Below are 144,179 nucleotides of genomic sequence, written 5' to 3'. Positions count from 1 at the left end.
TATTCAACTATGCTTCACAAATCTTATTTTATTTTTATTAATTAATTTATTTATTTATTTTGAGATGGAGTCTTGTTCTGTCACGCAGGCTGGAGCTCAGTGGCACCATCTTGGCTCACTGCAATTTCCACTTCCTGGGTTCAAGCAATCCTCCTGCCTCAGCCTCACGAAGAGCTGGGATTGCGGGCGTGTGCCACCATACCTGGCTCATTTTTGTATTTTTAGTAGAGACGGGGTTTTGTCATGTTGTCCAGGCTGGTCTCGAACTCCTGACCTTAGGTGATATGCCCTCCTTGGCCTCCCAAAGTGCTGGGATTACAGGCATGAGCCACCTCACCCAGCCTTATTTTATTCTTGATCTCTATGTTGACCCCTATCAATAAGTTCGTGTCTGAGCCCTTACATTCTTTGACAAAATCAGAGTTAGAGCCTCCCCCATGATTTCATATACGAACAAAATAGTGTGTATCTGGGTGGAACATCCCAGAGGTATTTTCCCCGATTCTTCCATTGTGTGTGTAGAGGTCATCTACGGCTTATGACTCGAGGAGTGCGGGGAATAAACACTCTGAAATATTCCTCCTGTATGGCTCCCAGTTGCCATAAATTTTATCACCATGTCATTTAGGTTTCCTCAAGGTAACTCTTTTCTGAGAGTATGCCACCCTGTTGCAACACTTAGTTATTCATTATAACGTATACCTGGATTGACATTTTTTTATCAACTTGCTTCTCTTGTGCATAGTTAGCTGTGAGTAAGGAAGCAAGGGTATTTGAGATTATGGAAGACAGAGAAAGGAGCATTTTGTATGTGAGAAATTACCTAGGCTTTTGGTCTAGGTTAGGACACATAGTGGGATCCCTAGGTAGCTGAAGTTTTTCCAGACACAATGCTGTTTATGTGAATCTTGGACATTCACAATTCATTTTCCTTTAGCTCATTTTTCTTTCTTTTTTTTTTTTTTTTTTCAGACGGAGTCTTGCTGTGTCACCCAGGCTGGAGTGCAGTGGGGCGATCTCGGCTCACTGCAAGCTCTGCCTCCCGGATTCATGCCATTCTCCTGCCTCAGCCTCCCGAGTAGCTGAAACTACAGGCACCAGCCACCAAGCCTGGCTAATTTTTTGTATTTTAGTAGAGACAGAGTTTCACCGTCTTAGCCAGGATGGTCCTTTAGCTCATTTTTTAAAATAATCCTCTGATGCAGATAATAACAATCTCTCCTTTTACTTATGAAGAAGTTGAAATTCAGGGAGAATTTACATAGCTTATTCAAATTTATGCAGCTAAACAGTGACATAGCTGAGACTTACTCAAAGTCTTCTTGTATTGGTCCATTTTCATGCTACTGATAAAGACATGCCTGAGACTGGGAATAAAAAGAGGTTTGGGCCAGGAGTGGTGGCTTGCCCTTGTAATCCCAGCACTTTGGGAGGCCTAGGTGGGCAGACGATGAGGTCAAGAGATCGAGACCATCCTGGCTAACACGGTGAAACCCTGTCTCTACTAAAAATACAAAAAATTAGCCGGATGTGGTGGCCTGCACCTGTAGTCCCAGCTACTCAGGAGCCTGAGGCAGAAGAATCTCTTGCACCCGGGAGGCGGAGGTTGCAGTGAGCCGTGATCGCGCCATTGCACTCCAGTGGGCAACAGAGTGAGACTCTGCCTAAAAACAATACAAAAATAATTTTAAAAAAGAGGTTTAATGGACTCTCAGTTCCACATGAATGAGGATCCCTCAAAGTCATGGCAGAAGGCACAAAGGAGTGAGTCACATCTTACATGGATGGCAGCAGGCAAAGAGAAGAGAGCTTGTGTAGGGAAACTCCCATTTCATCAGATTGAATGAGACCCCTTCACTCTCAAGTGAACAGCATGGGAAAGATACACCCCACATAATTCAGTCATCTCCCACTTGGTCCGTCCCACAACACATGGGAATTATGGAAACTATAAGATGAGATTTGGGTGGGGACACAGAGCCAAATCATATCACTTCTGATTTCAAATTCCCTTTTCTTTTCACTAGAGTATGAAAGGCTTCAACTCTAAAATGATGGTATTTCTAAGTTCCACAGTTCTGCCAAAGATTGGTTTTAAAATACATGTTAGAGGTTTACAAATGATTAGTAAGAGTAACTATATTTCTACATGAGGGAGAGTATGTTCACTGTTCAAAGGACTAGTGTGAGGTTGCAGCATATACATGTGTAATGTATTAAAAACTAAACATGCATTTGATCAGAAAACAATAGAGAAATTTTATTTAAGATCACAGGTGTCTTATCCTATTGTTCCCTCAGTGATCATATGTCTACCAACAAGCAAGTAGGCAGACACAGAGATCTGTTTGTCAGGCAATCTCATTTTCTTCCTGCCACCTCTAATGTGAGTATCTCACCACAATAAGTATGATTCGATTGTTTAAAATATTTTGTCATATGCGCTTTTTTACCTTAGGCATTGTCTTTAAAAACTAAGCTCTTGGGACTCAGCTCTACAATGTTCTATTTGTTGTTTTGTAGCAACGTTTTTGAATATGCCTGCATAATATTAGTTCTATATGATGTTTTACAAATAAAAGAACAAATTCTGAGTCATATTAATACATTAACAAGATTGACTGCAGGATTTTTCAGTTCCCTTCATATGCAAATGTGAGCGTGAATCTCTAAGTTCGGGGTCAGAGATATATTGGGCAAAATTTTCTAGTGTGTGTCATGGGCCTTGTGTACTTGGGAACACTTTTTCAGTTTTACACACACACACACATATATACACATGCACACACAATCATATATATATATGCACATACATGTATATAATTTTTGTATATGAAATGTACAGCTGTTAGCTTTTTGTGATGAAATATACAATCTCTAATGTTAGAAAGAGGAAATAGGCATTTTTGAGATGGTTGAAAGAAAAGAAAAGGAAAAGGAAAAGGAAAAGGAAAAGACATGTCTGGAAGTTTCCATGGTATCGACTGGCTCAGGATTAAACATCCAATTGTGAAAAGACTTGAGGTTGGAAAGCATTTTCTAGATGCTGGTCAAACTAGGTCCAAAGGCACCACATGGAAAGATTGAAGGGATACTGAGCGTGTGTAGAAGAGGGTTGTGTCCCCTGCCATTCCCACTGTCCACCCAACCCGAACCAGAGGGCAGTCTGTTCATTTAAATGGGAGGGCTAACTAAACATCTAGCCATTCTGCAGCATCACCTGAAAATCTCAGGGTGGACCAAATGGGAAGAGTATGATACCAGTAAAGGATAATTTCTGAAGGAAAGAATGTTTATGCTAGAAAAAGAGGAAGCCGAGCCCTATCCCGACACTCTCTTTTGAAGCCATTTGCTTCATTCGCTTTCAGGTCCTTATGAAGGAAACTATTGTAAGTAATACAGCCTAACAGGAATGAGCATTCTGGTTTTTTCTGTGGGGGAGTTTGTGGGAAGACTTAGTATATGCCATTGACCATCCCCAGTTGTTCTGAGAGGCATTATAGCCATTTTGGCTACAAGCCAACCTGCTGTACTAGTGTGGTTGACACAAACTACACATGAATCATCAAAGGAATTTATTTCAAGGAATTTTACCATAGCAACATTGACCTCTATCATTCTTGAGAAAATGAGTGTTAATGTGAGATATTCCCAACACATTTTTAGGCAATTACAGTAGATAGGATAGAATCCAATGGGACAATTCCAGGCATCCCTGGAAACTAACTAATTTAAAACTAGCCTTCAGGCTCCCCACCATCCTATCTTCACTCAAAGTCTGTGTTCTTCCACTGTGGAAGATATAATAATAACTATGGGCCAATGAGACCAGCGTGACAGGGAAGAGAGTCTGCAAAATACGTGTCCAGGATCAGCCATGAGACACCACCTTCCACAGAAATCCATTCATCTTCATGCAAAGGAAATAATGGAATAGTTTTAAGATTGTGAAATTCATGCAGGCACAATGCAAAGTCATATAATAACTTCTTGTTTAATATGACCACATCTCTTTGTTTAATTGGATCACAATCATAAGGATAGTTTGATACTGTGTCTGTAACTGTGTTCAGAATCAGGAGCCTAATTAAGCCTTATATTTCTTGGGATAAGAAGAAATAATTCAAGCACAGAATTCCAGAGGAAAAAACAAATTGCAGAAGGAAAGGTAGAAACATATCTGGGTAAAGACAAGATAATTTTCACCTCTTCTTTAACATGGCATGCACACACAAGCACATCCACCACACATCTATCTCACATAATTTTTCCTTTTATTGGACTTCACGCCTTCCCCTCAGCTTGAAGTAAGGCAAACTTTTGGACTGTTGACAATGCTAAATAATTGATGATACCTTATAAGTTTGCTCACAAACATCTAAATATCAGAGAAATACTCTGTAGACTACTGGAAACTATCTAGATGTTCATCTAGAAACATCTCAAGGTGCTTATTCATTGGGGTTGTTCTCTCTTCCTTACATTGCCAGGGTTGGTTATATGTGTGACTAAGAGGGAGAATGCTTATGTGTACCCTGTGATGTAGCACTCTAATAAGGGTTGCTGACAGAGTCATTCACCAAAAATATAGTCATCATATGTCTGTCACAGTGACCAAAATCCAAAATAATACTCCATTGGGACCACTCATTAAAAAATTATGACATAAAGAATCATATATTTTAGAACCAGAAATAGGACTTACTGCCATTTTGTTAATTACTTTCAACTGTTTTCCACTTTTGTCTTCCTTTATGGTAATTTTTTATGGTAGTTTACTTTGATTCTTGTTTTTTTTCTTTGGTGTATTTACTATAGGTTTTTAAATTTATGGGTACCATGGGATGTACGTAAAACATTTTATAGTTATAACATTCAATTTTAAACTGACAACAATTTATAAATACTCTACCCTTTAACTTCTCCTCCCATTCTCATTTTATGTTATTGATGCCACAATTTTTATTTTTTATATATTATGTATAATTAATAAGTTTTTAAACTATGTTTATTTTAATGCTCACCTTGCTTGTACAGCCTGCAGGACTATGAATCAAATGACCCCTTTTTCTTTGTAAATTTTCCAGTCTTAGATCTTTCCTTACAGCAATGCAAAATGGACTAACATAGACTTCATGGACTTGGATGTTCATTTCCCTCTCCAAATTTGGGAAGTTTTCTGTCATTCATTTCTTTAAATTAGCTTTCTGCCTCTTTTTCTTTCTCTGCTTCTCCTGGTATCCCTAGAATGTGTATATTGTTGCACTTGATGGTATCTCATAAGTTCAGCAGGCTTTTCTTTGCTTTTTCCATCTTTTTTTGTTTTTATCTCTGACTGATTAATTTCAAATTTCTTTAAGCTCACAGAGTCTTCAATCTACTTGACTGACTCTGTTGTCAAAGTTCTCTATGAATTTTTTTCAGTTTAGCCATTATGTTCTTTAGCAGAAGAATTTCTGTATTTTTTATGATTTTTATCTCTTTTTTGATGTTCTCATTTTGTTTGTATATTATTTTCCGATATTGTTCAGGATTCTATCTGTGTTCTTTTGTAGCTCACTGAGCTTCTTTAAGACGATTATTTTGAGCTTCTTTAAGACAGTTATGAACTTTCTCAGGCAGTTCATAGATATCCATTTCTTTAGTATCTGTAACTAGTGCTTTAATTTGTTCCTTTATTGATGTCATGTTTTCCTGATTATTTGTGATCCTTATTGCCTAGTATTGATTTTTGTGCATTTGAAGATGTAGGCACCCATTTCAGTCCTTACAGAAGGGCTTCATCAGGAAAAGCCCTTCACCAGTCAGCTTATCACATATTCTTGGCAAGCTGTCTGGTAGTGTCTGCAGTTAGGCTTGCTGCTGGAGTCTTTGGGCAGATGGGTAGAGTGCCTGGGTCAGCAGATCAGCAAGAATGACACTGGGTTTACAGGTCATAGTCTAGTTTCTGTGTCTATATGATTGAGCCTGGAACTTGGTTCTGCTGGGGTGGACCTGGATTCTGGGTCCATGAGGGATGGCCTGGTGGTGGAGTTCACCGAAGTAGACCTATTTACTTCATCTGTTGCAGGAAGTCAGGGACCCTGAATGGAGGGACTGGCTGGAGTCGTGGCAGAGGAACATAAATTGTAAAGATTTCATGGACATTTTTCAGTTCCCAAATAATACTTCTATAATTTCTTATGCCTGTCTTTACTTTAATCTCTTAATCCTGTTATCTTCATAAACTGAGGATGTACATCACCTCAGGACCACTGTGATAATTGTGTTAACTGTACAAATTGATTGTAAAACGTGTGTTTGAACAATATGAAATCAGTGCACCTTGAAAAAGAACAGAATAACAGCGATTTTTAGGGAACAAGGGAAGACAACTATAAGGTCTGACTGCCTGCTGGATCGGGCAAAAAGAGCCATATTTTTCTTCTTGCAGAGAGACTATAAATGGACGTGCAAGTAGGAGAGATATCACTAAATTCTTTTCCTAGCAAAGGATATTAATATTAATACCCTGGGAAAGGAATGCATTCCTGGTGGGAGGTCTATAAAAGGCCATTCTGGGAATGTCTGTATTATGCAGTTGAGATAAGGACTGAGATACGCCCTGGTCTCCTGTAGTACCCTCAGGCTTACTAGGGTGGGGAAAAACTCCGCCCTGGTAAATCTGTGGTCAGACCAGTTCTCTGCTCTCGAACCCTGTTTTCTGTTATTTAAGATGTTTATCAAGACAATACATGCACCACTGAACATAGACCCTTATCTGTAGTTCTGCTTTTGCCCCTTGCCTTGTGATCTTTGTTGGACCCTTATCAGTAGTTCTGCTTTTGCCTGTTGTCCTGTTCCCTCAGAAGCATGTGATCTTTGTTAGACCCTTATTAGTAGTTCAGCTTTTTGGCCTTTGAAGCATGTGGTCTTTGTACTTACTTCCTGTTCTTATACTCCCTCCCCTTTTGAAACCCTTAATAAAAAACTTGCTGGTTTGAGGCTTAGGTGGGCATCACGGTCCTACTGATATGTGATGTCACCCCCCAGCAGCCCAGCTGTAAAATTCCTCTCTTTATACTGTCTCTCTTTATTTCTCAGCTGGCTGACACTTATGGAAAATAGAAAGAAGCTACATTGAAATATTGGAGGTGGGTTCCCCCAAAATGCATCTGTGGGAATGGGCCTAGATCATCTGTGGGAGTCAGTCTCAAGCTTGTGTCTATGGGGACCAACCTGGTGCTAGGTTGAACCTTAAGCCTGAGTCCACAAGGGATGAATTGGTACTCAGATGGTCCTGCAGCCTGGGTCCATGAAGCTGGGCCTGTGTCTTGGATATGCTGGAGCAAGTATGGATCCTGAGTTAACTAGAACTTGGGCCTTCAGGGATCAACCTGGAACCTGGGGCCAGCCTGTAGTGGGGAAGGCCTTAAGCTTGAGTCAGCAAAAGCTGTTTTGTAGTCTGGGTTCATAGCATTTGTCCTGGAGCTTGGGTCTGTGGATGCCAGCCAAAGCCAGGCTCTAATAAGGTGGGCCTGTACCCTGAGTCCCCTGGAGCATGGGGTTATTGGAGGTGACCTAAAGTCTAGGGCCCTGGGTCTGGCCAGGTGCCTGGGGTCACAGGGAATGGCCTGAATCCTGGATCTGCAAGAACCATACAGAAGGCTAGGCTCATGGGGGCTGGCTTACAGCCTGGAGCCACAGAGGCTGGTCTGACACAGGATAGGACCTGAAGGCTATGATCTTATAGGGCAGGCTTGAACTCTGGGTCTGCTGGAGTGATCCTGGACTCAGGGTCTACTGTAATGTTTGTCTGCAGCTGCTGGCCTGAAGCTGGGGCCATAGGGGTAACTCTGGTACTAGGATGGACCTGGTGATAGAGTCTGCAGTATAGTCATGTTCACTTCCCTTTCATTGACCCACAAGAAGGGTGGCTGTCTTTGCACTATGGTGCCCAGGCTTGAGGAAAGGATGAAAAGGGTAATGTAAAACAGTGTTTCTACTGTCTTCAATATATGTTTTCTTATTTCTTTGTTACACTCAGAGGCTGTAATTTGTCACCTGGATTTTTTTGGCTCTTATGAAGATATTTTTGTGCATGGATAAGTTGTTCAAATCAATCTTTCTGCAAAGGACCAGCACTGGAAAATCCTATTCTACCATCTTGCTGACACCATCCTTCAAAGTCTTCAGTTATTTAGAATCTTTCTATTCCTCCTGGTAAGGAGAGGAATCTTCATTCCTCACAAATGAAGATTTCCTTTAGTAGTGTAAATATCCCTTACAAAAGGATACCTTTCTACTCAGTTTCTCAAAATAATCAACTCAAAATAATATTTATTCCAAAGAGGCATATTCTTGGGGGGGATATTCCATTTTCCTATAATTTATGTACCCAGTTCTATTAAGTAACACTTAGGTTGTATCCTACTTTTTTTGTTTTACTTCTATGCATGACATTGGTACATTTCCAACAAGTAATAGCTTTACACACTTCTTTAGTTCTCCCCTAATACTACAGCTTTGTATATAGAATCTCCTACATCAAAAGTTTGCTAATATTCTTAAGATTCTGGTATGATATTGTCAGATGCATTTGAATCGGAGCAATTCCATCTTGAATAGGGACTGGATAAAATGAAGCTGAGACTACTGGGCTGCATTCCCAGAGGGTTATGCATTCTGAGTCATAAGATGAGATAGGAGGTCAGCACAAGATACAGGTCCTAAAGACCTTGCTGATAAAACAGATTGCAGTAAAGAAGACGGCTAAAATCCACCAAAACCAAGATGGCAATGAGAGTGACTTCTGGTCATCCTCACTGCTGTACTCCAACCAGCACCATGACGGTTTACAAAGCCATGGCAACATCAGGAAGTTACTCTATTTGATCTAAAAAGGGGAAGCATGAATAATCCACCATTTGTTTAGCATATAATCAAAAAATAACCAAAAAACAGGCAACCAGCAGCCCTCGGGGCTGCTCTGTCTATGGAGTAGCCATTCTTTTATTCCTCTACTTTCTTAATAAACTTGCTTTCACTTTAGTCTATGAACTCGCCCTGAATTCTTTCTTGCACAAGACCCAAGAGCCTTCTCTTGAGATCTGGATCGGGACCTTTTTCTAGTAACAATATAATAGCATCTCTTTCTGAAAATACAAATATCTACTACCAGCTGTTCTCAGGAAAAGTTGTCCTCAATGATCTATCACTACTTCAATGCATTAACAAGATGGCATGCTCAAGGCTCTGTTTTGTGCCACTGTGTTGTATTTGCATGGTTTCTTTTTAAGCTTCTTGTTTTGAAAAGCCTGGGGACCATTTGAAGTGGCTAGGGATCAGACAGGAGACAGGAAGAAGAAAAGAATGCAAAATGTAAGAGGGAACCAATGACCAAGAAAATGACCCTTTGTTCTATCAGTTCTGGAATCAAAACAACACCATTGTCTAAAAGCAAAAGAAAGAAATACAGTGGGGCATGAAATTTTTCTGGAATACTGGCCAGTCAAAGCAATTGCAATGATATTTTCTATTACAGCCAGAAAGATATAATTTTCACTGAGAAGGAAAAATCAGGAGAGAAAGATGTAATGATGGTTCAAGAATTCCTATTGCCCTGTGTGTGTTAGTTGTAGCCTCTTCCCTTCGAGCAGGCTAAGCCCTCTTTAAAGCTCTCCTAAGCTACGGCTCCAGGGTAACATTTAAACAGCTTACACTCTGCGTTGAGTCACAAGCAAAGGTGAACTTATTAATTTTTGCAGCCATGCCATTCTGGGGAAGCGTTTGCTTTTTTAATTGCTCAGCTAGGGTTCATTGGACATAATTGAACAGCTACCTGATTAGAGGGCACAGGCTGAGAATGGCAGGAACCAGCTGTCATGAGTGTCCTGCACTTTGAGTGGGTTCCTCCTGCTAGCTTTCCCCCTGCTGGGGTGAATGAAACTGAACTATTCACTCATGCTACCTTGACTGAGGAGGTGAACAGGAAGTCCCTTCAACCCAGCCAGCTAGCCAGCAGCATGAAAATAGCCAGCCAAGTGTTTCTTTTTCACAACCAGATGTTAACTGAATGCTTCAAATTTCAGGGATTTCATTAAATGTGAGAATTACACCTCCTCCTCATCACCTGCAAAAAGCAGCAGACTCCCCGGGGAAGAAAGGCAGCTCCACTTGCAGAGTGCCTCTTTCCCGGCTCCCTGCTGACATCTTTGAATAGGGCTGATGCCATGAAAAGGGATCTAGTTTCTAATCCCGAGAGGCCTTAGGACAGGAAGCATTCACATAGAAGGAAAGAGAACATTTTCTGTGAGCATTTGTCTTTGCCATTGCCATAGTTATACTAACTAAAGTTCATCAGCTTTTGAAAAACAGTCATCTTGCAATGCAAACAGCTGCTCCAGCTTGATCTTGCTGATAGCTTTCTACACACTGCAGGCAGAAACTTCTTAGCCCACTCACTTCTTCTTAGCCCACTTAATTTGAGTAAGCAAATCTCTCATAATTATCCATAATCTCTTTATATCATAACATGATAGAATTTTAAAGTGGGTAGAAGCAAAACTTTTGGGATAACCTTATTTTCATGAAATTTATTTATTTATGGTAGTAATAATAAAAGTGTAACCTTATATGACTGAAGATGCCAAAAAATAAGGCCAATTATGCATATGCTGTATTTGACTTAGTACATTACTTCTTTTCATCTCTCTCCCACATAGGAAGAAAATGGATAAACTTTCCCTTTAACCTCTGAAGTTTCACTGAAAAGTTAACTTACAAAGGTAGGTTAATTCTGAAACCATCTTTGCAAAAATTATAACAGTGAGAAAATAATGACAGTGAAAGAGATCTGATCTAACCAACCCTCATCTTGCCTTTAACCTCCAAACTGCCCTAGGTGATTCCCAGGCTTGAGCCAAGCCCTTCCCCAATTCTAAACCACCTTTATAAAACTAATGAAAGGTCACCAGTTTGGGAGGATGAGGGGCCTGAATTCTGCTAAAATGTAGGTGTAATTAAATAATTACCAGCTGTTATTCTGGAGGTTATAAGATTTGCAACTTCCCCAATTCATTGTTGTGAAACCTAAGATTGGCCTTTTCAGATGTCTTTTCAGGCTTTTGCATTTCTGAATAAATGGCCCCATCCAGATGACTCTTGGCTCAACCTGTCCTGTGGCCCCCACCCAGAGGCAGATTCAATGCATGAGGACCATTTTCCACACTTTTAAGATTGCATTCCCAACCAATCAGCACCACCCATTCCCCTAGACCCCTGCCCACCAAACTACCCTTGAACCCCGTCTCCAAATTTTTGGGGATATTGATTTGAGTAATTACTGTCTCCCACATGTTGTGACCGACCTTGTGTCAATTAAAGTCTTTATTGCAATGCCATAATCTCAGTGAACTGGTTTTGTCTTTGTGTAAACACCCAATGGGTTCATCTTGCCTACACAGGGTAATTACAATAGAGAAAGAGTAATTCATGAAGAGCCAGCTGTGTGGGAGACAAGAGTTTTATCATCACTCAAATCAGTCACCCGAGCATTCAGGGATCAGAGTTTTTAAGGACAACTTGGTCGGTGAGGGGAAGCCAGTGAGCCAGGAGTGCTGATTGGTTAGGTAGGAGATGAAATCATAAGGAATTGAAGCTGTCTTCTTGCACTGATTCAGTTCCTGGGTGGGGGCCACAAGATCAGATGAGCCAGTTTATCAATCTGGGTGGTGCCAGCTAATCCTTGAAGTGCAAGGTCTGCAAAATATCTCAAGCACTGATCTTAGGAGCAGTTTAGGGAGAGTCAGAATCTTGTAGCTTCCAGCTGCATGACTCCTAAACCATATTTTCTAATCTTGTGACTAATTTGTTAGCCCTACAAAGGCAGTCTAGTTCCTGGGCAAGAAAGAGGTTTGTTTTGGGAAAGGGCTGTTATCGTCTTTGTTTTAAACTATAAACTAAGTTCCTCCCAAAGTTAGTTCAGCCTGTGCCCAGGAATGAACAAAGATAGCTTGGAGGTTAGAAGCAAGATGGAGTTGGTTAGGTCAAATCTCTTTCACTGTTTCAGTTACAATTTTGCAATGGCAGTTTCATCTGCAGTGAGCAGGAAGAACCCATTAGGCGATTACAATTGGAGAAAAGGCACACAAATTTATTAACGTGTACAAGGGGAAAATCACAGAGAGATTACCCACTTCCCAATGGAGTTCAGAAGCTTAACTATCACCCTGGCAAAATAAGTTACAAGAGGAGCAGAAGAGGAATTCTGTTGAGTGGCAATAAATGATTACTAGAGAGAATGAATGGTTCAGGGAACTTGTAAATAGTTCTTTTTGGAATTTGAATGATACTGAGAGACAGACACAACCTTGGGAAAAGGTCTGTTCGGGTGTAGTTACATAGTTGGTCTTCTTTTCTGCAATGGATAATGAGATAACAGTTCCTCAGTCCTCTTAGGGTTCCTGGTGGGGTCTGAAAATAAAACAGCTTCCACTTAAAGCCAACTCACCAAGGAAAACAACTCTTTTGTTTTGTTTCTTGTCACCTCAGTATGTTCCTTCCTTAGCAACTTTTAACCAGAATTCTTTACTAAGGAGTCAACAGAAACCAGCTCTAGAAAAGAAGAAATGGATAACTCATTTTTTCATCACCTTTAGCCAATCATCTAAGGTCGCAACTGACTTCCCTGCCCTCTTTGCGGTTCCAGTGTAATAGCTCCCTGGTTTCACAATACATCCTTCCTAGTAATATTAGAGACCACTGATCATAGAGTGGTTTTGGCCAGTCTAGGAGGATTTGCAGTGAGGGTTTTCATATTCCCTGCTTCCACATTTGATGTCAGAGGGCCAATAGCTGCACCCTGCAGTCATGCTATTGCCCTGTTTTTTGTACATGGAACCCATGAAGAGGCATGGTGCTCAATTGTGCATGAGCATGTTCCTCCTTTCATAAATATATGACTCTTCCTATGGCTTATTGAATAGTATATTTGGCCACCCCATTCAGCATAAATCCCTGTCTTATTCTTCTGACACTTGAAGTCCTTGTTTTTGGATTTGTGGCCAGAGGCTGCCCTTCCCAGTCAGTCAAAATGTCTACCTGCCGGCTGCAACACTTTATGAGAAATAAAACTCTCTTTTCCAAATGTATGAACCTCATCATTCTACAGTTGGCACCATAATCCAGGGATGTGCTGCTTCAGCAGCACTTTTGCCATATTTATCGAGAAAAACAAATTCTGTTTTGAAGTTGGCTTTATGAGATGTACCTATATGTCCAGAAAATGTCAATCTACATATTTATCTTAAAGTTGACAAGCTGGAAGGAAGCTTGCCTTTCTAGCACTATGTATCATTGCCCTTTCGTGGCTGCAGGCAATAATTTGCTATATTCTTGTTAACATCTATCCCTAAAAGCATCCCCTTCAAATGGTAGCTGTGAATTGAATTGACCTCAGAAGTAAAGAAAATGAAATTGTAATTAAAATGCAGATAGATTCACAGAATACTCTGTCCTAGTACACAAATATTTGTAGGCTAATTTCCCAGTTGATGATGTGGAACTCAGCTTAGTCAATTGGTTTGGGCTTGTGAAAGCTAGTGTTGTGGAAATCTTGTTGTTTTTTTGACAGAGAAACAATGTGAGGGTGGAATTGAAATAGATTCTGAGACATGTTTCTTTAGATCATGAATCCTTTAGATCATGCATTCTCAAAGAGTCTATTACTCCCAAAGGGATAGAATTGATTCTTATTTTTGTGGGTTGAAAAAGCGTATATGTTATACATACACCCATATTTTATATGTATTTCTATGTGTATTTCATAAGTAGTATATCTATAGTATTAAAATTTCATGGGAGATGCAATTAGAAAAAAATTGTCTAAAAAATCTTCCATGGGGGAAAATAAAATTGAAATAAAAGTTAAGAAACACAGCTTTAGAATAAAGATAAAACTAAAATAGAAATAAAGACTGCTTAAAATTTTTATTTAAAAGCAAATTAAAATTGAGAGAGCAGGAACCTGGTGAAAGAGAAGAAAATACAGTGTTTTTTCTAGGGAGTGAAAATACACAAATCATTTTCAGCTTAGGGGCATAAATAGGCAAGTGCTTTAAAACTTATATTTAGAGGTAGCAAGCACCTGCTAATAGAAAGAGGAGTGAAAGCACAGAGGGCTCTTTTAATAAATTAAGCGTATGCTGAGTTAGTAGAGTAACATAAAGCTGCACTTTTAAATTATGTTAATTCTATATAATCTGTCTTTTAAATTCCTTCTTGCTTTTGTGACACTAAGTTGCTCATTTAAATTGACTAAGAATGCTATTCTTCAGAGGAGAGAACAGAAAAGAGTCTAGCATAGTCAGGGCCAGGTTCATGGACATGCAACCTGTGCAGTCATACAGGACACCATGTGTAGGTGGACCCCGTGCTTGGTTCAAGACTCTTTGGGCAAAGGAACCAGCGTTTCATTTTGCACTATGTCCTGCAAACTATGTAGCTGGTTCTGAGTAGAATACTAAAATAAGGGCTATCCTATATGAGCAGATAAGTCTAGTCTTTGCAGAGATATTTCCCTTTGCCAATTTAGGTGTTATGAGAAGAAAGCTGCCTAGGGGAAGTTGTAGACAAACTCTTCTTGCTTAAGTGCTCTAGGGGTAATGATTTACTAAACATTTGCAGAAGTGAGATAACATAGTGTATTTAAATGTCAACATATATCCTACTTATAAGAAAGTATTGCTACCACCAACTTCAGCTTCATGCTGTTACTCAATTGTTCTTCCTTTATGGTCCTCAGCTCCACCACCATTATGATTGCCATAAAAAATTGCAGGTGTTGGAGCTTGGAAACCAATAGCTTAAAATACGATTCTTTAATATGCTGAACTGAAGAAGAAACTTCAAGATCTCTTTGACCTCCTTTCCACTATCTCTCCCAAAGAACAAGATAAAGTTGTTCTCTAAAGTTATTTTATCCACTTAAAGCTGACTCACCAAGGAAAACAACTCTTTTGTTTTGTTTTATTTTTTGTCTCCTTCCTGTCCTTTCATGGTCAGGAACTCAATTTTCAGGGTTTCTTTGGGGTTCCCTTGGCCAAGGGGGGATTCCTTCAATCAGTATTTTATTTTTTCTTTCTCAATGGGGACACTGTCATGGGACTAGAGAAAGAGTTGAACAGAAAGTTGCCTGAGGCTAAAGATAAAGGGCACAGATAGAAGACTTCAGCACTCTGGTCAGCTTCCCAGGCAAGGAAAGAATGGCCAAAGGGCAGTTGTGAAACACTAACATGAAGTACAACTTTTCCTAAAGATAAGATCAAACTTTCCCAGATCTTTTTAAATGATATTATTCCATTGGTTGATGAATTACCTCCTCTATTGCATGAAGACATGACAAAAAGATTAAAGCAAGCACAAAGTATTTACTTCCATATAGCAACTAGCTAACCATGGAATGAGATTTAACTCAGCTTGAAAGAGATAGTATAATTTAAAGCAATTTACTGTCTTGGAATTATATTGCTTGGACCACCTTGAAATTATATTGCTAAAGTAGGACAGCTAGAAAAAATAAAGATCAGTGAAATCATCAAATCCCCATTGTACCTTATTATATCAGCCTTTTTTATGTTTAAACCTACCATAACAACTCCTGAAATAAAGAGATACACAAGTTTGCTTTTTCCATCTAGGAAGAAACTACATAGCAAGCAATGAAATGTCAAACTGGAAAGGGTAGGAAAGAAACAGGAAACAGTCTGTTGAGAACCTATGCTTGGTGAATAGAAAATCAGGAGACATATTAATAATTCCTGGTGGAGGACCCCACGTTGTTGTTCATTGCTTATTCTTGCTTTTATGTTTTAATTCACCAAATGGTCATTGAGCACCTATTGTATGCAAACAATTATGCTAGACATTCTGTGAGATTGAATTTAAGCTACAGTCATTTTTCTTCCAATCCTGCCTTCTCCAATATTTATATATATTTACAGGGTTTTATTTATATTGCAATAGAGGCTCCCTTCATGTCTCCACCTCCTAGCATGCATACATAGCTTTAAAGCTCTTTTATAATTAGCTTGAATGTGTGTGAATGAAGCCCATCCAGGAGCATGTAATGACTAATCTTCCCCAGGCCTGTAAAATATTCAGCAGTGCAGCATTATTTCTCTAGTCATATTAATATAAATTTGAGGTGGGAAAGGAGCCGGGAAGATGAAGCTGGACCTTTTAACTGAGAAACATGTTTCTCAAAGACTCAGTCCCTCCAGCTCATAATTTTTTTCTTGATGTAAGATCTGTGATCTGCTTCATCATTTGAGGTACAAGAAAGACTACTTTTATTTTTTTCAGTTAATTACTTGGAAACCCCACTTCCTACTACTGTTAACAGACCATTCAGTGCCTGCCTATTAATAACATCCACCATCATCAAACAATCCAAGAACTTCAACAGGTTTCCTCAGAGTATAGGACATAGGAGAAGAAGGGTTCCCTCTTAGGGTTCCTGGCAAGGTCTGAAAATGAAACTGACAAAGACAGACACAGGAGAGAAGCATAAGCATTTATTTAACAAATTTTACTTGACATGGGAAACTTCATCAGGAAATAAAGACCCAAAGAAACAGGGAATTCTGTGTATATTGTCTGCTAAGTCTGATAAAGAAGTGGATAGTTGGAGAGAAACAATTGAACAAAAAGGGTTAGGATTTAAGTCATAAACTTGGGGGATATCAGCAAGGCCTGTTTGTTCAGATTCTCTTCTGTGTCTTTGTGTCTTCAGAGATAATGGCATTCCTTCCCTCTGGGTATAGATAGGACCCCTTTTGGAAGGAGGGTCTTATGATTACCTATTTCAAGGCAAGGTCAGCTGGGCTTCATGGCCCACTTCAGGGGAGAAGGGGCAAGAGGAATTCTATTTCTATGGCCCACTTCAGTGGATAAAGGGGTCAAGGACATTTCAGTTTCTCTGGTCCACTTCAGGAGACAGGGGGTTGGGAAAAGTTCAGAAAGACCACCCTGCTTTTTCAATTTTCTCAAATTTCTTCAGCTTAAAATACTCCATATGCCAAGGTGCCATACTTTGGGATATTGTGTTCTGAGCCCCAACAAGTATAGTATTTATAACTCTAAGAATGGGAATCTGATTGTTCCCATGAGTCCCTAGTTTTAGGACTTCCATAATAATTCTAAATAGCTCTCTTGAAGAGTAAAACCACCCCACTCAATTTACTGTCTGTATTATGAGTTGGCAAGCTATGGCTTGTGGGTCAAATCCAGCCTGTGGCCTCATTTTGTATAATCCATGGGCAAAGAATAGTGTTTTTTTTTTCATTTTTAAAGAGTTATAAATAAAAGCAAAAACAAAAGCAAGAAAGAATATAAAATAGAGTACTTATGTGGTCCTCCAAACCTAAAATATTTGTCATCTGATCATTTAAAGAAGAAGTTAGCTGACTGAAGCAGCTACATTTTCTGGGGTATATACGCTGGGGTTCATCGTTACATGCCAGGAAACTTTAAGACATGGACACACATGAGGAGTTTAGGAGTGGAGCTTTAATAGGCAGAAGAGAAGGAGAAACAATTCTCTCTCTAGAGAGAGAGGTCACGGAGTGGAAAGGACTGGCTAGTGGCATATGTGCCAGATTTTATAGTCAAGGTTGAGGAGAAGGTGGCTGGTTTACATAGGGCTCACAGATTGGTTTGATCAGGTATGATGTTTACATAGCATATGGGGAAGGCTTGTCGCCCCACCCTAATCTTATTCTGCAAATGGGCTTTTGAGTTGATCAACGCCATCTTGTCTGCTTCTTACTGTGCACATGCCTAGCAGAGAAGAGAAGATGGAGCCACCATCTTGAACATGTCTAGTCCCTAGTTCCTGCCAGTTTTCACTCTTGTGAGCTCCCAGCTTGCTTGAATATGTCTGCAGCTTGATTTTACAGGCTGCTCTTCATTAAAAAATGATTTGTAGCTGCTTTTTATGAAAAGGAAAAGCTTTACTGAGGACTCCCATACCATTACTATCTGCCTAAGTAATTTCTTCTTAACTCCTGTATCATTCCCCTCTCTGGAGTGGTAACCCTAACTGTTGTTATGGGGTGCTGGACTATGACTCTTCTGACTACTTCCTGGTGAAAAGGGGAGTTGTGTAGGGAACAGCAGCTAGGGCTCCTCCTGTGGTTGATCTAAGGGTCATTGGAAGAAAAGTGTGTCTATCTGTGGTTCTGTCTGCAACACCATTTGGAGTTTGATTGCAGTCAGCCATTCTGATGGGCTGTAACACTGGTTTGCCTCCACCAGATGTTGCTGAAACGTTAAGATAAAAGTAACATTCTGGCTGGGAGCAGTGGCTAATGCCTGTAATCCCCGGACTTTGGGAGGCTGCGGCAGGTGGATCACCTGAGGTCGGGAGTTCGAGACCAGCCTGACCAACATGAAGAAACCCTGTCTCTACTAAAAATACAAAATTAGCCAGGTGAGGTGGCACATGCCTGTAATTCCAGCTACTCGGGAGGCTAAAGCAGGAGAATTGCTTGAACCTGGGAGGCAGAGGTTGCAGTGAGCCGAGATCAGGCCATTGGACAACTGCAGCCTGGACAACAAGAGCAAAACTCCATCTCAAAATAAATAAATAAATAAATAAATAATTTTTTTTTAAAGTAACATTCCTTTTAGGATAAGTGGCATTGGATTTGGGTGGCTAGAGTAACTTTAGTGTTAACCTTGGCCAAATCTTTCCTGCAATTATTATCCCTTCATGACTTCCACATACCATCTAAGACATGCTTAAACCTTCTGTCTTGTCCTAAACAACCCTTTTTTAAACAGCCAACTATTCTCTTTAGGAAAAGTATTTACCATACAAGTTCTTTTTTATATAAAATCTCTTTTCTTTATAACCTTCTTTGCATAGCCAGGATATGACATATTATCAAACCCAATAAGAAGTTTTAGAAGATTCGGTGATAGTAAAACTTTTATTCTTCCTTTATGCTAGTAACTATTATCCCTGCTATAAGAATAATAATTAAGCAAAATACTACGGCAATGGAAACTCTCTGTCCAATATTTCAGTTAGAAGGTGCTACCGTGTATAGCTCTACTGCAAATAGCAGAGTGAGTATAGCAATTCCCGCAAGGGTGACATAATAGAGTATTTCCATCTAAAATTTTCCTTGTCAAGATATAAAATTTCCATCTGGGGGTCTATGAATTTCCTTGGTTTTATTTTCCCAAAGAAACCTCCACGTTATGGGCACTCTACTCACTTTCATTACCTATCAGAATTTGCAGGTTAATTTCCCAGAAATAGCATATTGATCCAAATTTTTACATTTTTCATCTCTTTTTATTTCTTCCAAGCTGCAGGAGATCACCATTTGATTCACAGGAATAAGCAGGATTAGTCTACAATGTAGGCAGAAAGCTTAAAAACAATTAACGAGAATAGGATTTAATGGCAAATGTATAATAAGCTTTGGAGCACAATTTCTCTCTCCAGTCCTCATTTTTGGCAAAAACAAATTATGATAGGACCCTGTGGTTTGTAGAATAAACTGTAGTCTTTTACTTGGCCTGATTATTTGCATAAAGTGCAGCAAGAATAATTATTTCTACATAGGCCTTTTTGATTGACTTTGATGGAACTCTGTTCCACAAAGAATCTCACATAAGGCCTCTTTTAGCTGAGCCCTGCCATGGGTTTGTATCCTTAAATACCTGTGAGTTGAGTGATCCTTTTCTCTTAAGATCCTGTGATAAAATTGGAGCTACTATACCTATTAGAAAGTGACATTCTTTACTGACCACAGGTCAGGAACCCCGTGCAGGGACTGTATAGGCAAGGGTATGAGGCCAGTTCTCCCCACGGGGCTTTTATCAGCTCTGTGAGTCGAGATTGACTCCTTAAAGGGAAACACAACCTTCCAGTCAAAGCCTTGGTAAAATAACCAGTTATTTCCAATTGTGTCCTGTTGCAAAAAAAAATGGATTCTTATTGCACTGATGCAAATAACTCTATTGCCATAAGTTAAGAGTACTCACAGATAGTTTCCAAATTCTAGAAGAACCAGACAGAGAGAAACAAACATGCTCCAAGTTTTGTTCACAGGAGTATACCTTACTAAATTATTAAAGGCCATAAATAGATCAAAATAAGTTTCCTTGATTCTGAAAAACAAACAAGGATCAATAATATTCCAATCATAAAATGAACAGGTTGCTTTAGCTTTCTTAGTGCAGTCCATTTAGTCAACTCTTGTTTTGCTTGATATCTGTGAACATTTCAGTTCTTCGCAAGTCCTGTATGTTTTTATTCTCTATTCTAATGTTACAATCTTCAAGGCTATTAAAAACCTGCATTTGAGAACACATGTTACATTCCTGTATCTTGATTATAAACCTCTTTTGAGAAGGAACAATGCAAAACAACAATTATCTGCTAATTACAAAATTTCCAGGGTAGTTAAAATTAAAAACATTACTGACAAAGAAGTTTAGTTAACCCCATGGTTTACAATGACTTTAACCTTAATTACGATTGATAGCATATACTTAGACATTAGATTTTAGAAATCCCATACAATTTTGGTACATATGTTAGTATTACTCATCAAAATATAACCTAAAGAATATTGGACATCATTTTGGCAATCTCATAAAATTTAACATGTCAAATAATCCTGTTTACCACTTCTCTGGATGTTTCATGGGCCATCTGAACCATCCAGAAAGCCAGGCATCAGGAAAGACAAGTTTGAAACTTGAAGTTTCAGTGTTGGGACACCTGTTAAATGTTGAAGGTTTAAAACACTTGATGTTATGAAATAGAATTCCAATTGCTATAAATTATATATTTTGCCAAAATGACTTGAAAGGCAAAAATCTTTATTAGCCTTTACTATTACATGAAAATCCTGTTCAAAGCCAAATTTTACACTTGAATAAGTTTATTAAAGTTAAACCACCTTTTGATGAAACCTCATAGAAAATTTCATCTAATCATAACCAATTTGACCGTGAGGTAAAATCTTTACAAATCCTTTATAAACCCTTTTGCTAAAAGGCAGATTAGCATCTTAAGACAAACTTCTGTGCTTTTATTTCAAAACTCAACTTATAAAAAGACCATGTAATACCCTTTTGAATTTAGTTAATGTTTACACATGTTTTGCAAGACTAAATTTTATAATCTTTCAATAACTTACTTGAATGTTTAGCTTTATCTTATCAAATTTAAGATAATCCCTTATCCCTGGGAAAAATTTACATTTCCATGCTTTCTTATAATCTTTTACTAAAAACCACATATTACTGTTTTTATACACCTTGCATGTAAAACAACCATTTAGTGATCTCAAATACATATTGCATGGTTAACTCTTATTTTTGTTGTTGTTTTTGAGGTGGTAGTTTTTATTTTGTCAACAGCATTTTTTAAAAAATTTTTTTAGTATTTATTGATCATTCTTGGATGTTTCTCGGAGAGGGGGATTTGGCAGGGTCATAGGACAATAGTGGAGAGAAGGTCAGCAGATAAACATGTGAACAAAGATCTCTGGTTTTCCTAGGCAGAGGACCCTGTGGACTTCTGCAGTGTTTGTGTCCCTGGGTACTTGAGATTAGGGAGTGGTGATGACTCTTAACCAGCATTCTGCCTTCAAGCATCTGTTTAACAAAGCACATCTTGCACTGCCCTTAATCCATTTAACCCTGAGTTGACACAGCACATGTTTCAGAGAGCACAGGGTTGGGGGTAAGGTTATAGATTAACAGCATCCCAAGGCAGAAGAATTTCTCTTAGTACAGAACAAAATGGAGTCTCCTATGTCTACTTCTTTCTACACAGACACAATAACAATCTGATCTCTCTTTCTTTTCCCCACATTTCCCCCTTTTCTATTTGACAAAACCGCCATCATCATCATGGCCCCTTCTCAATGAGCTGTTGGGTACACCTCCCAGACAGGGTGGCGGCCGGGCAGAGGGGGTCGTCACTTCCCAGACATGGCGGCCGGGCAGAGGGGCCCCTCACCCCCCAGAGGTGGTGGCCAGGCAGAGGCGCCCCCCACCTCCCAGACGGGGCAGCTGCTGGGCGGAGGCACCCCCCACCTACAAGACGGGGTGGCTGCCAGGTGCATGGTTAACTCTTGGCAAATTTTACTTTTGGCGAAAAACCTAGTTAGTAAGCGATTTTAATTATGTACAAGGTGTGGAGCTAAGGACCCAGACAGAAGTGCAGATAAGGTCTGATTCTTTATAGCATCTAACTCCACGTGTCCCAGGCCTTACCTAGCCTTAAAGCAGACAGTATACAACCTTGGAACATTTAGCAAACCTAGTATCTAAGTTGTATAATTTAGACATTTGCATTTTGACAACACTTGCATTTTACGAGTAATCCTTAAGACTATTTTTATTTCCTAAATACTTAAGGCACATGAACTAAAAAATATTTGATTTCAGTGCTTACTTTTCTTTAAGCCAATCAGTTAGAGCTCTTTTTATAGACATTACACACAACACATATATGTCAACACAAAACCGACAGAAGATTCAGCACTTGCAAGATGTTTCATTTGCCAGTTTCTTAATTGGCTTACTGGCTTCAGTGTGGGGCCCTAGGAGGAAAAGGGCCAGGACAGCGTGCATTTTTAGGGTCTAATAAGCAGACACAACTAACGGCAAAGACAGATCCCCAAAATTAAGGGTGCTACTTTGTACTGGGTCTTGGATCTCCAAAAAAAAGGGAGATACTGTGGAAGAAGACAGTGCAGTTTCTACCATGCATTTCATTGCAAGGCAACCCAAAACCAATCACCTTATTTTGTAATCAACCCATCCCCCATGGGAGTCTCATCTCTCAGTGGGGGGATGGGGATGTTTCCATAGCTTTCAGGTGGCCATGAGCATGCTTCTCTGATTCAAATGTGCAGAGTTAAGTATCCCTCCATAACTACTATTAGCCATCCTTTAAAGTATATTTCCTACCTAGTTATTACACACCAAAGCTCTCTCATAATGCAAGGTAATTTCTGATACCTGCAAAACATAAAACTGTCAGATAACATGAGGCAAAACAGAACAGAGCCTTTGATTTTGAGAGAAATCTATCCAATTTTAATTTCTGGGGTTTCATGAGGAAAACATAGGTTTTTGTTTGTTTGTTTGTTTTTTCCTCAAAATGGGGTCTGTGTCTCCTGTTTTTTCCAAGGAGTCCCAGGGTACGAGAAGTTATCTTAGGGCCTCTCATGCTTGCATTAAGAATGGCAAGACAAAAAATGGAGAAAAATAATTCTATCGGCTGAGAAGAAAAAAACCTTTTTCAAGAAAAACAAGATCCAAGAACAGAAAAACATAAAGGTATTAAGTATACCTATAACTTCAATATCCACTTTTAATTAAGCTGAGCACTCTTTAAGAAAATTCATTTAAATCCCTTGTTACCCTACATTAGCCACACCAAGCCGTTAAAGTTTTTGGCTTTTGAACTTTACAAAAAGTAATTTCACAGGTGAAACCAACAATCCCTAATTAGGTTATGACTTAACCATGAGTGTAAAAGATATTTTTAAAGAATGATAAACAGATTTTAAAACCATCATTGCAAAACTGTGACTGAGACAGTGAAAGACATCTGACCCAAACAACCCCATTTTGTTTCTAGTCCCCAAGCTCTCCTTGCCCATCTTTGGGTGTAGGGCAAACCAACTTTGGGAGGAGCCTGTTTTACAGTTTATAGTCTAAAACAAAGATGACAACAGCCCCTTCTTAAGATATACTTCCCTTCTGCCTGGGGACCAGACTAAAAAATTAGCCACAGGATTAGAAACTATGGCCCAGAAATCATGCAGCTGGAGGGGACAGAATTTGACCCTCCCTAAACTGCCCTCAAGATCAGTGCTTAAGATATTTTGTAAGCCCTGCCCTTGATGGATCAGCTGGCCCCACCCAGATCAATAAACTAGCTTATCTGATTTTTTTTCCCCCACCCAGGAACTGACTAAATACAAGAAGACAGCCACCATTGCATAATGGTGGAGACTATAACAAAGTATTGCTACATGATTACAGGTCATGTTCCCAAGGACATAAAACAAAATGGAGAACTGCAGCAAAGTTTATTACTGATCATTTTTTTGGCTGGCTTGAATGACAGGCTTATGGGGTCCTGGGCCTCCATTCTAACATAATGCATCCTTTCTTTTGACAGAAAAATACAGAAAGACACAAGAAGCCCACCAGATTGGCTACAGCTTAAGACCAACCTCACAAATCCAACCTCACAAATTAAAACTTTACAGAGAATATAAACAATGATGCTTATTATCCATTTTGCCAGTTTGAACAGGGAGAGAGAAGCCAAAACTCAACTGGTAAACTTTTACCCTTTTGCTGGCATGTCAGGAATCTGCTTCCCTTCCCCCTAGCTCAACTCTAAGCCAAGCATTTTAAGGTTTGGGAAAATTAACTTTTCAGAGTTTTGAGGAATATTACAAAAAAAGAGATAGGAGCAATTTTAAACTGTAAAAGAAGAAAAAACACCACAGAAAAGTCTGGAGGTTCCAATTAGGATCGTCAAGAGGTACTGTTCCTCTTCTTATTGGAATTAGTGTTTCCCCTATTTCTTCACCTTCCCTATTTTCCCTTTTCCATTGTGTCCTAGTATAGGAGACCTATTGCTCATCTCTGAAATTCTCTGATGTTTTCAGAGCTTACTGCTTCTCAGCTGTAGTTAGGGTTTGGCTTAGGAGCAGCATAACATTCCTCCATGAGAGGTTAAATACCTGAGTTAAATTTTGGAAGGCTTCTATATACCTATCAGGGTCTCAGAAAATCAGCCAAGTCTCCCTCTACTTGCCTAAGGTCCTGCAATGTAAGGGAACATGAATCCTAGTGGCATTACCTCCACTGGGCATTTCTTGTAGGAGTAAGAGTGAAGGTAAGGAGTAGGAAATTTTGGACGTGGTGGAGGTGGAAGAACTTGTGGTGTGGTTGGAGATGGCCCCAGATAAGGGGGACTAGAAGGGCTATGACATCCAATAGCTGCCTCAGATGGTTCCCCCGGAAGTTGCTTTTCTAGTCTTGGGGAATCATTCTGTTTGGGCCTGCCTTATATGATTGCTATGAGGGTTGATTTTGTAACACTTGCAAAGGTCTAGTAAGAAGGCCATGGCCCTGTGCAAAAGAAAATGAGCAACTTTTTCTTCAAAGTCTCAGGGTCAGTGGAGTCTCTGTGCTTCAGAACGTACTCCAGAGGAGTACAGGTGAAATATGATAAACAAAAGTGAGAAAAAGTCATCCCTTTAGTCCCCTTCCTTTTGGTGTGACCCAGGGTGGAGAGGAAGACAGTGGAGGTGTCCCCTCTGCTGTTTTTCCCTCCATGGTTCCTGGGTCCCAGCACCTTGTTGAATGTGCTGCCCATGGTTGAAGGCATGATCCCCAGCAATGGAACCAGAGGAATTAAGAGATTGGGGTTAGTCATGCTCACCCATGTGGCTCTAGTCCTCTGCCCGTGACTTCCCTTTGACTTCCTAGACTTGTGTGACCTGCCTGTCTCCCTGAAAAGTGGATATTGGGGGAGACTATGTGCCTGTTGCATTTGGGCAACTGTTGTACTTCCGTCCTTAATGGAGAAAGTGTGCTGATCTGAGCTCTATATCCTTCTATTACAGCCTGTGCAAAAGTGTTTACCCTTAGAGAATGGTTTCAGTTAACTTCCTAAATTAGAATCCCCTTATTAATTAAGTACCATTCTAATTGGAAGGAGAATAGGTGCCTTAAAAGAATGTAGGGACTGAATGGTCATTTTCCTGCTGATGGGACCATACTGAGACTAAATTTTGGCTTTGGAGGATATTTTACTCCTAATTGCTGAAGGCAGAATTTTCCCATTTACAGAAGCAGCATAAAGCCTTATCTCTAGTAGAGGGGCCCAAAAAGGGAGAACTGGGAAGTTAGAGTGTTTCACTAAAAGACCAACAATGTGTCTCATGGAAAGGATCCCTATTCCACTAGGTGTCGCTGTTGACCTTGAAATGTCATGTACTCTCCAGAACAAGAGCAGGGTGACCTTGACATGCCATGTGCTCTCCAGACCAAGGTCAGAGAGTGACCTGAAAGTGCCATGTGCTCTCCAGACCAAGGGGAGAGAGTGATGCTCACTGTGTGGGGGACCCTCTGTTCCTAGAAAATAAAAAAGACATCTTCCCTTGAGCTATATCCCTGGTTACTACAACATTCCCTGATTTTCCCAAACAAGATTACTTCCCTGAACTGTAAAACTTCCCAAACATTGCACACACAGAGAGGATAAGAGGTATGACTCTCACGGACAGAAAAGGAGGAAATTGCAATAGAAAATCCAGAAGCCTTTGGATAACACCAGGGGGTAGCCCCAGCCAGAAATCCTGTTGCCCCAGGACTTCTTTCATCCTCACATGATGGTTAAGTCCTCTGTGAAAGGAAGCTGGTTCAAACACGGCCAACATGCCCAGCAACCAGTGGGTGCTGGGGGACTCTCCATGTTCTCTCCAGTAAGCCTGTCCCCCAAGTCTTGTAAGGCTGACAGCCACTCTAATAAATGGCTGAAGGGGGTGCAGTATTTCGTTTGATTTGGTACTAAAATGGAGACTGAGATCCTTAAAATGAAAGGATCTAGTTGGAGTCTGCTCGTCTATTCACTATTTTGATATGTATTGTACCTTGTTATCTCGGATGAGCCCCATTATGAAGCAGCAACATTGTCTGGGATTTGTTGTCATGTAAGAGGAAAATTTAGGACATGGACACACATGGGAGTTTAGGAGCAGAGGTTTCATAGACAGAATAGAAGAGAAAGACACACAGCTCTCTCTATAGAGACAGGGGTCTCTGAGAAGAAAGGACTGGTTGGTGGCGAATGTGCCAGATTTTATAGTCAGGTTTGAGAAGGCAGTGTCTGATTTAGTGTCTGAGGCTTACAGATTGGTTCAAACAGGTATGACGTTTATATAGTGCATGGGGAAGGCTGGTGGCCCCACCCTAATTTTATGCAAATGGGCTTTCAAGTTGATCTGTGCCATCTTGTCTGCTTCTTACTGGACATTTTGGCTGGCAGAGAAGGGAAGATGGAGCTGCCATCTTGAATATGTCTAGTCCCTAGTTCCTGCCTGCATTCACCCATGCAAGCTCCCAGCTTGCTTATATATGTCTGTAGCTTGACTTTACAGGTTGCTCTTTGTTAGAAAATGATTTGAGGTTGCTTTTCATTAAAAAGAGAAGCCTTACCAATGACTCCTATACCCTTACTATCTGCCTAAGTAATTTCTTCTTAACTCCTGTATCACAACCACTAATATCCATTAACATGATTTTATCATTTCATTGTCATTACTAGTATAACTTCACAATTCCAGGAGACTCTTGGAAAATAAATTGTAGATAACTTTATTATTCATTATAACAACTTCCAACTTCCAGAATGACTAATCAGCCCTTTAATAAAGAATGAACACAGGCAGTTTGCATCTTAATACTCTTGAACTTCTTGCTTCAAAATCTTCCTTTGGCTCTGTCTTCAAATCCTAAACTATTTTATCATGATTCCTGCCCAATACTAATCTTTTCCCCAATCCCCACTGCCCTAACTCAAACTTTAGTATCTCAACAGATAGACTTTATTCTTCCTCCTCTGATAGGAAGACTATCAGATTCCATTGAAGCAGTAGTCTCTCTTAATGCAATAAACAATAAACTTTCCTTTGTCTTAGCAACATGCTTTTCAGATGACATTTGGGAAAGTTTTAAGGAAAAGATAACTCTGACACTTGTTAAAAGAGTGAGGAAGACTATTCGAGACCATCGTAATAGGTGTCAAAGCCATTAGAATAGTGAGGAGAGATCAGAATCAACTTCAAATACAGCAAAAACAGCTGGGGACTTTCAGCCAATGAGAACAGTGAAAGGATCAGTGGGTGTAAAATTACTAAGAGGAGACATCAAGGGTAGAGGAGATTCTTGCTAAACCTACTTAATGAGATTCTTGATAAAGGCAGGCCAGGGTCACCAAGTACAAGGGTAGAGGATGAAGAATTCCATCAGACATCATCAAGAGTGCTCAGATATCAAGGGTGGGGGATTCTTACTAAACTGACTTAATAGGATTCTTGCTAAGACTGAACAATGCAGGCCCTGTCAGGATGGGGATCAACATGAAGGCCTTGTTGGGAAGAGGGCTCAGAGGAACCTAACTGAAGTTTGGTCATGGAAACTGTCTTTGTCATGAGGTAGCATTCTCTAGCTACTCTCTACAAAACTATTCTGCTTTATTTCATGTTGTGGGAAGTCAGGGACCTTGAATGGAGGGAACAACTGGAGCCGCAGAGAGGAACATAAATTGTGAAGATTTCATGGACTTTTACCAGTTCCCAAGTAATACTTTCATAATTTCTTATGCCTGCCTTACTTTAATCTCTTAATCCTGTTATCTTCATAAGCTAGGATGTATGTCACCTCAGGACTACTGTGATAATTGTGTTAACTGTACAAATTGATTGTAAAACATGTGTGTTTGAACAATATGAAATCAGTGCACCTTGAAAAAGAACAGAATAACAGCGATTTTCAGGGAACAAGGGAAGACAACCATAAGGTCTGAATGCCTGTGGAGTTGGGCAAAATAGAGCCATATTTTTCTGCTTGCAGAGAGCCTATAAAAGGACGTGCAAAAAGGGAAGATATCGCTAAATTCTTTTCCAAGCAAGGAATATTAATAATTAATACCCTGGAGAAGGAATGCATTCCTAGGGGGAGGTCTATAAATGGGCACTCTGGGAGTGTTTGTCTTATGCGGTTGAGATAAGGACTGAAATATGCCCTGGTCTCCTGCAGTACTCTCAGGCTAACTAGGGTAGGGAAAAACCCCTCCCTGGTAAATTTGAGGTCAGATTGGTTCTCTGCTCTCATACCCTGTTTTCTGTTGTTTAAGATGTTTATCAAGAAAATACATGCACCACTGAACATAGACCCTTATCAGTAATTTTGCTTTTGCTCTTTGCCTTGTGATCTTTGCCCTTTGCCTTGTGACCTTGTTGGACCCTTCTCAGGAGTTTTTGATTTTGTCCTTGTCCTGTTTCCTCAGAAGCATATGATCTTTGTTCTCCTTTTTCCCCTTTGAAGCATGTGATCTTTGTTCTCCTTTTTGCCCTGTGAAGCATTAATCTTTGTGACCTACTCCCTGTTCTTGCACCCCCTGCCCTTTTGAAATCCTTAATAAAACTTGCTGGCTTTAAGGCTCAGGTGGGCCTCACGGTCCTACCGATATGTGATGTCACCCCTGGCTGCCCAGCTGTAAAATTCCTCTCTTTGTACTCTTTCTTTTTATTTCTCAGCCGGCCAACACTTATGGAAAATAGAAAGAAACTATGTTGAAATATTGGGGATGGGTTCCCCTGATACTTTCCTTTACTGTGGATAACCTATCTTAAATTATCTTATTATCTTTAGTTACTAAGTTACTTTTAAATTTTGTGTCTCTGCTGCCAGAATTTAATCTCTTTATTTTGTATTTGTTAAAGATGGGGTCTCACTCTAACCTAGGCTGGAGTGCAGTGGTGCCATCATGGCTCACTGCAGCCTCAACCTCCCAGGGTTCAAGTGATTCTCCCATCTCAGCCTTCTGAGTACCAGGAACTGCAGGTGCACACCACCACCCCTGGCTGATTTTTGCAAATATGGGGTTTCATCATATTGCCCAGGCTGGTCTCAAATTCCCAGGCTCAAATGATCCTCCTGACTCAGCCTCCCAAAGTGCTGAGATCATAGGCTTGAGCCACTGCCCCTGTCCTACACTCTTCAAGAGGAAAGACTGTGTTGCTTTTGTTTGCTGCTGTCTTCCCAGATCCCTAGATGAAATCTCATTACATTGTAGTCACTCAAATATTTAGTGAATGAATGTTTGAATTGCTTTGAACAGGGCTGTAAGATGTCACCAATGAAAATAAGTCTTATCCAATTCTAAGCATTCTTGCTTACTGCTGTGTTACCTTTATTACTCCAGTTCTTGATACCATCTGCAATGGTACCTCACACTGAAGTTTGCTAAGCAGCAACCATTTGTATTTCCTAATCACATTCTCAGCTTTTGCTCTTAAAGCAAGGTTATCATGTCAGGGTTGCTGGATCCAGGAGACTTTCCAACCTCAAGCAGATACAGGAATCAGCACCAAGTATCTTCAGTAAAACCTTTCAGTTCTCATGAAAAGCCTGTGTTATCAGGATGCTTTTCCATTTCTGTTCTTTACAGTTCCCCTTGGACAGCCTTGGTCCTTTCCTACCAGCAGATCTCAATTAGGAGGCTTTCTGTAGATAGATGAGATTTGGTGCAGAATTAAATCTCAAAAGGGAAGAGGTCAGATTCTCCATCTTTTTCTTCCAGGATGGTCTTTTGGCAAATTTATCCAGTGACCAGTTTTGCATACCAGGATATATTTGGAAAAGATGTCTTTAGGTCACAAAAGGTCTTCCTGCTTATCCTCCAAGGTTAAGCTTGGGTGACTACTAAACTAATATTTACATAACCAAAGGGGGTTACTCAAAGGCTGCTCTTCAAACAAAGATTTGTTCAAGGTAAATTTTTGTATTTCTCTAAGCCTAGGTGGTATACCTTGTGATATGTGACACATCTAGATTCCTCTTCAGGAATGAAAAACTAGATGGCAGTTGCTGGGAAGTTGCAAGAGACCAGCTATCAGGAGTTATCTCCCTTTGGGCTTACATCTGCTGAAGAGAGCTGACGTCATAACCCTTCCAGGGGAATTGCCCACATTAATGACTGAACTGTGTGGGAACAGAAAGACCTGGCTGTCTTACAGTGACTTGGAATATCTCTGAATTTTCATTCCAGCTTCAGATTATCTGTAGTATTGACTAGCACTCCTACAAAAACTACATGGCAGTTCAACTTCCCCAAACAATTCTATTCCCCATTCATTCCTTCCATGGCTATTAACCCTAAGGGCACCTCGTGCATGGGAACACAACATGACCACTTGAAAGGATAATTATTTTTATTGTTAAAAAACCAACACTATTATAATGAAAAATAATGTGACATTTACTTATACTTTGAAAATAAAGACACTAAGGTTTGAGTAGTAGGCTAAACAATGGCTAAGTTTCTATTACAATAAAATGAAAGTAAAAATGAAACTTAAAAAGATAGTTAAACAATAGAAATGACTATAGAGTGATTGAAATTAAGATTAAAGTGTACCAGGGAAAAAGGAAGGTAACTTGCCTGAAATTTTGCTGACAGTGCTGACTGGTGATCCAAATAGTAATTCACATTTGCATTTGCTTTACAGTTTCTAAGGAATTTTTACATACACCAACCTCTTTTGACATCTCAACAGATCTTGGGGGAGGAAGGTGGGTAAAAAATATTTGCTTTGTAAGAATTAGTAAACATGCTGAAATATACTCTCTCCCCCCACAATGTAAGATAAATCTTAGATCACTCATTATAGGGGATTTGTGAGAATAAAGTAAAATGTTATTTGAAAGTATTTAACATGTTCCTCAAATGTAGTAAATGACTGATCAATGTTAGCAATCACCATCATCACCATCATCTTCCCTCCAGCTCCTTATAACACCTTTCCTGAAGGTACAAGATAGAACTTTGTAGTCCACTAGTGAGTTTCATATCTCACCAATGTTGGAACTAAGACTTTAGGAAGGTTAAAAACCCTACTCAAGACAAATGGGATAGTAAGAGTCACAGGTAAGAGTACAACCCTGTTCTCCTGAGTTCCTGTTCAAAAAGTTAGGACTTTCAAAATGTGCTGGAGTTATGCATTAAATCTCAGAGAATCTGGTTTCTTCCATCTGCTAGCTACCAAAATCTGAGAAACTATGTGAAATAAAATGATTTTAGTGTAAATGTAATAGATTTGTGCTCATGGCAAGTCAATACATGGTAACAAGTTGCAGAAGAGAAAGAAATTTAATAATAGGGCTGTTGAATGAGGAGACAGGAGGAAACCTCCTATCAGTCTCCTTGGGGGAGCTTGGAATTAGGGTTCTTAAGGGTTTTGGAATGGACTAAAGTGTGGAGATTGTTGATTTGTCAAGAGGCTATACTGAAGTCATGAGACAGGGAGACAAAGAAACACAATTCTCATGCTGATTTGGTTTCTCTATAGGGGTCTTCAAATTGGTTGGTGTCAGCTATTCTGCTGGAAGTCAGGATCTGCTTCAGCAACTCTTAAACCAAAGCCTTATGATCCTAACATGAGAAATCCTATCTGTAGAAACAATGGAGATGCAAATGATCAGTAAGTAGTGTTAGGTGACTTTTGGTTACAAGGAAGTGGGTCGAAGGACTGCTTAATTATAATTATATTCCTGTCCAGAATTCTTATTAACCTTGTGAGGATGGCTTCATTAGTTAGAATGTAAGACAAAATCTACAAGAAAATTTTGCTCCCTGGATATTCAATCCAACCTATCCCATAACAGGATTAAAAGTAAACACCAGGCATTATACCTTCAACAGGGATGTTATGGACTTAGATTATGAAGTTGTGTGATTGGTTAGGTCTATGATTGAATCATAAATAAGGTTATCAATGTGGGTTAATGTGACTTATTGACTCAACACCCTCAGACACCTCCCTGTCCACACTCATGTGTAAACCCTCTCCATCTCCCCCTTGCTCTCCCTCCTCTGCTCTTATGAAAGAAAAATGACGTATTGCATTTGTTTCCTTAATGCTCTGGAGATTCTGCTCAGTGGATTACTTTTGTTTACTTATCTATTTTTTTTTTAAATGGAGGTTAATTGAGGAGATTTACACAGGCTTGTGGGGTGCTTTGGGTACTGGCAAGCTATTAGCTTCTAAGATCCTTTAGTCCTCACACTGAGTCACTCTGCTTTAACACCACAAAATCTGAAGTGAAGTGAAGTGTTTGCAAAGAGTCTCTCTTGTGTTAGTCAAAATATGTATCTTCTCCCTTAACACTGCCTAAGCAAACTCAAACTTGCCAATTAGCAGGTTCTTGCTGCTGAATTCATCCTTGCATTTCCTAAGTTGTTATTTTTAACTTAGGAGATAAAACTTTTATGTCTCCATTTCTAAATAGAGAATACTAAGGGCAAAGGTAAAGAGCTACTAAGATGTTTTCTAACGTTATGTCTGTTACAAAACAAAAGTAACAACATAGTTCATAATGAGTAAGAAACTTTTTATTTAAAAAAAAAAAAAAAGAAAAAAAAGCAACAACAAATCTCCCTGAACCCAATTGCCTGAAAAAATGCAGATGTTTTGCTAGACTTTCTACTGTGGTCTTGCTCAGTGGTTGAAAAGAACGCTAAACTTAATAAAACTGTGGTACACATGGAACCTGCATTTCTCTTCTTGTTTTGTAATAATAGATGGTCAGATTAAGTAGGATAAAAGAAAAGATACAGAAAGTTCTTAGGCAGGTATAGTATGCTTCTAAGCAAGAACCACTGAATATTAGAACCTAAAATATGGAAGATAGTACTTGGAAATTATTATGATACCTTCATTTCCTTTCTTCTCATTTAGTGTTTCTGAAATATTAGAGACAGCAGATGCGGGGGTTGTACTTATTCTTGATGAAATGGTCTTTGCAAGGTCTCAGCATTGATGGTGAAGAAGAGGAATTGAAACCAGAGGGGATTCACAAGGTGAATCTGTGTGATGCTCTTCAGCATTTCTGAATAATCTATTTTTTATTGATGAAACCAACTTTTTCATTTATGTTAATCCCCACTCCCACCTCCAATCCTGAGACCCTGAGATGTCTCTTGGTAATCCTCTCATAGGCAAGTCTTAAATTTTAAAGTTTCTCACAAAAACAACAATAATAACAATAAAGATCAAATAGGTATGTTCGCATTTTATAGAAAAATTAGGTATTTATTCTCGAGGCCAATAATTTTATAGTATTTAGTCCTAAAATCAATTTTGGAGACAAATTGTAAGAACTGCTAAGGCAAATTGCTAAAATGGAACTCTTCCATAAGTGTCTGTATCGAACTGGCCACAGGAAAGGCGAGTCTGCAAGCACAATTTTCCTTCCTCTCACATCTCTGCTCAGAATTAGAATTTCTTCTTTGTCATACTAACAAGGACAGATTTTGAACCTTCTGTTGAAAAGAGACCTCATGGCTGACATAAACTCAGGATCTATCAAAAGCAAGGACAGGAAAGCATAGAGGTTTTTTATGTGTTTTTTACTTGACTTTGTTTTGTTTGCAATTTTTCAAAAAAAATCCCATTATGAAAATTTTTAAGTAGAAGAGAAATTAAAAAGACAGTAGGGCAAATATACACATACTTTCTACTTAGGTTTTAAAATTAATCTTTTATTCTAATTGTTTTATTTAATACTACCCACCAGTCCTTCTTCTAATTATCCATCAATCCATCTAATTTCTTTGATGCATTTCATACTATAGAATCAAATTATAGAATTGTGTCCGGAATTGGTTCCTTCCAGCGGGTTCGTGGTCTCGCTGACTTCAAGAATGAAGCTGCGGAACTTCGTGGCGAGTGTTACAGCTCTTAAAGGTGGTTTGTCCGGAGTTTTTTCCTTCAGATGTGTCCAGAGTTTCTTCCTTCTGGTGGGTTCGTGGTCTTGCTGAGTGCTAGAATGAAGCCACCGGCCAGGCACAGTGGCTCATGCCTGTAATCCCAGCACTTTGGGAGGCTGAGGCGGGTGGATCACGAGGTCAGGAGATCGAGACCATCCTGGCTAACACGGTGAAACCCCGTCTCTACTAAAAAATACAAAAAATTAGCCGGGCATGGTAGCAGGAGCCTGTAGTCCCAGCTACGAGGGAAGCTGAGGCAGGAGAATGGCGTGAACCCGGGAGGCAGAGCTTGCAGTGAGCTGAGATCACCCCACTGCACTCCAGCCTAGGTGACAGAGCAAGACTCCGTCTCAAAAAAAAAAAAAAAAAAAAAGAAAGAAAAAGAAAAAAAAGAATGAAGCCACAGACCTTTGCGGTGTTACAGCTCTCAAAGATGGTGTGGACCCAAAGAGTGAGCAGCAGCAAGATTTATTGTGAAGCGTGAAAGCACAAAGCTTCCACAGGGTGGAAGGGGACCCAAGTGGGTTGCCCCTGCTGGCTGGGGTGGCCAGTTTTTATTCCCTTACTTGTCCCCACCTATGTCCTGCTGATTGGTCCATTTTACAGAGTGCTGGTTGGTCCATTTTACAAACCTCTAGCTAGCTACAGAGCACTGATTGGTGCATTTTACAATCTTCTTCTAAAACAGAAGAGTTCTCCAAATCCCCACTCCACGCAGGAAGTCCAGCTGGCTTCACCTCTCAGAATCAACTACTTTTTACCACAAACCACTTCAGCACACATTATCCGTTTGCTTGTTTTGTTAACTTACAATTCTGTTTGCAAGAAAGCTTTATAAAGAATCCAGCATGTAAGATCCACAAAAGATGTCTCAATTTCAGACTTTTATAATTACCCATTTATTACCTCCATTATATTTAATATTATAATTTATATAAAATGTTATTCATATGAATTAAATATTTAAATATTACAATCACTTAATTTTATAACATTAAATATAATTCAATATTTTTATAATAATATACAGTTTCAAATTAGACCACACACCATTTCATAAAACCAAACTATTACACCATTCATCATATTGGAAAAGATTGAACTTTTTATTTTAAAGCAAGCAGTATATAATAGAATTACATTAATAACTAAAGTTTCTTGCTCCTGCCCCCATTACTAGCCTTACTGATTTCAGCTGTTTCTGTTTTCACTTCTATAGTTGATGTTCACCTTAAATCAAAATAACTTAAATAACAATAATAACTTCATTTCTGGATGCACCAACTTTAGACCACACAGCTCTATTGTAACAGATAGGAATTCTTACCTATTTTTTCTCTTTGCTCTGCCCTATTTTAAAAAATATGTCCAACAGCTAGGTAAGGTGGTACATGCCTGTAGTCTCAGCTTCTCAGGATGCTGAGGCAGGAGGATTCCTTAAGCCCAGGAGTTCAAGACTAGCCTAGGCAACGGTGAGACCAAGACCCTGTCTCACAAAAAAAAAAAAAAAAAAGGTTTAGTTTTAGTGTTTAATTTTACTTATAGTTACGTGTACAAATATAAATGATATTCCTGAACTCCTGTTTCTTGTTCTACCAACTTTAGGAAGTGCTTCTTAGCATCTCAGTATCATAGGAGAAAGACAGTGGTCTTAAAACCACCCTTTACCTCTTGTCACTTTTCTGCAATAGCAACAGACTCAAGAAGATTAAATAGATTTGGATATTTTGCAGACTTTTTCTTGCTCCCAGTGTCTGGTTTCTACTTGCTGTTGGTGCCCTCTCCAATCTCAGAGGCATGGTCAGGGCTGCATGCTCCAGGAACTGGCAAGAGTAGGCAAGGGGGAGCCCCGCCCCTTCTGAATTGATTGGGCAGGAGCTCCCTGGTTGCAACTGCAGGCACCCATCCTAGGTGGGGACCCAGACATCTCTGTGCTCTCGGGGCCCAGGAAGTTTCCCTTGCTCTCCACAGGCTCAGAAGTGCCTGCTCCCACTGCCTGGCCTTTCCCTGTCCCCAGGACCTGCTCTGATTATGGAGCAAGTTTGGGGCTGTGCCTGGATACTGTCATAGTGGGCATGCTCAGGGCAGTGGTGACACACCAGCTTCCTGCCACCTCCGGACTTTGACCCCTGGGAGCATGGGAGAGAAGCCGAGGGGGTGCAGCCTGTAGGCTCCCCTTGTCACAAACAGCCTGGGTGCCATGAAGCTGTGGGAGGAAGACTGGCTCCTGGGGGGAAGGGGGCTGCCGTGGTGAAGCCCCACCTTCAGGCCAGGGAGGGCCTGAAGCCTGGGGGCTGGGCTTCCAGTCCTGCCTACCAGAGGAGGAACTCATGGTGCTTTTTCCTTGGCCCACTCATGGTTGCTCATGGACTAATCAGCATGTACTTCCCTCTGAAGGAAGAAAATCCCCGGACTCAGCCAGGGAAAAGAAGACTTCTCCAGGGCTTCCTTTCTGCTGAAAGCTGCAGACGGTTGGGTTGACCAGCTGCAGAGAGGAGCTACCCTCTCTTCTGAGAGCTAAACGCTCTGCAGGATGACCTGCCTGGTGGGGAGGCCCCCACTCCAGGGTCTCCTCTCTGCTGAGAGCTGAACACTCAACGGGACAACCTGCCTATGGAGAGGAGTTACCCACTACCCACTGGGGGCCTCCTCTGAGCTGTTGTAACTCTCAATAAATCTCCTTTTTGTCTTGCTCACTCTCCACTTGTCTGCATACCTTATTCGTCCTGAACGAAGGATAAGAACTCAGACAAAGGCACCATTGGCCATAGAGGTTTCTGGCCAGAAAAGCAACACCTCAAAGACCTCATAACAATACTATCCACTATATTACTTTCCATATCAAATGTATACACAAGAGTATAATTTTTCCAAATTTATAAAATAATTTATTGATACATATATATGAGAGATAGATACATGCATTAATATAATTTATATGTACATTCAGAACTTGTTTTAAGTATGAAAAACAGCATAATGTGGTAGGGAAACAAGCAGCAGTCAGAAGTCTTGTAAGGTTGCTCATTAGCTAAAGAAAGAATAATCCCATAGATTCTTGGTTGGAATGGACCCCTGTTACAAAAGACAGATTAACAAGAAAAAAAACCCAAAAGAAGTCAATTAACACATATATTTCATATATACATGGGAGAGACCTAGGGAACGAGAAGTTCTCAAAGAGGTGACTTTGAATTTCAGCTTATTTATACAGCATCTTCAACAAAGAGCAGTAAATGTTTAGAGAAATGACAAGAAAAAAGAAAAAGGACTTTGAGTCTCTAAGGGTGGAACTTGGGGGAAGGCAAATAACTGGCAGATAAAAGCTGGTTAGTAAATCTGGTTAATGTAGCTTCCTCTGGTATAATCTCCACATGATAGGGATCTAAAGTTGTTAACCTTTATTCTCCCTGGTAGAGGGGAGGCAGGAATATTTTTTTTTGAAAATAAATTTATATTCTGATTGTAAGTAGTTAGAGGGAAGGCAGAGAGCTTCCAGCATCTGCATCTTCTTAATTGTTTTCAGCTCAAGAACATTTTACAGTGGCATATTATGGTCTCCCATAGTTGTGCATTTATAAGATGCAATTTTATATTCGTGCAATTTAGCTCCCCAATTTGAGATGGATGTTGCATTAAATTCATATATAAGGTTCTTTTGATATGTAAGTCAAAAGAATTATTAAATGAAACAAAACACCATAGTGTAGTTAACAATTAATAAAGTATTATTCATTATCTACTATATTAATGACCTTTAGCTAGGAATATCTGGGAATGCAAATATATGTATGTACATACATAAGAATCCATGCCCTCAAGAAATTATTAATACTATTTATTGGATATGTAGAAAATGAAACAGAGTACAAAGATACCAATTAGCCATGAGATTTTTTTTTTCTTTTCTTTCTCTTTCTTGTTTTCTTTCTTCCTTTCTTCTGTGGAAATAAATGAAGATCAACCAAATGAGAACAAACAAAGGCTATGTATTCTGAGCTTGCCGTAGCTAAGGAAGTCAGTCACTATCACTTGCATTTTGGCAGATACTCAAAGGCAGGCAGAGGAATGGGGAAGCTTCATAGTGGAAAGGAGGGAAGGCTTCAGGTGTGCCCATGTTGGAGGCTGTTGGCATGGGAAGCTGACTAGATAAAAGGCATCCTATGGGATTAGTTAGGGGGGCATATTTGGCTTTTCCTGGTTGATCCTAAATTTGAAGTAGGGATAAAAATTGAGGGAGGGGTCAGCTATTAATCAAGCCCGGGCCATTTTGGGTCTGTTGTTCTGGAAGTTATTGTTTAGCTTCCTGGATCGTTATTAGAGATAGCACTTTGGATTCCTACAAGTCTGACCTGTAGCAGGCTGGCTTCTTGGGCTGGTTGTTGTAGGTATGGGGGTGAGTTTTCTTAGCAGATTTCTGACTTCTGTAGGTTGTGGGTGAAAATTCTATTTTCATGTATGGTCTGGCCATTGTCTATCTATTTGGCCTCTCACTTCCTTTCTTTCTCCTGCATGCTTAATAGCTTTTTCTTTCCTTCTTTCATTCCTTCCTTTTTTCTTTCTCTCTTTCTTTCTCTCTCCCTTTCTTTCCTCCCTCCCTCCTTTCTTTCTTTTCTTTTCTTTCTCTCTCTCAGACTTTTTTCTTTTCTTCCCTCCATCCTCTTTCTTCGCTCCCACTCTCTCTTTCTCTCTCATTCCTCCCTCCCTTCTTTTCTCCATCCCTTCCTTCCTTCTTTCCTTTCTTCCTTCCTTCCTGTTTTTGTTTGTTTTAGCGTTTTGCCCCTGAGAAGGGAAGGAAAAGGCAAAAGAAGAGAGTGAAGTGAAGAGTAGGAGAAGAGAAGAATGTTGCGATGGGATGAGTCTGGGGCTTGCGTGTTATCAAAGTACCCCGAAGGGAGGTAAATGAAGGACATTTGATAGTAAATGTTGAGAAGGAGGAGGTTGAATGTCTACAATGAAGCTGTACACATGCTGCATTGTAAACCCCATACGTGTTCCCCTCTCCCCTTCTCCCTCATGCTGCAGTTTCCAACTACCACACCCAGATGACTGAAGTAAAAAGCACAGCTGTGAACACTCTGTGTATTTGTATATGTGTATGTATCTGTGTATGTGTTTGTGTGTTTTGTTTTGTCAAAAATGAGCAAGTAGTTAACAAGAGCACACTCAGATGTCTCAGTATTTTAGGTAGATTAATCTTGAGTTAACATTCTCCTTCATGCCTGACGCATACAAAGCAAAGTTCGTTGTTGACCAAAGAGAAATATAAAGGGAAAGACAAGGTTGTTTGTTTGGAAAACCTCAGCATTTCCCACTGTAGCTAAAATGAGTAAGCAGGTAACTGTAGCAGATGACCTCAGCCTCACCTCCCTCATTCTCATTTCCAGTGAGTTGTCATTTTCAGAAGTGCCCCTTTGAGTGATGAAAGCACTTTCTGTGAACATGTGAATTTGCCCTTTAATGCAGCTATGACCAAGTAGTTACAGATCATGCTCTCTTGGCTGTAATTTGCTCTGTTTTATAGTTGTCAGTCCTGTGTGGCTCCCCCTACTCAACATTCTTTCCCTGCCTGTAGCTTGAGAGATCAATTTCAGATTTACTGTAAAAGGCAACAATACTTTTTATAAAAAACAAAACAAAACAAAACAGTGAAGGCCTAGAAAGTTTCATCAAGTCTCCCCACAAATTTAGTTACAACTTTTGGAAAGGAAAAAGCAGAAAAAAAATTACTAAAACCTAATTAGAGGCATGTGATACACAGATCATAGGCAGGAGACACTGTTCCTGGCCCTATCTCATGCCTGCAATCCCAGCACTTTGGGAGGCCAAGGTGGGAGGATCACTTGAGCCCAGGAGTTCAAAACCAGCCTGGACAACATAGCTGGACCCTATTTGTACAAAAGTTTTAAAATTAGATGGGCATTATGGTGTGTGCCTGTGGTCCCAGCTATTCAGGAAGGTGAAGTGGGAGGATTGCTTAAGCCTAGGAGTTAGAGGCTGCAGTGAACCATGATTGCACCACTGCACTCTGGCCTGGGTGACAGAGAGACACCTTTTCTCAAAATAAAATAAAGTAAAATAAAATAAACGAAACAAAGCACAGATGGTCAATTTTGATCTTATCTAAATGACTTTTCTCTCTTCACTGCAAGGCAGAAAGGTGATGATTTCTCCAATATTTTGGAGTTGTATATTGATCAGTGTTTGATTTCTAAATTACACACTGCTCTTCTAAAATTGGTGCCTGTTTCACTTATGTGAATTTAAACTCACTTATTAGGAGATCTTATTGGAGGAGAGCGCAGTCATTCTTTCCTATTCATGGGTGTGCATTCATGGATTCAACCAAGAGTGGATTGAAAAAGAAAAAAAAAATAGATAGTTGCATTTGGACTTAATATGTACAGATATTGTTTCTTATCATTACCCCTAAACAATACAGTGCAACATCTATTTAGCTAGCATTTACATTGTATTAGGTATTATAAGTAATCTAGGGATGATTTAAAGTATATGAGAGGATGTGCATAAGTTATATGTAAATATTACACTATTTTATATCAGGGACTTGTGCATTCATGGATTTTGGCATCCAAGGGGAGTCCTAGAACCAATCCTCTACAAATACCGAGGGACAACAGTATACCAATATATAGTCAGGTAAGAGCACTGGGGTCACACAATACGGTTTTAAATCCCTGCTCTACCACTTACTAACCGTGTGATCCTGAAAAAGTTATTTAATTTATCTGCACCACAGTTTCCTTCATCAGTGAAATGGAATAGCAACTGTGCCTAGCTCATAATTTTCCTATAGGGTTACATGAAATTATCTGTAGAAAGTTCTTAGCCCAATGCCTTTCTAGCTCATAGCAAATTATCAATTAATATTTAAAGTAATAATGGAAGCCAACTGGGGGATGGGTAATCACTCCTTCAAGGAATGTGGTGTTCAAGAAGCAGGTGTCACGAGAGAGACTCTCATTCAATAGGTATTATATTTATTTTGAATTTTCTGATATAGATATTTTTAAAAGCATTCATTTCTTAATTTATTACTCTTGCCAGAATTTAATATGCTTAAACATATTAAATTTTAAACAATACCCATGCCTAGGGTATTATGGATATTATCTATATTTTCTGTCTTTTCCCCTGGGGTTCATTATGATATTAACTATTATTTTATTTCATTTTGTGACTCTTATACAGTCTTTAAGCTAAAGATTATTATGAAGATTGAATGATGATTAAAAATATTCATTAAAATCATGTTTATCTTCCTCTGGTCATATATTATCATATGTCTCCTTTGGTAGAGTGCTCCCTAATTTATTAAAATCATTATTGTGAGTGTAGATTGTCCTATTAAAGGACCACTCTTGGTCAATATTATTCAGTTATTCAGTAAAGTGTTTCAAAAGGCCTGGAAACTCAAACAATAAATAATGAAATGTTACAATAAAATGATTAGACTACCAGCTTTTCTGTTAGCAACTTCATACCAGCAGGGTAAATATCTGTCCTGTTCATTTTCTTTTTTTAGTAGAGATGGGGTTTCGTCATGTTGACCAGGCTAGTCTTGAACTCCTGGGCTCAAGTGATCTGCCCCCGTTGACCTCCCAAAGTTCTGGGATTACAAGCATGAGCCACCACACCCGGCCTTGCCCTGTTCATTTTCATATTCTCACAAACACTGTGACAAATTGTAGATGTGTGATAAATATGTATTAAAGTGAATTAAAATAGATTATCTCAATTCCCTTTTTAACAGTATGGTTATTATTGAATATCAAATATTTGAGTAAAAAGAAGTTATTTTCATTAGACCAAATAATATTTCTTGCCCGCTATAGAATATTATGAGAATTTTGAATTGTAAAGTAGGTGGTTTGGGAGATGGGAGGTTATTCTAAAATAATGGATTTAATATAAAAAGCCTAGGACTCTCATAAAAAAAGTTAAAGAATTCAGTTTTTTTCTTAATTAGAAAAAATTAAGAGATTAGAAGTTCAGTAATAGATTTTGCTTGATTAAAATACAATAAACATGAGAAATAAAGAAAATAGATACTGTATCTTAGTTTATTTATTTATTTATTTTATTTATTTATTTTTTTTGTAGCCCAGAGGTCCTTTATTTTTTTTTTTTTAACACCTATTATGCCATGAATTCATAGGGAATAGGTTCCAGCAGCTCAGGCTCCTTCCCATTGGTTCTCACAAAGTGTGCTTCTCTGGGTGGAGCAGGCTGGCGCTTTAGTTGAACCCAGGTACCTTTCTCTTTGGCTTCTTTCTTTTTCTGATCATTTTCCTTCACACGTTTCAGGAAGCTATCTCGGCTCTTAGAGTGCTTAATGTGCTCAATAAACACATTAATTCTCTTGGCAAGAATCTTGCCCTTAACTTATTTGTTTACAACAATGCCAACAGCATGCTGGGTAACATTGTAGACTCTTCCAGTTTTGCCATGGTAACACTTGTGGGGCATTCCTTTTTGAACAGTACCCATTCCCTTGATGTCTACAATATCACCTTTCTTATAGATTCGCATATATGTGGCCAAAGGAACAACTCCATGTTTTCTAAAAGGCCTAGAGAACATATATCGGGTGCCTCTCCTCTTTCCCTTTGTGTTCGTCATTTTGGCGAATTACTGGAAGATGGCGGTTCTGGCCGAAAGGCTGTATCTTAGTTTATTGCTCACATTTTGAACATGTCATGCACTTTAAATTTCCCTATCCATCCATACTTCCATATGTCTATTCAACCAGAAATATTTATTGAGTTCTTATAAAGGGCAAGTACTAAATATACTCTCCCCAGGTCTCATGGAACATTCAGTCCTATGAGATAGGAATAGATCAAATTAAGTAATGATACTATGTATATGTGGAAATGAGATTGGGGCTTGGAAGAAAAGAAATATTCTGGGGGAAGAAAAGTTCATCTCAGGAAGTGACACAAGTAGAGATCAGGGTGATTATGAGTTTATTCAACAACAAAGAGAGGACGAATATACAGACACAGGGAACTGCATCTGTCAAGATCCTGTTACAGAAGGAAGCATGGCACATTTGGGGAACTGCAGCAGAGTGAGTGACAGGATTCCAGAGAGTGAGGCAAAGAAGATGTCAAGTGGGGCTTCCAAGGCAGGCAGGAGCTTTGACCAAACAATCCCTTGAGTACTGATATGGTATGGCTGTGTCCCCACCCAAATCTCATCTTGAATTCCCACGTGTTGTGGGAGGGACCTGGTGGGAGGTAATTGAATCATGGGGGCAGATCTTTCTCATGTTGTTCTTGTGATAGTAAATAACTCTCAAGACATCCGACGGTTTTAAAAATGAAAGTTTTTCTGCACAAGCTCTCTTTTTGCCTGCCGCCATCCACGTAAGATGTGACTTGCTCCTCCTTGCCTTCAGCCATGATTGTGAGGCTTCCCCAGCCACGTGGAACTATAAGTCCAATTAAATCTCTTTATTTTGTAAATTGCCCAGTCTCAGGTATGTCTTTATCAGCAGCGTGAAAATGAACGAATACAAGTACTTTCTGTTTTCTTATCTTTAAAGGAATAGAGAACACTAAAGAGTTTTAGATAGGTGTGAGGTAGGGAGGACACAATCATATTTGTATTTTGAAATAATCAATTTACCATCATTTTGGAGAATGAATTATAGGAGATGGGGGGAGACCTCGTAATGAACTACTATACGTCTTCAGGTAGGACAGGTTGGCAGCTTGGGCTAGGTTAGCAACCATAAAGATGGAAAGAAGGGATGAAACTCGACAATATTCACAGTTAAAAGGCTTTGATGGGCCTCGGGAATGAATGAGAAATGTAGGCTGAGGAAGAGAGTTTCTGGTTTATATAACTGGGTGAATGATGACGCTATTCTACTAGATAAAAGGCACTGGAAGAGAACTGAGTTGTTTTCTCCTGTATGTGGATAGAGAATCATACAATTGGTTTTGGTTTAGTTGTGTTTGAAGATATTTGAGGAAGTAGGTAGAAGTATTGGTGGACAATTATACACATAGATCTGGAACTCAAGAAGAGAGGCCTGTGCTGAATCATTGGCATGTCAATAATGCTAAAAGTATGGATTGGAATAAAATCCCTAACCAATATTGTGGAGTGAAAGGAGGGTGAGAATCTGAACTTTAAGAAAAGAAAATATTTAATGCCTGTTTAGAGAAGGAGTTTTCCAAGAAGCATAGAGAGATTGACCAGGGAGGCAGGAAGAAAACTAGGATGAAAGAGTTCCAGAGGCCAATAGAAGAACATATCAAGAAGAAGAAAGCGGTTAACTCTATCAAATGCTGCTGAGCAGTCAATCAACATGATTTCATTGAATACTCTAATAATAGCCTTTTCCTTGCAGTGATCAGGAAAGACACTAGATTTTTGCCTGAGTAAAAGGTTAAGGATGGAGACATTGAGATTAAAAGTTTGGCTTTGACAGAGAGGAAATGGAGGATGAGGCTTGATTGAGTGTTATTAGAATTCAGGGAGAGTTTTTATGAATATAAGGAATACATCAACATGTTTAAATATCAGAGGGAAGATTTGACTTAAGGAAGCAATGAAATATCCAGAAGATAAAAAAATATTAATATTCAGAGTTTCAGGGGTTTTAAGAAGTGGTGAGCAGGTGGGATCCAATGAACAGGTAAATGAAATGTCTAGCCTTAGGCAAGTAAATAAATAATATCTCTTATCAAAAAAAAAGATGGAATAGTTCAGAAACAGACAATGCAATGTTTGTTATTGTGAAGGTAAAGACTTTTGTCTGGTTGTTTCTATTGCTCTGATAAAATAGAAAACAATTATCAACTAACAGCATGAGAAAAGAGGGGATGGCTTGGAATTCTGAGGACAGTGAAGAAAGTGTGAAATAGTTGTTGTGAAAGTGGGAGAATGAGTTAAGTTGAGACGTATGGGGAGCCCATTTGAAGTTGATGATTATGTCATCATGGAAGCAGTTTGCCTTTCTGTACCAAGTAGTAATTGGCTATAGGGAGTAGTTGTGGAGAAAGAAGATAACAGGGGTCTTTCAGGGTTGGTGTTTGGCTGAAAAAAGTGATGAACAGCAGTGAGAAAAGGATCTTGCCAAACGGACCCTAGGACCTCAGCTGGATGATGGGGAAAGTGAAAAAGTAGAAACTGGAGGTCTAGGAGAAGATAAAGGGTTTAACATACAAGAAAACTTGATGATCTGAAAAACACCAGGAAGAACTAAAAAAATAGCTAGAAGGAGGGAAAGATGTAGTTATAGTTTAATACTTTTGAATTTGAAATTTTTGACAAGGAACAACTTCAGGAAGTGACCAGGTCCTGGCTGTGTCTATGGGAGCAGATAGCAAAACTGGAGTGAAAGAAAAAGTCATTGAAGATGAGATCACCAAAGACTGATACAGCCAGGATATGCAATGATATTGAAGCCACTCTGGATGATTTCACAGCTTGGAGTGGTGAGGAGGATTGTGATGAAGTAATAAAATCTTCGATAAATAGGCCTGAGTGACTGGTAGGTTGGTGTACCCAGCTGGAAGATAGAGCAGCATAATCCAATAGCACAGATCCCAAAATACCAGAGCTTTCAACATGGGAGAAAGACATGCATACTGATCTGTAGTAAGGGTGACAAATGTTCCAGTAATGACTGAAAGCACAGTGGGTATTACAGCGGAAAGGAGGGAGTTAACTCTACTTGGGAGGTGGGAACTCTAAAGAGGAACTCCAAAATGACATGAAATTTTAGCTGTTACTACTAATATGAACCATTGCTGTTAACATATTAATTATGATTCAAATGCCAATTTCTATAACAAGAAGTGTGTTCCTTATAATGTTTAAATCTAATTCCTGTAATGAAAACACTTAATTATCTCCAAACATATGTCCTCCTTTTGGCCCTGGAATTTTTCTTTTTCTTTCTTTTTCTGAGACAAGGTCTCATCACACTGTCACCCAGCCTGGAGTGCAGTGGTGTGAACACATGTCACTGTAGCCTTGACCTCCTGGGCTCAAGTGATTCACCTCATCCTCTCATGTAGCTAGGACTATAGGCGTGCACTACCACACCCAGTTTTTTTAATTTTTATTTTTTGTAGAAATAGGATTTCACTATGTTGCTCAGGCTGGTCTCAAACTCCTGGGCTCAAGTGAGCCTTCTGCCGTGGCCTCTCAAAATGCTGAGACTACAGGCATGAGCCACTGCACCCAGCCTGGACTGTGTCTTAAACGAACCACATCCTTAACCATATTGCACCACTTCTAATAGTTTCAAAGCCTTAGGATTTGGATGTTCAGTGCATTATTTCCAACACCATGAGTAGCGAAGCTCCCGGAAGGGCTGGGCATGGTGGCTCACACCGTTAATCCCAGCACTTTGGGACGCTGAGGCGGGCGGATCACTTGAGGTCATGAGTTCAAGACCAGCTTGGCCAACATGGCGAAACCTTGTCTGTACTAAAAATACAAAAAACTAGCCAGATGTGGTGGCAGGCACCTGTAATCCCAGCTACTCAGGTGGGAGGCTGAGGGATGAGAATTGCTTGAACCCAGGAGGCAGAGGTTGCTGTGAGCTGAGATCACGCTACTGCACTCCAGCCTGGTGATAGAGCGGGACTCCTTCTGTCTCAACAAACAAACAAAAAACAAATAAAAACAAGCAAGCAAACAAATAAACAAAAAACAAAGCTCCCAGAATATTCAGTGTCTATTAGGGGGATTGCTTAGGGAACAGCTGGGGGCATTGTTCAAGGCATGCCTGTCAGAGGGAAAACTGTGTCTTCATCATTATCTAACCCTCACATGAAAGTTCTTTTCAATACCTTGTCTTCATTGGATGCACATGGTTAATGAGGAAATGCTTTGCTTGCTGCATTCTTCCTGCCATCATTATGGTTTCTGGCAAGTAATTTATTTAGTAGCTGTGTTGTTTCTGAGTATTATAGTCTTCTTTACTCACTCTTAATGTGTAAAGTGCTTTAAAAATCTTGCAACCATCAAAGTAAAAGATGCAGCTCAGTGCTTCACTCCCTGGCATTGCCACAGGGCTCAATAAACTATAGATCATGTAATAATTTCATTTAGCAGCACAATAAAAGTCAAATTAGTTTCCATGAGACAGTTATGTATGATAATCTGGATTACTGTGGCCTCCTACTGACTGTATTAGCATTGTAATGTTATTTCCGCTTCTGGGATTCTGGTGGAATTTTTTCTTCAGTTTATATTTATTGAATCATTATGAAAACTGAGTTCTCAATGTCTTGAAGAAAGAAATTTATAAAAAAAATTAATGTGCAGTGATAATGATCTTAACTTCCAATGCATCACTTTTTTTCCTTTAAAGTAGCTACTTTAACTGCTGGGTTTTCAATGTACTTGAAAATGTGGCATTATGAGTTTGAAGCTGAAAACTAATGGCTAAAGCCTGTGTTTCTATCCCTTATGGCTAGCCTTTGCCAGAGTCTTTCTCATCTCCTACAATGGTATTCTCCAGGTATATGGCAATGGAGAGTCCACTATTCTGTCTGCATTTCAGAGTACTTGGCCATGATTCCCAATCTTCTATGTAAGTTCCTCCCATGCTTCATTTCTGGGTTTTGGCACCAAAAAGAAAGAAAGAACGTAGGTGTGTGTGTGTGTGTGTGCACGCGTGTGTGTATGTAATACATATATACAACAGATTCATGGTCAAGAATAGCCTGATGTATCCTACATGACAAATAAGAAATAGGTCACTTTTAATAGGATTAATCTGCCGTGTCTTGAAGTTTCTGAAACATTACGTTCATACATCTCCTTAAGACCTTTGGTAATATATAGTTAGCTGTGTAGCTATCTTTCAAACTGACCTTTCTTTTAAATACTTACAGGACTTATCAGGATGCAGTTATTGCTGGAGAGGGTGACAATTAGGAGAGCATTCCATCTTAGGAACAAAAATGTGGGTCCTATGGAGTTTCAGTATCAGACTTATAAAACTCATAGACTCATATTCAGCCCACATTTAGTTAGTTTGTAACTTGTGAACATCAGGCCATTCTCTCTGCTTCTGCTCTTACCTAGGAGCTCCTGCTGGGTGGATTGCTTATCTCCACGCTTCGGTACATCCTTAAAGTGTTTTTTCACCCTTCTTACTTGCAGCTGACTCACTTCAGTTCACCAGACAGCATCGTCTCCATATCCTGTTATCTTAGAACTTCCATGTGTGTCCAACTCAGTGAAGTTATGCACCGTAGAACATCATTCAGGCTTGGGAGACAGGGCTCGGTAGCAGGAACCCACTGACTTTTTGGCATTTTTCATTAGGCACAGAGGAAACTAAAGCAGTAAAATGCACACTGTGTTTGCTACTCAAGAGATGTTTATGTTAGAAATGGAAGGACATAGAAAGTGATAAAGCAGGGAAGAGAAGAAAGAAACCATGAAGGAAGGAAGAAAAGAGAGGAGAGAATTAAAGAGGGAAAGAGGAAAGGGAAAGGAGGGAAAACCAGAACAAATTTACAGCAAGAAACCTGACTTTATTCTTCATTTAAGATTTTACCTTCTTAGAGAACTTAACCTCCCAGAAAGAAAACACAACACAAAAAACAAAGCGACACAAGGCAGTGCTTCAGCACGATTCTGGAAAGTGTTTCCTTTACTCAAAATGTACATAGATAATGACAAAATTGATAAGAAAATATGATTGAAATCACATCATGAAATTAGTTATATTCAGTTTACTTAAAATTAAACACATAAAAAGAACATAAATACAAACTATATATAATGAGCAGCATTAATGTGAAATCTTGCTTTTTATTTTATTTTATTTTATTATTATTTTTTGAGACAGAGTCTTGCTCTGTCACCTAGGCTGGAGTGCAGTGGCATGATCTCAGCTCACTGCAACCTCTGCCTCTTGGGTTCAAGTGATTCTTCTGCCTTGGCCTCCTGAATAGCTGAGATTACAGGCATGCACCACCATACCCAGCTAATTTTTGTATTTTTGGTAGAGATGGGGTTTCATCATGTTGGCTAGGCTTGTCTCAAACTCCTGACCTCAAGTGATCCGCCCGCCTCGGCCTCCCAAAGTGTTCGGATTACAGGAGTGAGCCACCACGCCTGGCCTGAAATCTTGCTTATTAATGACTGATGAAATTTATAGTCGGGGCATTTGTAATGAATTATCTTTGTTTTAGTCCATTCCAGACCTTATTCTGGTTCAGTTTCATTTGTCAATTATCTATGCTGTCTTTATTTTTGCTAAAATGCACCATTTCCATGATTGTGGCTTTTAAAATAAATGCAGAGAATTCTCAATCTGCAATTGAAAAAAATCAGAATTTCAGGATAGCTATGCTTCATCAATTGTAAACTCATAGCCCTACTTACCTCTCTTCTGATTTCTTATTTTGTGCCAGAAGCTTTGTTTCTTTCAATGCCCTCACTACAAAATGACTGTTGCAGGTGCTCGTTATCATTAAATGACAACTCTCTCTCTGCTTTGCTCTGTGATGTGACGGTTGAAGACATTATACAAACTTCCTTGTCTTTTTACAGGCGGAAAATAATTTTCGACTTGAGTATTAATTGAAGAAAAAAAAACCACCATTAAGTAGAAGTCAATGACTTGATGCAACTTTCCCTCCTAAATTGCTAAATTGCAAATTAATTCTTCTTCTTCCCTTTTACACATTTCCTCTCCACCTTCCAGTAAGCAGCTCTGTTGGCACCAGTGGTTTTTCTGTTCAGAATTTTTATGCCTCAAATTGTGGATTATCTTGCCTTGGGACAACAGTGATTTCATGTATAAGGCATGATGTGAGGTGCAATCCCATTGGTCTTTTAGGTAAAATAAGTTACTCAGAAGTCATAAAATGTGCCATTAATTACCATTAATGACAATTGACATTGGGTTCTGAGGATTTTGAGAAAGCTATGCAACAATTAGTCAGGATAAGGGATATATTTTTTTGTTGTTACTCTTCCAGATTACTCAAATTCTGCATTTCTTTTTTTTTTTTTTAATAAAAATTCAAACTTGGTCATTTTAATTTCCTGAAACAATATGCTGAAACAGGGTTAAGGAGCATGTACATTCTAGAAAAAAATTAATTTGTTTTAGATTAATATGAATTCTGGTTTTTAATATTTCTGTCTGATTCTCCAAAATTCTTAGAAGATAAACACCTTGGATAGGGAAACATTCTACCCCTGGAAGGAATATTTGAGATATCAAAACTGAATTGTTGTTCTAACCCAACAGTGGTCATTAGTATCACCTACTATATGAAAAATACACACTCTTGGGATTCTGTTTCCAGAGATTCCCATTCAGTAAGTCAAAGATTGAGCACAAGAGTTTGCATATTAAAAGAGTTGCACAAGTTATACTGATTCACATACTTCATTGATCATATTGATCATTTGCCTAAGTTTATAGCACTTACTATGAACAATTTATAGAATGGAAGCCAGGTATATTATATTCCAGTAATATTTCTATTGTTACTGAAGGAAAAATTGTGACTGTATCATCACTCCTGTGTTGTCATATCCTCAGGATGAAATATTAAGTCAAAGATAAAGACCCATGCACAGATTTGGACAGCGCTGGGGAGTCAAAGGATTTAATTGGCACAATCTAATGTGGTGCAAGTAGCATATATAATCACAGCCCTAATGGGAACACAGATTAGATGGTGAAGAGTAAGTTAACATCCAAGGAGAGTAGACAGAGAGGTAGAAGTCAAGGTAACTGTGAGGCAAAAAATGCTACAGGGAATATCAAGGTGTTCAGATCAATATATGCAAGCAATACCCTTACAGCAAAATTCCATAAAACCGGCACTGTTGCTCCATCTGACCTGCATAAGTGCTTGTTGCTAGGGCAGGACCCCTTCCCTATCCCCATGCCCTATTCTTTAAAGGGACTGGTACAGCTTCTGATCTCAATTTGAGAGATTGCTGCAGGATCTGTATATTGAGTTAGATTTTCACACATCAAACATCACGTTTGATCTCTGTTTACATCTTACAATACAACTAAACAATATTAAGAGTGAAAATTTGGAACAGATGAAGAAAATAACATTAACATTGTACAGAGAAGCGTAAAATAAGATTTTATAGTAGATGGTTCTAAAATTGGTACCTTAATCAGAACACATGATTCTTTCAAGGAAAATTGGTAAATTTTACTAATAGCCAAAAGTAATTTATAAAAGGTTTAGAAATCAACCATTAAAGGAAAGGAAATGAGAGATAGAGGAATGTCAGAGAACAGAACCCAACCAAATGACAGGTTCAAGCCTTCTACATTCGCCCATAGTAACCTGACAAACCAAACAGGTATTTTTACTAAATTAGAATGCCCTCACAGAAAAAAAAAATCATAAAATAAGCTATTCCGAATCAAGACCAAAGCTGTGAATTCATTGACTAAAATATTTTATTATATTAGTCCTACACTAGGTGAAAGGGTTTCTGATTTTATTTTGTTGTAACCCTTATTGGGTCAAAATCAAATGGACAGCTAAAGCAGTTGTATCCAATTCAATTCAATATATAATTAAATGCCTATCTATTATATGCTAGTCACTTTGTTTGACATTAGAGAACACAGATGAATAAAATGATATTTCTTCTTTGAGGAGCTCTTAATCTGAAAGAAGAGACAGAATAGTAAACAATTAGCTGTGACATAACATGTGAACTGCATGATAGAAGCCTGATCCTAGTGCTGTGGAAATAATTAAACGTTGTCTAGGGAAGGGAAGGGAGGTGGGAAGGGAAGTCCACAGGGAGTGAGTGACATTGGAGACCTTGAAGGATGAAGGAGTTTCTCCAGGTGAGCACAGAGAAGAGAGGGAGGGAGAGGAAAACCCCAGCAATGGAGAAAGCACGGAGTGAGTAGAGCATTCCAGAAGTAGCAGCCCAGCATCTAGTGTGGTGACAGTGAGGGTTGAAAAGGTAGCCTGCGACCAGTTTGCAGTGGTTCTCTGTCTTCAGTAACCCCGGGGCAAGGTGTGGGGCACATGGGGGATGCAGAGTTGGAAGATTTTATCTGCATTCTTTCTCACTGCTAATAACACTGTGATCTTTGACAAGTTATTCTTTAATTGTGCCTCAGTGTCCTCATCTGAAAATTGAGAGAGATAAAAACAATTTCAAACTCATGGTATGGTTTTAAAGAGAGAGTGAAATGAAGAATTTAGAACAGGGCCTGTCACCTAGAAGTGAGACAGAAATAATATATGGTGGTCGTAAAATAACAGACAAATCCAGGCAACAGTTTTACATGATTAGAAAAAAAGAAGAAAAAAAAAACTGTTCAAATAACTCTACAAGCTAGAGGCTGATAAAACCATGAAAACCAGGGTGTGGACCAATCTGGCTAAAAACACTGGGTGCAACATGGCCCTTGACTTAACCTAGATTTTCTCCCAGGACCTCATTATCCACTCATTAACATCCTAGATCACACACCACCCGTGCCATGACAGTTCTGGGAACACCCATATTTGGTGTAAAAATGGGTGGCAAAACAGTTCTGAGAAATCTCCACCTTTTTTCCAGGAATCTCCATGAGTATTTCATCCCTTGGTTAAAGAAACCCATAAATCTAGAAGCCCCAGGCCCCATTGCCCAACTCTCTCTTGAGCACACCTACACTCTCCTTTCTTGAGTATGTACTTTTTGTTTTGCAATAAATCTCTGTACTTTCACTATTTTCCAATTTGTCCTTGAATGCCTTCTCACTACGGTGTCAAGAGCCTGGACACTGGCTGGTGTGAAGGTCCTACTGGTGTGTGGGGACCTTCCCTAGCTCACCAGTATCAGAAGTATACTAAATAATGTTAACTACTGTCAATATATTTTGGTGGTAAATAACTTGGAAGGCAAGATGGAATGATGATTAATGGCATGGACTCTGGTGTCAGACAGACTGGGGAAGTATTTATCACTTACCACCCACAGAACCTTGCAAGTGTTACTTAACTTCTCTGTACTTATAAATTACCAATCATTGTAAAGTATCACAGTGTGGTTTTGAGGACCCAGAGAGTCCAATACTTAGCAAAGCCCCCGCCACATAGGAAGTACTCAGTGAGGTTAGCTGCTATCCTTTCAGAGTCATTAAAGAAGAGGTGAGAGTCTCTGTGGGTTAGGAAGGAAATTAGATGTATTTGGCTCCTGTAGAAAAACATGATAAGAAAGCAACAATATGAGTAAAATGTAAATAGTTTAATTTGGCTTTGGGAAGCAAATGGCTAATGCTTTGTGGTGGTGATCGATGACGGTGGTGCTATGTGTGTATGCGTGTGTGTATTTCCTTAGAAAATACAGCTTTTAACTGTTTTTAAAATAGATGGTCATTTGCTTGGTGGATACGCTGGCTTTGAGTCTTTCCATTCTTCCAAGTATAATTTCCACAATCAAGCAGAGCCAAAAATCTTTCTCAATGCAGTCAGAAGCAAGACTCCTGACTCTGAGCATTCAAAATGCATTTAGCCTATGAAGCTGTTTGGCATAGCCACTGATTTCAAATGGCAGAAGCCATGGTTTGCTATGACGGGAGAGGCAGCAGCATGAGGAATCTAGCCAGAATGCTATCTAGAAAGAAATCTAACTGGCATGCTAAACCATTTATGCGTTTGTTTGTTAAAAGGCACTTTAAAAATAATATATTTGAACTATCACAAATCATTCTTGATTATGATTAATCTGTTGTTTTTCAATTGAGGAAAAGGAGTTTCAGACAGGTTTGGTAAATTTGCCCAAAATTTCACAATAAGTCAATAGTGGAATCTGTTTGGTCTCCACATTCTCTGTATACATTCTAAAACATCTTTCTACATGCCAAGTAAGGTGGTTGTTGTGGGCAGAAGTATAACTTGAACCATATGTTTTCCAAACAGAAGTAAACCAAAATGCATTACTCGACCTTCCTGGTCATAACATTGATTTAAATGAGTAACTCTGACTGTGCTTTAGAGATGGCTTTACAGAAGCATCTTTCAGTTCATGTGTACATTTCCCTGGAACATTATTAGTAAAATTGATCACTTCTCAAATTTGAGGAAACAAAGGCAAGCCATGGACTCATATAAGTAAAGCAGAAGGTTGTCACCTTCTTCAGTCTCATAATCCTACCCCATTCTCCAGAAGAGCAGGAACTGCCTTTAGACTCTCAAGACACTGATCAGCATCCTGCCTTGCCATTCTGGAATTGTTTCTATTCTGTCTCAGGGCATTGATCATTAAATTTGCTTCAATTGTCTGAATATCATGGCAAGACCCATTTCAAGTCTGATACATAAAATTCTTTAAGCCAAAAAAATTGAATTAGAAGATGTAGAAGTCTGTAGATGTGTGATGTGGATGTATATGTAGTGATATGGGCAGGCAATGCAAGGCTGAGGGAAAGGCAATTGCAGCTGCAAGCTTAATCTAATCTGCCAGCCCCCATTAAGACTCTTCCTCTTCCCTTCATTTCCAGGACCTGAAGCTCAGAAATATCAGGGTTAAGAGAAGCCAAAAATTTGGTGGCACAGGCGGAACATAAGAAGCAGTAAGGAAAGAGAAAGGAAAGTCATTCTTTTTTTTTTTTTTTTTTTTGCGTCAGGGCCTCCCTCTGTCACCCGGGCTGGAGTGCAGTGGTGCTATCATAGCTCACTACAATCTCTAATTCTTGAGCTCAAGTGATCCTCCTGCCTTGGCCCTCTAAATAGCTGGGAATACAGGCATGCACCACCATGACCGTCTAATATTTTAATTTTTCATAGAGACAATGTCTTGCTTTGTTGCCCAGGCTGGCCTCAAACTCCTGGCCTCAAGTGTCCCTGCTGCCTCGATTTCCCAAAGTGAGCCACCACACCTGGCCAAAAGTCATTCTGTTTGTTGTATTTTTGTCCTTAAATTCTGTCTCTCATCTGTAAACATCCTTGTGTGATCATGTGATGGCCCACGTGTCCCCAGGCTCATTAGCCTATGCAACCTTTGCTTTGATATAAAGCAAATAAGTTGGTTTGGACTCTTATGCTATTGTCTATGGAAGAAAACCTACGATCTTATCTCTTTTTCCTTTGGGATGCCAGGTATTTTGGGAGGGTTTACAGTTTCTTTACCATTTTTTTCTCTCATCTCTTGTTTCTGATTCATCTTTGTTTAATTTTGACTCATTTTCTCTGTTCCACACCCCTTAGCTCTTCTCAAAGCTACATTTTGGGTGCTTAAAGTTTCTTTCTTCTTTCTTTTTTTTTTTTGAGATGGAGTCTTGCTCTGTCGCCCAGGCTAGAGTAGAGGGTAGTGGCGCAATCTTGGCTCACTGCAACCTCCGCCACCTGGGTACAAGTGAGATTCTCCTGCCTCAGCCTTCCGAGTAGCTGGTATTACAGGCGTGTGCCACTACGCCAGGCTAATTTTTTTGTATTTTTAGTAGAGACGGGGTTTCACCATCTTGGCCAGGCTGGTCGCGAACTCCTGACCTCTGGATCCACCTGCCTCGGCCTCCCAAAGTGTTGGGATTACAGGTGTGAGGCACCGTGCCCGGCCAGGTGCTTAAAGTCTCTTAACTTTTAAAAACGTCACTCACACAACCAGCTGTGTCTAGCAGACTTTTTGATGAAGATCAAGAGTAATGAATGGGACTGCACGCAGTCATCATAGAGTCAACAACTTGAAATCGAGCATTACCATGTAGTTTGCCATGAAATCCTCAGGCATCATCACCTCCATCTCCTGGCTGTCTTAGCCCTTCAGATTCCTGGTCTTTGTGCAGGGCTACCCCTGGACTCCTCTCGCTGGTTTTTGTGTCTTCTCCCCATTTATGGATCTTTTCATCCTCTCTTTCCAGCAATGCCTAGAAACTCATTTTTTCCTTTATTTTATTATGCAATGCTCTTTAGCTTTCCCTTGGTCTTATTTCCCTTGTCTAGTTACCAAAATCTAAAATCAAAATGGCTTATTGAATCTTTTTGGTAAACAAAAGATTGCTCTCTCCTCAAACTAATTTTCCTGCCTTAAACCAATAAAGTCTTTGGGTAAAATCTTAGTTGGGATAAAATTCAGTAAAAAATCTCTTCACAGCCTGTGGGGTTGAGGGGTAACACATTGGATTTAGCTCAGTAACCAGTGAACTAGCCTAAGCAAACTGTCAGGCCTCTGAGCCCAAGCCAAGCCATCGCATACCCTGTGACTTGCACGTATACAACCAGATGGCCTGAAGTAACTGAAGAATCACAAAAGAAGTGAATATGCCCTGCCCCACCTTCTTTTTTTTTTTTTTTTTTTTTTTTTTGCGTCAGGGCCTCCCTCTGTCACCCAGGCTGGAGTGCAGTAGTGCTATCATAGCTCACTACAATCTCTAATTCTTGAGCTCAAGTGATCCTCCTGCCTTGGCCCTCTAAATAGCTGGGAATACAGGCATGCACCACCATGACCGTCTAATATTTTAATTTTTCATAGAGACAATGTCTTGCTTTGTTGCCCAGGCTGGCCTCAAACTCCTGGCCTCAAGTGTCCCTGCTGCCTCGATTTCCCAAAGTGAGCCACCACAAAAGACATTCCACCACAAAAGAAGTGTAAATGGCCAGTCCTTGCCTTAAGTGATGACATTACCTTGTGAAAGTCCTTTTCCTAGCTCATCCTGGCTCAAAAAGCACCCCCACTGAGCACCTTGCGACCCCCACTCCTGCCCGCCAGAGAACAAACCCCCTTTGACTGTAATTTTCCTTTACCTACCCAAATCCTATAAAACAGCCCCACCCTTATCTCCCTTCACTGACTCTCTTTTCGGACTCAGCCCGCCTGCACCCAGGTGATTAAAAGCTTTATTGCTCACACAAAGCCTGTTTGGTGGTCTCTTCACACGGACGCGCATGAAACAAAGCATACAAAGAAAATATTGCCTACTTTATTTTACTTTTTTAAAACAATTTAAGTCAGAAAACATTAAAATCTACTGGGGAAATTTATGTAAATTTGCTTCTCTTATTGTAAGAACCAAAGGTTCAAAAGTACTTCCAGGCCAGGCAAGTGGCTCATGCCTGTAATCCCAGCACTTTGAGAGGCCGAAGCAGGTGGATCATGAGGTCACTAGTTTGAGACCAGCCTGGCCAACATGGTGAAACACCATCTCTACCAAAAATACAAAAATTAGCTGGGCGTGCTGACACACACCTTTAGTCCCAGCTACTCGGGAGGCTGAGGCAGGAGAATTGCTTGAACCCAGGAGGGAGAGCTTGCAGTGAGTTGAGATTGTGCCACTGCACTCCAGCCTGGGCGACAGAGTGAGACTTCATTTCAAAAAAAGAAAAAAGAAAAAAATAAAATGCTTGCTTCTAAGCTTTGTGTGTTTTGAAAGTTTCCATGAAATACATCTTGTCCAATTTAACATTTTTCTAGGGTTTTGATGTGACATGTGTCCAAAAAAAATTTGCAGCTACATTTGTCACGAATATATAAGGAATACAAGAACAATGGCAGGGCGTGGTGGTTCAAGCTTGTAATCCCAGCACTTTGAGAGGCTGAGGCAGGAGGATTGCTGGAGCCCAGGAATTTGAGGCTGCAGTGGGCCAAGATTGTGCCACTGCAGTCCAGTGTGGGTGACAGAGCAAGACTACTCTGTCTCTTTAAAAACAAACAGATACACACATACACACACACACACACACACACACACACACACACACAGACGAAGAAGAAGAAAAGAAAAGCGGTTTCAAGCAGATCAGTAGCTCTGAATCTACATTCAGTTCGGGGCAATCCCCTGGACAGCTGTGCTGCAAAATCCCATTAAGACCCAGAAGAAGAGGGAATCTCAACAAGTGATTTGAAAAGGTTGGGCAAATAGGAAACATTCACACATATAAGAATGTCAGTTCTTACAGTCAACTAAGTATTAGGTTGGTGCAAAAGTAGGCCGGGCGCGGTGGCGCATGCCTGTAATCCCAGCACTTTGGGGGGCCGAGGCGGGCGGATCACGAGGTCAGGAGATGGAGACCATCCTGGCGAACACGGTGAAACCCCGTCTCTACTAAAAATACAAAAAATTAGCCTGGTGTGGTGGCGGGCGCCTGTAGTCCCAGCTACTCGAGAGGCTGAGACAGGAGAATGGCGCGAACCCGGGAGGCGGAGCTTGCAGTGAGCCGAGATGGCGCCACTGCAATCCGGCCTGGGTGACAGCGAGATTCCGTCTCAAAAAGAAAAAAAAAAAAAAGTAATTGTGGTTTTTGCTATTACTTTCAAATGGCAAAATCCACACTTTTGCACCAACCTAACAGATGGGAAAGCAGGAGCTTTTTTATGTCCTAAAAATACCTCAGAACTCACCTTGCCCATGTACTCAGCTATGCACAATTCTAGTGGTTCAGAGAGTCCCGCTTTGTGGTGCACTTTCATTCTGAAAGACTTTGGTGAGTCAGAAAAGCAACTTGTTTGAAGCATACTCCAAAAACTCAAGAAATCTTGCTATTCCGAGCATGGATGCCCCTGTAACCTAATATTTCTATTGAATTTATAGACTGGTATTATGAATACGTGTTGGGTAGTGGGGCACGCGGCTGGGTTAAGGGTTCTTACAATTATTGATCTCAGCACAATAAACAGTAAGTGGTGCCACTGGAAATTGGATTCTTATGTGATGGAAACGTGCTGAGTCATCAATTACAGTTTACCCCATGTGTTTCAGGGACATTTATAAAGCTGTGGGGCTAAATCAAATCTGACTTGGAGAATGTACAGAAAATATTTGCAGAAAGCATCGGTGGGGGCGGGGGCGTCGTCAAAAATATGACTTTAAAAAGCAGTGTTTAGGGAGTTTCTGGAATAATGCCGGGCAAACCACAGAGATGTCTAAAGCCACTTTGAGTGTGCTGAATTGACTTCCTAAAAATTAAATGCAAAATAGATAATTTTAGTAATGCAAAATATAACAAGGACACAAAATAGCTTTTGTGCTCTAATGCCTGTAAATAGCTTTAAAAATAATCCCAAATGCCAGGCAAATAAAATATGCCCCTTATACATATATTGACTCCTATTAAACTAGGGAGAATAAAAAAATAACGTCATGGTTTGGTAACGAGTAGATTTTTTAAAATGCTTGATAAACTATGCTAAGCAAGAAACTGGCAGATAAATGCTGAGATACAAAAATCTAAAGATGCATGGAATTCTTTTTTCTGGAGATGGAGTCTCACTCTGTCGCCCAGGCTGGAGTGCAATGGCGTGATCTCTGCTCACTGCAAGCTCCGCCTCCCGGGTTCATGCCATTCTCCTGCCTCAGCCTCCGGAGTAGCTGGGACTACAGACGCCTGCCACCACGCCCGGCTAATTTTTTGTATTTTTAGTAGAGACGGGGTTTCACCGTGTTAGCCAGGATGGTCTCGATCTTCTGACCTAGTGATCCACCCGCCTGCCTCTCAAAGTGCTGGGGTTACAGGCGTGAGCCACCGCGCCCGGCCAGATGCCTGGAATTCTTAAGTGATTAATGATAAAGGTTAGGATTTAGAGCTGGAAATGAATAAGCATTTACTAAAAGACGTAGGTATTGATGATGTAAATTTAACTGAGGCCTCAAATTTGAATGGAAACCCCCCCATGGAGAAATCTGGCTTTGTTGTAAATATTCTGTTAATTACCCTTTCTGGTCTATTGAGGAATAGACCATGATAAATGAAAACAGTGATCGAAGTGTTGCAATGCATTTGTAAACTTAACCACACTTTATGATTTATCACCACATTTTAAGGCAGTGTGTTTCCTTTCTGTATCATCTCGCCTTGTCAAGGAATGTAAGAAATCCTTGTGGGGTGGCCAATGCAAGTGTAAAGCACTGAACTTTGAATGAAGAAATCCATAGTTTAGACTTCACTCTTCCATAACTAGATGTATGACCTTGGGCAAGCCATTTAATTTCCCAAGATACTTAGACTAAATAGTATTAATAATTCCAGTTTACTATATGCCAATACTCTGCTAAATACATTCTTATACCATTAATAACCCTTTGAAGTAAATATACTTTCATTGACACAGAAAAAAAAAAACAGAGTTTTAGAGATGTTAAGAATATTGCCCAAGGTTGCAGGGCTAATAAAGAGAAGAAATAGGATTTTAATGGAGACCTTTTCATTCTAAAACTTATGTCCTTACTCAATATGCCATGGTGCCATTCTAAAAATACATGCATTTTCCAAGTTAGCTTGATAACATAATGGTTAGGAGCATAGATTGGAATCCAGAAAGCCTGAGTTTTAATCCTGGTTATTGACACTTACTAGTTTTGTGACTTCAGTGGTCTACTTACCCTCTGTGTATCTGAATGCTCTCATCTGTAAAATGAAGATAATAATAGTATATCCCCCTTACAGTAGTTAGAAATTAAAAGTAACACATTTAGAAGAGTGTCTGATGTATACATTATAAATATTACTATTTACTATTATTTTCCCTCATACAAAGTGTATAGATATATACTGAGAAAAATGTGAAAATACAGTGGGATGAGAGAACAAATATTTATTAATATCCTAATACAGTCAACAAACCTGTCCCAGGTTTTAGGAAATGCAACATTAAAAAAATATTGACAGATTCTGTTGTAAACAGCAGGCATTCCACAGAGTGAAAATTCTTGCCTTCTTGGTACTTCTCTAAATAAAGTCTCCTGGAAGGTGCTTTTTGCTTAAAGAAACTGATATCTATCACATTGCACTCTCCTTTATCATAGGTGACTAAGATGTCAGGCAAAGCATTTTTTTTTGGAAACTATTAAGTGATAAATTACTGGTAACTTAGTTTTCTGATTATTCCTTTTAAAATGTATTCTTTTATGGATTTAAAGATATTATATTTTTATTTATTATGACTTATTTCCTTGTGGCCTGGAGAGGATGTATTAATACTTCATGAGAACTTATTTATGTTTATAAAGCTTCAAAGCCAAAGGTTTTGAGTTTGAGACTTTTATGTAGTACAAGAATTGGTGTCTGAACGATGGAAAGGTTAATTTCACTAGTGGAAAGTAGTTTGTACTTAAAATAAAAAAATTAGTAATTTAATAGGTGACGTTTTCCACCCAATTATTGCTAAGGTCTGATTAGAAGCTATGATATTTGAATACTTGGTAAAACATATATTTTCCAGAAACCCAAAGTATTCTCTGATAACAGTATGTCAGAGATATAGAACTTAAATGCCAGATGAAATCAAGTGAAGCATTTCTGAATTTGCCTAAGGTTACAACCTGAAACAGAGCTAAAATCTGGAAATCATTTCTGGATCAAAGTCTAGTAAATCACTAAAATCCAGCTGCGTATCACACGTTGTATACAGTGTGAGGGTAGAGAGAGGAATTCAATAAGTCAACAAATGTTTATTGAATGCCAATGTATGTCAAGCATTTTCTTTCCACTTGTCACAAAGCAACCTCAGAGTTCTGCATGTTATCACTACTTTTAGTTTGCAGAAAAAGAATCATATTGGGGTTTGGATTCAGCAAATAGTCACCCTTTCTCTGTCCTACTGTGGGTGGAGTACATTTTCCTACTTCATTGATGAGAGTGGGCTGGGCCATGGACTTGATTTGGCCAAAAGGTGTGGTAAAACATGATTCAATCTGAGACTTGAAATGTGCTTCTCCATTAGAGCCATCTCTCTGGGTTTTTGCCATTGCTAAAAAAAAACAATGTGACCTTGGCAGCCCATTTGTCCACAGATAATTGTAGACAGTTTGAACATAGCTACCTTAGGTGACTGTTCCTGGAATCCTTGGTAACTGAGACAATCTAACCAATCTGAAGACCTGCAATTTGAAACAGATTCACCCCAATTTACCAAAAGACTTTTGAGCATAATAACTAGCTTTGATTGGTGCATACCACTGAGTTTTGGGGTGTTTTTTATGTAGCAATAGCTGACAGATACAATTATGTTGGCCGAAGTCACATAGCTAATAACTGGGGAAAGAGGATTCTTGCTTTCACATTGCTTAACAATCTAGTCAGTAAAGGAAGATAAACCCAGAGCAATAGACAGTAATTGATAATCTAAATTGTACATTTTAGACAATAGGATCTCTTAGAATTTCCACAGATGAAAGATTAGTGAGAATTGGAATGTAGATACAGCATTCAAAATGGTAAAGTAGCCTAATGTCTCCACTGAGGACACAGGGATTGTCATTTTAACATAGGTTTAAAAGCTCTAAAGGGCAAGTATGTTTGACAATTACCATCATGCCAAAATCCTGAACCAATGACATGGGTCCTAAGGCCATTAAGATGCTCTTTTCTGCAGTGCCTGGAAGAAATCTCAACAATCCTTGTTAAAGGAGTACTCTAGGGAGTGACAATCAATTGATAAAAGCTGGCATGCGAGCCAAAATCTGTGTCTCCCTTGATCTTGGCAGAAAATCTATCAAGAGATATTAATATGTTGGGGCTCATGACATAATACTCAAAGTTTGGTGCTCTGGCCTGCTAAGTAGTTAAAATGAAAAGAGATTAGAAGGGCCTGAGACCTCTCTGACTTTCTCTTGCTATCCTATCTCTGACCCCTCATTCTCTCCCGAAGCCAATTATAGAAACCAGAATACCTCTTCCCCAAGGTGGGTCATAGAGACTAGAACCCTTTCCTCCAAAGGAAATCATAAACCTAGAAAGGCCATTCTCTTCCTTCTCCCTTCTCCCTTGAATCTCTCATTCTAGAGAGGTCCTGCCCTCTACCCAGGAGGAAAGAATGCTACACACAGCAGCCAAGAAGAATCTGAACAGACAGGCCTTGGTGGGGTTCCCCACTACCTCCATCTATTACCATTAGGTCATATTGATTTTTCCAATCACATTTTTACATCACTGCCAGGCAGTTTTGCTTGGGCCTATGGGTATTCATTTCTGAAGGCTCTTGTGTCACATAAAATTTTGCTTAAATGAATTTGTTAAGCTTTTCTCTTGAGAGCCTGTCTTTTGTAATATACCTGTTGGCTGTGACGCTTATGATGGGTGAGGAAAGGGATCACATCTTTCTAACCCTGCAGTTTTGGCACACAACTCAGGGTGGCTGAGACACGTGACTTGCTCCAGAGCCTGCAGATGAGAATCTGGAACAACTGACGAAAAGCCAGGCAAGAAAAGGTAAGAACTTTTTACTAAGGTCAGCTCTCCTGGATCTCAGACTGTAGTACCTGATTGAGAATGGGAAGTAAACATTTCTCTTTATCCCTCCCTTTCTAAATTCAGGTTAGCTGGAGAAAATCATTTGTTTGGATTGTGAGTCTTTTGTAAATCTGGTTTTGGTTTGGGGATACCCATTTCTTGTTGGTCTTTTCCCTCTCAGGGACAGCTTTTTCTTTCTTGTTTGTCTCATTTTGTGTCCTGAGAGTTTGGCGTTGTGACCAGTGAGAACACACTCTGATTTCTACCAGGTAGAGGACAATATTTTACAAAATATCTATTTAAAAATTGTTTCAAAAATATATTTGGTAACTTACAACCTTAAAGTGAAATTAACAGATAGTCATTATCGGGGTCATTTCTAAGTAAGTTAAAATACTGAAACATAAATTGCTAAGCATAAATTTAAGTTTATATATGTTGGCATCCCTTGATTTCATATGGTATATGGAAGCTAAATATATTTGGTTCTATTAATAAAAATTAAGATAAAGTGAGTTTCTAAAAATTATAAAATAGTGAATGCTGATGTAATACAGTTCACAATCCTTGCTAGCTTTCACTAGAAGTAAAGATAACTAAGAGTTAAGTATTACAATTAATTAATGTGACTACATTACTAGAAATTACAAGGGAAACAATTATGTATATGAGAAAAGTAAGGTGTATTTGATAAGGAAAAGTATGAGGAATGAGTTTTCTTCAAAAAACAGAGCTGATTATATGAAAAAAGGTTATAAAAGGTTTGTGTAAATCTTATATTGTGTGATTAAATCTTACTGAGATTGAATGAATTTATTTAAAAGATTTCATTAAAAATTAGCCTTTAGTATTAATATTATACAGATGCAGAAGTCAAACTTAGTGTGTTAAAATGGAGTATTGGTCTGAAAATTTAGTTTTCTTTTTTTACAAGCTGTTGCTTAGGAAACAAATATTACGTGTTTTATTAATTTTTTTGTAATTATTGTTGTCTTTTGTCAGGCCTTTGATTACTTAAGAAAAGTGAGTCTTCTTAATGTTAAAAGAGGTAAGTTGCTTTTTGCAACTATGTGACCTTCTGTTTTTGCCTTTAAAATATTTTGCTGTTGCTTTGATTAAATAGGTAAACAAGAAGACCCTATCTAATTGTTTAAACCTACTTATATTTTTGACAAACTTCCCTTAATCCTATTCTAAATTTAGTCTTTTGACCTTGAATTATCTTTGGAATTTCCCAGTTTTGCCACTGAAAAGCTGAAAGGATGTGTGTCTCACCTTGTACAAGAGCAATAGTAAATGAATTTGGCTTATTTATATGTTAAATTATGTGAGAAACATTGCCAAATAAGTGATGCCTGCCATTGATATGAGTATTTCAAAGTTTATGTAAAATTCCTAGGAATCTGATATGTTATCAATCATAATTTTGGTTATTATGTTAAAATGTTATATGCCATGAAAATAACCAAATTTCCTCATGAGTTGCACCATTAACTTGAGAAACTCATCAGATTTTCAACCAAAGTCATTCTAAATATTTGTAATTCAGTTACTGTTTTGATTCTTTTTAAAAAGCATTCAGTCAGCTGCAGTACGAAATAGTTTGATGATCAGTTTTTGGCTTGGCTTCCTATCCTTGAGAGGCTTCTTAAAAGTTTAATCTGAAGTTCCTTATGAAAATTTTCATCAAAGCAAACTTAAAGAGATCCTGTGTGGTCAGTCAATATTCTTGCTGTACTTATATAAATAATCAGACCAAGTTTAATGAGTTTAGACTTATTTTGTGAACAAATTAGTGTCACTTTGATTATCTTTGGCAGAAATGGAGGTAATTTTAGAGAGAAAAATTACATTAAAAAAACTACAGTACACCGATTATTAGATTCTAGCTCACTGTTTCTAAGGATTTGTTATCCACCTGAAATCTGGACTGGATCTTAAATTCTTCCAGTTTCCTCTTATATCTGGCTATGATTCTTTACACTAATATTTATAATTTTTCTCTCACCCTTCTAGCTTGGCCATTGACATTAAGACTGCCTTCTTCCTGAAGCCCCACAAACTGAAGCTAAGTGACTGATATAGACTTCCATAATACCCTTTTGTCCAATCATGTTTCTACATGGCTGTGCATTCTTCATCAAACTTAAGCCTAAAAATAGAAAGTTTTCTCTGGGTTTTGGATTTTCATTTTTTGGGGCTCCCATGTCACATAAAACTTTGATTAAAATAATTTGTTATGCTTTTCTCTTTTTAACTGTTTTAAAGCGTGAACTAGCCTGCCTGGCTGGTGTTTTTCTTTAGTCCTTTTTACCTTTCTTTTCCTGGCCATGTCTTGTTCATCTGCATTAGAGGCAATGAGACAACAAATTTATTAGGACAAAATGAAAGGGTCGTGAGAATTTAGGGTACTTTTAAAAGACTTGTTGAATTAGTTGACTCAAAATTGAATGTTGCTCTTCATGTCTTCTTATGAAGAGCTGTCTTTGAACTTATGGAGTTAGCCATTTTCTGTCTTGCTTAGTTACTGCTGTCAGTCTACCTGTTCATTAGTCATAGCAGGATTTTAAACTCACTAAATGCTTCTACCCCTTGTCTCTCAGACTCCTCCTGTATTTCTCCTTTCCTTATTCAATTTTGAGTCAACTAATTCAACAAGTCTTTTAAAAGTACCCTAAATTCTCATGACCCTTTCATTTTGTCCTAATAAATTTGTTGTCTCATTGCCTCTAATGCAGATGGGGCATGCACCAGTCTAGGCCACTTTGAGGTAATGGCAGAGAGAAGAGGAGAAAGAAGTGGGGGTAGAGGAGTGGAAGTAGAAGTGCAAGCAGGGATGGCACTTACCTCCCTGACACAATGCCTGGTTGGCTGAAGATTCTATGGCCATTCTAACTTTAATGGACTGAGCCATTCATTTATTAGACACAGAACCTTTATTGTTCTATATGAAATTGTCATTTTGTTGCTTTCAGTGATGAACTCTCATTCAAATACATTCACTTTCTCTAGTACTCACTTGCTATCATCCTTTTCAGAGATCCCTTGGCTCTTGTTTGGTTAATGGCATCAATCCCTAGCAAGCCTCTCAGATTTAGTCTTGTTCTGTTACAGTTCACCCCATATGTTGTTTTCAGGGTGAACCTTTTAACAGTTAGAATATGATTTGATTATTCCTGTTTAAAACCCTCCTATAGCTTTCCATTGCTCTTGGAATGCAACTGAAACTTTTTGGGAGTATTTCTCCCATAATCTATGTTATACCTAACTCTATAGTCTCTTATCAAGCTCCATGAACTGTTACATTTTATAATTTATCATGTTGTATTTGTTTTGGACATTCAAATGTTCTGTACTTCCTTATTTCATGGCAACTGAACATGTGTTTTTTTTTCTTACCCCGAAGTTACTTTTTTCTTTTCTCAGTTCCTCAAGCCAGCTTCAACCTAAGCCTCACTGCCCTCAGAATGCCATTTCTAATCACTAGATGAGAGTAGTTGCCCTTTTTTAACTTTTCTAATTGTCCCTTATATACTTGCTAAGTAGTAGTTATCAGAATTTATTATCATTGATTGTTTAATTGTGTCTCATTCCTACTAGACTGAAAGTTCATGCAGTAGTTATCACAGATGTCTTATTCATCCCGCTATCTCCAGTGCTTAGCATAATACTTGGAATATGACGGAACAAAAAACTATTCATCAAATAAGCAATTACTTTATTATAGCCTGGGTTAGATGTACCTCCATAGACTCAGTGACTCAGTACCTTCTAGGACAGGTTAGGCTGATTGATTTTGAGTCATCAGGTCCATAGGAAACATCAGTAGTGAGGAAGCAAGGAAGATAATTTGAGGATATGTATCTGAGAGGCTTGAATCCTACTGTAGTTGCTGTAGGCAATAAGGGGATATCTCCTTTCCTGAGGTAACTTCACCTGAGTGCCCTCTGGTCAGTTTATTGGCAACTTTATAGCAAGGAATGTTAGGATAGCTAGCAATTACTTCTAATCATTTTTGATTCTATGGCATCCAGACACAGCATATCATCTGCAATTACGCTGGCAGCTAAATGGCAAAAATTGAGGGAAGATTTGATGTAAATAGAACAAAGAAACTTTGATCTTTACTGAAGACGCATATTCCATTGCACTTAAAAAGAAAGTATTCATTACTCTCATACACAAAAGAGGTGGCAGAAATTCATATTAAAAGTGGAAGGTTAAAATTTGATGGGTTGTTTGTGTCACCCTCAAACATCTTTGTGATCATAGACAACTGAAGAAGTATCAACAGGCACATCTCCTTTCTTAAGAAAGCTGGAGAACAAAGAGCTTCCTATCTTACTTTGCTTTCAAATTAAGGGTGTGGTATTTGACATCTAAACACATGGAGAAATGCTCACCAAATCTGATCTTTGTTGTTGTTGTTGTTGTTAAATAAAGTCGATTCGGAAAAAAAATGTCATTCAACCCATAAGATAAAAGAAAGTCTGTCTGTGAATAAATTAGAAGTAAATGAATTTGAGGAGAGAATACACTGATTCATACCTCAAAAGGCATGATTTAAATGCTTTTGTGTAATGAATGTTATGTTTTATATTTTTAAAAATTGGTATATCTCTATGAGATATTTTTAACATTGTTAATGTTATGTTTAATATGTAATTGTTATGTTTACCATTGTCATTTACTTGGCTGTAACTACCCAATAGTACAGAAAAAGAAAGGGCAAAATATAGATAGTAATGCTAGTGCAATTACATAGACATCTCTCATGTTTTCAAGATTCATTTGCAGCACAGCATATTCATGATTCATGTAACTGCTCCTCCCACTACGATGAAGAACCCTACAAACACGCTCGGCCTCAACAAATGAACTAAGGATCCCTTGGGCTGCCTTTCAACATCAAGAGATTGTTCTTTCTGTTCAAGGTGATGCTACTGGTGTATTAAATACTTATTTCCCACTAAACAAATATCAGTAAAAAAACCAATGCGTAACCAAAAACTGAAATGGAAAAAAAAGTATTAAGGTTTGTTTTGAGAAAGCTCTAATGCTCAGATGTTCAGTGAGTTTCCCTAGTGGACTTCCCTATCTCATGGCCCTCTCAAGTCCTCTTTTCATACATTTAAAGTTTTTCTTTAACAAATCTCCTCCCTATTTGTTTGCTTTCAACTTCAACTGGCAAACAATATACCTTTTGAACTCCATAATACTAGCCCTCTAAAAGGAGAAAATAGAACTGTCTATTCTATGTCAGCTTATCCCCAAATGAGGTCCCAGAACTGCTTCTTCATAAAGAATAGCCTGGAATATTTAGTATAAGCACTTATTTCTGGATCTTACCCCAAATTTATGAAAGAATCTCTGGGGTGCATCTCATGAATGTACTTTTTTTTTTTTTTTTTGAGATGGAGTCTTGCTCTGTCTCTCAGGCTGGAGTGCAGGTGGTATGATCCTGGCTCACTGCAACCTCCATCTCCCAGTTTCAAGCAATCCTTCTGCCTCAGCCTCCCGAATAGCTGGGATTACAGGCACTCACCACCACACCTGGTTAATTTTTGTATTTTTAGTAGAGATGGGGTTTCGCCATATTGGTCAGAATGGTCTGGAACTCCCGACCTCAGGTGATCCACCCACTTCAACCTCCCAAAGTGCTGGGATTACAGGAATGAGCCACCGGGCCCAGCCAAGAATGCTCATTTTAAACGATCTCCCCATGTGACGACTCTGACACACACTACAGTTTGATGTTCCTGTAGTTTGACAAAGAGAGAGTTGAGATGGAGTAGGCCTTAGCTGAGGTGGTGACTGTCAGTCACCTAGGGAAAAGCTAGATTAATTCATAAGTGTGGTTTACATTATAAATAGAATAATAGTGGCTAACATGTAACACTTACTGAGTGCTTAACACATGCCAGACACTGTGTTAAATATACATACTACTTCATTAATTTTTTACAATATGACCATGAAACAGATGCTATTATCGCCCCTAAACAATAAATGAGACCTTTTTCAGGGTTGAAGATGTTACATAACTTTGGTAAAGTCACACGACTACTGACACCTAACACTTAAAACCATTTTATCTAACCATTGTCACCATAGTATCTTCCAGAAAGAAATAAGCAAAGATTTGGTATGTAATGATCAAGTCCTCTACAGACCAGTGAGATTACATAATCCTTGCTCTTGTTTAGTTATATGGAGAAAAAATGTTAGACACAGCCTCTTAAACGTGATTGTAACTTTCTAACTTTTCTAGATTGTCTCTTAACTGTAGGCCTGAGTCTTCTTATATGCTCTAAAGAAAACACCATACATCAAAATTTCCTCGTTTAAAGGATCTCCTCCTTCTTTCTCCGTGATAGTATACCTTCCTACATTTTTTCCCTCTATAATAGCTCTTTTTTGCAATTCATTGATATGAGAGGTATTTATTGAATATCTACTGTGTATCAGCCACAGTAGTAATGTTAAGGACACAGTTATGGACAGCAGTTTTAGTCTATGCCTTCAAAATAAATAAGCCATATAAATACTTAGATATAATGCTTAATGTTAAGAAGGAAACATAAAGGCATGAGATATAAAATCTGTGGAGAAACTAATTTTATTGTTTATTTATTTTTTAACTTCACCAGGACCAGCTAAAAAACGAAACAATTTTAATTAAGATTATCAAAACCTTTTTTTTTTTTTTGAAGAGCTGACATTTATGCTGACACCTACAGCAAAGTGAAGAGAGGAAAATGGTCCTATAGAGAAAGAATGACAAATTCAAAGTTTCTGAGATGACAAAGATGTTGCATTTCAGAGGACTTTAGAGAAGACCCATGGAGCTAGCATTCAGTGAGAAATGAGGCTAGTGGCCCAGTTCTCAGTCGGTATCCTGCAGGGAGGGCTCAAGAAATTGGGTTATCTTCTGAGTTGAAAGGGAAGCCACTGAGGGGTTTCATGCAGGGGAGTGACATTGTTATTTAATTTATTTCTTAAGAGGCTCTCTTTTGCTAACATGTGAAGAAAAGATTGGAGGGGAATGAGTCCCTGAAAGACCAGTCTGTTGTCTATTACACTACTTCGAATAAGAGATGATGGTAGTCTAAGGGGATGATTTTGGAAATAAAGGACGTGGATGATTCTGAAATATTACATACACATGTAATTAACAGGATATGCACATGTGTTAAATAGAGGGCAAAGGGAGATAAAAGAATCAAAGTTGACCCTTAGTTTCTAGATCTAACACCCTTGAGAATGCTCAGATGAAAAATTTAGAAATAGGGGATATTTATAGGATTAGGTAGGGGAAAGACTGGGAAAACAAGATTGATTATAATAAAATTTTGTTTTAATAAAACTTGAGGTGTCTATGAGAAAAATTAAGTGTAACTGGCTACTGGCTATACAACCTTAAGACTCAAAAAAGAATTATGTAATAGAAAAATAAACGTAAGAATAATTAGCATAGATATGCTATTTAAATTCATAGAAGTAAATGAGATCATGTAGTCATAGAAAAGTATTTAGAATGGAACCCTGGGAGGCTCTAGCATTTAGAGGTCAGATGAAAGAGGCTGAGAAATCAAAGAAACTTAAGAAAGAATGGCCCTAGAGGAAAGAAGAAAACAAACAGAGCATGTTGTCATGGAAGCCAAGAGAAGAGTGTGTTAGAAATAAGAGAATGTGGTCAAGTATATTGAATGCAGGTCAAGTAAAATAAAGACAAATAATTTGTACATTCAATTTAGCACTATGGTTATCATCAGTGACCTTAACAAAAGCAGTTTCAGTGAAGTGAGAGAGAGTAAAACAAGATTTTTACTGGTTTGGAGTAATGGAAAGAGTAATGGAAACAGAGCATGGTTTCAAGAAACCCTACTATAATCCAATGAACTGAGTCCAAAAATTTCAATTGTATAAAATGTGGAGGGCCGTTATTTCAAGGTTAATAAAATGACCTGTGCAGCAATCATGCTGGTAGTTCTAAGGGTCCAGCCGTGTGATCCACATTCATGCAAGTTCTGGCTATAGTTCGCAACCACATAACAGTTGCCCACTCCTGTTCAAATATAGACAGGGATGATTCTGGATCCTGTGACTATCTGGACTCCCATGACATCTGCAGTGATTGTGATGTCTCCTGATATTAGAGTGATTGAAATTGTGCTGGAAAAATACTGGGGATTTAATGTCTACTCCATGCCATCTTAATTCAATCCTGCCATTCTTCAGCCTAGACACTCTTCTTATTCTTCATTCCAAGGTAAAGAACTTTAGCCTACCCTCTCTTGAGACTGTGGGTTGGTCAGAGAACTGGATCAAAGTGCCAATTGCTTTATATCAAAATTTGAGTTGTAAATTTTTATTATGTCTAAAAACTTTTTGCTGCAAAGAGAAGTTAAAAAAAAGAGTGATATATGAGGTGGAGTTGAGGGGGTTTTGTTTGTTTAATGTTGTTTAAGATGGAGCTAGTTAAATATGCAAGATGCTAATGGAAATAATCCAGTAGATGAGCTTCCTTAGGTAAACAAAACTGCTAACAGTAAGGTGGGCAGCAAGGACTGGCAGCACATGGCAAGATGAGAGCCTACTTGTCTGGGTTTAGTGCAGGATATCTGATCCTGAAAAGGCAAAAGGAGAAGGAAGTAAAATTGCTCATTTAGGAAAATATGAGACTCCTGCAAGAAATTAGAGCAAGGGGTTGGGCTCACATCGTAAGAAAAGACTCAAGTTACTGGAACTGGGACACGAAGCAAAAACTTGTTTTAGAAACAAAGCTCAAGTTTAGAGGCAAAAGATCAGAGCAATAGCAGCAAAATTTCCAGCTCAATGTTAAATTTTAGGAGTATCAATTGTGATTCCAGTCAAGAGACAGCTTAAGAGACCTCTAACCCAAGACAGGGCTAAGTCAATAGCTGGTAATTCAGTTCTTATCAAAGAGCTGGACATTGGAGGGATATATGACCAAAGCTATGAATACTATTAGATATAACTCTTTAATTCAGTATCTCTTTCTCTGAAGACTCAAAACATCACTTAAAAATTGTCTATCAACTCTACTTTCATTTCAGATTACTCAGCATTTAACATATTTTTCTATATTACATTTTATAATACATTTCCTGCCTCACTTTTTACATTTCTATTGCAAAATGTCATAAATCAGAAGAATACAGGTTTTATAATCCTACACACCTAGTTTTAAATCTTCAGTCTACTACTTACTACGTAAGTCATATTTTACAACTTAAATCTAAGTACTGATTTGCTTTTTGTAAAATAGTGTTAATACCTGATAATTTTTAAGTGTTTTTTAAAAGTAAAATGGCGTGCATGTAAAATATCTAGTGTGATTGAGTATATAGTAGGTACTCAAAAAATATGAGTTTCTTTTTCCTTTCACAATTTAATGAACATAGATTAGAAACATACGTGGTGAAATCTCCCTGTTCTGTTTGCATTCTTTGTCTGCTTTATTCTTTTGACAATAACTTTGAGTAAGTTCATATCCCTAAAATACCCTTAGTCAAATGTTTAATAGATTTTCTTTATCAACAACATAATCTCTAGATTTAGATCTCCAACTATCTCTTATGTAAATTATCAAATTCCAAGTCAGACTTGGCCACTTAATTGCTGCTTAAAAATGTGCTTCTTCAGACTAGTGTTTCTTTCCGCTGCTTCTGTTTAGAGTGCTCTTCCTAATTCTCTTGACCTAACAAAGCTCTCTCCATCAAGGCCCAGATCTAGTAGTGTCTTTCATCCACAAAGCCTTATGGTATCCCTGAGCCCTTAATGAATGTTTCTCATCCAAAATCAGCACTTATTGTTTTTACCCCTCATTTGGCAATTAATCTTACATAAGAATTGCCATCTGCAATGCTCCCCAACAGTGTTAATTCTTGGTTCATTCACTGCTAGATAACTAGGAATTATGCTCTCCTTTGCTAGACTTTACTTAGTACTATACTACTTTCTGGAACTAGACTTGGATAAGGCACTGGACAGGAGCAATACTGGTTGGTGTACTTCATTCATTTAAGTACCTGAAGATCCTTTCCATGGAATCTCATAAATATCTGGCTACCTGCCAACATTTCAAGGATCCTCATGGCCCTTCTCATTCTCCTTACACAAATATTCTTTGACTCTCCCTTGTGACTTACTTTTTCTTTCAAGAAAAAGTGGTTTTAATGTTGAGAATGAAAAGAAAAAAGTAGAATAAAGGAAAAGAGAGAAAGCATCTGTCCATATACACATAATTCAAGTAATGAACCATCAAATATTTTCAAACTTCTATGCCTTTTATAAAATAATATTATCCAATTTTAAGTTTAGTTTTAAAGCAAATAAAATAAATCTAAAAGCCTCAGCATGTTATAGAAGATTTCCTGAAGGAAAACATAAAAATGAAAGAAAAGAGGATAGCTGAAATTTCTGTGGATGGTCTTTACAGGAGATAAATTAACTTAGGCAGTTATTCATTTATCCATGCAATATATATTTACTGAACACGAACTAGATGCAAAGCAACTTTGCTCCAACCTAGGCACAAAGATGAATAACCCATTTGCTTCCTGGCTATTAGGAAAGACCATGTTAATCAACTTCTCTTATTAAGAAACATGAAATTGGCCAGGCACAGTGGCTCACGCCTGTAATCCCAGCACTTTGGGAGGCTGAGGTGGGCGGATCACCTGAGGTCAGGAGTTTGAGACAGCCTGGCCAACATGGTGAAACCCTATCTCTACTAAAAATACAAAAATGAGCTAGGTGTGGTGGTGGACACTTGTAATCCCAGCTACTCAGGAGGCTGAGGCAGGAGAATCACTTGAACCCGGGAGACGGAGGTTGCAGTGAGCCGAGATCGTGCCATTGCACTCCAGCCTAGGTGACAGAGTAAGACTCCGTCTCAAAACAAAAACAAAAACATGAAATTGTGATAATGTCAAGAGCTGTAAAAGGTGCCCAGCACTATGGTAGCCCTAATAGAAGGACTTTGTTCTAGAAAGGAAGCACATAGAAAGCTTTCTTAAACAAAATAGTAATTACCTAGGTAAGGAAGTGGAGATTTTCTAGGTAGAGAAAATCACATGTGCAAAGGTCTATGCTATGATGAAACGTGAAAATTACAATGAACCAAAAGAAAGTCAGTGGCTTGGGTGAGAATGATTGTGAAGAAGAGCAAAGGGCAAAAGGAACCTGGAGAAGTCAATGCCAATGACAAGCCTTCCTGGCCATGAGGAGGCACTTGCTCTTATCCCAAGATCATGGAGCTATTTTTAATTGGGTAAGACATAAGGAAGAGTGACACAAATTAATTTTAATTTTCAAAAGATCACTCCAGCTGCAAAGTTGCAAAAAGAAGAGCTTTTGGGGTAAAAGTTTAGGACACTGTTGCCATAATTTAGGCAAGAGATAGGGGAATTAAAGATTGATATAGAGATAGAGGGATTTGTGATATTTTTTGTGGGTAAATTAATAAACAGCAATTATCAAAGAAGACTACCAGGTTTTTGGCTTTTATAGCTACATGGTAGGTGGTAGCTCTCACTGAAACAGAAACATTGGAGAAAAACCATATTGGTGGCAGACAACATACAGGTGATTTGTTTTGAACATACAGTTTGAGATACCTCTGATACATCTGAAAGAAGGCATCAACCATGCAGTTGTACATACAATAAAAATAATTGCTAAACTTATAAAGCATTTAACATGTTCCAGGTTCAAGTGATTGAATATATCAACTCAAATGTGTTCTGGAAATCCAAGGAGAGCTTAGCTAGATGTACAACTGTATGAACTACCTGCATTTAGATGGTAAATTTATCTAAGATTTTGTATAATATTACCTAGAAAGAAAATATGGAATGAAAAGAGAAAGATTAGGATTGAGTCTTGAGCAACTCCAATTTTTAATGCCTCATAGATGAATTTAAAAAACAAGGACAGTGAAGAGGAGTTGCCAAAAATGTAGAAAGAAAAACAGGATACTGTTACTTTAGAAAAACTAGGGGAAAAGAATGCTTCAAAAAGGGCAAAGTGGTTATCAACACCTAGTGCTACCAGGAAGTCAAGTAAAATGAGGACTCAAGACTATTTGTTGATTGTAGTGAGACACAGCCCATGGTATCAGTAGTAAGAACTCATTCAGAGACATGGTAGATTAGATTCTTTTTTTATTGTGTAGATATGTGAGAGAAAGGTGAGAAATAAAAGAACGTAAGAATAAATAGACAGCTCCTTTGAGAAACTTTACACCAAACTGAAGGAAGTATGTAGAGGAGAAGAGCGAAAAAGGAATAGATACACAGATGAGAAGTTGAGTGAGCATGTTTTCTTTTCTAAAAGGAGAAAAATTTGAATGAGTAAAACAACAGCAACAGTTATCATATCCAAAACGACAACAACACAAACATTGGAAAAAAATCTATTAGAGATCGAGAGGCTGACTACAAAATAGAGAAGCAGTAATTGTGCAATTGTTCTTGAGAAATCAACTGAAGAAGTTAGGCTTGTACAGAAGAGTGACAGAGAACGTGGATTTATTTTTTTGGTATCTTGAAAATGAAGAAGTTGCTGTTTAATGGATTATATTTTATTGGTAAAATAGGAAGATGAGAAAACCAAATGGAGAGTTTGAGGAGAAATAGTCTAAGAGGTAGTGGGTGGCAGAGTGAGTAAACAGAAATGTGGTAGGACTTTTGAGTAGTATTGAAGGATCATTTGAGATTGAATCATAAATGTACAATGGATGCCATCTTCTGTGTTGTCTGTCTCTTACTAGCAAGATCAATGAGCTACTAAGAGATAGGCACGGAGGAGTGGATAATTGGTATATTGGCTATATTGGCTATCATAAGGTTCAACTGTGAGTAACCAAAAAAAAAAAAAAAAAACCAAACCAAACCACAACAACAATTGATGATAACAATAACAGTAGCTTAAGAAAAAGAGAAATTTTATCTCCCTGAACATTCACTAACTTTGGGGATGTTCTATCTTTGAATGTTGGTCATGCTCCAGTGTTCCATCTAGTTCATTTGCTGTGTGAGGCTTTTTTTCCACATTTACATCATGAAGCAAAAGAGTTTCTGAATTCCAGTTGTTATGTCTAAATTTTAACAAGCTCAAAAGGGGAAGGAGTGAGCAGAGCTTGTACTCTTTCTCCAATGATACTTCCTGAAATTGCAAAACATAGTCACATGGTCACCACTAGCTGAAAGAGATGTTGACATCTTTTGTGTTTATTCCAGACTTCCATGTGCCAAAACAACATTCAAATGTTCTATTACTGAGTATGAAGGGAAGATTAGCTATAGATGGAACCTTGAAGTCTCTCTTAGAGTTGGGATAATCCAGGAAAAAAAAATTTGTCAAGGTGGGTGGTGGTAGTAGTTGCAAAAGAAGCACCTGGATAACACAAAGGCTGTGGCTGAAGTGAGATGCTTAGATTGGAATTTGATAGGTGAGGCAATGATAAATAATGAAGTAGCCAAGGCATGCCAGAGGATGTCCATGGACATGAGGTGAGAAGCCGAGACCCCTGCGATTGAGTCTCAGAAATTCATGTTAATGCTGTTCCAAATGAGAGCAGAGTTTGGAGCAGGGAGAAAGCACATCTCAGGTACTGAAGTTGTTCATGAATTAGAAGTTATCAGAGGCATGGCAAATTATAATAGTAGAGGACGGGAGGGAAGGATATGGCTGACTATCATGAGCTTTGGAGAGATAGGCTTTTAAGATTATATTGGTGGGGTGATGATCTGAAAGCAGCAACAAGTAGCAAAGATAAATCTAGACCAATTTCTAGTTTGAAGATATAAGATTTGGGAAAATAAACTGCCGCCATCTCAGAGAGTCTAGAGGAATCAATACCCTCTGAAGATCAGCAGGTGTCAGTTTAGGTAATGAGAAAAGAAATTAAAGACTGAGAAATATTTGTTGGTCCATGAGCTGCAATTTCATAGAGAGAAAGTTTAGGAAGTCAGAGAGGCCAGGATGAGGGAGGGTTTCAGAGAAATATGGAGTTGATCATGGGGAAGAGGATGAATGGGAATTGTAGGAAAACAGGGAGCAAGGGAAGGGACATTTTGTTTCTACAGCCACCTTGACTTGGATGGACCCTGGGCGTAATGGCCTGGGAACTTCTCACTCTTGTGAGGTGATGGCAGACCCAGAAGGCAGAGACTCCACATGCATCAGAGACTAGATGAAGAAAGAATCATAGCTGGAGGCTCGCTGGTTAGTTGTTTTGGATCATGGTGATTCCAGGAACTTGGAGGCATCACTCACTATCAGTGGGCTGATATTAGACCCACTCAAATCATTGCCTGCTAAAATACTTATTTAAAAAAAAATTTTAAATGTTTAGTTTTATGTCTAAATTAATATATATTTTATAAAATATAGGTATGCATCAAGAAGAAATTTTTAATCACTGGTATTTTCATCTTTCCAAGCAAATATCTTTTAAAGAACAGGGAAAATATTGTATATTAAATATATAATGCATGTAGAAGTTAATGCTTTTGTTAAAAAGTAATTAAATGTATTCAAAGTCTGTACTTTTTATATTATTTTTGGTTCTTTTGCATAGTCCATGGATGCTGTACCTTCACATTTCAGTTATTGGACTCTGATTATAATTTAAATGATTACCAAAGTTTAGAGTTTGCATTTGCTAGGTTATTCTTTCTAGCCTTGATGTATGTAATACAGAATGAATGGCAAGGAGTGCAACATCCAATGGTTCCATTATCATTAGAGTGGTCGATGGTAAAATGCAGTTTCCCAGAATCATAAAAAAATCGAAGCTGGAGATAAAGTTAGAAATCGTTGTCTAAAATCCTCTCATTTTACATGAGAAAACTTGAGCACATGAGTTCTTGAGCACAGCAGGGTCTTGTCATTGGTCACTGAGCTAGTTAGTAGTAGGGATGAAACTAGAACAGTTCTCCTATCCACAGAGACCGTGCTCTCCCAATGCTTCGCTTCCATGGTATTTTCTGTTACCCTCTAAGTACAAACTGCTCTGAGTATCTGTTCAAGAACAGGGGAGGCAGCCATCCCCTGTGCTGATTGGTGACATCTTTTGTCCCTCCATTTAAGCATCCCTGTGTATAAAAGTTGCCCTTCCTCTTACATGTCATCTTCAGTGTAAGTTGCCTATGGGCAGAGATATGATCTGGTTCACTCTGCATTCCCTCAGCACTAAGCACACTATTGCAGACAGATTGGACCTTCAATAGTGTTTGCTGGATGAACACATGGCCAAATAATCCTACTTTTTCTCCTTAGGTAGGGTGGGACAGGAATTTTTAATAATGTGTAATATTTGGTTTGACAGAGGGGTAAATAAAGAACATCTGAGTGAGAAGCAGTGTTGCTCCATCAGAAGCACAGAGTGAGCCCCCTTAAATGGTGGCCCAGCCAAGAAAAATAGCTTGTTTATGGTAGGGGATGTGTCTTGAGGGGGTGACTCCCTGGTGAGGTGGAAGCTGGTTTCCGGAGGGATCATCTCATTTAAACAGAGATGGGAACATTCAGGTTAGTTTGACATATCTTTGAATGTTTTTATTATCTTTGTAAACCAAAGTTCTGAAGTGTATCAGGGCTCAAAGCCAGGCTCTCACTATGAATAATGAACTTAAATGAGGCCTTTTGTGTTGATTATCTGATGATTCATTCTAATGCAACCGTCATTTTGGGCTATACTGAGAAAAAATACAGGATGTATTCAGGTGGCATGTTTGATTCATGGCCTTTCTTTTATAATTTATTATTCTGAGGTACTCAGTTTGAAAAGCAAATAGTTTGATACCAAGTGATAGATTATTTTTCTTCAGTGTGAAGAAAGCCATGTTGACAAGCCCAGAAGAGGGACTAACAGTAGGAGGGGAGAAATTTCTGTCCTCATGATCCATCAGGAAGAGGGACTGACTCTGAAAATGAGACACTCTTTGTATAAAAGAATCATTTGTTCAAACCTTTTATTCCTTTAATAAATAATTTTGAATACAAGCCTAATTTAATGTCAAGGCCTTTACTAAGTACAGTGGAGGAGTAACAAAGTGGAAAACCGCATAGGCTCTTAGGGAGAGACAAAACATGTTACAGGAAATGACTCAAGAGTGGTGAAAAGGCCTCATAACAAATGCACACTAGAGTCAAGCAAAAAAATGAAGGGAAAAAGAGCAAGGAAGTGATCATAGTGAGATAGAATTTATCAGGAAAGGCTTCGGAAGAAAACCAAAGATGTTAAAATCAAACTGAATTCAGGCATTTTCAGGAAGCTGGGCTCTGGAAGATCAGGTGTGTAGCTGTGGTTGCAGAATCTCTGCTGTCTTGAGATTACTTTAAAAATTCTGAACAGAGAGTAGGGAAGGGAAGAGAATTATGAAACTGTACTAAGGTCCGGGAGCGGTGGCTCACGCCTGTAATCCCAGGAGAGGGATTTGGGAGGCTGAGGCGGGTGGATCACTTGAGGTCTGGAGTTCAAGCCCAGCCTGACCAAAATGGTGAAACCTCATCTCTACTAAAAATACAAAAATTAGCCAGGCGTGTTGGCAAGTGCCTGTAATCCCAGCTACTTGGGAGGCTGAGGCAGGAAAATCACTTGAACCTGGGAGGCGGAGGTTGCAGTGAGCTGAGATTGTGCCATTGCACTCCAGCTTGGGCAACAAGAGTGAGACTCCGTCTCAAAAAAACAAAAAACAAACAAACAAACAAGACTGTACTAATGATATTTTAAAAGATCAAAATAAATGCAAAATATATATTATTTTATGGAGAAAAACATTGTGATAATATAAACTCTACCCAAGTTTATCTATATATTCAAACCAATTCTAAAATATTCCCAAAAGACTTTTATGAACTGGATTCTACGATTGTTAAATTTACCTGGAAGAGCAAAGTGCCAACGATAGCCAAGAACTTGCTATTTTTTTCAAAAAGAAGTAGAAAAATATTCTTGCTTTTAGGACTTTTAATAAAGTGATTGTAATAGCCCAAGTTCGTGAGCCTAGGAATAAATAAATTAGGCAGAGGGATAGATAATAGAGCTGAGATCCCATCCACATCTTTCTGTGTCCATGTTAGAGAAAGAATATAAAGCTATTTGGAGCGAAACTCTAATTTCAACTAGCAACTTTTACAAAAATGTTGTTAGAATTTTAAAAAAGTTGTAAGTACTTGGCTAGCTAAAATGGATCTCTTTAATCTTCAGTTCTATTCTCTAGTGAATGTCACAGATGTGGATGCCATTCATTTGGTCAATGTTTTTTAAAATATATATTTTTGATTTTTAAAATTCAAAATTTAATTTTTAATCATTTCTTTATTTTAAATATATAATTTTCAAAAAATTATAAGTTGTATAATGGCCTTATTTGGACCCCTTTAAATGTTGATTCCTTGGTGAAGGGGCTCCTGACTCCCTGTGACCAAATAAATTGCTGTGTTCTTTGAGTTTCCCCAGCTATCTCAACAAATACTCATTATAATGTGTTTTATTTAAAAAAAAAATCTGTCTTCCCTTCTATACAGTGAGCTCATCAAGGGAAAAGGCAATGTCTTTTCATCTTTGTGTCACTTGGGCTGAACAGGGCAGTCAGTTTATGGTTAAGCATTAAATAAATATTTATTGAAAGAATAAAAGAATGAATGGATCTTTCTAAGATGGTTTAGATAAAGTGCTTTCTGAATGCCAGGACAGGGCCTGGAACATTACTTAGGGAAATGTTTCCAGCATTGTTTTACAAGTCACTGATGAAACAGGAATGGGGATGTTAAAGACCCAAAAGTAAAAACAAATGAAAATTCAATTTATCCAGAAAACATTTTCTTTTCCATTGCAAGCATTTTAAAGTTACATAATTTATTCTCACTACTAAACTAGTAACTTCAGAATAGCAAAAAAGTTATATTTTATGCTTTTGCATTAGAACAAAACGTATTAATTATATTGTGTGAGAAAGAATAAAAGGTGCTTTAAAATTCCAAACAAAAGTGATTTCTCAATGACAAGAGGCAAACAAATTAAAATCCGATACTGAAAAGAAAAGTTTGGCAACTGCATTGTAACAGACATTTTTGAGAATGCTGCCGGGACAATGATGCTTGTCTATCATTTATTTCAACCTAAATAAGACTAGGAGCAAAAGGGAACTGTCGGGAATATTGCATAAATTGAGTTATGAACTAGCCCAGTGCATTGGTTTAGGATACACTTGTGAATTTCCAGAAGAGGTTTCTATATCCCTCTTCATATAGTTAATCACTAGTTTAGTCATTTGTTCATATATACACATCTCCACCCCACTGTATGTTTTTATTAATACAGGGAATATGACAAAAAAAATTACGCATCTTCTCTAAGTTAAAGCCCCAATTTTCCTTCTTAGAAGCCTTTATTAGGCGGGACTTGCCATGTTGCCAAAAATCAGTAGTTCACTTTAATAATTAAAAGCTGTGAGCTCTAGATATACCTTTACAATCATTAATTTAGGTAATTGGTATAGTTTGGGTTCTAATTTCATTATGAAGATCTTTTTAAATAGTAATTCTCATTTGCTCTATTCTACTTGCATTTGTTGAAGCATGTTTATCATCAGAACATACTGTTTCATAGCCATTCCATAGACTTCAAAAATTAAAGTAGCATTGTGTAGGGGTTACAAACAGAGACTCTAGAGCCAGACTACCTGGCTTTGAATTTCAGCTGTCACTCACTCGCTTCAGGATCTTGGGCCCATGGCATAAGTCTTCTGTGCCTCTGTTCCATCATTTGTAAAATAGTCGTGATGACAATGAAAGTACCTACTCATAAAGTTATTTTAAGATTTGAGAAGTTTACTCTCTATATTAAATCATTTACTTTTATTTTTTTTAGACAGGGTCTCACTCTGTGCAATAGTGCCATCTCGGCTCACTGAAGCCTTAACCTTCCAGGTTGAAGTGATACTCTCCCTCAGCCTCCTGAGTAGCTGGAACCATAGGAGTATGCAATCACATCCAGATTTTTTTTTTTTTTTTTTTTTTTTTGTAGAGATGAGGTTTTGCCACATTGCCCAGGCTGGTCTCGAACTCCTGGGCTCAAGCAACCTGCCCATCTTGGCCTCCCAAAGTGTTAAAGCGTTTAGACTACAGCCTAGCACACAGGAAGCGTTGTATGTGCTTATTATGGCTATTATTATTTTTGTTGTTATTGTTATAGGCTTCTGCCAGGATACCATACTATTTTAACCATAACAACTTCAAACCTACTCATTACTTAAACAATCCCCAGAAAGGCAAAGTGAAGGATTAGTGTGGAATTAAACATGTATAGACTGGCATTGTAATGTATTTATTTGAAAATAAAACAAATACTGTCTATGAATCACAGAAGTACCACCCATCCCTTTCATAACACCACTATCCCTGGATACAATTTGAGAAACTTTACGTGATTTACTTTTGTGCATCTTTGAAGAGCATGGGTCAGCAAACTTTTCTGTAACAGTCAAGAGACCATGTATGTTCAGCTTTGTTGGTCATACAGTCTCTGTAGTCATCTGGTAGTGCATTATGAAAACAGCCACAAGCCAAAAGGTAAACAAATAGATGTGACTGTTTTGCAGTAAGGCTTTATTTAGAAAAATAAGGCTGGGCTGGATTTTGCCTGTGGGTTATAGTTTGGTGACCCCTGATTCAGAGCATCGAAGATACTGATTTTAGTTTTGAGCAACTCTGTTGACTGCACATGTTACGATGTGGTGCAGAGTAAAGGGTCACTAATATTAGCTTCTGCTTTCTTCCCTGCCTCTAAGTTTTCTAGCTCTATCCATGAAGGATTAAGTTATCAGTCCCAACTATAGATTTGGACCCTTGTTGACTTCCTTTCTTTTGCCCTCCAGATCAACTCTCCACACTTCAACAATCTTGTTGGGTTGGTGTATTAGTCTGTACTCACAATGATATAAAGAAATACCTGATACTGAGTAATCTATAAAGAAGAGAGGTTTAATTGGCTCACAGTTTCACAGGATGTACAGGAAGCATGGTGAGGAGGCCTCGGAAATTTACAATCATGATAGAAGGCAAAGGGGAAGCAGGTATGTCTTACATGGCCAGAGCAGAAGGAAGAGAGCAAAGAAGGAGGTGCTACACACTTTTAAACAACAAGATCTCATGAGAACTCACTCACAATCATGAGGACAGCAAGAGGGTAGTTCACTCCATGATCTCATCACCTCCCACAAGACCTCTCCTTCAACATTGGGAATTACAATTCGACATGAGATTTGGGTAGGGACACAAATCCAAACCACATCATTCTGCCCCTGGCACATCCCAAATCTCATGTCCTTCTCACATTACAAAACACAATCATCCCTTCTCAACAGTCTCCCAAGTTCTTTTTGTTTTGTTTTGTTTTGATTTTTTATATTAAAATAAAAAATAGTCTGGTAGTTAGTTTCACGCTTGTTGCCCAGGCTGGTGAGAAATGGCATGATCTCTGCTTACTGCAACCTCCGCCTCCCAGGTTCAAGCAATTCTCCTGCCTCAGCCTCCCTAGTAGCTGGGATTACAGGCATGCACCACCAGGCCCAGCTAATTTTGTTTTTTTTTTAGTAGAGATGGGGTTTCTCCATGTTGGTCAGGCTGGTCTTAAACTCCTGACCTCAGGTGATCCACCTGCCTCGGCCTCCCAAAGTGCTGGGATTACAGGTGTGAGCAACCACGCCCAGCCCCAAATTCTTAACTCTTTCCAGCATTTACTCAAAAGTCCACAGTCCAAAGTCTCATCTGAGACAAGGCAAGTCCCTTCCACCTATGAACCAAAATCAAAAACAAGTTAGTTACTTCCAAGATACAATAGGGGTACAGGCATTGGGTAAATACTCCCATTCCAAAAGGGAGAAATTGGCCGAAAGAAATGGGATACAGACCCTGTGCAAGTCTGTTACACAGTTCCAAAATTGCTTCCAAATTTTCAGGTATCTTTATAGCAACACTCCACTTCTAGTATCAATTTTTGGTGTCAGTTTATTCTCACATGGCTACAAAGAAATACCTAAGACTGAGTAATTTATGAAGAAGAGAGATTTAATTGGCTCACAGTTCCACAGGATGTATAGGAAGCATGGCTGGGGAGGTCTCAGGAAACTTACAATTATGGTGGAAGGCGAAGGGGAAGCAGTCACGTCTTACATGGTCAGTGCAGAAGAAAGACAGCAAAGGGGGAGCTGCTACACACTTTTAAACAATCAGATCTCATGAAAACTCATTCACTATCATCAGAACAGCAAGGGGGAAATCCACCCTCATGATCCAGTCACCTCCCACCAGGCCCTTCCTCCAACATTGAAGACTACAATTCTACATGAGATTTGGGCAGGAACACAGACCAAAGTTACATCAGTTGGTGTGAAGAGAGTGGTAAGGTTGGATGCTAGCCCATGGGGACTACATGACTGGGTTTCCACATCCTCTAGCTTTCAGTTACATTCATCCAATAGGGATCCCAGTTACAGGTCAAAGGAAAAAGAGAATTGAGGTCAGGGTACTTCTTTCTCTATGTCCTCTAACTCCCTTCCTGTGACTACCCCAGGGTGGCTGTGTTCTTCCACAGAAGTACTATTCTTCTCAAGGTGAGCAACACACTACAGCACTCTTTTCCTCTTTGGTTTTATGCACTCCTTTTTGACCTCATACTTTTGAGCTTATGAGGAACAAACTCTGGATGACCAAACTCTTTCTTGTGATTCCCTACCCCCACATCTATGGAGGTAATGCTTTGAGAATGAATCATTATTAACATGTCCTAATTTGAGTGTTTGATCAGTTTCCTGTTGAGATCTAGGCTAACAAAGACTTGGTCTCTCAGAATAAACCCTACAGGAACAGAACTGGCATCAGCAGGCTCAACATCAATGTCTTATAAGCCTTAGCATTTGTTTTATTACTGATTATTCCTGCAATGTGAGGTTGGAGTTTACAATAAAGAGTTGTCAATGTTGACTGTACAGGTCTTTGGGCCACACAGCACATTGGGAAATGTTTCTCAAGAAGTTCTGAAGAGAGGGAGTTATCAGAAAGTTAGCATGGTAGCAGAGAAATGAAGGCAGAGATGAAATCTCTCGGAGATACAACTGACAATCCAAGACTCAACACAAATAGATCAACTTCAGTTTTAGGCCAGGCACCAGATGAGGAGGAATTTGATCCTGTGAATGAGAGAAGAGCACAATTTTGCTGCTGAGACAGAAAGAAGTGGGTACTGAGTGTAAGAATTTCATATCCAATGTCACAGGTCTGTTGTGCTGGATCTATGAGTTAACCCATAGGTCTGCTTCTGTCTTGCCTTGGGTGTGGTACTGAAGTATACATATCTGAAACTGTCTTCTTGAGAGATTCCTTCAGGACATTGGAAGAAATTCCATCCAAGTCCATAGTATCCACCAAATACTACACCAATCCCTTCTATTTCCCTACCCCACTGTGTTGAGTCATCATTCTTTGTATTCCTAACTACAGGTTGGAGTTCTATTATATCACAATATCCAATAGCTAAAATGCAACAACTCCTATGTAGTCAGAGTTCTTCTGAGAAATAGAATCAATAGGATATATATATCTAATATATATGTATATATATTTATATACATATGTGTATATATATATAGAGAGAGAGAGAGAGAGAGAGAGAGTTTTCTTTTAGAAGAACTCTTTTAGGAAAACACTTGTGTGATTTTGGAGGCTGAAGATCCCATGATTTCATCTGGAAGCTAGAGATCCAGGAAAGCCAGTGGTGTAATTCCACTTTGAGTCCAAAGGCCTAGAAACCTAGGGTGCTGACGGTGTAAATCTTAATTCAAGGGCAGAAGAAGACCAATGTCTAATCTAAAACAGGCAGGCAAAAAACAAAAGAGGGTAATTCCCTCTTCCTTTGCCTTTTGTTCTATATGGGGCCTCAATGAATTAAATAATGACCATTCACATTGGGGAAAGCAATCTACTTATGGAGATCACTGATTCAAATATTAATCTAATCCAGAAACACCCTCGCAGACACACACAGAAATATTTAATCTGAATACACGTTGGTTCAAGTAAAGTTATCACATAAAATTTACCATTATGCTTTATTTTGTAAATTCTTGCCTTCTTTCTTAGATTCATATGTTTTCTCATCAGAATTGAATCTCCAGGAACAAACTCATTGTACTGGACCTTCTAGCTGTACTTGTGTAGACCAATCTCTATAGCCAGGTTAATTATCTGAGAACCATGTCATAAAAGTCAGAGAAAAGGACTCTGACCAACAGGATTCACCTTGATTCACTGTGTGCTGCCCATTCTAAATGGTTTGCTACTCTAACTGCTTTCTATTTTGAAGTTGGCCTGTCTGCAAATTCACTGTGCTTCTTGACCTTGAAACATCCACACATTTATACACATGTGCACACGCACATACAGGGAATGCAAAATGCTCTTTGATTTCAAACCGCATTTGGTTAAAAGCAACAAAATCTAAGTGTGAAGTATTGAGGAATCAGTAAACGCATCTACTGAGAGTCAGGATGCAGAAATAGTCATAGTTTTCATCTTTACAAGAAAAAAGCCAGGCCAAAAGTGATATATGGAGAGTGAGAAAAGTGCAAACTAATGGGTAGCTGGTTAAATTGATCTTCAATAATTCATTTAGATATGAGTAGCAGAATAGAGCCTGAGAAATCTGAAAATGTCAAGAAGAGAGACCTATTAAATGACTTTCCAACTATTATCCAAGGTCAGGAGAAACATTAGCTTGAAACCATGAATGTCCTGGCTCCTAGGTTCCAATTTTAACAACTAGATGATGTGTCCTGTTTTTCCAGGTGCAATCTTCATTCATTGAGGAATGAAAAGGAAACAAACCCAGAGATAAACAAATTTAATCCAGATTATCCTGGCTTTATCTGTTAAAAGGCATTTGTTTAGTAGAAGTAGCAGTGAGTGTGAATTATTCAATGCCCATATCCTTCCCAACTTTAAGGATTTTTTTAAAGCTACGTATAAAGACCATTAATAATTGATAAAGCATTTGTAAACCCTTAGCAAATGAACCGTCAAGGGACACATTAATAAAACATCTTTTAAAATCTCCATCTCTGGGCTGATACTCATCACGCTGTCCCAAAGCAGAGTACACCGGGCTGCTTATACTGCAGCTCTTGGTACTGCTCAGCATGTGTAGCAAGGTGAGACAGGAGACAGAGGGCAGGGCCTTTTAGGAAACCAGTGCCATCTTTCACACAGGTATCCACACCCGTCCAGCTGATTCACAGCTTAGAACCATTCCCTAAGTAAATAAATCCTTAGCCAGAATTTTTCACTGGGTCACTAAATATAAATTTATAGATGGACCTTTTGACATTTCTATTTGCAAAGCAAAACATTCAAGATCCTAGGGGAATTGAGGTGTTAGGCATTTAGGAGGAGCCAATGAAAGTTTTCACCTTGAGGTCACTGTTCACATTTAGCCCAGGCTAAAGGAGCAGTCAGGGTCACTGAACAGCACAGCTTTGAGGCAGTTAAGTGGCTTGGCTCATCTTATTCTCACTGGTTAATGCAAAAGATATAAAAATGCATTTTACTGACATGGCATCTTTCTTCTTCACAATGAAGAGCAGTGCAGGGACAAGAAGAAACCAGCTATTAGCATATCAACCTGTCACTGCCCTTGGACAGAGCAGGGGTTGTCAAGAAACCTCAGTGTAAATAAGATCAACAGCAAGGATCCGGAATCAAGAGCAGGAAGCATTTTCTATAATCCTATAAAAAGAACTATCCACCTGGGGTGTGACTAGAGGTTACCTAGTAAGCATGTATTCATCAGGTAATCTGTTCCTATGTCAAGGCACAGAAGAGTCATTCTAGGTATGGTGAACAATTTTGTCAGTAGCACCCCAAATACTTATTGAACTCTAGCTATATGAATGACTTTGTTGGCACTGAGTGTATAATGATATCATAAGAGCCAGTCTGTGCTTTCCTGAGGATATCACCCCATTTTTGAAGGTAAAATTCATAGGTAAACAGGAAAATAATTTTTCAAGGTGGCACAAAATTTCAAGGTATCAGAGTAGAATCAATTTTACAGAAGTACTGAGATGAGACGGGTGTTTTAAGAGTCTACAACTGATATAATTAAGGACATTATAGGATAATAAAACAAAGATTTCCTTGATTCCTATACATTTTGGCCTAATTTACTTACCACTGTGCCCACTTAGAATCCCATGTGTCAGTTCAGTTCTGCTTCATCTAAATGAAGGATGTGAGCCTCTTATTTGCAGGAACACTAGCTGAGATGCAGAGTTTATATTTATTGCTCTGAAGGAAGTCTAGAGTCTTTGGTTCATCTTTTGAAAGTACAACTTTATCAAACCTATGTCAAAATTTCCAAAAGAGAATAAAGCCCTTTCTCTGTATAATTTCCCCTGCTAATCCCTTTAGCTTGTGGTAGGGTTAGAGTTTGGGTTAGTTAAGGATTAGAATTCATGTTGCCCCACATTTTCCTGATTTATAAATAAAGGTTGCCAAAATAAAGACATATGTTCATTCCAGGAAGACTTCCTCTTTGTTTCATTTAATTGCCTACATATTTAGTCCTCAACAACCCCAGGGTGAAATGATATAATCTGCCTTGGTTCAAGACTCATTCACTCTCACCTGGACTAACACATCCTCCTTATAACTGGTCTTCCTCTTGTCATTCTGGCACACTTATAATCCTGTTCTACACAACGTTCAAAAGGGTCTTTATCAATGAAACTTAGTCTGTATTAACCGTCTGCTTAAGATGCTCCTTTTCACAGCCCACTAGCGCTAGCTAATGGTTTCCCCAACTTCTCTCCATCCCTTAATGTTTCCGAGAGCACATACCCACATACTAGCCATTTTTTCTTTGCTGTGCCTTCCAAGTTCATAACTATCTAAGAAAGAGGCTTGCTCTCTGTTGCTTGTCCATAAAACACTCTAATAAGAGATATTTGCATCTTCAGTTCTTTCTTTTCCTTCAGGCCTCAGCTTGAACATCCCAGAAGCCTCTTCTGATTATTCAACTCCTCTGCTATCTACCTCCTCATGCATAACAATCCACCCCGCCTCCACTGCCGGGTCAGTCTCTACAACATGACTGTTTTATATCTTTTAAGAATGATTACAGTGTTAATATGTTTATCTTATTATTTTATTTGCTTCTTTATTTTTTATTTTCTCTACCCCCACCTTCAATTAGAAATGCATTCCAGGAAAACAAGACTATGTTGAATGTTCACATTTATGTGACAGTGCACTTAAGATATAGACCCCACTCTTAAGAAAGATATGTAGTAAAGAAAATAGGGAACACACCAAAATAGGTATGAAAGATAATGTGCAAGAAGTATTATAAGTGAAGGTGAGCCACAGATTAGAAGAGGTCAAGGAAAGACGACTTCTACCTACAATGAATAAGGAAAGTATTGTGATCGAGGTGATCCTTTAATTGACAAAGGATCTGGGTTTGACATGATTTGGGGGGACTATTCTACTCAAGCTAAAGCATAGGCAAATATTTTTCAAGACATATAGAAAATGAATGCCAAGCTACCATCCAAGAATGATGGAACAGAGACCAGGTGAGGCAGCCAAGGCCCTCCAGAGGATTTTATTATTTCTTTCATGATGTGGCAAAAATATTTCCCATCATTCAAACTAAGAAGTTCAAGGCAATTTTTCTTAAAGATTTGGAAGCAGTAAATAACTTATTTTAAGGAATTATATTGCCTGGCACGGTGGCTCATGCCTGAAATTCCAGCACTTTGGGAGGCCAAGGCAGGTGGATCACCTGAGGTCAGGAGTTCAAGACCAGCCTGGCCAACATGGTGAAACTCCATCTCTAGTAAAAATACAAAAATTAGCCAGGCGTGATGGTGTGCACCCCTAATCCCAGCTACTCAGGAGGCTGAGGCGGGAGAATTACTTGAACCCAGAGGCAGAGGTTGCAGTGAGCAGAGATCACGCCACTGCACCCCAGCCTGGGGGACAGAGTAAGCCTCTGTCTCAAAACAACAATAACAAACACAATAACAACAACAAAACGACCCGTTGGCAGGGCGCGGTGGCTCACACCTGTAATCCCAGCACTTTGGGAGGCCGAGGCAGGCGGATTGCCTGAGTTCAGGAGTTCAAAATAATTTGGGCAATATGGTGAAACCCTGTCTCTACTAAAATACAACAACAAAAAAAAATTATCTGGGCATGGTGGTGGGCACCTGTAATTCCACCTATCTGGGAGGTTGAGGAACGAGAATTGCTTGAACCTGGGAGGCAGAGGTTGCCATGAGCCAAGATCTGGCCACTGTACTCTAGCCTGGGTGACAGAGTGAGACTCTCCAAAAAAAAAAAAAAAAAAAAAGGAAAAGAAATTACATTCTTCTGTAAAAGGAATATATATATATATATATATATATGCACATAGCTTATATATATCATATAATCAAATACTTGGCTACCTATAATAATCCATGCTTTACTTCCCTTGGACAGGAGATCTTTGCTTAAATAATAGTAGGGATAATCTCAAAGAATCTTAAATCCAGTGTCTCTTCTTCTCAATTATTGTCTCCTCAACGACAAGATACACACTATTTTTGAATATATAAACAAACTGACTGTCTAAAATTAAAAAAAAATAGTTATGACTGTAGATTCAAAAGGCCTGGAAATTATTCTTTGTTACCAAAAACGGTACTCTTCTTCTCCCAGATGATATTTAAGCCCGGCCAGCATCCCAATCGCTCACTCCCATTCCTCACCCAGATATTTGCTCTTATAATAGTCTTGTTCTTCTTGCAGCAACACAATTCTCTCCAACAACCTCCTATATCCTTATAGGCAATGGGCTGTGTCCATCCCTATCAGCACGAAGGATGCAGTGAAATAGATCTTGAGGTATATACCGTGTAGTGCAAAGCCCAGGAAAGAGGTTTTGACTATGACATGGCCCTAGTTGCTTATGAGCACTGTCCAGTAAATCACCCAGTTAGAACCCCTACTGCCACTTTGCTTCTGTGCTGCTATAGTCTGATATTTTTCAAAGCAAAGTCCACCCAGCCATTAAAATAAATAAGAAGACCATTACTGACTTTCAATCTCTTCACAGAAAAATAAGTTAAGAACACCCACACGCAAACACACATATACACACTCCAAGACCAGTGGCACTGAAGATTTCATCCGCTGTCTGACAAGAAGATATTTAATTAACTCTCCTACCTGTCTCTCCCTGCATGAGACAAACAAGTCAAGGAGCTTTGGAAGAATAATTAATTCAAGATGTAAAAGCAGCATCAGATTAAAAAAAAAGAGACGGAAGTGGTAGGAGTCTGGAGTGCTTAATTTTCATTAAAGAGCACCCTTGCTAAGAATTTTGCCACCAAGCATGCCTCTGAGGTCAGGACTTAGCATGTCCTGATCCACCAAAATATATACAATAAACCCGAGGACCCTAACAGAAGGCCACGCCACCAAGCATGCCTCTGAGGTCAGGACTTAGCATGTCCTGATCCACCAAAATATATACAATAAACCCGAGGGCCCTAACAGAGGGCCACACCACCAAGCATGCCTCTGAGGTCAGGACTTAGCATGTCCTGATCCAACAAAATATATACAATAAACCCGAGAGCCCTAACAGAGGGCCACGCCACCAAGCATGCCTCTGAGGTCAGGACTTAGCATGTCCTGATCCACCAAAATATATACAATAAACCCGAGGGCCCTAACAGAGGGCCACATCAGAAGGTGAAAGTACGCCTTTGGAAATGAGTGCACCCAGAGTGTTAAAGTAGCTCTCCAATCTCATCCTTGGAAGTGTGTAGGTTGAGAGTTATTTTATTTATGGTGAGGATGGGTGTTGGCTCATGCCTGTAATCCCAGCACTTTAGGAGGCCAAGGCTGGAAGATCACCTGAGGTCGGGAGTTCAAGACCAGCCTGACCAACATGGAGAAACCCCATCTCTACTAAAAATACAAAATTAGCTGAGCTTGGTGGCACATATCTGTAATCCCAGCTACTCAGGAGGCTGAGGCAGGAGAATCGCTTGAACCCGGGAGGCGGAGGTTGTGGTGAGCCGAGATTGCACCACTGCACTCCCGCATGGGCAACAGAAGCGAAACTCCATCTCAAAAAAAAAAAAAAAGTCAACTATATCCTGGCTGGGTACAGTGGCTCATGCCTGTAATCCCAGTGCTTTGGGAGGCTGAGGTGGGAGCATCACTTGAGGCCAGGAGTTTGCTGCAGTGAGCTATGATTGTGCCCCTACACTCCAGCCTGGGTGAGAAAGCAAGAAAGCAAGACCCCATCTCTACCAAAAAAAAAAAAAAAAGAAAAAAAAAGAAAGAAAAAGAAAACAATTATTTCCCCTCTGTCAATTTATGTGTGCAGAGGAGCTCTATCCTCTCCTCCTATCTATAATCACCCCTACCCAATGGGAAGAGATGGAACTTTCTTAATTGATGAATTTGGAAGAAGTACTTGAGTGTGCTTAGTTCTGCTCTTCCTGCTCTCCACTTTTGGCCTGATCTTGTCAACAAGAAACTTCTATTTTCTGATAGACAGCTCCTCGCAAGAGAACTTCGAGTTTCCTGTTTTTCCTGTCATAGGGATGAAGCATTAACAAGATCAGTATATCACAGGTATTACATCACATTCTCCAGATTTGCACTGTTTTGTAGTAATGAAGCTACTATTTTGTTCTCCATCTCTGGTGTCTCCATCTTTCTCTCAATGATTTTGGAATTTGGAAAAGGAGGATGGATGTATTTATTGGTACCACAACATCTCTTTCACCTTGTGGATGGAATGTTTAGATACCTGCTGTGGTTTAAATGTGTCCTCCAGAGTTCAGGTACTGGAAACTTAATCCCCAATGCAACAGTGTTGGGAGGTGGGGCCTAATGGTTGTTTAGGTCCTGAGGGATCCACCCTCATGCAGAGATTAATGCTGATTATGAAAGAACAATGTCTGTGGTATTCTTTTACGGAAACACAAACTGAACCAAGACAATACCATAAAGATAATTTCAATGATTTTCTGTTGTCTTTTGCTACATTAATAGACTCTTAATAACTTTTTGACTTCAGGCAAACCAGGATAAAATTAAAAGGAACAGTCACACAATCAGAAATTGTTCTTTTTAATATATGTTGATTTGAAGTTATGAAAGTTAGAAAATGGTCTTAGGAAAGAATTCGCAAACAGAGGGATGTGGGTCAGGAAACCCTACATGCATTTACAAGAAATGTCAGACTGAGAACAAACTGTCATTTACTTCCTATAGCCTCTATCTACTACATTTTCATTAATAAGAGTTTGAAGAAATTGACGTATTTTTAAAAAGTAGCCACACTTGCCAAGCTTTCTGCAAGGAGAGTCATTTGCTTCCCTGGTTACATCTTTAATACCAGTTTGTTCTCCATGCACTGAAAACAATTCTGCTCCTGGTGGCCTCAGGCCCTGTCTTTTGACTCTGATTTTCCTCTCCCAAAACCTCTTGATTAGCTGACTTTGCAGATCCCTTATGTCAGGTCAAGTTTAGTCTACATCTTTCTTCCCAATACACTTGGTGCTTTCAACTATCTCCTGATTTTCAAGCTTTATCAGTCAGAGACAATTCTTTTTCTTCCTCTTTATATATCAAACAGGTACAGCCAATAATAACCTCCTCCTAACATTGATACCTCAAACACTTCTGGATATAAGCCTAGGCCCTCTACAAATTTGGAAGGGTTAGTGACTACTTTTGCTATATACCCAACACTTTAAAAATGTTATGATACTTATACCAATACAAAAGTACATAAGTGCAAGGTTATTCACTGCAGCATTCTTTGTAAATGCAATATATTAGAAAAAACCCAAATGCTATAAATAGGAGAGCATTCGAATAAACTAAGGTGTAGCCACAAAATAGAGAACAATGCAGCAATAAGAAAAGAATAAGAAGATATCTTATTAAGTAAGATGGATGAATTTGTTGAATGTATTGTTAAGTGAAAAAAAATCAAAACATATAAATATCTATGGTATGCTACTTTTATTTAAGACAGAGGAATATAAGAAACTATATAAATACCTAATAACATGTGCAAAAATAAATATAAGAATAAACCAGAGACTAATGAGATAAGTTACCTAGGTGGGGAAGATGACATTAAGGTAAAAAGAATGAGTAAATGAAAATGGGATAGAAGGATTGGCAGGAGTCATACTTTGCTGAGTACAACTTTTGTTATAGCTCTGATCTGCAGAACATATCCAAAAATGAATGAATGAAATTAATTCATTGCTAGAGAAATCATATAACCATATGTGTGTGTATATATATGTGTGTGTGTGTATATATATATATATAGCCATGTGTATATGTGCATGTGTATATGTATGTGTTTGTATTATACACATATTTCCTAACAGTATTTATTGCAAACACCTAGAAGCAATAATATCTTAGTAGGCATCAGCTCACCTAGCATATGGATCTTGATTTCTAAATGCAATTTCCCAATAAAGACACTAGGACTCCTTGGACAAACAGCTGATTCCAAAGTTGAGCAGAAAAAGTACAAGTTGAGCCTGGAATTTTTGTGGCTACAGAAAGTAAACAAATACTTGAAAAATGATGGGACCACATTCAAACAACTCAGAGTCTAATTTGACATAACTCTCAATGGTCAAATCTAGGAAGATTCAAGCAAAGAATATAAACTGATGGAAAGAGATTATAACCCATATAATAAAATAGATGTACATGAGTCCACACTGTTGTAAGTAAATAATTAAATAAATAGATAGGGAAGAAGAGATAGTTCTTCCTTACAGTAAAATTACAATTAATATGCAGGAATAGTGAAAAATAAGTCACCATTAGGTAGTCAACACATAAGTGTTGCAGGCAGGAATCATGGATAGATAATAAAATTAGTGGACAGAAGTATGAGAAAAGGGACACTTGTATGGTCACAAAATATCTCACCATAAGACACTCATTACAAAGAAAAAATGGTCACCTTACAGTGATAAAATCTGGCAGGCCCATCTTCATCAAGTGATCAAAATTAATGTCACTAATAACAAGCCATAACATCATGTTCTCACTGTTTTGTTGTACTGAGGAGGGCTCATCACACAATCATCACAATGCTACACACTGGGCTGCATTCTTGACAAAAATGTGTAATCTCAATCTAATTATAAGAATAAATCAGCCAAGTCCAAATGGAAGGAGAGTCTAAAAAAATAAATTGTTAGTACTATACAAGTCAAAAGTGTTAAGGTCATGAATGACAAAGAAAGACTGAGAAACTACAACAGACTGGAAATCACTAAACAGACTTGAAAACTAAATGCACTACCAAATGCTGAATTGGATCTTGGACCAGAAAAAAGGACATTCATGAGAAAATTGATGAAATTTGTATAATACACATACATTAGTTAACAATCTCTAAATTTGAATGATATCAATGCTAGTTTCCTGGTTTTGATAATTGTAGTATGGCTATGGAAGGTGTTAACATCAGGAGAAGCTGGATGAAGAAATTTTGTGTTACTTTTACAACTCTCTAGTAAGTCTAATATTATTTCAAAATAAAATTCTAAAAAATTCTATACTTCATCCTCTCATTAACACTATTGTGTAGATATTACTACCCCCACTTCATAAATGAAGAAACTGTAACCCAAAGAGAAATCACCAACATTAAGACTGCTAAACAAATGAGATGCTGGATCCGAGTTCATTTGACTACTACTATCAACAGGTATTTTCAATATACTACACTGCTTAATCTTTCCTTGGTTATTTAATTCTAAAATTAGATGGGCTCAATGTCATCTCTTACTTGTGGTACAGACAATAGTAATAAAATATTCCTGCTTTAGATAGACAACAGAGGCCAAGAATAATTGTGTGATATTACAACAAATTGAAGAGTGATTGAGGACATGAACGCTTCCAAACAGACCTAGAATTAAAACCAGCTTACCAAATTCATCAGAGAAAATAGTAGTATCTCTGGAATCTTTATGCTCTATGTTAGATGACAAATTCTTTTAGTGCAAGGGCAGTCACTTAATATAGAGTATAAAGATGCTGTTGTCTACCTTATCTTGAACAGCTAACATTTTTCAGGGATCTACTATATAGCAGACCTCATACTAAGAGCTTTATGTAATACAGTGTTGCATTTCTTCTTTGCCGTCTTCCATGAGTTAGGAACCAACATAATCTCCATTATCTCAGAAAGATATGCCATGGGCTAGGTATCTTGTCTGATGGGAAATTTAGATCCTGACTTTCCATCTGACTACAGAGCCCATGCTCTTCCCAACTGTACATAACACTCAGTGTAAATGGAGGATAAGTGCATTTAACTGTAATATGTTGTTCTCTTCTTCCTTTGGTATCTTTGAAAACTGAGTGTGCTTCTAGGACACATTTATGACTGCTGGTTTCCTGAAAAGGTCAGGCTGTGCCCCTGAAGGTGCATTTTTCCATCACACACCATGCAAGCATATCTCTTCCAGCTCTGTCGTTTATTGTTATGGATTTCCTATATTTTCAATTATGTTCTTTTTTTTTTCCAGCAGGTTAAATCAGATTTGAGGACAATAAAGGGTTAATGAAATGATCTTGGTGTAATTACTCATTATAAAACATCTCCCTCTTGGTTGAGGCCTTACTTGGAAAAAAAAAAAAAGTCTCCTGGTGCAGCAGCAACAAAGGAAGCTGATAAAGGAAGGGAGAGCTGCCTATTCTTTAGTGAGTTTTATTGCAAATGGAAAAAGCATGTTACTTGTCAAAGGCGTTATTAAGAAACTCACTGAAAGATAAAAAGTGGAACCAAAAAAAAGAACAACCCCCCCCCCAAAAAAAAATAACACGCTGCTTTGCTTTTTCTCATTGCTCAGGAATGTTTGTATTTGCTTGTTTAAAATGAGTTTGAAATGTAAGATGGAAAATGGCTGGTTGACACAAGCCTTTGTTTTCTACTCTGTGCCTATTGTATCTGCATGCACTGTATATGTAGAAATCTTGCCAACCCTCCCTCCTCCCCTCTCCAAAGTGTCTTGATAATGACATGATTGGAACGCTTAGAACTCAAAGTTGTATCTTAATTGAAAGAGAAAGAAAAGGAAAACATTAAAAAAGACAGCAATAATAAATATCTGGGGTTGTCTTTTACCTGAAGTCAAATGGATTTACTCTATTCTTAATCTTTATTACCTAGTCATTTTGTGGAAGGTGTTTTTGTTGATGCCTGGCTTTTTTTTTTTTTCTACAGCAAAAAGCATTTATATAACTCAAGCTGTTAAAATCATGCATAGAAATGCCAAGGTTTTGAGGTTTTGCCTCCCTCCGGTGTGGAAGCATGGTACATCGCCATCCACGAACCTGAAGTCATCAAATCCCCTTTTCCACTGATAAATTGGTGCTAAATGAAGCTGCATAAAAAAGCAAAGATCAAAGCAGAAAATCTCAAGAGATCCATGCACTTCATATTTTAGACAGCTTTCTGCATAAAATTACTTAGGAGTAGATGGCAGAAAAACACTGGGTTCCAGTCCTATCTCAGCCCTTATCTGATTTGAACACTAGAAAAGCTTCTCACTAACACCTTTACCACAAGTCTCATTGCATTTTAGTTTTTAGTTGTACAGATGTCTTCCTAAAAAGCAAAGTTAATCATGACGTTTCCCCATACGAAAGAATATTGTAATTACCTGAATACAAAGAATAAAATTAAAATTGTTCAGATAGACATTTAAGGCCCTTCACAACTGTAGACTTTTCTAGAATCTTACCACTTGTTTGTCATCTTTGTCATCTTTGACAGGCTTTGAAAAGTGGAATACGAAGGTCCATAGCCTCTGACAGGGCTTGGCAGATTACTAGGTGAGTCAATATGATTCTTTTCCTGGAGTTTGTGTTAGGAAATCTGGAAGGAAATCATCAAATTGTTAACAGAAAAGTAAGTGGACAGATAAAGAGGTAGATTTGAGTTCATAGTAAAGAGTTAGAATAAAAATTGTGAAGCTTTGCTGCAGAGATTTCTAGAGCTGCTTAGGATTCAAATGATTGACTTGTCCAAGCTCAGAGACTTTAGTTTTGCTACTGTTTCTGCTCCTTCTTAGCTTGGATGCTTTGCTTTGCCTGACTTCCCTTGAAATCTATGCATATGGCTGAAATCCTTGTTTATTTATTTGCATGTCTATCTTTAAAATAAACTCTACATAGTTTAAGGTAGCCATAGTTAATCCTTGAACAACATGGGGGTCAGCGTTGCCGAACCCCCAATCTTGTGCTGTCAAAAATCTGCATATAACTTTTGACTCCCCAAACACAACTGCTAATAGTCTACTGTTGACTGGAAACCTTATTGATTACATAAACAGTCAATTGACACATATTTTATATATGTATTATATACTAAATTATTACAGTAAAGTAAGCTAGAGGAAAGAAAAATGTTATTAAGAAAATCATAACCTAGAGAAAATATATTTACTATTTATTAACTGGAATTGGATCATCATAAAGGTCTTCATCCTCATGATGAAGGTTGAGTCAGCTGAAGAGGAAGAGGAAGGGGAGGGGATGGTCTTGCTGTTTCAGAAGTGGCAGAGGTAGAAGAAAATCTGTGTAAGTGGACCCTTGTAGTTCAAATCTGTTTTGTTCAAAGGTCAACTGCATAGTGAGCTTATCATTCCCAAACATCACCAGCATGACCAACTTAAGCTCTGCCAACAGGAATGAAATGGTAGATTGGCCCTAAACTAACTTTACCTGGAAAATACTTACTCTTTTTTAAAGTTCTGGGTCTAATATTATGCCATTGGAAAACCACATTGCCTCAGAGAGAGCTTGGTTCTACTCCATTTCACCATATATTTTGCTTCTATCTCTGTTACAGCAGGTAGGGAGTTCCTTGGGCTGCCACAACAAACCACCACTTAGTAATTGGAGACAGAGGACATTTCTATTCTCACACTTTTTAGGCCTGAAGTCCAAAATCGGTGTTAGTAGGACCACGCTCCCTCTGAAGGCTCTAGGCAGGAATACTTTATTGTTCCTTTTTGCTTCCGGGGATTCCTGGCATTCCTTAGATTGGGAAGCATAGCCCCAGTCTCTGCCTCTGTCCTCACGTGGCCTTCCTCCCTGTGTCTTTGTGTGTCCCCTATTCTGTCTTTTTAAAGTACATTCATCATTGGATTTAGGGACTGCCAAAACCAAGATGATCTCACATGAAGATCCCGAACTTAAGTACATCTGCAAACATTCTTATTCCAAATAAAGTCACATCCTTTATTCCAAATAAAGTCACCAAGATATAGGTGATCATATCTTTGGGGGACCACCATTCAACCTAATACAGAACAGTTATTACATTATTTTATAATTCACTTGGCTTTTCTTTGAGACTACAGCCTCTCAACTGCAAGACTCACACCTTACTTTTTTATATCCTGGTATTTAGCAGTATCTGACACACAGTTGTCTTTTTTCATTTCTTCACATTCAGTTTGTTTGTCTTTAATGGTGAGATGAATCTCTTACAGGCATCATATAGTTGGGTTTTCTGTTTTTTTGTTTGTTTTTGTTGCTGTTTCTATCCATTCAGCTACACCATATATTTTTATTTGAGAATTTGATCCACTTACATCAAAGGTTATTATTGATAGATAAGAACTTAAGGATTTACTCCTTCCTTTCTGTTAATTTTTTTTCTGAATATTTTGTAGATCCTTTGTTTCTTTCTTCCTCTGTTTGTTGTTTACTCTGTGGTTTGGTGGTTTTCTGTGGTGCTGAGCCTTGTTTCTTTCTTTGTATTATTTTTATATCTGCTACAATTTCTGTCTTTGTGGTTACCATAAGGGTAACATAAAAAGTCTTGTGGTTGTAATAACCTATTTTAAGCTGAGAGCAATTTAACATTGGTGCTATAAAAATACTCTAGACATTTTCTCTTCTCTCCACAATTTATATTTTTGTTGTCTTAATTTACTTTTTAAAAATCTATTATGTGTTCCTTAGTTGCTAATGATAGCTTACTGTTTTTGACTATTTTGGCTGTAAACTTCCATACTAAAGGATTGAGAGATTTACATTACACTGTTACATCACTGGCGTATTCTGAGTTCAATTTATGAACTGCCAAGTTTTCTATTTTATTGTACTGATTATCGTCCTTTTGTTTCCAGATGTAGCACTCCCTTAAGCAATTCTTGTAAGGCTGATTTAATGGTCATACATTTCCTCAGATTTTGTTTGTCTGGGGAAGTCTTTACTTCTCTATTTCTGAAGTATAGCTTTGTTGAAGGTAGTATTCTTAGTTGACAGTTTTTATTCTTTTGGAATTTGAATATATTATTTTATTCTCTCCTGGCCTGCAAGGTTTCTGCTGAGAAGTCTACAGGTAGTCTAATAGAGATTCCCTTATATGTAACTTGGTGCTATTCTCTTTCATCTTTTAGAATTCTCTCTGTTTTGAATTTGATAGTTTTATGCCTTCGAGCAGATCTTTTTGGGTTAAATGTAATTGGGGACATTTGAGCTTTCTGAATCTGGATGATCATCTCTCCCCATATTTGGGAAGATTTCAACTATTATTTTATTATAGGTTTCTGGGCCTTTCTCTCTCACTTCTCCCACCATAACTCCTATAATGCAAATAGCTGTTTGTTTTATGGTGTCCCGTGAGTCCTGTAGGCATCCTTTAGTTTTTATTACTTTTATTTTTAATATTCTGAGTGGGTTATTTCAAAAATACCTATCTTCAAATTTAAACACTTTTTTCTTCTGCTTGATCTATTCTACTGTTGAAGCACTCAGTTGTGTTTTTCATTTTATTTACTGCATTATTTAGCCCCAAGGTTTCTGTTTCTTTTTTATAATTATGACTGTTGATTTCCATTCAGACCACGAATTGTTTTATTAATTTCACTAAATTATTTGCGTGTATTTCCTTGTATCTCGATGAGTTTCCTTAAGATCATTATTTTAAATTTATTTTCAGGCATTTTGTTAGTGTTTTTTCTTTGGGGTCTTTACTGGAGACTTATTGTATTCTTTGTAGAGTGTCATGTTTCCTTGATTATTCATATTTCTTGTGTCCTTACATTGATATCTGCATATCTGTTGGAATAAAAACTTTTTACAATTTTATACAGTACCTTTTAAAAATTTACTTATTTATTTAATTTAGAAATGGGATTTTGCTCTGCTGTATTGCAGTGGTGTGATCTTTATGGAGTAGCTTTTATGAGAAGGCGCTTTCCTGTAGATGGGTTCTGGGGTTTTATTTGGTTATGGTGCATTCAATTTGGTTCTGAGTACACTCAGTAGCACGGTGCGGTCTCTTTAGCTGTAATCCCTGTCAGCATCTTTTGTGTCAGCAATGTCTGCAATTGCCTCAGTGGCCTAGGCACTGAGAATTTGTGATGACAGTGCTATGGTTATCTTCTGCTGAGGACCAGCTTGACATGTATGGGCACAGCTGGGCAGGCATCTGTCTCTCTGGAGAGATGAGGCTGCTGTTGGGTCACCTTTCATGCTGGGTGGCTCTGCAGTGGTCTGTCAGTGGGACATAGCCACTGCAAGACCAGCTGTTGGGGCAGATGTGAGTATGTATGGGAACGATGCAACCAGGCAGCTATACTGCAGTCTTCTTTGGGGGACGAATTGCAAGAAGACTGTGTTTTGTTGTACAGCTGCACTGTCCAATAAGGTAAGCACTAGCCAAATACAGCTAGACAAATTTTAATTAAATACAATTGAATAAAATTAACAATTCAATTCTTCATCCACATTACCCAAATGTGGCTAGTGACAATAATATTGAACATCACAGATATATAACATTTTCGTCATCACCACAAAAATTTCTACTGGGTGGTGACTTAGTCTTCTTGGGCTATCATAACAAAATACCATAGACTGGTGACATAAACAGCAGAAATTTATTTCTCACAGTTCCAGAGGCAAGATTCCTCTTATTGGCTTGAAGACTGCTGCCTTCTTGTGTCTTCCCATGGAGGAGAAACAGAGAGAAAATAAGCTCTCTGGTACGTCTTCTTATAAAGATACTAATCTCATCATGAGAGCTCCACTTTTATAACCTCATCTAAAGCTAATTACACGTCAAAAGACTAATCTCCAAGTACCTTCACATTGGAGGTTAGAGCTTTAATATATGAATGTTATGGGAACACAATTCAGTTCACAGCAGTCAGTGATATGTTAGGGTATGGAATCATTTTACTCCTACTTCTCAGCCTTTCCTCCATGCCTAACTTAACCAAGCAACCATTTCTATAGTCTTTGATAGATGGGAGAATAGAAATGTAGGAACCAGCATATCTTGTTTCCTTATATAAATGGTGTTCTGTTGATCCTCTCCAATTGCTTTTTGGAAAGGAATACTGATGCCTATGGCCTGGCAGAACATGCACAGCCACTGCCTTGTATGCTGGGCATCTTTCCCTACACATGTGGGCATTCCCCCGAATTCTTCAGAATGTGGCATCTGTGAAAAGCAACCGGTGGTATTTTAGAAATCTCTGAAAAAAAAAAAAAACCCAGAAAGTGAAGGAGTTCATTGGAAGACCTAAAATTATAAATACTACAGAGATATGTATGGAAAATGAGAGGCAGATATGAAAGAAACAATGCACTAAGTTGCTTTTAGTGATAAACTTCTCATCTACTTCAGGGGGAACTGGAAAGTGTGAGGCATAAAGTACTAGATTTGAATCTTGCCTCCTTCACGTATACTCTATATAATCCTGAGTCATTTTCTTTGTCTCTTTGAGGCTCAATGCTTTGCCTGCAAAATAGACCTAAATTATATTTTGAGAATTAAATAAGAAAATATGTAAATTCAATTTAACCTTTTACCTAATACAGTGTAAGCTGGCACCAAATATTTGTTCTTTCTGCATCCTATTCCAGAAGGTTCCACAGGAAATAATTTTCTTAGCCATTCTTTTTAGAGGTTGCTTCCATTTACTTTTGTTTACTTTTATTCAAAAGTATAAACAGTGAATTGTATACGGTCATGGCCTGAAGTAGACTGAAATAATGCAGTAGGAGAAGATGGCTTGAATTTGGGCTCTGAAATCAGATAGATTCAGCTTTGAATCCCAGTTCCATAACTTACTTTATTTATAAGCTTTGGCAAGTTTGAATCTCTAAGTCTCAGTTTCTTCATTTATAATATATAGATAATAATTGTAGCAATTATCCTTTTGCTATTGCTAGAATAAAATAAAATAATGTGTGCATAGTGCTTATCTCCATGTCTGACCAATAAAGTGGAAGATAAAAAGGGAGAACAAAGAGAGAAGACAAGCATTTGGAAGTCATAGAAAACTTTAGAGTAAAATCATTTCCATGGTTTCAAACTTCCTTTGGTCCCACTTCATTCCTAAGAAGTGGAGGCAGTGTGCCACAGGAGAAGGAACACTGGTTCAGGGGGTTATATTCATTTTCTAGAGCTGCAATAACAAAGTATCATAGACTGAGTGGATTAAAACAATGGACATTTTTTAAATCTCCCTACTTGTTTTGTCCTTTGTCTCTGTGTCCCTTGTTGTCTTCTTATAAAGACACCAGTCATATTGGATTAATGGTCACCCTACTCCAGTATGACCTCATCTTAATTAATTAATCTAACTCATTTGCAATGAATTTATTTCTTTTCTTTTCTTTTCTTGTTTTTTTGAGACAGTCTTCCTCTTGTTGCCCAGGCTGCAGTGCAATGGCGCGATCTCAGCTCACCGCAACCTCTGCCTCCCAGGTTCAAGTGATTCTCCTGCCTCAGCCTCCCGAGCAGCTGGGATTATAGGCGTGAGCCATTGTGCCCTGTCAACAAACCTATTTCTGTATAAGCTCACATTCTCAGGCACTGGGGATTAGGACATCAACATCTATTTTTGGGAAACACAATTTAACCCATAACAGGGGCCAAAATTCCTGGGTACAAATTGCATATCACCTTCATCACCCTTTAGCTGTGTTCATTGAGTCTAGTTATTTTAACTAAATCTCCCTTCCTTCTTCCCTAAATTAGGAATTGTAATACCCATTTAACTGTTTTTTTGTAAAGAGTAAATGAAATATTTGAGATCTGTTATATAGCAGGTATCCCAAAACTTTGGTGAACACATACACACATAATCATTCACCCACAGAAATCCATATGTGTATGTTTGGCAATATATTCTGATTATATAAAATATAATTGAAAGTGCTGGAATAAAAAAGGTTATTCTGGTTCAGAGAATTTTTTCATATTCTGGTTTTTTTTCCAAGTGAATTGTTTCAGAAACTATATCAGAACTCTCTTCTGATCATATTGTTTCATAATTCTCAGTAGAAGAAAAGAACAAGATAAAGCAAAATTAAAAATTCTACAAGCTCAATTTTGGAGTCGTAATACTCATACTGCTTGTTATCATTTTTAGTTGACAATTTAGCCCTATTCAAGTCCCCAGTAATTACTACAGTCCTCTTGGTTTGTGTAAAGGATGAGTGGTTTTCCTGTTATAGAGTGATTATTTATTTGCTCTATTACTTAGAGAGACTTGTGGGTGTAGCAGTAAATTGAAATCAAAATGATAATTTAAAATGTCCTCTTTGTTGTTGATTCATCTTCAGCTTCCAATGAACTGTGACAAGCACAGCAAACCCATTCATGCCTACTACACTTGTGTATGTCCTCACAAGACATGAATGCCTCTGCATTCAACTGGATGCTTACAAACTGGATCTCCATGTCACTCTTAAATGAGAAGGTAGGAACACAATATAGCTTAACATAAGAGCAGACTTGTACTGGATGCCTGAGTGAAGTTAAAACAGCAAAAGCTCTGTCCTGTTTTCAACAAGTTGTGTGTGCATTGTACATACAGCATTTTATTTTTAACAAAAGATCATTGATGAAAGTCATTGCATTGCAGAAAGTAAATAGCATAATTGAAGGAAAACAAACCTGCCTGAAGTACTAACATTTATTTTGTCCCTTTGAGACACAACGAGAATGTTCATGTGGCTGAGTGTTGGACCAATGAGAATTTGGAATCAATGCTAATTTTATAACAGGTCAAAATTTAAGGAATCAACTTTTTACAAAGATTCAAAATTAGTTTTATTCTCTTATTCTTATATAAGTAAAAATATTATTAAGAGTATTTCACACTGGACTTTCTCATTCATTTGCTTGCATTCTCTGTCTCTCTATGTGTATTTATATCATGTTTAGTAATTCCTCTTTGACTTTTTAGGTCCACTGGTACTTTAATTTTGGAATTTTATATTCATTACTTCCTTAGGTTTCTCCTGCTATAGATAACAATCTCTTTCCTTAGCTTTCTAAAACTTACTATTTCTGAATGGATCTTTTCTCATTTTTCCTACTCATCACTACACTTATAATTGCTTGTTTTCCATCTGTCTCCCTTCTTTCTTGCCTCGTGGGGCTTCTTAAAATCTCATCAGAAGCTCATCAATGAACCACACTATTAGGAATCAAAGTGGAGTGCTCATAGATAACTATTTACATCAAATAAAAGAAATATGGGAGATTATCAGGGCTTCTGGCTAATTCTGCTCTTTTCCAGGACAAATACCCATAAATCATATGCTAAGAAAGATTGTCTCATAGCTTCCCAGATACTAGGGACAGCTCTTAACAGAAAGGCAGGAAAGGGAGATTGAGAGGATAAGTTCCTCAGGTAAAGAAGTGCTTACTGCATTGAGAACCATAAACTAGGGGGAATAGTATGAGCTAAGGCTATGGGAGAAGTGTATCTTGCAGGCCATTTCAGACCCATTAGTACGATCCTGGAATCATATCGAAGTATAACTGAAAGTTATTGAAATGGTTCAGATAGGACAATAGTATTATCCAATTCATTATATGTTCGAAGGATTTTTCTGAGCACTATGAGGATAATGGATGGAGAGGGATGGTAAGAACAGATGCTAGAAGGTGTATGGTCAAAGAAAGTTAAGGGTTGCTTCAGCAAGATGAGAGAAGAAAGTGTGAGTATTTTGTAAGCATTTGTAACACAGTCCAAAAACTTCTACAAATCAGAAAGCAAAAGTACGAGATTGGTGTTTCCAGGTATTCTTTTTTTTTACGGACTGCTATTTTGAAGAGAGAAATCCCTGGAAAAATAAGAAAGTTAAATTGGTTGTGATACAATTATGCCCTTTTAACATTAGTATTCCCCAAGGCTTAGTGTCCTTTAGTAATTTGGGTTGCAGGGATATACTAACTACCAGACTATTTTTTATTTTAATATATACTTTATTATAGTATTATATATTATATATATAATATGTTATATTTCATACTAGCCACCAGGTTTTTTTTTTTTTTTTGGAAGGACTACTAGTTTGAAGAGAGAAATCCCCAGAAAAATAAGAAAGTTACATTGGTTGTGATACAGTTATGCTCTTCTAATATTAATATTCCCCAAGACTTAGTGTCCTATAGTAATTTGGGATATACTATCCACTAGACTTCATCTGCATACCCTGTTCCAGGACCTTGCCACTTTACCAACTGCTGAGTTTATGTAATTTAGATTTGGTCACATAGTCTTGCTGTCATAGTGTTTTGATCAAATTAAACTGTGATATAATATTAAATCATTATTGTAAGAAAGAGTTGTATTGAGTGTGCTTTACTGCTGGGTAGCTGCTTCCTGTGGATGGTTGAGCAGGTTGTGCACTGTACACCCATAGCTAATGACCTTGCGTACACACTGATGACCTCTTTTTGTGGCAGTGAAGTCTCCACCCCAGCGTCCATCTCTTTCTGCTGCAACTCCTCATGCTCCATTGCAAGTGCTTCTCTGGCTTCCACTGCCTGTACTGTCCTTAGTTTAACTCACCCCATCTTGATTCTAACAATGCTTAATGAACTTTCCCTCTGTACTACTGCAATTTTGTTCTCCTGGAAGTATTGGTCTAAAGCATCCACTATAGGTTTTGAAATGCATCAAAGAGAAAAATGAGAATGCCCATCACAAAGCAGCCAGCATGTGAGATGTGGGATGCATGCACATAGCTGGATTAACATGCACTGCACCAGAAGGTAAATAGTTTTCTCTGTTCATTCAGACAAGTCATTTGGTTCTTTACAGGTGCTCACTCATTTCTTAACACTTATGTTTAGTATGCCTCCTGCTATAGTTTGCCTTTTTTCCTTACTAACTTTCCGTTGGACACAAACCATGGTTCTTCATGAAAACCAAAGACTACTATTTATAAAGGCCTTTCAGGTGAAATTGTTTCATTTCTTAGAACATTCCTATGAGGTACCAATTTATATCCCACTTGTGTCCTTCTTGGTTTTGTTTCCTTGTTTTTCCTATCATTTGTTAGATCTTGATTAACTTAATAAAACATTAGCAAGAAAGGTTTAGATATATCTTTTTTTCCTCAGCTTCCTGACCTAGGATATTTCTGACTTATTTTCAAAGCCCTTTCTAGGTTGTTTCTAAAAGGTTTCCAATTCAATATAATGCAATTAGCTGTTTCTTCCCTGGCGTTATTTTTTAAAAGAATGGCAGGTATAAATCTTGAAGTCCATCACCATCAATGCTGTCATTTCTATCCATTTGTCTAATTGCTATTGACCATGGAAAAGTAGTTTTTGATTGAGGCACAATGTAAATTAATATTGATTATAGTAAATGAACTTTTCTGCAGTTGCTGAATCAATTAGGGAAAAAATATCTAGAGTTGCTTCTAATGTAACGGAGTCCAATTTTCATGTCACTGACTCGTAGCCCTTGTTCCTTGCTTGGTTTAGGCCTAGATATTTAAAATAAATCCCTTCTTTTGTTTAACATCAAAATCCCATTGCTCTAAGCAGAAGGATAGTAAAAATAAGTCTGTACTCCTGCTGTTCAAATAGAACAGAAGGAAATGAGAACAAAACCAGATTTTACTTTTAATCCTTCAAATAAGAAGCTTTTCTGCATGCATTTTATATCAAAGCAATATACACTGTATTCTAGGTTAACAATCAAGAAATCCATATCAAGAAGAGATCAGCAGTTTTCAGCTGCTATCACACAGGAAGGAGGCTCAGCTCTGATTTTTCTGAGATGACTGATAATGATAGCATTGTAGGTGGATGAATCACCTTTCACCCTGAAATGCTTTATAGAAATCACTCATGACAGCTGTGACTACTGATGCTTAGGCCTCTAGGGACTTATATGCAGTAACAGAAATGCCACATGGAGGGAAAATGGAGAGAGAACAAAGAAAAGGCTACAGTACAGGTATAACCTTATGGCTAAAGACCCATTCAGGAGCAGGGAGGAACTCTTCAGGTATACAGTACTCTCAAGAGCTGAAGATGGTGGTCTGAAGGTTTACAACTTTGTGATCTGTTGTTTTAACTATTGACATTCATGCTAGCCTTTGCTCTCAGGGCCTCAGTGCCTCTGAGGTGTAAAAGTTAGCAGGCTCAAATGTAATATTAGTATAGCCGTTATTCCATGTAATTTTTATTGAATTTTCATAGCAATCTCTGCTGTGTCTTAAATGGGTTGGACTATTTCCATGCATTTGGGTGCTCAATGTCTAACAAATCGGTGTATCATTATTACCCAAAATTCATAGCTCACCTTTAATAAGGCATTGCAACTTACAATATTATATCATATGTTTTTTCATTTGCACCCCCACCTTTCACATGGGATAGGAAGGAACATTTTTGTAGTTGTTTTGTTTTTGTGTTATAGAAGGAGATATTAAGGCTTTCCGAATTGAATAGACTCGTACAAAACTATGAAGGTACAAACTGATTATCTAACACCAGATCCACTAATGTCTTCCTCTAGACAATATTACTAAATAATGACTGAGGTTCCATTTTTTTTACATTTGTCACGAAAATATTCCCTAATAAAACCTTCCACTCCTATGCCAATGATTCTGGAACTCCTAATCCACTAAATAGTCTTTCTGTGTGAATACACATTTTCTTGGCAATCTATATATCTATGACTGTAGTCACTTCATTTGTTTTAGAGTTTAGAGGGTGTTTTTAGAGTTAAAATTCAGGTTGTATAATTTGAGTGATTCATAGTGGTGTTTATGACCAGCTTTTTCTTATGCCAACATTAGCTAGGTATGCTTTTAGAAAAAAATACTGAATATGTCTGTTTTATAGATTGCTCAATGAATTTCATTCCTCTGGTTCCCAGACTAAAAGGACTGAACATCTTCATTACAAAACTTGATTGCTACTAATTTATTATAAGACAATAATTAGTGTAATTATATTATACTCCTGAATAAATCGACTACTCACCTCCCACCCTACCTTCCTGCAAATATAATACTTGCCATGGTTCTAATATGAGAGTGATCAGGACTTTTGCCAAGGTAATAAATAATGTAATCTTGAGCATATGCGGAAAAGGAATTAAAATGAAAATTTTCCACTCACTCCTTATATATGGCTCTATAGCATTCTTAAGAATGTTAAATCATGATTATAAGAAAGGGTTTTATTTAGTGTGCTTTACTTCTGGGGGGCTGCCTCCTGAGAATGGTTGACCAGGTTCTGCACTGTGCTCCCATATGTAATGACCTTGCATCCACACTGATGGCAATAATTATTTCATTCAAACATTAAGTGCTTATTTTGTCCCTTTTTCTAAAAGATAGGAACATCATTAAACCAGATGGCCTAGGTGTCTGCTTTCATAGAAAAAATATTTCAGCATATGTGTATGTATTGTGCATGTGTGTCAGAGGGATGTAAATAAACAAACAAGAAAATCTATCAGTTATTTATGTGATATGAATAAAATAAAATGGAATGATGGGTAAGTGATTCAAGGGCTCTTTTAGACTAAGTGGTCAGGAACTGTATTCCTGAAAATGTGACATTTAAGCTAAGATCTGAACAATAAGAAGTACACAACCAAGCAATGTTGTGGAAAGGAGTATTTTAGGTAGAAGAAACAGAATGTCCCAAGGCTGTATGAAGAGAACATGTGTGGCTGGAGTTTAGTAAATAAAGGAAAAGTGATACTAGATAAAGTCATAGAAGTAAAGAGATAAAGAGCAGGTTGTGTAGTAACTAAATAACAAGAGTAAAGAGTTAAGATTTTATTTTAAACTCCATATAAAGGGATAGGAGTGTTTTGAGCAGTGGAATGACATGATCTGACAGATGATTTTTAAAAGATGCTCTGGTTATAGAGTGTCAAATAGAGGATACCCAGCAGGGACACCAGTTAGTAGCTGCTTCTGTTTTCCAAGTGAGAAATAAAGATGGTGTGGTTGAGGATGCTCTTCATGGCTGTGGTCAGGATATATTTTGAAGGTACAGACAATACAATATGCTAATATCCTACAAATAGGATAGATATTTTATATGTAAGAAAGTAAGGCATTAAAACCAACCCCTGTATTTTTATCTTTTTATCTCTTTCTTTCTTTCTTTTTTTTTTTTTTTTTTGAGACAAGTCTCACTCTGTCGCTCGGCCTGGAGTGCAATGGCATGATCATGGCTCACCACAACCTCCACCTCCTGGGTTCAAGCAATTCTCCTGCCTCAACCTCCCAAGTAGCTGGGATTACAGGCAAGTGCCACCACACCCGGCTAATTTTTGTATTTTTAGTAGAGGCGGGATTTCTGCATGTTGGCCAGTCTCAAACTTCTGATCTCAGATGATCCACCCACCTCAGCCTCCCAAAGTGCTGGGATTACAGGCATGAACCACTGCGCCCAGCACCCTGTGTTTTCATCTTAAGCACCTAAAAACACTTTGTTGTCATTTACTGACATGGAAAGTCCGCTGTAGAAGCAGGTTTGTGGTGTTGAATGGGTAGAATAAAGAGTTATTTTCTAGATATACTAAGCTTAATATGCTGTTTTTAGATATATACTCAAGAAAGTTGCTGAGTAAGCTGTTTGATAAACATATTTGGGGCTCAAGGGGTGACTGAGGCTACAATTAAATTTTTTTCAATATTTGATTAATATATATTAAAAATTCAATGGAAACTTATTGAACATCTATTGAGGTCAGCCACTATACTAGTAATTAAAACACAGAGGCAGAAATATCTGTTCTTAGTCTGACTGTAGTAACAATAGAAAATCTGAACACAATATTTTGTGTTGTGATATAGATATGTAAAGGATGCTATGGGTATCATGAAGTTTAGAAGAGGTCATGAGTGAACTGAATCTTTAGAAAAAAGTGAGAGTTAGCCAGTTGAAGCAGGCAACATAAAGATATTTTATGTGCAATCACATGGAGGTAAATGAGAGCTTAACTTTACCATATGATTTTAGCATAGGTGACTTGTGGTAAGGCCTTGGACATTACACTGTTTAAATTTTATTTTAAAGCTAATGGGAAGCAGGGAAGGATTACAATCAGATTTTGTTTTTAGAAAGAATTCTCTAAAAGCAGCTTGGAGAATAGATTAGAGGAGGACAGTACTGAAGACTGTTTAATCATTGCATTCATTTTCTGTTAACAGTTGAGAAATAACTACTAATGCACAAGGGACTTAAACAAAACCCACGTATTAGCTCACGGTTCTGCAAGTAAGAAAATGTAGTGGGTTTGGCTGGTGTATTAGTCTGTTTTCATGCTGCCAATAAAGATATACCCAAAACTGAGCAATTTACAAAAGAAAGAGGTTTAATTGGACTCACAGCTCCACATAGCTGGGGAGGCCTCACAATCATGGTGGAAGGCAAAGAGGAGCAAGTCACATCTTACATGGATGGCAGCAGGCAAAAAACGAACTTGTGCAGGGAAACTCCACCTTATAAAACCATCAGATCTCATGAGACTATCATGAGAACAGCACAGGAAAGATCTGCCCCCATGATTCAATTACCTCCCACAACACGTGGGAATTCAAGATAAGATTTGGGTGGGGACACTGACAAAACCATATCAGCTGGATTCATTGTTTAAGGTCCCACAAGGTTGACAGCAAGGTTTGACTGGGACATACTTTTATCTGGAAACTCTGAGACCTATCCTAAGCTGCACCTCACTGAGGAGCATCATCAGAAGCTTAACACTGTGGAAGGAAAAGCTATGTCACTAAAATCATGAGTCATGAAAAAATAAATAAGCAAACAACAATAGTAAGCCCCAGGGGAGAGGCAATACCCAGAGTTATCAAAATAATATATTTTAGGCAGGGTGTGGTGGCTCACTCCTATAATCCTAGCACTTTGGGAGGCTGAGGCAGGCGGATCACAGGTGGATCATTTGAGGTCAGGAGTTTGAGAACAGCCTCACCAACATGGTGAAACCCCATCTCTATTAAAAATACAAAAATTAGCCGGCCATGGTGGTGGGCACCTGTAATCTCAGCTACTCGGGAGGCTGAGGTGGGAGAATTTCTTCAACCCAGGAGGTGAAGGTTGCAGTGAGCCGAGATCCACCACTGCAGTGCAGCCTGGGTGACAGAGCGAGGCTCCCTCAAAAAAAAAAAAACAAAAAACAAACAAAAAAAAACACACACACACCCCAAAAAATATATATATAGTCCAGTTTCCAAAAACAAAAAATTATGAGCTACACAAATATAAAAATATGACCCATATACTAGAACAAAAAAAAGTATGCAACAGAAACTGCCTATGAGAGTGACCAGAAGTTGGATTTAAGAGAAAAAAGACAACAAAAGTAGCCATTATAAATATGTTTAAATAACTAAAGGAAGCCATTATTGAACAAATAAAAGAAGATATAATAGGTGGGAGTAAAGTTGTATTAGGCTGAGGAAATGACTCCAGATGGCAACTTTAAAATCCACAAGAAGTAATGAAGATAATTAGAAATCTTAAATAAGAATGTGAACATTCTTATTTAAGTTTTTTTCTTACTTTCTTTCCTCCTCTCAGCTTCTTTGAGACATAAAATTATATACAGTAATAATTATAACAATATATTGTTGGATCTGTACCATTATTAGATATAATGTGTGTAACAGTAATACCACAGAAATAAGAAAAATAAATAGAAATATATAGGAATAATATTTATATGTCTTAATGGAAATAAGGTAGTGTAAACCTGAAGCTGGTTCTGATAAGTTATGATGTATGTGGGAAGCTGTAGAATAGCCACAAAGAAGTTCCTTAAAAAAAAAAAAAAAAGAGAGAGCAAATTACTAAAGAAATTTAGTGCCTTATTAGAAAATATTTGCTTAAGGAAAAGGAAAGCAATAGGGGGAAAAGGAACAAAATAGATATGAGAGACATGTAAAGCAATAATTAAAATGGCAGGTGTAAATCAAATTATTTAAAAAATAACAAGTGTGAATGGATTAAACAATCCAATTAAAAGGCAGAGTTCATCAGACTTGATTTAAAAAAACTATATACTATTTACAAGAGACACACTTTAGATTCAAAGATAAAAGTAAAAGGTTAGAAAAAATTTTATCATGCAAAAAGTAATTACAGATAGCTATAGCGACTATAGTAGTATAAATCAAAATAGACTTTAAAACAAAATGTCACTAGAGATAAAAATGGGACTTTTATAAGGATAAAAGGATAAATTGATCAGGAAGGTATAACAATTGAAAACATGCATGTATTGAAGAACAAATAATCAAAATACATAAAGAAAATACCTTACCAAAGTGAAGGGAAAAAGGTGAAATTTACCATCATATTTAGAGATTTTAATACATTACTTTCATTAATGGATAGAACAGCTGGCCTAAATATGAACAAGGAAATTGAAGATTAAAACAGCAACATAAATTCATTACACTTAATGTGGTCTTTAGAACACTCTACCCAATAAAAATCAGAAGAAGAAAAGAAGGAACAAAAGAAAGAAAAAGCTCAATAAATTTAAAATAATAGTAATAATACAAAGTATGTTCTCCATTCACAACGTAATGAAATTAGAAATCAATAACAGAAAAAGATTTGGGGAACTCACAAATATGTGGAAATTAAACAACAGACTCCTAAATAACCAATGGGTCAAAGAAAAAAGTCAAAAAGGAAATCAAAATACTCTGAATGAAAATAAAGACGTAACACATCAAAATGTGTAGAGTGCAGCTAAATAGGTGCTTAAAGGTAAATTTACAGTTCTACATGCCTTTCCTAAGAAACAGGAAAGATTTCAAATTAATAACCCAAACTTCAACTTCAAGACACTGGAAAAAGAGGAGCAAACAAACCCTACAGCAAGCAAAGAGAAGGAAATAATAAGAACTAATGTGGAAATGAAGTGAAGAATATTAAAAATAAAATAGATAAAATCAGTGAATTCACACTCTTGTTCTTTGAAGACATGAACAAAATGGACAAAGCTTGAGAAGGGGGAGGTGGGGAGATAAAAAAATATGTAAAACTAATGGAATCATAAATTCATAAATGTAAGATGGGACATTATCACAAACTATACACAAATAAAAGGAATAATAAAGCAATATTTTGAACACCTGCATGCCAATAAATTAGGTGACTTACATGAAATACACAAGTACCAGAAAATAAACAAACTATTCCAAATGACTTTTGAAGAAGTAGACAATATAGAATATAAATGATACAGAATGTAGGATAGACCAAGAACAAGTAATCAAAAGCTGCCAACAAAGAAAAGCTCTGGACTTAGATGGCTTCACTCGTGAACATTTAAAGAATTAAAATCAATTCTTCACAAACTTTTCCAAGAATGTAAGAGGAAAAACACTTCTCAACTCATTCTATGAAGTCAGTATTACTCTGATACCAAAACCAGAGAAAAACAAACATCTAAAGAAAAAAAAGCTACAGACCACCACTGTTTATAAATATGAACACAAAAAATACTCAAGGAAATATAGTCAAACTAATTCCAGAAACATATAAAACAATCATTCACCCTGACAAAGTGGGATTTATCCCTGGAATGCAAAGTAGATTTAACATTCAAAAATAAATTAATGTAATACACTATAACAGCAGAATAAAGAACAGACATGATATGATCATCTTAATAGACACAATAATAAATTTAATAATATGTAATACAATTTTATGATCAAAACACTCAACATATTATAAATTAAAGGGAACTTCCTCAACCTGATAAAAGTCATCTAAGAAAAACTCATAGACAGCATCATACTTCATGGTGAAAGACTGAATGCTTTCTCCCCAAAATCAGATGACAAAATCTTGTATGCAGAAAAATCTTAAGGAATGCATCACAAATATATTAGAACTAATAAGCAAGTTCATCAAGATTGTGGTGTACAAAATCAGTATGTGAAAATCAATTGTATATTTATACACATGCAATGAGCAATCTGGAAATGGAATCGAGAAAACAATACAATAAAATGCTTAGGGATAAATTTAATGAAAAAAGTGCAAACTTACTCTGAAAACTACAAAATATTTTTTAAAGAAATTAAAGAAGATCTAAATACATAAAGAAAATATTCCATGTTCATGATGGAAAGACTCCATATTGTCAAAATAGATTTCATATTGTCAAAATGGCAATACTTCTCATACTGACCTACTTATTCAATGAGATATCTGTCAAAACAAGAGATATATGATAAAAATGTTCTAAATTTTTTTGAGATAATGGTGATATAACTCTGTGAGTACACTAAAAAAACTGAACTATCTGCTTTACATGGGTAGGTTGTATGGCATGTTAATTATATCTGAATGAAGCTATTAAAAATAAAATGAAAATTTAACAAAGAAGGGTGGAAGAGTTAACACTGATTCCCATAAATGTTTAGTTCTAATATTTGAAATTATACAGAAATTTACATTTTAAAAATAATAAACTGTAAAAAATAGCAAAACAGCAACAATTTGATTATGCTATTCCTTCTCTTACAATGTTGCTTTGAACATGTCCACTATTTTGATATTCTATTTTGAATGACCTCCAGGTTATCACACTGAAGAGATGGTGTCCCATAGTGAATTTATGGCCCAGGATGGAGTGTTTCTCTCTCTTCCCTTGTCCTAGACAGTCTTCTTCTACAGATACAGTCAAATAGCTCAGTAAATCCCGCTTTCCTCTCTAAATGCTCACAGAACACTCTTTCATTGGTGAGTTCTAAACTGTGGAGCGGAATGGGTATCACACTCACTTTTAATAATTTCAACAATTTAACTTTTTCTACTCCTTGAAATTGCATTATCTCAATTTCATTCTCTCCCAATCATAAAGTTGCATTTTCAAAGTTTCCTGCTCATATTTTAGGGATCTCAGTACTTTGAGCTCAGTTCCTTACTTCTCTTAGACTCCAATTTCCCCTTAACGATGTTTCTTCTATATCTATCTATCTATCTATCTATCTATCTATCTATCTATCTATCTATCTATCTATCTATCTTGAAGCTTATCCTGTTTGAAAGCCAAAGAGGGGTTGACAAATTTGTCCAGATAGCTTTCATTCATTATCACTGTGTCTTCAATACCAAGCTAAAGGTCTGTTATCTTTTCCTTTAGAAAATGTCTTTCAAAACCTCTTTTTTTTTAAAGTTGAATTTAACTATATTTTATTTTATTTTATATTTTATTTTATTTTATTTTACTTTACTTTTTACTTTACTTTACTACTTTACTTTTTACTTTGCTTTACTTTACTTTTTACTTTACTTTACTTTTTACTTTACTTTTTACTACTTTACTTTACTTTACCTTACTTTACTTTACTTTACTTTACTTTTTACTTTATATTTTGAGACAGGGTCTTGCTCTGTTGCCCAGGCTGGAATGCAGTGGCTTGATCATAGCTCACAGCAGCCTCAAACTCCTGAGCTCAAGCTATCCTCCTGTTTCAGCCTCTTGAGTAGCTGGGACTACAGGTGTGTGCCTCTAGGCCTGGCTAACTTTTTCAAAATTTTTAAATTTCTAATTTTGGTGGGTACACAGTAGGTGTATATATTTACTGGGTACATGAGATGTTTTGATATAGGCATGCGATGTGAAATAATCAGATCATGGAGAACAGGGTATCCATCTCTCCAAGCATTTATCCTTTGTGTTACAAACAATTCAATTACTGGCTAATTATATTCTTTTTTGTAGAGACAAGGTCTTACTTTGTTGCCCAGGCTGGTCTTGAACTCCTTTGCTCAAGCAATCCCCCTGCCTTGGTCTTCCAAAGTGCTGGGATTACAGGCATGAGGCACTGCGCCCAACATCAGCTTTTAAAAAAAAATAATTCATGGGGTGCCCTTTCTATCATATACCATTTTATAATAATAAATTATTTCCAGCATATTATTTTGAAAACTATTTCTCCAAAAAGTTTCTGTGTGATTTCCTCCTTTTTTTGTGGTCTAAGATCTGAATTTTATCAGACTAGCTTGTTTCACAGCAAGTCATTGTTTTACTCATCTTTGGCTATGTAATGAGTAATGAAAATACTAGCTGATACTTATTTAAAGTTTACTATGTGTCAACTTCTTTCCATCAGTTTGATATGGATTATCATATTTAACCATTACAACAACCATATGCAGGAGGTATCCTCTTTAGATGAGAAAACCAAAGCACAGAGGATGCATAACTCGCTTAATCTTACCTGGCAGGAGAGTGGTGGAGTTAGAATTGAATTCTGAAAGTCTGACCTCAGAGATTGTTATCTTGATCATTATTATAGGTGTTGTCTCCCTTCAGCCCCCTAACCTCTGTCCTTGGTTCCCGGGTGTCCCAGGAGTTTTGTGAATTTTTTTTGCCTGCTTGATTTTTTTATATGCGCACGGGATCAAGTACCTTCTTTTCTTAGTATCCATTGCACCAGACGACCTTTTGCGTCTGCTCCATCCTCATCACACAAACTTACTCTAGGATATGTTAAAACAAATATAGATGAGGTTTAGAGGTAGAAAGATTTGGTGTGTATATGTTTTATACCACTTGTTTTGTTATGTAGGTGTCAGTTAAGTTTTGAAAGGTAAGCTGAATACCATGGGAAAGAATATTTCCAGTAAAAGGAGCAGCCCATGCAAAGGCATTGCTAGCGGTTTGGTAGGTAGGAGGACAGGGCACCTTGGAGGTGGGCCAAAGTGAGGCTAGAGAGGAGGAGGTAGAGGGGAGAAAGATCATGATAGGGTGGTAAGTTATGTGAAAGAGTTTATGATGTTGGCCGGGCGCGGTGGCTCACAGCTGTAATCCCAGCACTTCGGGAGGCCGAAGAAGGTGGATCACAAGGTCAAGAGATCAAGACCATCCTGGCCAACATGGTGACATCCCATCTCTACTAAAAATACAAAAATTAGCTGGGCGTGGTGGCACGTGCCTGTAGTCCCAGCTACTCGGGAGGCTGAGGCAGGAGAATTGCTTGAACCCGGGAAGCAGAGGTTGAAGTGAGCTGAGATTGTGCCACTGCACTCCAGCCTGGGGACAGAACAAGACTCCGTCTCAAAAAAAAAAAAAAAAAAAAAAGAATTTATGATGTTATCTTTCAGTTTTTGTCAGGGGAATAACCAAATCATATTAAAATTTTAGAATACAAATTTAAAATCAAATAATAAAAACTATGCTACTTTAATTTTTGTGTAAAAAAGATATGCAGCAAATGTGGCTAAATGTTACTTTTTTATATTTGTTTGCTAGCAAAAATAATCATTTATAATTAAATATATGAATGAATATTACATATATTTTAATAGTTTATAATGAAAATAGTAATAATAATAATAAGCACCACCATGGTGGAAGTGAGGGGGAAAATTGTGAGTGTAAAGCAAGGAAGAGGCTAGAATAGAGAGAGATCTTGGTAATAAGAGGGAAAGGAAGGAAGGAAGGAGAGAAAGAGAGGAAGAAAGAGAGAGAAGGTAGGATGAAGGAAGGAAAAAGGAAGAAATGAAAGAAGAAAGGAAGGAAGGAAGGAAGGAAAGAAGGAAGGAAAGAAGGAAAGAAAGAAGGGTGTTTAAAGAGAAAAATAAAATGAGATGTCAAATATTCAGATGAGTATGTATGGGTTAAAGGTGAAAGTTGGCATCTTTCTTGTTTAGAATCTAAATTTTAGGTAGTAGCTAAAGATGTGGGAGTGTATGATATGGCCAAGGAAGACAGTGTAGAATAAGAGGAGGAAAGGGAGCACAAAGTGTCTAACTGTGGAAAATATCACATTTAAGTGGCAAGAAGAAGCAGACAATCAGCTTAGAGTATTTGAGAAGGGTTTTTGTTTGTTTGTTTTTTGTTGTTTTTTGTTTTTGCCATGACTGTATTGTTGACCTAATTGTGGGGGTAAAGACCTTTCACCTGTACCTTAAACCATTCAGCCTCTTGGTGGTGAGCCAAAATGTGTTCTCTCAAGTATACCTGAGTTATGTGCTGTTTCCTTTCAACCTGGAGGCCGACCCAGATTGTGTCTGAAAGTGACCCTACAGTTGTTTATTGTCTGTTCTATATTACTCATCCCTGATCTTTAAGATATAATAAGTTTCATTGAAATAAGGTACGATTCCGGGATTCCTTTTTATTCATCATTCCAATATATTTGCCCATTTTCCTGCCTCCATTATAGTTATATTAAATAAAATCTGAAGATATTTTTAGTTGATTACTGGGAAGAATTCATCTACTTGCTTCTATTTGCTTAGGGTTAGAACTTCTTGATTGCAATATGAAGATTGATAAAGTGACAAGCAACTTTGTCTACTACACTATATTGTTGTTGACTGCAGCAATATAAAAACTGAAATTAAAAACCATGCTCTTCACCTTCATTTGAGTCCTCCCAGTTATTCCAGACATAAATCAGGTAAGTGAACTTGGAGCGTCCTTGAGATTCTTTACTGGTGACCTTAGTACTGAGCATAAAGCTCAGTACTGCAGGAGCACTGCAGCCACATGGGTCTCTTTGTGGTTTAACTCACTTTGTATTTATTGTCAGCACTGCACAACTGCCAGGTTGTTTCATTCATTAATTGTTCTATAAAGTTATTGTCACTATTGCTTTCTATAAACTTATTAATTTTTGAATGTATACAGACCATCTTTCAACAGTTAGTACAAGGTCTTCTTTAGGGGTGAAAGCATGTTTTATACTCCTCTTGAATGCTGCAGTTTTTGGCATATTGCCGAATACAGGCAAAGTACTCAATAAAACCTTTTGATTTATCAATGAATGTACTGCTTACTTACTATCATTCTTATAAAACCATGGTAGGTAAAATAGAAATACTAATGATGCCTTTGCCTTTTATATGATTGTTGTGAAGATCAAATCAGGTATGAGAGGGGAAATTACTCCACTAATGTTATGAAGACCTATTAGGTCATTAACAGAAATTCAGCTGAAATTGTTCTTTATTTTATAGGATGTGCTTTTTTGCCTTCTCCTTTGGAATTTCATCAAAACAAAGAAAACAAACAAATCCTGAATAAACACTGAATGGTTTGACTCTAGTTGGAGATTTTTAAAGTTTTGCTTCAGACCTTGACTGACTCCAATTCTAAAGACAACTGAGCGGGCTAGTTAGGAAATTCTTATGCAACTTATAAAATAGAGACCCCAAAGGGTTTTTTGGCATAATAGAATAGAATAGAATAGAAAAATACTTTTGATGTGTCGTTAGGGTTTAATCCCTTCCTCTTTGTCACCATTAAGGAAGAGAAATACTCCTCTAAGATCAAAGCGAAGATTTTGACCTGTATTTCCCGAACACTGTGCAGAGGTACTCCATACCATGTCATGGCACCTTCCTTTCAATGACATATCTTTGTGAAGTTTAGTTTGTAGCAGGTTTGATAAAAAGCAAATATGGGATGAAAATTGGGGTGGAACAGGAAATGAAGATGGCTGTATGCAATTTGACTCTAAGGTTTGAGAAGTCGTGCAGTGCCTAACAGTGCTCACATGCCAACCCCAAATAGACTAGTACCCCCTTATCCATAGGAAATACATTTCAAGACCCCCGATGGATGCCTGAAACCGCGGACAGTATGAAACCATATACATACTGTGTTTTTTCCTATACATACATATCTCTAATAAAGTTTGATTTGTAAGTTAGGCACAGTAAGAGATTAGAAACAGTAACTAATGATAAGTTAGAACAATTATAACAACATACTGTAATGCAAATTATGTGAATGTTTTCTCCTCTTTCTCTCAAAATACTGTAATGTTTTCAGATCACAGCTGAGGGCATTAATTGAAACTGCAGAAAGTGTAACTGTGGATAAGAGGTGACTACAGTTTTAGGGATAAGAATGAAATAAGAATATATTTTTATTTTATGTGTATTATATTTTCGGAGTGCTAATAAGTTGTTAAGACATAAATACTTGCTAAGGTATTTGGATTTACTTTAATAAACCGAACTGTTAGGTCTTTATTTTTGCCCAAGTATGCTATAAAAAATTATTGAGACATTGTGAGCACTGAAGATCAAGAAAGTTTGGGAGCTACTTGCTTAGTGCAATGAAATGTTTGATTTTCCATAAGCCAAATATTCTATATCTGCTTAATTTTTATGTCAATTCCTTTACTCTCCTATGACAGTTTTAAGCGTTTTTTTTGTATGATCTATCTAAATCAAATATATTTTTCCCATAGGGCACCCAGGAGAGGTTCTGATAAATGAGTGTCACCTTTTGGATTAAGAAAGTCACTTCACCACTGTTGGCCTTGATCTCTCCACATCTGTGAAATAATAGTGTGGATTATTTGATATTCCCAGTCTCTTTCCAATCTAGAATTCCATAATACTATAAACTTAGAAGATTCTTAAAATACAATGAGAAGGCCATCAGATGGTGGAATCGAGAGAGTTCTCCATCCACTGTTAATTGAAGAGAGAATTCACGTTCTGTCTGGAAGCAATGGCCTACAATTTTGACGTCTGATATGCTGCACTGATGTGGGCATTGTCCAAAGTAAAGGATACCAGAGAAAGACCCTGGATAAATAGGTGTCAACGCTCATGGTACATGAGACAGGGATGTCTGAGCATTGTGGAGCAGGCAATTCTTCAGACTTTACAATTGTGCTTGGGTCTTGGAGTTGGAGGAAGGGTGGTGTAGAAGAGAACGTGCTACCATGTTTTTGATAGTAATATACTTAGAACTCAGTCCTGTTCTTTAAAATGTCCTAAAACTCATGTCATATGTGTAAAGAAAAAGTTCACAACCATTTTCTTTTGATCCTCTTCAGGGAGGTTGATAACGTAGCTAAATTGTGAATGCAGGCAGAATCATCTCGTTGGATATTTATGGTGATATAAGGGTCCCTAACATAACTTTTCTAATACTGCAAAAGCTGCTTTTATGTATAAATAACTCTTAATCACAGTTTAAGACTACTTTTATCATCCTGTTGATGCTCATTCAAGCAATATCAAATGCTTTTGCAGTAGATTTAAAAACAAAATAAAAACTCAGCCTATTTGCAGTTTACATTTTCCTTACACCCATCACCCACTTTTGCTCTTCTATGCTGAGTAGTGCTCTCATGCCATCTGTGTATTGTCTTAATATCTGTCACTTCCTCAACACTTTTATCCTTTTTGTCTTCATCTTCTTGGTTCCTCTGATTTTTTTTTTTTAATTCACCACGCAGTTTCTCTCTGATGTTTTTCTCACAGTACTTTTATAATCTCTAATGCATTCATTATTCTTTGCAGAACCTTGTTGCCATGTTCATTTGTTTTCCAATAATCTTTATTAGATCTTTTACTTTGTATTTTTTCAAGTCTTTTAAATCCCTTCTTATGCAAATTCTATTTTTTATTTAACTCGCTTAGCTTGCCTTGTCTCTGATCTTCCTTTGACAATTTTATTACAGTTTCTCTCATCATCTTTACACATTTTTATGTCTTTGAAATATGATCTTCCCACTTTCCTTTTACTGTTTCTATGATACCCTCCTATGTCCCATCTCCCATTCTTGGCCTTATAATTTAAAATAATTCATTATCTTACCTCATCTTTTTGCCTCTCCCCCTTCCTTTGTTTGGAATTGGTCCTTTACAAAAGAATTGGTTACCCAGAATGGCTTTCTTAGTTGTTTGAAGGAGGACCAAACTGATATTGCCAAATACCTAAAGCTTTACAAAAATCAAGGTCTGAGAGATGACAAATTGAGGGTCAGGGCTGAAGGGCAGCTATATGACTTGAAAGAAGAGGTTTAACTCAGGCAAAATTATATCATTTTGTAGGTTATATGTGCCATATACATTCCATAGTTTTCTAAATAAGCCCTCCAAAATACAGGTGATTTCTAGGTTCTTGGCATTTAAAAAATTTTTATCTTGCTCTGTCACTCTGGCTAAAGTGCAGTGGAGCAATGATACCTCACTGCAGCCTCGAACTCCTGGGCTCAACCTTCTGAGTAGCTGGATTACAGCCCAGCTAATGTTTTCTACTTTGTACAGAGGAGGTCACTATGTTGCCCAGACTGGTAACTCTTGACCTCAAGACATCCTACCACCTCAGCCTTCCACCCTCCTACCTGAACCTCCCAAATATCTGAGATTACAAACACATGCCACAGAACCCAGCAGGTTCCTGGCATCTTTTATTTTCTCTCTCACCATTAGAAACTAAAGTCCACATTTCTAAGTTAACATAAGGCCTATAATTAGAGTGAAGACAGTCTTTTCCAACCTCTGAGCTAACTTGGGATGGGGAAAAAACATAGTAGACACTTGTCATGTCTCTTTTTTCCTTTTCAAAAATATTTGCTTTTAAAGCTTGGCTGCTTCTTCAGAATGGGGTAAAATAAAAATAAAGCTGGGCCGGGTGTGGTGGCTCACGCCTGTAATCCCAGCACTTTGGGAGGCCGAGGCAGGAGGATCATCTGAGGTCAGAAGTTCGAGACCAGCCTGGTCAACATAGTGAAACCCCATCTCTACTAAAAATACAAAATTAGCCAGGCATGGTGGCATGTGCCTGTAATCCCAGCTACTCGGGAGGCTGAGGCAGGAGAATCGCTTGAACCTGGGAGGGGGATGTTGAAGTGAGCTGAGATTGCACCACTGCACTTCAGCCTGGGTGACACAGCAAGACTCCATCTCAAAAATAAATAAATAAATAAAACCAATTAATCCCTTCTTGCAACAGGATGGCCCCAGAAGAAGGCATAACTGTTTGATAGTAATTGATTAGTGAGTATTCTCCTAGTAAGGCATTGCCAGTGTCCTTGCTATTTTTAGGTGCTAAATATCAATTTAGTATACTGCTCTCTAGGATGAGAGGGTCAGCAGAATGCTGGGCTCAGGAGATGATCCAGCTGCTATTGGATATGAGCATTGGGTAGAAAGGACAGCAAATCTTGGCTGCTGATAGTAAGGTAGCTACTGCTGAGTCTTCCCTCAAAACAAATGGCATGTTAGGCAGAGCATCCTGTTATGAGTCTGATAACCTGAATCTCTGCCTGAGTTACTGACCTGGGGCTGTAGTGTGACACTTGTCATTTCTCTCTCTCCTTCTATGTTTGCTCATGCAGAAGATGAATTGGTTGCACTCAGTGATGTCTAAAAATTCCTTTCAGCTCCTTCTCCTTTGTCATAATGTTTCAAGTTCCATCATTAAACATTGATTTCTTCTGGTTTCTAAGGCTTTTAGGTTTTCAAGGATTGCCATTAAAATGCGAATCTGAGGGGAGAAATAACATATTAGAGTGTTTTTAGCCCATATATTTGAGGAGCTTTTGAATGATCTCTTAAGGGGCAGGCCATTTGGGAATAAGGCATGGGTGATCCGCCAGGACAAAGGGGGCTAGGAGGATCAGGGAGGGACACAAATGGGGTGACAGAGGAGACAACAGACATAAAGAATAACTAAATGCTAGTTTATTTTACATATATTTTATCAATTCCTGCAGAAAACCTGGGATTTAGTTATTACCATACCCATATTTCATATGAAAAACTGAACTTCAAAGACTGAACATGACACATGTACAGTTATTTGGAGAAGCAGAGATAGCATGGGAACCCAGGTTGTAAGATGCCAGGGTCTATGCCCATATTCTTCCCACTGCAGCCAGCTACTTTTTGCTTATTGCTGTTTACAATGTTACCTAGAGTGAGTTCTGCAGAAATAAAGTACTTCGCCTAGATTATCACATTCAGTCCTCACCAGTGGATACCATTATTTTTTTCCAGCTTTCCAGAGGAAGACCCTGAAGTTTAAAAGGTTAATAGTCTGAATAACAACACATAGCTCATATCTCAGGGACAGATATAATAGGTATATACATATACATGGAAAAAATGTTTTGGAACTTTTGACAAAGGCCTCAGCTCACACTGTCTTGAATCACTACTGCTGAAAAAAAAAAAAAAAAACCTTTTCTTTCCCTCTATCTCTTTGGCTTTTCTATCATATTCTCATTTCTAATAATCTAAAGTTTTAAGAAATCAATCCCCTTCCCCATCTTTATTTTTTATCAGAAAACTATTTCCTGTGGGCCTCTTTCAATTCAAACTGCCTCAGTCTTGGATCTGAAAGTCAGGTTATACAATCTGGTTTATTGTTTTTAATCAATTCAAAATTTTAAGAGGCATTTTTTCAGGTGTCAGATGTCATAATTAATTTCCACAAATACTTGTTGTTGAATAACTAAGCCATTTCTGTAGTCAAATCTTATAAAGTTTGTCTTCTTTCAATATTACTAGATGACATTGCACAAATTATGTCATTTCTCTAAGACCAATTTTCTGTAACTATAAAAGAAAGGAGTTGTACCAGATCATCTGTAAGAGGCCTTGCAGCTCTCAAACGGTGTGCTTCTTACCATGCCAAAGCCTATACTAATTTATTTGAAAAACATTGAGACCATAGAGTGTGCCAAGTACTATATAAGACATTGTAAATATGATCATTAGGTAGCCCTGTGTCAAGGAGGTGAGAATCTGCCGCAGAGCTCACTGTAGTAGAATTACAACATTGATTTATGTTTGCGTGCTGCTTACATACATTTAACATACCTTTTCTATGTAGTTTGCCTTGTGTCTCACACTATCCACCCCATAACAACATGCATTTCTATTCTTCTTGCTTACCACCATCAATGGGTCCATTCTCAATCTGCCCAGATTTCAGGCTTCCCCAGCTTTCTCTTCCATACATAAAAATCATAGATAGAGGTAGAGTTAATAACAAATTGAGTAGATGCCTGATTTCCTGATAGAGCTTAAAGGGATTTTCCACTTGTAGATATCTCTATGTATGTATGTATGTATCTATCTATCTATCTATCTATCTATCTATCTATCTATCTATCATCTATCTATATATCAGGCTGAAGTGCAATGGTACAATCATAGCTCACTGCAGCCTTGATTTCCTGGGCTCAAGTGATCCTCCCACCTCAATCATACCTAGGACTACAGGTACACACCACCACACCTGGCTAATTTTTAAAATTTTTTGTAGAGATGGGGGTCTCTCTATGTTACCCAAACTAATCTCAAACTCCTGGGCTTAAGCAATCCTCCAGTGGCCTCTCAAAGTGCTGGGATTACAGGCATGAGCCACGGCACCCAGCTGAATTTTATTTATTATTTTTATAGTGTTTAAAGAAGAATAGAGGTTTTAGGCAGGGAAGAGACAAGCTAGGGAAAAGTAATAGCAATGGACATAGTGATGAAAGGGAAGTTTTGGTGTGAAGGATATACCCACTAAAGGTCTTCAGCCTACCCCAGTTTTTTCATGGCCTATCACACTTTTGAGCTGTTTTAGTCTGAGTCATAACAGTTGTCAGCTAGTTTAGGAATCTATTAATGTCTTGGTGTTTGTACAGTTTGTTATTCCTTCATGGACCATTTCTCCACTTAGCTTCCTGGACGCATACTCTCCTGACTCTTCTCTCTCCTTCTTTGTTCCTTAGCAGCCTCCTTTGCTAGGTTCTCCTTCTATTCTTTGAGAGTCTCATGGCTTAGAATTTGCCGATAATCCTAAATTCACTTCCAACCACCACCTTCCTAAACTTCATATTCATATACCAAACTACCAACTTAACATCACTAGCTGGGTGCTTAAAAGGCATCTCAAATTAATATATCAAAAATTCAGCCTCTGATGTCCCTGCATACTCGTCCTTCACTAGTCTTTCCTGTATTGGTTATGATCTCTTCATTCTAATTACTTGGGCCCCAAAATCTGGACTTCATCCTTGCTTCTTTATTTTTCCTCTTTACTTAGCACACCAAATCTATCAGTAAATCTTGTTGTCTCTACCTTCAAATTATATCCTGGAAATAATATACTCCTACCTCCATCTCTACCACCCTAATCCAAACCATCCACATTTGTACCATAGACCAAAGCAATAGTCTTCTAAGTACTTTGTCTGTCAGAAGCTATTTTTCTCATTACAGCCACAACAATCTTTTTAAAATCTATTTTTTTTTTTTTTTTTGAGACAGAGTCTCATTCTATCACCCAGGCTGGAGTGCAGTGGTGCAATCTTGGCTCACTGCAACTTCCACCTTCCGGGTTCATGCGATTCTCCTGCTTCAGCGTTCTGAGTAGCTGAGATACAGGCACACACCACCACACCTGGCTAATTTTTGCATTTTTAGTAGAGATGGGATTTCTCCATGTTGGCCAGGCTGGTCTCGAACTCCTGTCCTCAAGTGATCTTTTTGCCTCAGCCTCTCAAAGTGCTGGGATTACAGGCATGAGCCACTGCTCTTGGCCTAAAAATTTAACATTTAATAGACTATGAAACCTCCTACTTGAAATCCAACATTTTCCCAATATATGAACTCCCTACCATAGCCTTCAAGGCAGTGCACAATCTTGCCCCTATACACCTTTTCTATCTCATCTCATGATTCTTCCTGGCTTGCTTCACCGACATTATAGGTCCTTTTACTGTTCTTCCTGGTATACGTCATCCCATTGTGATTTTGTATGACAACTTGGCCAGGCTATAGTTTTCACACATTTACTCAAACAACATTTCAGGTGTTGTTGTGAATGTATTTTGTAGATGTGATTAACATCTACAATCAGTTGGGTTTAAGTAAGGGGTATTAGCCTTGATAATCTGTGTGGGCCTCATTCAATCAGATGAAACACTTTAAGGGCAGAGCTGAGGTTTCTGTAAGAAGAGGAAATTCTACTTGTAAACTGCAGTCAGCTCCCACCAAAGAGTTTCCTGATGGTCTTTCTTACAGATTCCAGGCTCACCTACCCAGGCCCTAATGCAAGCCAATTCCTTGGAATAAATCAATCTCTCGCTCTCTCTCTCTCTATATATACACACACATATATATATACACACACACACGTATATATACACTATATATATACACACACGTATATATACACTATATATATACACATATGTATATATACACTATATATACACACATATGTATATATACACTATATATATACACACATATGTATATGTACACTATATATACACACACATGTATATGTACACTATATATACACACACATGTATATGTACACTATATATACACACACATGTATATGTACACTATATATACACACATGTATATATACACTATATATACACACATGTATATATACACTATATATACACACATATGTATATATACACTATATATACACACATATGTATATATACACTATATATACACACATATATACACATATATACACACGTATATACACATATATACACACGTATATACACATATATACACACATATATACACATATATATACACACACAAATATATATACACATATATATAAAGTAATAATCAGAGTGCTATGAGAAACAGAGCAAAATTATACATAGGTTTTACGTGTAATTATATATACATAAAACCTATGTAAAATATTATTCTATTTACATATTGCACTCTCTCTCTATATATATATACATATGTACAATGGTACAAGCCAATTCCTTGCAAGAAATCAATCTCTCTCTCTCTCTCTCTCTCTGTGTCTCTCTCTCTATATATATATAAACTAATAATCAGAGGGCTATGAGAAACAGAGCAATATTATACATAGGTTTTATGTATAATTATATATATACATAACCTATGTAAAATATTCTATTTACATATTGTGCTCTCTCTCTCTCTCTCTCTCTCTATATATATATATGTACAATGGTGTAAGCCAATTCCTTACAAGAAATCAATCTCTATCTATTCACATTTCATACACACACACATATAAGTATGTGTGTGTCCCTGCATACTCACCCTTCACTAGTCTTTCCCATAGTGGTTATGATCTCTTCATATATATATATATATATATATATATATATACACACACACACACACACACATATATATACACATGTGTGTGTGTATTAAATGTGAATGATAGAGAGAGCAATTGATTTCTTTCAAGGAATTGGCTTGCACCATTGTATATATATATATAGAGAGAGAGAGAGAGAGAGCGCGTGCAATATGTAAATAGAACACAATTATACATAGGTTTTATATATATTATTATACATAAAACCTATTTATAATATTGCTCTGTTTCTCATAGCACTCTGATGCACCCATACAACTTATTCTTCTCTCACAGCTTTTCCTTTTGCTGTTCCCTATTCCTGGAATGCTTTCTTCCAAATATTTGCATGGCTCATGCTCTTACATGATTCAAGTCTTTGATCAGTTGGCCCCTCCTCAGAAGGGCCTTCTTTAATCTCCTTGTTAAAAGTGACCCAAGTGACTCCATATCAATCATATTTTCTTGCCCTCACTGCTTTATTTCATAACATTTACCCCTATCTGAAATTATGCACTTGGTCATTGTCTCTCCTTTTCCCCATGTCTAAGCTCCATGATGGGGTGCGTTTCATCTGTCTTGTTCACTGCTGTATCCCCAACCTCTAGATCAGTGCCAAGTACAGGAATGCATAGCATATCTTTTGTTGAATAGTGAGGAAATGAGACACTGTATTGATTTATTGGAGTTCAGAGGGTGGTCCTCAGAGGGAGAAAATAGCTGAAAAAGCAGAATGAAAACTATAAAAAGCTTTTTTACGTCGGCTAAGTTCTCAATCTTAGCATTCCTTCTTTCTAAAAATAATTTAAAAAAACATCCAGACTTATTATCTGCACTTCTCTTTCCCATGTCATTCTATACCTGCCAATTTTCTTTTATTTATCAAAAATTTACTTAGAGCCTAGTATGTGCTAGGAATGATTAGACAAGCCAAAAACAACCAATCAGAAGGGAGAATTTCTCAAAGGAAGGCCTTGTAAGCTAAGATGTGATAAAGCCTACTAAGCAAAGAGTAGAGGGAAATGAACAGGGTAGAGAAAAGTGTGTGCGTAGTGGCCTGGAAACGAGAAAGAACATACTGTCTGAGGAAGTAAAAGAAGATCAGGTTGGCCGGGTGCAGTGGCTCATGCCTGTAACCCCCCAGCACTTTGGGAGGCCAAGGCGGGCGGATCACGAGGTCAGGAGTTCGAGACCAGCCTGGCCAACATGGTGAAACCCCATGTCTACTAAATATATAAAAATTAGCCAGGCGTGGTGGCACACGCCTGTAATCCCAGCTACTCGGGAGGCTGAGGTAGGAGAATTGCTTGAACTCAGGAGGTGGAGGTTGCAGTGAGCTGAGATCACGCCACTGCACTCCTGCCTGGGCGACACAGAAAGACTCTTGTCTCGGGGCTGGAGAAAAAAAAATGAAGAAGATCAGGTTGACTAAAGTAGTTTTTGAGAGAATGTATGTGGGTGCATTAAGAGGATAGATGAATCTGGAGAGGTGTTAGAGCATGAAGCTCCTTTCAGCTTAGTTATGAGTTTTTAATTTTGTCTGTTAAAGATGAGAGGATAACAGCAGCACTAAGTAAGAGGCTAATATGTCAGCTTTGTGATTCAGTAAGACACTTTCAATACAAGGGCAGAAAGACCAGTGTCACATGGAGTTTTTACATGTATTGTTGCTTCTCCTTAAACCTCTGAAACTTACTGGTTTAGCTGAAAACTTTGTTCCATGCTTTTTAACCTCAGGTAAATGAAAACAAACAACAGCACAACATATCTACCAACAACCAACAGAAATAAAGATAGCAGACTGATTTCATCCAGCTAGATTCAACATCTCCAAAATTTATCCTGGATGGAGATAGAGTAGCATATTTATGTATGAAATGTGAATAGGGTTTGGAATTAGAATACTTCAGACCTAGCTCTGTCTTGTGTTGGCAGAATTCCTTAACTTTCTGAAGTCTCCTACAGCTCATGTATTAAATGAAGCTACCGAGAATACTTTATTCACAGGAAAATTGTGTGAATTAATGTATGGTGAGTTACCTGGTGAAATACAAAACTCCAGTTAAATGAGTTATAGTCGTCTTTGCCTCATGAGTTCACAAGGTATTTGACATCAAATAACCAGCTTATCATTAGAAGTTATTGCTGTGGGATGGGTGGAGTGGATTTAATGTGATCACACATGGAATCTTACAGCACTCTGAAGATGGAGGGTCCATGCAGGAAGAGTGCTACCTGCCAAAAGAGGATAAAATACCACTCATCACCTCAGGAGGCATTGATTATGTTGATCCTACAGACAGAATGTTACTGTCATAGGGAACACAAAAAAGACACTGCTTATTCACGTTATGGGGGAGAGAGATACAACACTCCATGGCCATTTCCAGTATTTTGGGGGTTATATTAAAGAAACTAACTCCTTTCACTCAAATCAACTGAAAAAAGGCTTGGAACTTAAGAAATTCATCTTGAGCCAATGCAAAAAAACTCACTGGGAGAGACCTTGATTCAAGAAACTGACTCACTGGTACAGAGGTCAGCAAATTATCCCAAGGACAAAAAACCAAACACCACATGTTCTCGCTCATAGGTGGGAATTGATCAATGAGAATACTTGGACACATGAAGGGGAACATCATACACTGGGGCCTGTCATGGGGTGGCCGGACGGGGAGGCAAAGCATTAGGAGATATACCTAATGTAAATGACGAGTTGATGGGTGCAGCACACCAACATGGCGCATGTATACATATGTAACAAACCTGCACGTTGTGCACATGTACCCTAAAACTTAAATAAAAAAAAAAAAGGCCGATATATATATCGGCTGATATATATATACACACCTATATACATATAGGCCTTTACCTATATATATATATATATATATAGGCCTTTACCTATATATATATATATATATAGGCCTTTACCTATATATATATATATATATATATATATATATCGGCCCCTATCTGAAACTATGCACTTTCCTTACAAGAAATCAATCTCTATCTATTCACATTTCATACACACACACATATATGTGTGTGTGTGTCCCTGCATACTCACCCTTCACTAGTCTTTCCCATAGTGGTTATGATCTCTTCATATATATATGATCTCTTCATATATATATATATACACACACACACACACACACATATATATATACACGTGTGTGTGTATTAAATGTGAATGATAGACGAGAATTCAGACTATGCTTCCCTTTGTAACCCTAATTGAGTGGCTAAGAGGTTTCCTGGTAACAAGGATCTGTAGAGTGACTTAAAACAAACAAAATTTTTAAAAGATCAGGGTTATATTTACTTTTTATTATTCTTTCTAGATACCATTTTTGAATGTGAGATTATTAATCAAAAAAGATCAACTTTATGCAATCATACAGTAAAGAATCCCTCCAGAAAGAGGAGCTAGAGACACATTGGGGCTTAAGAAAATATGTATTTTTAAGAATGGCAGTATACATATGGAAAAATGAACCAAGCTGCGCATTTAAGATTTGTATACTTGACATCACTTGAGAATAATGTGAAAACAAGATCACTCTCTCTAGGAATTAAATATGTAGCTAGTTTGGCTTGTTAGAACATACCTATTACAGTCAAGATTCTGGCGCTCAGGTAAGTTAAACCAAGTAAAATAGTTCTCGCCTCCGGCCGGGGCACGGTGGCTCACGCCTGGAATCCCAGCACTTTGGGAGGCCGAGACGGGCGGATCACGAGGTCAGGAGATCGAGACCATCCTGGCTAACACCGTGAAACCCCGTCTCTATTAAAAATACAAAAAATTAGCTGGCGTGGTGGCGGGCGCCTGTAGTCCCAGCTACTCCGGAGGCTGAGGCAGGAGAATGGCGCGAACCCGGGAGGCGGAGCTTGCAGTGAGCCGAGATCGCGCCACTGCGCTCCAGCCTGGGCTACAGAGCGAGACTCCGCCTCAAAAAAAAAAAAAAAAAAAAAAATGCCGGGCGCGGTGGCTCATGCTTGTAATCCCAGCACTTTGGAAGGCCGAGGCGGGTGGATCACGAGGTGAGGAGATGGAGAGCATGGTGAAACCCCGTCTCTACTAAAAATACAAAAAATTAGCCAGGCGTGGTGGAGGGCTCCTGTAGTCCCAGCTACTCGGAAAGGCTGAGGTAGAATGGCGTGAACCCCGGAGGCGGAGCTTGCAGTGAGCCGAGATTGCGCCACTGCACTCCAGCCTGGGCGACAGAGCGAGACTCCGTCTCAAAAAACAACAACAACAACAACAAAAATAGTTCTCGCCTCCAACACCCATGTCAGCGTTACAGGGTTCCTGCTGTAGAAGCCTATTTCTGTTTGCATGTGCAACATATTATTCCATAAACATGAGAAAAAGCCCTGATATAGCCACAAGAGTAATTTCTTTCCATCTGGCCCTGCCGAGGCTTTCAGCATTTATAAAGAGCTGAAAGCAGTCTGTTTTAGCATCTCATAAAGCCCCCTCCTTTAACCAAGGGCCAGCTTTCTACTTCTTTGATGATCATGGCTCTTATTAGAGAATGCACACTTGTGTTTGTGGCTAAGTTGCTACTATACACACCTTCAAATGCCAGAAAGCACAGGCAGTCTCTGGGATCCTTGCGTCTTGGTGCAAAGTCCTTCACACTCTGTTGGTAGGTGGCCCTCCCTCCTAGAAATTCTTTCTCTCTCTTCAGCTCTGCTGAGGCTTGCTCAAGGCCAGGGCATTGAGTGGTGTGTGCTAATGACATATTGGATGTAGTGTGAAGACAAGAGGGACGAATGGCAAAGAAGATTAACTAAGTTCCAAAATACTAACTTTAATTGCTTTTGCCTGTTGAAATAGAGTTATGTAGAAGGACAGCTAGGATAGAAATATACAAAGCATTATGTGTTACTGAGACCATCCCAGAGGCTGCTAATAGTGGAATCTTTCATGATTTGAATTATTTTTGATTCTTCTATAAACTCTTCAAATTATAACTTTACGTTGCCTAAGTGTTTCTTGGAGTTTTATCATGATGACGGCTAGCATTTATACTCTACCTGTAACACCGATAGGTCTGTGGGTAGTTCCAGAATGGTACATAAATTCTAATACATAAACTAATTATAGAAAACCCCTCTGTTTCAATCAGATCTAGAGAAGGAATAAAAATGTACAGTAAATGTGCCAAATTTAATACACTTGGCAAGAGAAGGCATAAATATGATATAATACCAATACTCATAATAGAGTGCTTGAAAAAAATGTAATGCCCCTTCCTATGGATGTTAATGGACTTTTCAGGAATTACCTGGTGGCAGATGCAGAAGTCACTGCAGAGGAAACACATGAGGTTTAGCTGAGTTCAGATGTAAGGTTCTGAGCTTCTTTCTGCCAAGCAGGCACTAAGTGATCTTGAAGCAGTGAATTTTGACTGACACGGGGGCTTTTCTTAGCCTTGCTGTTGGCTAGACAACTGAATTTAAAAATGTCACCAGCCCCTTAACTCTCGGTGTCCTTAACTCTGAAATGGATTCAATAATCGCTGTTGTTAAAGGTGGTATGAAAATTACACAGGTGGTCAATAATCAGTAGTTTTATCTTTTCTCTGCTTCCTAATGTTTATGCCAAGCCCATTGTATCCTGAAAACACTTCTCATACTGTACCCTTCACACGTTCTTCTAATTGATTATTTATGTATTTGTCTTTGTATTATATTTTGAGCTCCTTGAGGTTGAGGGCTTTGTTCTGTGCATGTTTGCATCCTTGTAGGCCAGTGCAGTGACTGTCACATAGTAAGTAATATAAAAATGGTGAACCAAGGAAATTATTTAATGCCTAAATTTTATTAAATGAGTTACTCATTCAGTTAATTAGTCATTTTTTTCAGAGGCAAAGGAATTAAAAGAATAGGATACTTAAGCCACTGTGATTTAGTAAAAGAATTGATGGGAATATAAGGTTGATTAGAAAGCTGTCCCCATGGAAGTTGAACTAGCCGGGCCCGAGGGAGAACTGAAGCACTCTGAAGAGCACCACACAGCTCTGATGACCAGTCATTCTGTCATTCTCTCAGGAGACCCTGCTCCTCCTGATTCTGGACATAAAAGGAACTTGGAGAGTCATGATATAGTTTGGACATTCATACTTGCCCAAATCTCATGTCGAAATGTAATCCCCAGTGTTTGAGGTGGGGCCTGGTGGGAGCTGTTTGGGTCACAGGGGTGGATCCCTCATGCCTGGGCAATGTCCTTGTGGTAGTGAGTGAGTTCTCTCCAGATCTGGTTGTTAAAAGTGTATGGCACCCCCACCCCCTCACTCTGTCTTATTTCTGCTATGTGATGTGCTTGCCCTGCTTCACCTACAGCCATGAGTAAAAGCTCTCTTGGGCTTCATTAGAAGCCAAGCAGATGCCAACACCATGCTTCCCATAAAGCCTGCAGAAATGTGAGCCTGCTAAACCTCTTTATAAATTATCCCATCTCAAATAGTTCTTTGTAGTAATGCAAGAGCGGCTTAATACAGTCTCATTCAGAATGGGAGATCATCTGATGCCGGGACCCAGTTATTATCAGGATCCACTCATTCCTGGGCTGAGCCTGTCCTCACCTGTGCTAATGGTTTCAAAAGCACAATGTATCACATATGACATATAGAGCTATGGGTTTCCATTTACCTCATCTCAGGATAGCCTCTAACAAATTCCATGATATATGGGTGTTATTTCCCCACTTTTCTGCATGGAAAACAGGCCCAGGAATATTCAGTCCATTTACTAAGCTCACATAGACAGTAAGTTAGAGGGCTATAATTTAAATCCAAGTGTGGCAGACGCCAAAGCCCATGTCCGTGCTTTCCTCAATATTTTGTTGCTGCCTCAGGTTAAAGCCTAATAGACACAGTTTATGAAAGGCAATATTTTTATAGAACAAAATACCTCTAAAATGGGTATAAAACCTCATTTACCAAGTAAATAAATGCCACTTTGTTTTTACATGACATACCACACTCTGCTGGGGCTAAGGAACTTTATGGGGATTGCTACAACTCAAAGGGCGGTCTAGGGACAAGGGCATGAGTCATATCCTTTCTTAGATTCCAAATTTGTCCAGAATTTCAGTCATTGTGCCTTCACAATGGGAACATGACTCAAGATGTGAAAGGCAAAATGGCAGGTTAGTTGGGAGGCAGATCATGTAGAACCCTCTGAGTATGGCTCTAGTGTGTCCATCTAGATACAGAAAAGGGAGGACCATGGGTAGCTTGGTCATTGGTGATAAACAGCCTAATGGTCTCACCAGCCTCTTCACCCACCCACATGTATAAGGAGTTATGATCTCTCAAGTCACTGATTCTCAAGCAGGGAGACCTCATTGTGGCTGCCTTGAATCTGTAAGGAGCATGGAACTTTTTAACATAGTTTATTTCCTGAATATGGAGGGTACACCCAAGCTCATGTTTGGTTCTGAAATCCAGGGCCTCATTAGAATGCACAGTATACTTCAGAATAGCTGAAGACTAAAGTGAGACCTCGGAGAAGGGCTGAAAATTCCCCTTAAGAATCGTGGTTTGAGATATTTCTGAGACTATTCTTCCTCTCTTTCCTGGTGGAGCATGAATTGGGGTGAAGGTTTTCACTTCTCAAATTAAAGCTATCCCTTTTAGAGAATCCCAAGAAAAGGATAAATGGTCTAGACTCTCACATCCTGATAGACTAACATATCCTAAAGAATGTTTCTGCTTCTTCCCACCTGAGACCAAAAGGTAGGATCATTTCATTTTAATTTTGAAGGAAGGACTTGTTTGGTGTTCAAACTTGGCAATGGAACTAACAATCATTTCATATCAAATGCGTCTACCTACTGTTGCTCAAAGCAGTCCTGAAGTGAAAAGAATTACCTCATTCCTTTCCTTTTTTTCTTAGATGCTAAGCCTGTAAGTTTTCATCCTTTTTTTTTTTTTTTCTTAAGACAAGGTCTGGCTCTGTTACCCAGGCTGGAGTGCAGTGGGTCACTGCAGCCTCCTTCCAGGCTCAAGTGATCCTCCTACCTCAGCCTCTCAACTATATATGCATATATTCTGTGTTTATAGCAACTTTGCAAGTATTATGCAGATTTCAAAGTTGAGGAAACTGAAGTTCAGACAGTTTTTTGGTTTGCCCAGGTCCATGAAGTAGGTAGTTGAGAGTTGTTGTTGTTGCTTCCTCATACCAAGTATGTGATATCTTTTCCAACTTCAACAACCAGTTTTCCAATTATCTGACACCAACTAGGTATGTAACAATTCAATTCAATTCTGAAACTATTTGGAGTAAGCCCAAACCCCACAACTTAAGCGCCAAATCCCAGAAGACTTTCCTGCCTCAGGCATTAGCTGCAAATCAGGTGCGCAGGACACCTACATTTCTCCCCAGCTGACTACAAGTTGAGTTCCCTTGACCCCTCTCAGGTTTGTTAATTCCCAGAACAAATCACAGAACATAGCAAAGTACTTTACTTATTGTTACTGGTTTATTATGGAGGCACACAGATCTTCCATGCCCTATCTGGATGTGCTACAGTTTTAACACCACAATGTGTTCACAAATGCAGCTCTCTGGATGCCTTTACACTTTTTTTTTTCTTTTGAGACAAGGGATCACTCACTCTGCTGCCCGGGCTGGAGTGTAGGTGCGTGATTATAGCCTCAACGGCCTGGGCTCAAGCGATCCTCCCATCTTAGCCTCCCTAGTATCTGGGACTACAGACATGTGCCACCACTCCTAGCTAATTTTTGTAGTTTTTGTAGAGATAGGGTTTTAGATCCAAGATGGATCTAAAACTTCCAACCTACTCATAAATGCTTGGTCTCTCTGGCAAACGTCCCCAACCTCGAAGCTATCTAGGGATCCCCATTTCCTGCCTCTGGTAAACCACTATTTTACTCTCTACTTCTTTGAGAACATTTTATGTTGTTTTAGATTTTACATATAAGTGAGGTCACATGGTGTTTGTCTTTCTGTGCCTAGCTTATTTTGCTTAATGTTACATTTTACAGGTTCATCCATGTTGCCACAAATAACAGAATTTCATTCTTTATTTTGTAGCTGAGTAGTATTCAATTGTGAGATATATATATAACATATATATAACATATATAACATATATAGCTATATATAACATATATAACATAACATATATAACATATATAACATATATAACACATAACACATATATAATATATATAATGTATATAACGTATATATAACACATATAACATATATAACACATATAACATATATATAACATAACATATATAACATATATAACACAACATATATATAACATATATAACACATATATATAACATATATAACACACATATATAACATATATAACATATTTAACATATATATATAACATTTTCTTTATCCATCCATTGTTTGATGAATACTTAAGTTGATTACGTCTCTTGGTTATTAATAGTGATGCAGTAAACACAGGAGTGCAGATATCTTTTTGACAAACAGATTTTTCCCCCTCTTTGGATATATACCCAGTAGTGGAATTGCTGGATCATATGGTAGTTCCATTTTCAATTTTTTGAGGAAATTTAATACTGTTTTCTATAATGACTGTACTACTTTACATTCCCACCAACAATGCGTAAGAGTTCCCCTTTCTCCACATTCCTGCCAACATTCATTTTTGTCTTTTTGATGACAGTCATTCTAATTGGGGTAAGGTTATATCTTATTGTGTTTTGATTTGCTCTTCCCTGATGATTAGTGGTGTTGAGCATATTTTTGTATATCTTTTGGCCATTTGTATGTCTTATTTTAAGAAACACTTATTCATGTCCACCGTACACATTTTAATGGGATTATTTGGTTTATCCCCTGTTGAGTTGTTTGAGTTCTTTTATATTCTAGATATTAACCCCTTGTCAGTTGCATTGCTTGTAAATATTTTTCTCATTCTGTTTCTTTACTCTATTGTTTTGTTTTCTTTGCTGTGCAGAAATTTTTTAGCTTGATGTGATTACATTTGCCTATTTTTGCTTTTGTTGCATGTGCTTTTGAGGTCCTATTCAAAAAATCTTTGCCCAGACCAATGTCATTAAGCATTTTCCCTATTTTTTTAGTAGTTTCATAGTTTAAGGTCTTGCATTTAAGTCTTTAATCTATTTTAAGTTGATTGTTATATATGGTGAAATATAGGACTCTAGTTTTATTGTTCTGCATATGGATTTCTGTTTTCCCCAGAGCCATTTATTCAAGAGACTGTCCTTTCTTCAATGCATATTCCTGGCAACTTCGTTGAAAATCAGTTGACTGTAGATGTGTGGATTTATTTCTGTGCTTTCTAGCCTGTTCCATTAGTCTGTGTCTGTTTTTCTGCCAATGCCATGCTGTTTTTGTTATTATGGATTTGTTGTATGTTTTCATATCAGGTAGTGTGATGCCTCCATCTTTTGTCTTTTGGCTTCAGATTGCTTTGGCTATTTAGGATCTTTTATGATCATACACATTATTAGACTGTTTTCTGTTTCTGTGAAGAATGTAATTTGTATTTTGATCAGAACTGTGTTGAATCTGTAGATCACTTTGTGTAGTATGAACATTTTAATGATATTTATTCTTTCAATCCATGAACATAGGATATCTTTCCATATATTTGTGTCTTTATTTCATCAGTGTTTTATAATCTTCATGTAAAGATCATTCATCTCCATGGTTATATTTATTCCTATATATTTATTTTGTAGCTATTGTAAATAGGATTTCATTCTTGTTTCTTTTTCAGGTAGTTCACTATTAGTGTATTTAAAAACTACTGATTTTTGTTTATTGATTTTGTATCCTATAACTTTATTGAATTTTTTAGTTCTAGCAGCTTTTTGGTAAACTCTTTGGGACACATATATATGAATATATATTATATTATATATATGGATATATAATTATATATTCACATATATACTACATATTAAGATATAAATATATAATTATATATGTGTAGCATATATATTAGGATGTAATCTGCAGAAAGGGACAGTTTGATTTCCTCATTTCCAATTTGGATGCCCTTTATCTCTTTCTTTTGCCTAATTGCTTATTGCTCTGGCTAGAACTTCCAATACTATATTGAATGGGGTGGTGAAAGTGAATGTCCATGTCTTGGTCCAGATCTTAAAGAAAACTTTTTCTTCATTTAGTATGCCATATATGGCCCTTATTATTTTGAGGTATGTTTTTTCTATACTTAATTTTTTTGAGAGTTTTTATTGTGAAGAGATGGTATATTTGGCAAATGCTTTTATTTCTGTTGAAATGACTATATGGTTATTGTTTTTGATTCTGTTAATGTGATGTATCATGTCTATTGATTTGTGTATGTTGAATCATCCTTTTATCTCTGAGATGAATTATATTTGATCATGATGAATAATTTTTAAATTTGTTGCTAAATTCAGTTTGCTAGTATTTTGTTGAGAATTTTTGCATCTATGACCATCAGAGACATTGGCCTGGAGTTTTCTTTTTGTTTTGTGTTCTTGTCGGGTTTTGGAATCAGGTTAATTCTAGACTCAAGGAACAGTTTGGAAGTATTCCTTCTTCTTAAATTTTTTCAGAGTTTGAGAGCAATTGGTGTTAGTTCATTTACTGTTTGGAGAATTCAACAGTGAAGCCATCAGGTGCTGGGCTTTTTTGATTGGGAGAGTTTTTATTACTTCAATCTCATTACTTATTATTAGTCTGTTCAGGGTGTCCATTCTTCATGGATCAATTTAGGTAGTTTGTATGTATCCAGGAATTTATCCATTTTCTCTAGATTTTCCAGTTTGTTAGCATGTAGTTGTTCCTAATAGTCTCATAATAGTCTCTGATGATCCTTTGAATTTCTGTAGTATGGGTTGTATTGTCTCTTTTTTCATCTCACATTTTATTTATTTGAATGTTCCCTTTTTTTTCTTAGTCAAGCTAAAGATGTGTCAATTTTGTTTATCTTTTCAATAAACCAACTCTTTGTTTTGTTGTTTTTGTATTTTTCTAAATATCTATTTTGTTTATTTTTGTTCTGATTTTTGTTATTTTTTTTCCTATTAATTTTAAGGTTAGTTCATTCCTGTTTATTAATTCCTTGAGGTATAACATTAGGTTGTTTATTTGAGATCTTTCTGTTTTTTTGATGTAGGCAGGTATTGCTATAAAATTCCCTCTTATGACTGCTTTTTCTGTATCCCATAGGATTTGGTATGTTGTGTTTCCATTTTCATTTGTCTCAAGGTATTGTTAAACTTTTAAAAAGTCTTCATTAACCCATTTGTTGCTCAGGAGCATGTTGTTTAATTTTCACATGTTTGTACTATTTCTAATTTTCCTTCTGTTATTGATTTCTAGTTTTATTTATCGTGGTCTGAAAAGATATTTGATATTATTTCAATGTTTTAAAATTTGTTAAGATTTGTTTTATAACCTAATTTATGGCCTATCCTGGAGAATGTCCCATATGCTGATGAAAAGAATGCATATTCTACAGCTGTTGAGTCTTAACAAGAAATTTATCTCAAGCGTTTGTCATTTCACTACTTTTTCAAAGAGCCAAGTGAATTCTCTCTACTACCATCTAAAGAACAGGAGCATTTTTCAGTATTTGATGAATATCCTCTCACTTCCCCAAGGTTAAAAAAGAAAAATGTCAGAACTTTTCATTCTATCCACATAAAGTAATGTCTTTCATTTGATATAATTACACCCTTTACTGCCTGGCTTTGACCTTTGCCTCTCTGTCATTCACATCTTGGGCCCTGAAAAATAAAATATGCAAGAAAACAAAACTGGCATAGATGCCACTTAATATGGCATAACTTAGTGTGTTGAAAAACAATTCTACATAGTTCTAAGCCTGTTTTATTTCTCTTTTAGGGAGAGAGCAGAGTAATTACATTTAGAAATCTATCAAGAGATAAAGAAAAGGGAAATGATAGACTAAGAAAATTCCTAGAGGGGTAATAAAGTAATTGTCATATATTTCTCAAAAGTTTCTTGAGATTTTCCCAAAACTGCCATCTCTAACCAAACTCACAAGACAATATAAAAAGAGGTAGAAATTCCTAAGAGACCCTTTATTCATTGATTTATTCTTCGCCTGTATCAGGTCCCTACACTGGGCTGGCCCTGTCCTGGGCATTGGCAATAGGCTGTTGAACAAGAAAAAAATTCTAAAGTCTTGAAACTTCATACTAGTTGGGGAGGATTTGAGGAACAATAACAATAAAAACAAATAGAAGAATTCGTTATCCCAGGTATTAATCACCTTGCCAAGCAATTGATTTTGTATATACTTAACATACATATGTATGCATATATCTGCAATGTGGCACATTACACTATCTTGTTTCATCTTCACACAAAACTGTTTAATCAGCATTCTTAATACTCATTTTGAAGATAAGAAACATACTACTGATTTAAGTTGACTGACATAATCACTCAATAAATTAAAGAAATAGCTTGAGATACTTTAAGCTCACTTTTCTTATTCCAAATCTTTTCCTCTATAGTGTGATAAAAATTCCGAGAAAAGGAGGATGAAACAAAAATTTAAAGTCATTTAAAAAATTAAAAGGAAGAAAAAGACAAAAAAGATAGATAATGGCAAACAGAGACAAAAACAATTTCATTTTTTTTCCACAAAAGCTACATTGTTTTACCTATCTTTTTTTTCTAATTATATCACCCATTTTCTTACCCAGAAAGGAATTGTGAAAATTATCTCTAACAGCTCATTTAAGCAAAACAAAAAGGAGAACACACATAAGAAAGTCAACTGTTGGAATGAGTGCAGAACACATTTATGAGAGGGGGGAACAGAAGAGCACATATCTAAACATCTTGCTTCCTTAGCATCCTTGGCAAACCATTTGTCTTTACTGAAAGCACTTAGACGTGTTTCCTAGGTACGGATTTAATAATCTAAGGAGGTAAAACAGAAATGTCCTGTGCAAACTAAGCAGAAAACATATTTCCCTTGAAGAAAAGTCCCTTCTGGATCAGGTCAGTGAGAGAGCTTCCCATCTCCAAAGCTTCCTTTGAAGTCATTATAGCCTGTTCAAGCTTCAGCTGCAATCA

The 144,179-nt window shown here is 37.9% G+C and overlaps 1 long non-coding RNA gene and 1 pseudogene across 1 annotated transcript; both read right to left on the bottom strand.

Moving 5' to 3' along the window:
• Positions 1 to 42,724: 42,724 nt before the first annotated feature.
• LOC134730871 (large ribosomal subunit protein eL21-like) lies at positions 42,725 to 43,295 on the bottom strand (annotated as a pseudogene).
• An 8,892-nt stretch (positions 43,296 to 52,187) lies between these two features.
• Positions 52,188 to 134,837, bottom strand: LOC130541744 (uncharacterized). Its single transcript, XR_008955841.1, has 4 exons — positions 134,662 to 134,837; positions 125,258 to 125,465; positions 98,658 to 98,791; positions 52,188 to 52,739 (listed from the first exon to the last, which is right to left on the bottom strand). It is a non-coding gene; the product is annotated as an uncharacterized LOC130541744 (long non-coding RNA).
• Between the last annotated feature and the right edge of the window lie 9,342 nt (positions 134,838 to 144,179).

This window comes from Pan paniscus, chromosome 7 (assembly GCF_029289425.2).
Source record: "Pan paniscus chromosome 7, NHGRI_mPanPan1-v2.0_pri, whole genome shotgun sequence".
NCBI classification, from domain to species: domain Eukaryota; kingdom Metazoa; phylum Chordata; class Mammalia; order Primates; family Hominidae; genus Pan; species Pan paniscus.
Note: the sequence above shows the minus strand (reverse complement) of the source record. Positions and strands in the feature narration are given on the sequence as shown.